At 39.5% G+C, this 141,854-nt stretch overlaps 14 protein-coding genes and 1 non-coding gene across 15 annotated transcripts in view; 8 read left to right on the top strand and 7 right to left on the bottom strand.

Annotated features, from left to right (window-relative positions):
- Positions 1–4,484, top strand: part of plek (pleckstrin) — a 6,660-nt gene extending 2,176 nt beyond the window's left edge. Inside the window, exons 2-9 of the mRNA XM_018696804.2 lie at positions 145–300; positions 519–700; positions 1,237–1,328; positions 1,444–1,628; positions 1,779–1,883; positions 2,033–2,116; positions 2,228–2,297; positions 2,450–4,484. Of these exons, the coding sequence (XP_018552320.1) occupies positions 145–300; positions 519–700; positions 1,237–1,328; positions 1,444–1,628; positions 1,779–1,883; positions 2,033–2,116; positions 2,228–2,297; positions 2,450–2,589 (1,014 nt within the window). The 3' untranslated portion in view covers positions 2,590–4,484. The remainder of the gene's footprint in view (positions 1–144; positions 301–518; positions 701–1,236; positions 1,329–1,443; positions 1,629–1,778; positions 1,884–2,032; positions 2,117–2,227; positions 2,298–2,449) is intronic.
- A 13,980-nt stretch (positions 4,485–18,464) lies between these two features.
- Positions 18,465–22,588, bottom strand: prokr1b (prokineticin receptor 1b). Its single transcript, XM_018696803.2, is given in 4 exon segments — positions 18,465–18,735; positions 18,737–18,976; positions 18,978–19,308; positions 21,943–22,588. Coding segments are annotated over 4 exon segments (1,173 nt in total). The 5' UTR covers positions 22,410–22,588; the 3' UTR covers positions 18,465–18,600.
- A 4,927-nt stretch (positions 22,589–27,515) lies between these two features.
- On the top strand, positions 27,516–38,986 carry LOC108897257 (filensin). The gene is given in 9 exon segments (XM_018696797.2): positions 27,516–28,128; positions 29,144–29,204; positions 29,529–29,624; positions 31,277–31,369; positions 33,211–33,324; positions 34,488–34,708; positions 35,361–35,452; positions 35,707–35,837; positions 35,839–38,986. Coding segments are annotated over 9 exon segments (2,043 nt in total). The 5' UTR covers positions 27,516–27,754; the 3' UTR covers positions 36,700–38,986.
- On the bottom strand, positions 38,469–64,643 carry pcsk2 (proprotein convertase subtilisin/kexin type 2). The gene is made up of 12 exons (XM_018696798.2): positions 64,174–64,643; positions 62,146–62,250; positions 57,765–57,878; positions 57,198–57,306; positions 56,455–56,492; positions 50,802–50,878; positions 49,714–49,802; positions 48,916–49,091; positions 46,508–46,723; positions 45,127–45,227; positions 43,445–43,672; positions 38,469–39,550 (listed from the first exon to the last, which is right to left on the bottom strand). The coding sequence occupies exons 1-12, from the start codon at positions 64,357–64,359 to the stop codon at positions 39,061–39,063; spliced, it is 1,929 nt and encodes a 642-aa protein (XP_018552314.1). The 5' UTR covers positions 64,360–64,643; the 3' UTR covers positions 38,469–39,060.
- Positions 64,644–80,627: 15,984 nt separating this feature from the next.
- Positions 80,628–82,010, bottom strand: LOC108897228 (otoraplin). The gene is made up of 4 exons (XM_018696727.2): positions 81,781–82,010; positions 81,482–81,621; positions 81,075–81,185; positions 80,628–80,949 (listed from the first exon to the last, which is right to left on the bottom strand). The coding sequence occupies exons 1-4, from the start codon at positions 81,893–81,895 to the stop codon at positions 80,926–80,928; spliced, it is 390 nt and encodes a 129-aa protein (XP_018552243.1). The 5' UTR covers positions 81,896–82,010; the 3' UTR covers positions 80,628–80,925.
- Positions 82,011–83,639: 1,629 nt separating this feature from the next.
- Positions 83,640–93,470, top strand: gtpbp2a (GTP binding protein 2a). Its single transcript, XM_018696775.2, has 12 exons — positions 83,640–84,040; positions 85,209–85,235; positions 85,685–85,869; positions 86,056–86,164; positions 86,270–86,467; positions 86,718–86,892; positions 89,847–90,066; positions 90,192–90,327; positions 90,452–90,510; positions 90,611–90,782; positions 91,087–91,251; positions 91,366–93,470. Exons 1-12 carry the CDS (start codon positions 83,867–83,869, stop codon positions 91,546–91,548), a joined length of 1,803 nt encoding a protein of 600 aa, XP_018552291.1. The 5' UTR covers positions 83,640–83,866; the 3' UTR covers positions 91,549–93,470.
- trnal-cag (transfer RNA leucine (anticodon CAG)) lies at positions 88,194–88,276 on the bottom strand. Its single transcript has one exon. It is a non-coding gene; the product is annotated as a tRNA-Leu (tRNA).
- Positions 93,439–98,610, bottom strand: polh (polymerase (DNA directed), eta). The gene is made up of 10 exons (XM_018696774.2): positions 98,336–98,610; positions 97,093–97,227; positions 96,662–96,873; positions 96,402–96,580; positions 96,189–96,292; positions 95,965–96,084; positions 95,563–95,686; positions 95,341–95,406; positions 95,022–95,194; positions 93,439–94,944 (listed from the first exon to the last, which is right to left on the bottom strand). The coding sequence occupies exons 1-10, from the start codon at positions 98,470–98,472 to the stop codon at positions 93,978–93,980; spliced, it is 2,217 nt and encodes a 738-aa protein (XP_018552290.1). The 5' UTR covers positions 98,473–98,610; the 3' UTR covers positions 93,439–93,977.
- A 408-nt stretch (positions 98,611–99,018) lies between these two features.
- Positions 99,019–102,687, top strand: LOC108897245 (uncharacterized). Its single transcript, XM_018696777.2, has 9 exons — positions 99,019–99,753; positions 99,995–100,327; positions 100,444–100,773; positions 100,965–101,088; positions 101,198–101,289; positions 101,382–101,416; positions 101,836–101,913; positions 102,012–102,077; positions 102,207–102,687. Exons 1-8 carry the CDS (start codon positions 99,705–99,707, stop codon positions 102,072–102,074), a joined length of 1,104 nt encoding a protein of 367 aa, XP_018552293.1. The 5' UTR covers positions 99,019–99,704; the 3' UTR covers positions 102,075–102,077; positions 102,207–102,687.
- A 776-nt stretch (positions 102,688–103,463) lies between these two features.
- Positions 103,464–106,359, top strand: LOC108897246 (CMRF35-like molecule 1). The gene is made up of 7 exons (XM_018696780.2): positions 103,464–103,551; positions 103,707–104,006; positions 104,128–104,233; positions 104,482–104,579; positions 104,696–104,730; positions 105,286–105,360; positions 105,525–106,359. The coding sequence occupies exons 1-7, from the start codon at positions 103,464–103,466 to the stop codon at positions 105,567–105,569; spliced, it is 747 nt and encodes a 248-aa protein (XP_018552296.2). The 3' UTR covers positions 105,570–106,359.
- Positions 106,360–107,447: 1,088 nt separating this feature from the next.
- On the top strand, positions 107,448–111,148 carry LOC108897247 (uncharacterized). Its single transcript, XM_051076763.1, is given in 10 exon segments — positions 107,448–107,580; positions 107,765–108,085; positions 108,247–108,464; positions 108,466–108,538; positions 108,655–108,721; positions 108,975–109,072; positions 109,208–109,242; positions 110,340–110,396; positions 110,504–110,578; positions 110,750–111,148. Coding segments are annotated over 10 exon segments (1,053 nt in total). The 5' UTR covers positions 107,448–107,534; the 3' UTR covers positions 110,813–111,148.
- A 4-nt stretch (positions 111,149–111,152) lies between these two features.
- LOC108897226 (uncharacterized) lies at positions 111,153–118,329 on the top strand. The gene is made up of 17 exons (XM_051076643.1): positions 111,153–111,598; positions 111,826–112,146; positions 112,299–112,598; positions 112,684–112,777; positions 113,029–113,129; positions 113,278–113,312; positions 113,632–113,685; positions 114,098–114,154; positions 114,293–114,367; positions 114,876–114,949; positions 115,922–116,139; positions 116,453–116,773; positions 116,926–117,225; positions 117,336–117,429; positions 117,573–117,670; positions 117,772–117,803; positions 118,112–118,329. The coding sequence occupies exons 1-17, from the start codon at positions 111,499–111,501 to the stop codon at positions 118,124–118,126; spliced, it is 2,289 nt and encodes a 762-aa protein (XP_050932600.1). The 5' UTR covers positions 111,153–111,498; the 3' UTR covers positions 118,127–118,329.
- Positions 118,330–120,723: 2,394 nt separating this feature from the next.
- On the top strand, positions 120,724–126,742 carry vdac2 (voltage-dependent anion channel 2). Its single transcript, XM_018696791.2, has 9 exons — positions 120,724–120,887; positions 122,179–122,250; positions 122,365–122,414; positions 122,848–123,000; positions 123,134–123,186; positions 124,130–124,357; positions 125,108–125,258; positions 125,359–125,416; positions 125,741–126,742. Exons 2-9 carry the CDS (start codon positions 122,184–122,186, stop codon positions 125,830–125,832), a joined length of 852 nt encoding a protein of 283 aa, XP_018552307.1. The 5' UTR covers positions 120,724–120,887; positions 122,179–122,183; the 3' UTR covers positions 125,833–126,742.
- Positions 126,565–131,968, bottom strand: LOC108897250 (neurofilament light polypeptide). Its single transcript, XM_018696790.2, has 3 exons — positions 129,495–131,968; positions 129,273–129,397; positions 126,565–129,129 (listed from the first exon to the last, which is right to left on the bottom strand). The coding sequence occupies exons 1-3, from the start codon at positions 130,422–130,424 to the stop codon at positions 127,830–127,832; spliced, it is 2,355 nt and encodes a 784-aa protein (XP_018552306.1). The 5' UTR covers positions 130,425–131,968; the 3' UTR covers positions 126,565–127,829.
- Positions 131,969–132,102: 134 nt separating this feature from the next.
- Positions 132,103–134,863, bottom strand: comtd1 (catechol-O-methyltransferase domain containing 1). Its single transcript, XM_018696793.2, has 7 exons — positions 134,700–134,863; positions 134,486–134,604; positions 133,778–133,883; positions 133,209–133,327; positions 132,682–132,736; positions 132,461–132,594; positions 132,103–132,333 (listed from the first exon to the last, which is right to left on the bottom strand). Exons 1-7 carry the CDS (start codon positions 134,752–134,754, stop codon positions 132,181–132,183), a joined length of 741 nt encoding a protein of 246 aa, XP_018552309.1. The 5' UTR covers positions 134,755–134,863; the 3' UTR covers positions 132,103–132,180.
- Between the last annotated feature and the right edge of the window lie 6,991 nt (positions 134,864–141,854).

The following is a 141,854-nucleotide window of genomic DNA, read 5'->3' as shown; positions in this document are numbered from 1 at the left end:
TAGTACCTTTAATGATTACAAAGATATGTTAGAATAAGCAGAAATCAAAGTATTCAGACAATGTACAGTGGAGCATAACAACTTCCTCTTCGACTAATACTCTTGCTTGGGGCTGCCTGTATCACTTGTCTTATTGATCCTCAGGGTACATTGCTAAACTCCTGGAAGGCAGTGTGGGTGGTGCTGTCAGAAGATGGGGTGGAATTCTATAAAAAGAAGACAGACCGTTCTCCAAAAGGAATGATCCCACTAAAGGGAGCAACACTTGTCAGTCCTTGCCAGGATTTTGGCAAGAGGATGGTAAGAAAATATTAAGTGTACCTGTTGGAAAATCAGCACTAGTATTGAATAATAAAGCAATGAAAACAGCAAAGTATATAAGATTTAGTCATAGAGGATTTAAGCATTTGGTTGATTTCAGACTGCTAATTTAGCTAAAGTTAAGTACTAAGTTAGGAACTTTTTCTCAAGAGAAAAGAGAAACCATAGTTTGACTGACTAATACTGCTCCATTTTAGCTGGTTTTCAAACTTACCACTGACAAGAAGCAGGATCACTTCTTCCAAGCCTCACATATGGAAGAGAGAGAGTTTTGGGTGAAGGACATCAAGAGGGCCATTACCTGCCTGCAGGGGGGGAAAAGGTTTGCCAGGAAGTCCACGAGACGCTCCATTCGCCTGCCTGACAAGATAAACCTGAAGTATGTTCTATGACATCTTCTTGGTAGTGGAAATAATTTTGAGTTGACCAAAAAATGTAATCTTAGCTAAGCTCCATACCCTTAGGCCCATACTGCAGTGTGAAATGATAATGGAGGCATTAGTTGAAATTTTTTGAAATTTCAGAAACAATGTGTCTTTCAGACAGAAGAAGACAACTTCTGGCAGCTAACTGTTGCTTTTGATGGAGAAATAATAACTGTTGCTGTCAGATTTTAACAGCTGTAGTGAACTAGCCAGTTAAGCTAATGTTAACTCAATGAATAGGTTGAAAATTCTGTGAATGGCTTGAAATCTGTAAAAGTGATCTTAAATATCCACACATATGATATTATACTAAAAAAAATATAAAAAAATAAATAAAATAAAAATCTGAAGCTTGCTACAGTTGCTAAACTGTTATTTTGACACTGTCTGTTTGGGGCACAGGTTTAGTATACGGTCAATTTCCTGTGCTTAGTGATAGAACAGTAGTGTGGGAAGACATGTTAACAATTTTTGCATTGTGTGTTCCCAGCGAGCTGTACACACTGATGAAAGACCAGGATGATGGAGTGAAAGAGTTAAGACTGGAGCAGGAAAATCGTGTTTTCAACCACTGCTTCACCGGTAGTGTCACTGTGGTTTCACTGATATAACACGTGGAAGTTTTGAGTTTTTTTTTTTTTTTTTTAAACCTTCTAACAGTCTCACAATTTTTCGCTCCTTCCCCATTTTTGATCAGGTGCAACTGTGGTAGAGTGGCTGATTTCGAAGGAAAAAGCCAGAAATAGGCCCGAGGCCCTTATGTTAGCAACAGGGCTCCTGAATGAGGGTTTTCTCCAGCCTGCAGGTGACATGGCAAAAGACGGAGCTGAAGGTGGAGAGCAAACAACCTTCTTAGATCAGACACATGCTCTTTACTACTTTGTAAGTTCAGATGAGTGTTAAAAAATACTATTTGGCAAAATATTTTATCTTAAAAAAAGTATTAATAAGGTTTGGGAAGGTTATGAAAAAATATTTATATGTGTGTATGTTTAATGTACAGTATGTGTGGATGGCTGTGTTTTGTGGCAGGCTGACAGTGGGTTCTTCTGTGAGGGCTACTCCAGTGATGAGGATGTGCTTGTGAAGGAAGAATTCCGAGGAAACATCATAAAACAAGGGTGTTTACTTAAACAGGTGAATCAGAAAGCAAGCACAAATGTCACTGTGTTTTTGTTGTACTTTCTGCTTTTATGCTATTCATTTACAAGTCATCAAAGCTGTATCAAAAATAAAAACAACTTCTAATTAGCTGTCACAATAATACACTAGCTCTTTTATCACAGGGACATAGAAGAAAAAACTGGAAGGTGCGAAAGTTCATACTGAGAGATGACCCTGCTTATATGCATTATTATGATCCCTCTAAGGTAAATATAATGACTTGTATAAGGGAAACAAATCAGGTAACTTACTGACACAAAAGAATAATTTCAGCAAAGTCCCCTCTAATCACAGAAGCCCATCTTTCTTTGTGTTAGGGTGATGACCCTCTGGGCTCGATCCATCTCCGTGGGTCTGTGGTTACGGCTGTGGAGTTTGTGCCTGATGGTGAGTGAGACCGTCACCACAGGATACACATGGCCTGTTGCTTCCCTGCTGTGAAAGACTGTGACAAGGAAATATAATTGGTATTTACTGCCAATAGTTTCTCCTCAAGTCATCCCTTTTAACTCCTTTTCCTCATCTTTTCCTGGTTTTAGCCAAAAAATACGACATTGACGGCAACCTCTTTGAGATAATCACCTCAGATGAGGTCCACTACTTCCTCCAAGCTGCTACAGCTGAAGAAAGAAAGGAGTGGATCAAAGCAATACAGACGGTGTCAAAAAGTGGGAAATAACAGGAGCAGTGGAGCAGTAGTGGAATATCTGCCAGCCACAGTTGAAACTATATTTTAATTTTTTAAGTTTTATGATTACATTTAACAGTGTGTCAGCTAACTACAACATAGGGAATTGGTTCAGACAATGCGCATATTACAGACAATGCACAGTATAAAGATTATATGAAAGACAAATGATATACTTAAAGTGTGTTTGTGGTAGTGCAAATGATCATGTGTGTCACAATGAAATTCTGATGTATGAGTATTTGTATAATGCAGGGTGTAATAACTATCTGAAGAAATGAGTAGCTATGGCGTAGCAGATGATACATATTATCGTAATGTTGCATTGAGAATAACTGGAAAGTTTACACTATACTTATCAAACTATGATGTTTTTGTGCTGTGCGAACTAACCAAAGAAAAGGAAAAGTTGCCTAAGTTTAACAGTGTAAAGTTGTATCACTAATGCCTAATTACATTTTTGTGTACAAATGCTGTCACTGCACTGTGATGAGTGAATATATTGTTAAACCAGTAGCAATTTGTATCCCAGCTCAGAAATAACAAGATAATAAGGCATTACATTGTGAAAATAACAGGTAATAATGGGGTAATGACCCTCCTAATAACCTATTCATATTTTGGTAATAACAATGACAACATGTTTACTAATATTAGGGTTTATTTTCTCTAATAAGGAACATTAGAGCAAAAAAATGAAAGTAATCTGTCAAGAACAGCTTGATAAAAATAGGAACAGAAATGGAAAATGTCACTATGCCAATAAGAGGGTAATAAAGACACATAAATTCCTATTATTGAGTAATAATTGCATAATGTGGTTATTAATACTAGTAAGATAAGTACTAATATTGCTGATAATACAGAAATAGTTAATAACAGTAATACCCACTATCACTCCATACATGATTTAGAGCTCATTACTTTTACCAAGATATTATCAGGCTATTACTTGTGTCATTAATGCCTCAGTAGCGCCCGGTGTGAAGATATAAGGCCATATTACCTTGTTGTTACTGAGCTAGAATATAAAGAGCCAGTGTCTTAATGGAGATATCTCAGATTCTGCTACCTAAAAAAAGTTATATTGTCTTGTATATTGTCTTTTATAAACTGTACGCTGTGGTTTTATCACTAGCTAACCAGACAGACAAGCAGACTAATTTTACTCTATTTTGCATAACAGACATGAAGGGAAGTGGTTTCCTAAGAGAGCTGCTCTGTGACCTTCAGATATGGACGATCTACAATTATGTGGCAGCTGCTGAATCCTTAAATGTCCAAAGTCACAAACTCAAAGCACTGTCTGTTTGACTGTAAAAGGAAGTAAGACAGAGAGAGGAAAGCCATGCAGAATTTTGGTTGGAGGCTTATTATTCAGCCCAATGTTTTTTTCTGACTTCCTCCCTGTATACTTATCTTTCAAAAGTTTGAGACAGTTTGAGGTATCATACAAACACACGCAGTTCCTGAGCGTGAACTAAGTCTGAATCATATTCCGCCTTCACACTTGTGTCACTTTGTGGCTTGTATGTCTCTTGTATATGTGAGAAAATTCAGTGACAAAAAATGACTAGCCTGAGCCACAGTATGACTACATTAAAAAAACACATCTGTCTGTTAGAGTTTTAAAGTGATGATAACTGAGGGGAACATAATATAACTGAAGTGAATATAACATCTAGTCTATTACAACTTGGACATCAATTCTATCAGTAGTAATTTTATACTTAACAAGGGATTTGTTGAGATCTGAAATAGTGACAAATAAATCAGTTCTTTAATCCATTAATCTCACTTTGATATGATCAAACTCTTCCTTTTTGTACATGTTAACTTTTGCCATTTTGTCACCCTTTACCAATAAAGTGTTTTCTCCAACAAGGCATGCTGAATCACTTTGACAGTATTGACATTTTTCTGTGGTAACAACCATAGGCACCAATCACCCACTTGCTTGCTCACACTGTTATTTTCTCACTGCCTACTCTGTCGGACAGCTCATAGGGCAGAGACAGGTAATCCCTGATTCAAAGAAAAAAACAATGTAACTCTGAATTTGTTATATGAAGTAAGCAAAAATGCCAATGTTTGGTGGATTGGAACCATATTGATTGCACTGACTGGTTTGTGTAGCTTCTTTCTATACCTCTCTGTTCTGAGTTTTTTAATTAAGATCAATCAACGAATGTGGAATTTCTATTTTAACAGTCAAATAATTGATATTGATCATAAATTCAAAAACATACATTAATGTGGTTGGATGCATATGTGTGTGTGTTTCACCTTTTTAACACAGGAGGGCACTACATATCAACCTAAGACTGTTGCTGTGATTAATCAGAAAGCAGGGTCTTGCTTCTTGTGGTTAATGGTCAATTTACTATATTTGAAAAACATGGCGAAAGCAGGTTAGCTAATTAGACGACTTACGCATTTTACGCATACATGCTGTAAAATGTCAAACCCCCTGGGCTTCATAACCCACATATAGTGTTGGACGTTGAGTGTGCATGTCCTCCTTGGTGAAAAACAAGTTAGAGGGATTCTGTTTGATCCCCTGATGGTCAAACAGATACAAACAGGGATGTGGAGTCCACCACAGTGGGAAGAAAACACAAATAATTCAATAGAGACACCATCCTAGGATGGTCACCAGCTCCCACGGCCAGTCTTGTCTAATCGGTGAGGGATTGGGGTGGTAGATGAAAGTACGGCACTAAGACACAGCAGCTCTTTCAACAATTGTGTAAAAAAAACTGATCTGGTGGGGGAAAAAGGATTCCACACACCCCACACTGTTCAACCAACACACCCTGTCAGCGCTGATGAAGGACAGTGAGCTGCTATTTCAGTATACAGTCACCAAAGTTCAACAGCTGATACACTAATGAATAAAGTGAGTGTGACTATTGCTTTCAGTAACAATTTGATAGCATTTATTTGTCAGGAAGAATGCAGTGTTCTTCATCGTAATGACCACCTGATGAAAACTGCGCCAAAATACAACACAGCTAAATGTGCTGTATAAAAACTGAAGGCAAAAAATGTTCTGTGTACTGTGGGGCTGTTGTTTTCTCAAACTGATTTAAGAGGTTTTTAAAATGCCTCTCTCTGCTAAGAGACAAAGTGTGAAAAGAGAGAGGGAGAAAGAGCCCCCCTCCCACCACTGAAAAATGGGAGAAACAACTGGACAAACAGGCAGACACACAGGAAAACACTCTTTTATCAAAATCCTGCTCACACTAATGTAGATGCTTTTAAAAATGCCTCTTTTCCTATCTCTGTTTTCGGCACTCTAAAGATCAGACCAGCACTACACCAACAAAAATCATTCAACGTTCACCCAAACATGGTCAAGTTGCCTACTTCCAGAGGTCAACTTTGTGTTTCCTCCAGAAATCAAGATTTTTAAATTAATGTAGCTAACTGTACAATAAATGGTTCTCTTCGGTATATCTTTGGAGTCAGTCAACTGCATAAATCTAAAATAGCAATGTGTCTGAGTACAGCATTGACTTATCCTCAACCTGGTATAACAGATAACACTTACTGTGTAGCTGTCAATAAAATCATCATATTAACCAAAGGCAGATAAATATGTCAGTGACAACAGCTCTACCAGGTGACTGGCACTATAGAAACACCAAATGAGAGATCACACAGTTGAAGGCAACAGAATGGATTTGTACCCTGCTGAGACCATGCACAAACAGCACAACAGTCCGTCCTCCCAGAACATAGTTCACAATTTTGATCTTTTCCATTTGCCATTAAACTAAACTGGACGAAGTAGACTACTTTTCTATTGTTCAGCGTAAAATGGAAAATTAATGTTGGAGCCCTGGTTAGCAAATGAACTGCATTTTCAGGTTCATCTGCATTCTCTTGTAGATGGCGTCAGAAACATCAGGAAGCTTCTGACTCACCCCTGCATTTGGCCAAACTAATATTCAGAGAGTCTTTTCATGACCAGCATGGAACAAAGTTTTCCTCACCTTCGACTGGTGACTCCCCAAGAGGAGTGTTTTATATGAGTGTCTTCTCAAATAACATGGGTTTTTAGATTGGATCTGTACCCTGCTGTTAAATCACAGTTCAGCTTCTGCCCAGGTGAAGTACTTGAAAGCTACTCAGACTAAAAGCCCATCTTCCATCAACATCAACAGACACAGACAAGGTCTGCAAGATTGGACCTGTCAGCAATTAACAGCATTTAAAATGAGTGTGTGCTTCTTTTGTTCTAACGTCAAAGGTTCTCACTCCCCAGGTAAGACATTATGTGTTATGTACCGGAGATGATGTGTTTTTGTTCTTCATGAAAAGATATATTCATGATTTATTAAATGACAAAAAATGTCATATACATTCAAAAAGAAATCTAATATTCATCTAACAAATTCCCATTGTTACACAGGGTAAATCTTCCTCTCTTGGTTGACATGACTTCTCACTTTAATATGCTATATGAAAAATGCATGACACACTGGAATACACATAATGAGACGATGCTGATGGAATCTCTGGAGTCTCTGATGGAATAATAACTGATCTGAAGGTGAGCTGCTGTTCAAATGCCCATTTATGACAAAACCAACAATCCACAAAGGCTTCAATGGGAACTTGTGCTGGATATAGGGATCTAATGGCTACAGAGGTCACGTGCTATAGGGGTCTACCCTGCTGAAGGTGGGCCACTAAATTGTGTACTATGTGACTATGAAAATAATCACACCATCATCAGAACGGGGGGGTGGTGTTCATTCCTTCAATAGATTTTGAGGGACTTGAGGAATATTGGGTGTAATGTTAGGCATTCAGGTACATACAGGAAAGAGAACTGAAGTCACATTAGAGAAGTAAGAGTGTCAGGGCCAAACCATACAGTTACTTTATATCAACATCTATACCCACTGATTTGGGGTAAACGTGGTTTTTATCATCTACAGAGACATAGTAGAAAGCAACTACACTACAACCAGGATCTGGTCTAAATAATGACTGGTTAATAGCAAACTACTTCTCCTTCTGCCTGTCACAGTCATACGTGAACTAGAGCTCTCTAATTGTATACGCCTCTGAACAGGGCGTTGACATCGATGATGGCTGACCACAAACACAGGAACTGCGTGTGGAACTTTTTCAGTTCTCAGAACAGCAACAAAGTTTTATGTGATGTGTGTGGGAGGACTGTGAGGTGCTGTGGCAACACCACAAAACCTGTTGAGCACCTGGGAGTAGTCTGATGTGTTATTGTCATTATGTAGGTGTAATTTGAAATGGGTATTGCTGACTTTTTATTCCCCTTTTCTGCAAACAAAAGCTTTTGCCCAAAGAATCTGTATCATATTGGTATTGGTGATACCAGCCTGGAGTTTACTCTGTAGCGGACTGAGGACGGAAATCAGTGGTATCACATGTCACTTGTGAAGGCTTCATGGTTTCTGCTGGAAAACCCAAGCAATTAGTTTGAAGTGGTCTAAATTGTATGCCTAAATCTCTGCAAGATGCAGAGAATAGCATTAATTCTGCAGGTTCTGTGTTATGAGCAACCTTTTCTATTTTATATGAAGACAGATAGAGAAAAGGTAGGGTGGTTGCAGACACCTGCTGCAAGAGCAGATGAGTGGAAAGAAGGAAAAGAGGCTCCCTCCTAAGCATATGGAGCAGTTCTTAAAAAGAAACAAGTTCAGATTAATGACAGGCCTCCTAAAGATCTGGGTGAGGCGCAGTCAATATTACAAACTCAATAAGCCATAAGAAGGCAATGATGCTGTGCTTGTCTTTTCTACATTTATCGAACAAATAGGATTAATTTCTAATGACTAGATGACTTAAATTTACACCAATAACCCATCAAAATGAATATATACTAGACAGTTATTAGGCATACCAGGCCAGCATGGATGAAACAACATTTTTCTAAAAGTACTAGCTACTTTCATGTTGCAATAGCTGCCTGTAACACAGGTGACAGAGTAATTACGTTGGTAACAATGGATTATTTCAAGGACTGACCCTCCTCCTGTACATAACATAACAGGTTTGTGTAAGCTTTTCTACTATAATACTCTCCAAACAGTTCACTCAGCTCCCGGTAGATATATTCTCATCCTCCCAACAAAGAAAATTAAACATAGGAGCTCTTGTGGTGAGACATTTCAACTATTACAACAATGTCTCGCAAGGGATTAATAAATGATTCTGCTTCTGCTTCTGATTATTATATGAAGTTTTTGGATTAAGCATTATAACCACATCCTCCAGACTGTCTTGTGGATGGTACTGTGGGAGTATGGGGCCATTCAGTCTTTTATTAACCACAGTCACAGCTGTGTCTACTGAAGTTACCAAGGTACCTTGCCACCAATTCTGTTCTGATTTCCATGGCAGTTCTTTCTGAAGTTCTTTTAGACTTTACAAGATAGAAAGTCAGAAAATGGACCTGCTTGTGAAATGCTTGTAGTCTTTAGTTAAATCTATTTTCACAAAAATACATCTTTCCTCGAAACATATTTATATATGACATTGTCCTAGTCCACCTGCTCCAAAACTGATTGATTCTCAAATACATCAAGAGTCTTCCCACAGACCTCTCTTACAGGCCTGTGGGGAATATAGCATTTTTAAAACTAAGTGCACCTGTTTTACTATACACTACTGCGTTGAAAAGCTTTTCCATCCTGGCAAATTTCAACCTGATATTCACTGCTTCAAGTTCTCAGTCTAAAATACAAAACAACTTGTTTATCAGTGCCTTCCAAAATGACTGACATGATGAAATAAATGACTCACAAGCATTCAAGTAAAAAACAAAACTACTGGGTAAGGGAAAGATTGCATTTATGGCAAAATTATTTTCACTTTCCTCAAGTGAGAGAGACAGAGGTCCTTGTCAGGAAAATGGAAAGATACTGTATGTTGTTGGTACCAAAGCGTAGTGATTTTTTTTGAGTGATACAGTCTCCCAAATGCACTTCGAACTGCCATGTTTCATTGCACAAAAAGCAAGAAGGTTGACACAAGGTCAAAAGATGCTTTAAATCATTCACATAATTTGTCATTTTAAAGGTCACGCTGGGAGGTGTTGCAGTCTGGAATATTTACTTTCCACACACTAAAAATATCCAGGAGATTCTGACAGGATGAAATCACCTCAGTTTACCTCTGTGTTCTGGGCTGTTTTCCACAAAACAGAATACCCTGTAGTGGAAACAACTGTGTATCTCATCAGTACACAATATTTGATCCTGGAAATGAATTAATAGTTCCAAATTAATGCAGAGATTATGACTAAGCCTCCTAAAGAAGTACATTTTATTTTAAGTTTATCGTATTAAAATGTACTTCTAATACAGTATGTGTGTATGTTTCTGACAATGTTTCTCAGTGGTATTGGTTTAAATTTTGTTAGATAATACTTGAAATGCATTATCTTGTATTCAGATGTTTACTACTCATGACAGCAATCCAGTGTACCTTCTTACCAAAAACAGGACTGTAACACACACAGAAAAAAAAAAAAACTGGTTTCTTGTTTTCTCCTTATTGTTCTTTTTTCCTTCTTATCCCTGGGGAGGAGAGGCTATTTCCAAAGCCAGCAAACCAGAACACTTAATTTTCTATTACTCTTCGGGCCTCTCCATAACACAGGAGAGGCTCATTGGATTTGTGCTGTAACTGTCCAGGTCACAATAAATGACCAGTGCAATAGAGTGTAAAGAAACAACGGTTTGCCAAGAGACAAGAAAGTAATACAATGGGGACACAATAACATAATTCATAATAGTGCTACTATTAGTTAACCTTTAGTCTTAGTTGAATTTCTGATGAATATTTTACATTTCTATCTATATACCTGCCTATATTAGATCACAGTGTAGGTCAAAGGGAAGATCTATACTAAAATGACAAGAAGAATATCACTGACAAACAGCAATAGCAAAGTAAATATTCTTTTTTTTCTGGCCTTCCCAAGGATACAAGCAAAAATATGCCTTAAATTTGGTCTTTTGCAGTTTTGTTAACTCTTCTCCTTTGCTTAAGGTGATCCATTTCATTTATCAGCACAGTGTCATCATGTTTGAGAATAACCCTTAATCAGACAGTAATTGAAAGATGTGATTGACACAGGTTTTACTGTTATTGATGGAAAGTCTTAGCAGGGAGTTGATAGATGATGAGAACTTGTTCACGTTTACCTTTGCTTGCTTGTCCTCCTCTTCTCTTTATCCTCTAAGTGGCTAAAATCTGGACCTTGACAGGCTGTCATCGCTACGCCATTCACATCTCAGGAGAGTAGAGCCATGCTAACAGCTCATGACATGGTGGGATGGATGGCTTTCTGTTCGATTTCATGCCTGTTGGGGCTGAAGTCAGAAAGGCTCATTAGGATGTGATGCTGCCTTGAAGACTAGAATGACATACTCAACATACACCACACTTAATTATGTCCTGTAGCATTATCATGCTCACCTTTTTCCAAGTGAAAAATTCTAATTATGAAGTAACTGGATGCATTTTTTCTTTGAATACTAAACTAAATTGCACAAAGTTACGAGGCCTTGCTTGGTCAGTAGGGCCTTGCCATTACGTACCCTGTGGTCTATTGCTACACGTGTCCAGTACTGTAAAAGGCAAGGCAGCAAATGGTTATTAACTTCAAAGTATCTGCAACCATGCTGAGCAGGTCTGACTGCTGCTGTGCCCTTCGTGAATCATGTCAACTTTGTGACTGATGATTCACAGCAAAAATGAAGCCAATTAGAAAACAGCCATGGCCATATGTAAATGTTGATCTCTATTCATCTGGTTTGAAAGCATGTACATGTCATATTTAAACAGAAGGTAAGAGTTTTTTTTATGTATAACAGCAAAAGAAATTACAACCAACTTTAAGAACAGTTAAGAGGAGGATGGGTTGTTCTTAAGAATAACACACAAGTTCCTTTCAGTTCTCACACTGCTGTTTAAAGACACCTGCAACACTGTGTAACAAAGGACAGAGGACAAAGGACAAATGAACAGTTATTCATTTAAGCTGTTAAAGGAACATTATTGATCAAATTGTTCTCTAGTGAGCACAAACTGAGCAAATCAGGATCATTATTCATGACCAGCCAATGATTTGCTGTCACAGGATGTTGCTTGCCTAAAAATGCTGTGGGCCATGTGAGGATAGGGAAGTGCACAAACATTACATTAAACCACCATCTAAGAGAGGTTGGCCTTAAGAGCCCCAATTGATGTGTGACAGTCATTTGTCTGTTGAACATGCTGGCTCCTGGAAAGACTTGCCCACCTGTTGATCAACACAGAAGTTTTTTCATTAAATTGAAGAGTGTAGGGGGTTAAGCAAAGTGTATCTGCAGTGAGCATCTTCTGTCCACATTTTTTGAGGCAATGCTGCAGAAATGATGCCCATGGAGCATTTGTAAATGTTTAATGAGTCACATTACCCACAGTTCAATTCCAAACCTAGACAAAGGTTGAATATTATACTTTTTACAAACACAGCAGGCAAAGAGTCAAGTTAGCTGCTAGCAGGGGTATACCTGGCAGAAATTTGAACAGCATGCACTCCTGCCAATATAGCGTTGTTTAAATTTTGAGTGTTGCATGCCGGGATTGTCTGACGTCAGCTACCGGAGCTCTATACAGAGACAAACACGGGAAGATGGCAGGGAAAACAAACAAACACTAGTAGGAAGGTCCCACATTTCTACTTTTTGTAAACTTTGACTACCAAAAAATTGTTTGACCTTTTTTTGTTCTTTTCAAGAAAGATCAATACACTCTCACACCTGCGTTTTAGGTCGAGCCAGAGATAGTTAGTTTAGCAATCCTCATTTTGTCATTCAACAGCTACACATGCTACTTGAGAGCTATGAGAAGGCACTGGTGCAATAATGGAGTACTGTGTTGTGGAAAAGCTGTGAGCATTTGGAACATACTGAACCAACATATCAACAGCAGAGAAATATATTATGCAGGAGTGGTTTGAGAAGACACTATGTACATTTTGATACGTTTTGACAGGGTTTTTTTTTACCAAAAGTCTGGGTCGCCATGGGTGCGAATCCAAGCTGACCCCAGCTGTCATTCTTCATAGAGCTACCTTTCAAGCGTACAGGAATTGTGTTTTTGATCCAAAAGATTTTCAGAGAGTTTGCTTTAAAACAGTTAATGCAGAAATGGTTGCCATATTATGGTAACTGATGTCATTGGGCTCTGTATGAACTGAATCATGTTGACAGGTGAGTTTTCCTGTAACACTTTGGGTACCAATTTCGGTTCCCATTTAAGGAAAAGAGGGATCTCTGTGTTAGGAATGGATCAACATGAGCTCCTATGCAGGGACAAGCCAGCTGTACTGTACTGTATTAAGCAAGGAGGAGAAGAAAAGAAAGAAGCAACTTCTTGTTAATATCAATTGTAGCTGGACAGAGTCATCCCTCTGGATCTGCTTCTGATGGCAGTCAAGCTGGTCAACCATTTAAGGAAAGCTTTTTCTACACCAAACAGCCTGATCTTGATCTCTGTCTTAGGAGTGGGTTAACGTGACGTCTTGTGAAGTTCAAGCCAAGCGCCTTTGGGAGGAGGGAGAGAGAACATTACCATCAGATTCAGCTCTCTGGATAGACTCACTGTGCTGGATCTGCTCCTGGAGGCAGGTCAGACTGCGAGGAGCTGAGCAGACAGGTCACGAGACAGACCCATTACTGTCCCACAGATGAACATTACACACACACAAGAGTCAGACTGTAGCCACATGGGAAGATAAAAATGATACCTCTTTTAAATAAAGTGAAATATCAACATCAACTAATTTGCATAATGTCTCTGCTACTTTAGACTTATCCAGACATTTTCAAATACATAAAGCACTCTTCAGCATGTCAGCTGTAATAATTACTGTATTAAGTATTTGGAGACAGTAGTGTGAGTCTGTAAAGAATGAAGTTTATTCCATTGTCTGGCCAATAGAAAAGAGTAACTGGCTGGGTGTTAAAGGGGGATGACTCAGACTGTTAAAGATGGTGGATGGTTGAAGCTTGTGGCATGAGGCAACATTTGTTCTGAAAGACTCATAAAAGAACTGTAAAGCTGTGAGTTGACATTCATACATTGTTTATCACTGGGATGACAGCACTTCTTTAAGGGAATACATGACAGTTATAGGGGGCTAAAGAATAAATATGCTGGACACTGTCAGACAAGAAAGCCATTTTACGGTTTGTGGAATTCAGACCAGGTTCCTTGCTGTTCGTACTGATGAGAGGAGAGGAGCTCATGCATACATCATGCGGTGGATCAGCATGCTACATCTGCGATGATGGTTTATTATATTTTAAACACATTCAGGCTTGGCAAGGAAAATGTCATGCTTAGTCTTACGGTAAAGGGTTGAATAGTTTTTATATTGCTCCCACAATATCCAGTATTCATTCTTAACTTTTCATCAGTGGTTTCAACCCCCAAGATGCCATGAGGCCAATCATACATGGCCCCCAGCTAGCACTAAACTAATCAGAAAGAAGGTGCTGAGGTTGTTGAATGCATTACTTACAATAGTGCTGTTCTTAACTTGTCCTTTTGGGAGAGTTTTGTGGTTGGTGGTCAGTGCATGATTTCACTCATAAATAGTTTTTGCATGATATGTTAGACTTATATAAACACAAATGAACTCCTGTATTCTCTGCTTGGAAACATATTTGTATTAGTTTTATGTCACAGAATTGCTAGTGCTGTACCTCTTGCATATTGTCCAAATTCCTGTAAGAAATATTGAAAGTGTAATGATAGCCATTTTTTATACTTAAAAAAGTAAGAACAGCATATGTGAAAACATTCATTGTCACTGTAAATGTCTGTGGAGTACAGGATAATATGTAGCTTCGAGCCAAGGGGGAAATATGATCTTGAGGAGTAATGATGATGCGCACACACTTGAGCCTCACAAAGAAAGTGCCCATTGGAGCCAAATAATGAGAAACCTAGCTGCCTGTTGCCAGCAAAATATATGTCTTGGAAAATGTTGTTTATTTGCACAACCTAATAGCAGGTTCTCCAGGAAAGTGAGGTACATGGGGAGGAGGGGCACCCCTTCGCTAACTGACACTTCACCCACAGGGGCCAGAGTATAAAAGACTAATAGGGACAATAAGCATGGACCCTGATAATGGCTAGATAAACATTTCCTAGCATCCAAACAACAGGCTGTAAGAAAATTAGCATAAGAGGCGACAATCTTCACAACCTGTCAATGTACTAAACAAGAACCTTGGGACATGCATGACTAAGCGCATTGTAAAACAATAAGGGTGATGCACACCATGTAATGATGATAAGAAAAAAGGTCAGTGTATGCAATTTAAAGTAAATGTGTTCCAGACATCATCTCACAACTATTTTTCCTACTTTACAGGCTAATGGTTTAGAGCTTGTTAAGCTGTGTGTCTGAATCAGAATGTGAATGGCCTTTTTAACTCACTGCTGTGGTGTTATGTAAAATTGTTTTAAGCAGTCAGTTTTTCATGATGCCTTTCATAATGGAAATCCAATGATGCCCTCTGATTTGACCACAGTAGCAGCACGGGGTGGGATGTAACTAAGTAAACTTTACACCTCCTGCTTCAATGCACTGCTCACCTTTACATTCCTACCACTACATTTGTGGTTTAATACAGGTCATAAATGTATACCTATAAAAAGGTTAAATAAAACACTGGAACAAGCCAAACTGAAATACATAGGATCAACTCATAGTTGTCTGTAGCCTTTTCATGGTATTTGATGACAATAAAAAAAAAATAGTATATCCACACATATCATTTAAACTAACAAACCACAGACAAACAGAGCTCTACCTGGATTAGCCCCTTTAAAACACTGAACAATATGTTCCTTGCATTTTGCCACAACAGCAGTGTGAGACTTACATGGAAATATACAAGTTTGCAGTGATAGTTCATAAGGTGACGGTAAACTGAACATTAATGTTTGTTCCACTGTGTTTGTTTTAGTAGTTTGATTAACCTCATCATCTGCGAGAGATGCGTGCAGTACAGACGATCTATACGTAGGCTAGGGAGCACCAATCCTATCATGTAGCATACCAAAATGACGGGGAGAAACTCAGCTAAAAGCCTCTGTCGAGCATCGCCACCCAAACGAAACACAGTACAAACCCCAAGCAATTATATGGGCATGTGACAAAAACACGAAAGCAGCGCATATCCACTTTAGTCCTTCTGCTAATTTCACCACTTCAAGCAAACATGGTGCCATGTGAACGCAGAAACTCTGCTGATTACAAATACGTTTATCTCATCACTGTGCCACGAAAACTCGGCAAGCTAGCAGCCAAAGAGTAGCAAAAAAGAACTTCACAAAATCATACAGTATGTCTTACCTTTCCTGTTTTGCGGTCAAACGTTATATTCCAGCTCGAAAAAACGCTGCTACTGTCTACTCCCATGTCTCTGTGTTAATTTGAAATGACTCACGAAGGTCCTGTTTGTAAAGACGAAGGGGCTTTTAATTGTGAAGTGATGCACTCTTCCTACGATATACTATCTTTGGGTTTACGTCCTTCTGGATCGTCATGGGTGTTTCTAAGGTGAATTTGGGCGCTATCCTCGAGTCTCCTGGTTGAAATATAAGTAGTTTTCTAGTCTGGTACCTGAGAAAGGTCAAATGGCACATTTGGTGGTTCCGCCTGGACATACCTGTGTTAAAACATCTGTAAATCTGCTCAGGTCACTTTTTTAGCATCTACATTTCCACAGTTACTCATCAGATATTACTTTACTAATTCGTAGCTGAATTGGGCTACTATCCTATGAGTCAAAGGTGGTTTTCACTCTGTGTGCTAACTGTGAGCTTTTTTAGGCGGAGATAAAAATTCAAATTTTCTACTGTGTTCCAGGTGAATTTACTCTGACACAGTAACACATATGTTGATTCTGACACCTCTGTAGTAATCTCACATTTCTTTCTTTTGAGACTAATGTTATACATAGAGCCCTTGTAGTTGTGAAGATATACTCCATTTATTTTGGGTAAGTCAATTCGGACCTTCCTGTTTGGGTTGTTCGATTCTTACCCAGATCTCCTACTTCGCTTGATGATAGATTGTTCCATTATGTATCATGCCTTGTATGCCTGTGTGCTGAGGTAGGCTCAAGCCATAAACAACCCTGAGCAGGATAAGTGGCTTAGTCATGTGCAGATGGCCATTTTTACTCCTTTCAAACCATCTTTGGTCTGTGTTCTACATGTGTGGGTTCTGGTCATCAAAGAACTGCCCCTGTCCTTTAGATGCAAGGTAAAATATTCAGTTGTGACATGAATGGATGCTGAAAGTTTCATCTGGCATTTTCAGCATGAAAGCACATCCTTCCAACCTTACCACATAAGAGAGAGGAGCTCAGACATCATCTGGCAAAATGTCAGTTTCTTGGAGGGAAACTCATCACAGCATACTTTAACTCCAATGGGATATTGCTTCTCCACAATGACAATGCATATAAAGCACTGATGTCAGGTCCCACCAGCAGTCAACAAAAGCTGAGGACAAAACAAGAAAACAAAAGTTTCATGCAATATCATGCAAGAACTGCTCAGATCCTTCAAAGAGCAGCTGCCTATGAACATATTTTGCTGTTAGGTGCTATAACTTGAGTTGGCCTACCTTTTCCTGTTAGTCCTGTGATGATCCAGCTCTCTTGCCTTAGCTCAGAATCCTAGGAAGTCCATTCATATTGTCAAATGTGTACCTCATTATTTCCGTACAGTGCATTTCCCCAACCTTAACGTGAGTTAGGAGCCAGAGAACGTTTCAGCTGTGACTCATAAGGTATTCCCAGAATATCTTGTGATGAAAAGAAGTAGCAATGACTTTGCCTCAGTTTCATTCAAAGGCAGCTACATAGGGCAATGAAAAATTCATGAGCTGGCTGGGTTGTTAACACATGTTCAACAATGGGATTTAATAAGAGCAGTTGAATGTCAGTGTATAAAGTAAATTCAAGAAAGAATGACACCAAAACCTGAAATTTTTTTCATCCCATAATGTAGCTATCCTGGAAACATTTTAACACTTCTTCGTTGTCATTCACAGTGCATTTCTAATTTATCCATGGGAAGGATATAAATATTTATCTATATTATTTATAAGGACCCAGAAATTCAGATTTACAACTGATAATGAATGAGTCCACTGGTGTTACAGGCAAACTGCATATAGTACAAAAAGCTAATTGAAGTACATCTTAATAAATAAAGGTGGCTCCTCTTTCCAGTGCCTCACTGTTTATTACGATAAACACACATAAAATTCATTCATCTACAAAGACAGCATGCAACCAAATGTACCATTTCTTTACAATGACAAATAAGCAGAAAAAATATGTTTTAAGACATTCAAAAACATGGAATATGTATCTCTGTTCTTCAAAGGAACTACTCAGTACTCTATATTCCTAAAAATGACACCCCTACTGATAAATCCTGACTAATTTCTTAGTGGTAAACATCTAAAAAAGAAAACACAAAAATCAAAAATACAAAAGCAATTCTCGATGAGAGGATTTCTTTAGTATCAAGAGTTATTTGACCTTGCTGAAAATCAATTTCAACAATACTGATACAGGTAATACAAACATTAACCTTATGTTGAGTAGGTAGTCAACACAATAATGGCAGCAGCTGCTATTATTTTTAAGTCTTCCATGATATATGCAATAGCATTTCACAAAACACAGTTTATAGCCACAGTATGCACCACAATTACATTCTCTTAATACCTCAAATAGAAGCACTGTATGTATGACTGACAAAGTTGAGCTATGTCGCCCCATTAATCAGCAAACTGTTAAGGTTTGACCTTTCCTTGTGCTTCATGATGCTTGAAATCTTTCCAAAATGTGATTTAAACATGAGAGTTTCTGTATATCAACAGTCCAAATCTCAATGACTGATTACAGATTTTTCTTCTCTTCACCTCAGGTGGATACATTCAATTTCTTCTGTTACAGGCATGGAGGATGTCCTCATATCTGTCTCATCCACAGTCTTACTGGGGGCATACGTTGACCTCCAGCGCAGCAGTACAATCTTCTTCAGGTGCTTAACCTGTGTTGTTCTTGACGCTGACAAAACAGAAGGTGTTGATCATGCTGTTGCTCATGGCAATGCACTCGATGATGTAGAAAGCCACCAGGGAGTTCCTCTGTCGGGAAATAAGCGTTGGATGGAAGTCTCGCAGGATGGTGAAGCCGTAATATGGTGCCCAGCACAAGATGTACGCTGTCAAGATCCCGATCAGGACCATCACCGTCTTGCGGCGACAACGCAGCCTCTTCCTAATCTGCTCCTGTCTGGAAACCCGGGACATTCTTGAACCAGAGCTCGCGTGAAATTCGGGCGTAACACATTGCCATGACGATCACAGGCCCGACAAACTCCACCGCGAAAACAAACAAGAAGTAGGATCGGTAGTAGGCCTGCTGGTCCACAGGCCAGATCTGGGCACAGAAGACTTTGTGAGTGGTCGGGGTGGTGCCACCATGAGGGTACATGGTCTCAGAGGCAAAGTAGGCAGAGGGAATTGATATCAGAATGGGAACAATCCAGACCCCCGTTATCAGGCAGTAGGCGGTTTGGTACTTCATACGAGGCCTGAGAGGATGGACAATAGCCATGTACCTGGAGGAACACAGACATATTGTTGCACTGAAGACTCAGTGAATACATAATACAATGCAATTAAACAGTCTATTTAGCAGTCTGAGTGGTGTGCAAACTCAACAGATTCTGCAAATGGCTCTCTGTCTCTCATGGAAGATTAAAGTTCAATACATCGTGCTCCATTATTCAGTGAACTGAATTTTTCATATTGGTAGAAAGTCATTTTAATGGATTCAAAAAGTATGGAGGCTTTCTGCTACTTAAGGCACAATCTACAATCCACATATAAAGAAAGAAGGTGGCACTACTACACCACTCTGAGCTGATTGACAGGTAACACAAATGCATTAACCCACATAAAAAATTAGGTTATTCATATTTTTTAAATTGTAAAATTGTGTTTCTATGTTTTGGTTTTCTATTGTGTATCTATGTTTTGGTAAACAGTCCTATCATCTCAAACACAATACATTTAGAAAGAAAAAAAAACAAAATGTTTGTACAAAACACTGCGAAGGACATCTAGAATATTCACATATTTACATAATTGTCATATTATCATCCAGTCTAAAAACAGAGCTGGAGTACAGATGTGTTAAGACTGGAAATGGACAACAAAACAAAACAAAACAGACACACACACACACACACACACACACACACACACACATATATATATACAGACTGATCATTCATATATATATATATATATATATATATATATATTTTTTTTTTTTTTTTTTTTTTTTTTTACTAGCCAATAAAGGACTATAAATAGCACACTTTTAAAATTGTTTTGTGGTTACTTTGTTGAGTAAATGCTCTTTAAATACACCAGGCAATAGTTCAAAAATAATTATTCCATTCTGATCATATTAGCATTATATTAGTTTTTTTCTTGGTGATTTCAATTTCACAGTTCATTTTACCTGCTGCAGAATTATCATGCACACTTCCCTAGAATACTTAAGATTTAAATATAATGAGCACCACCCACAAAGTCATAAATGATGACCCATTGGTTTGGCAGCAGGCCTGTGGATTCTCTGTAACAAGCTGCAGTCAGTAGGCTGTTGTTTTTTGTTAGCATCAGAAAGCTCCCACAATGGCAGGATGATTATTGACTGAGCAGTAATTTATAATAATTACTTCAGCACACAACACACATTATCAAGCCTCAATGTTGTCTTTTGGGCACAAATCAAACAACACTCCTCGCAAGGCATCTAAAATCTCAACCATACTTCTTTGTGAGTCTGTGGGTGTAGCGTGCGCTCATGCACATAGAGAGACAAAGTGTTATTATAGACTCTGTTACTCTCTCAAAAGCACTGTAAGAGACTCATGGTCCTGAGCATGGTTTATCAAGCTTTGTTTGTGTGTTGCTCCTTGTGGCCTTTTGCCCTATCTCAGCAAAATTTTGCCATCAATTAATTTTTTCCTACCTGTCATGTCAAAATGAGCTCTGTGAAAAAGGTAGGCTCTCTCCCGTAGGTGTTAAATTGCTGTAGGTGTGAGTGGCTGTTTTTCTCTATATGTCAGTTCAACAATGGGCTGATGACCTGACCTGTGTGTATCCTACCTCTTGCCCAGTGTCAGCTGGGACTCGCTCCTGCCTCAGCAACCATCAAAAGAGTAAGCAGAACAGCTAATGAATGGTTGGATGGATGTCTCTGTGCTGTTACTTCCACCTTGTAATTAACTGAACATGCTCATTGATTGCTATAAGTCTGAGGTACTGTGATGTTTGCTGTTGGGTGTTACCTCATTTTTTGTTCCCTTCTGCATGTCTGCATTAACATTTTTTCCTCTTGATTTTGTGCATCATCCCTTCAGTTTTCTGTTCTTTTCCTGCATACACACTGAACACAGTACTCTGTGAGCTTTGTATCAAAAATTTGTTAAATTTTGCCTTGTAAGTGTGATGCTAACATTTGGCAGATACATTCAGTAAAAACATCCTGCTGATATGTTCACTTAAGCACAGTGGATGACACTGAGGATAGGTTCCCATGGGTTTCCTTTAACCTTGAAGGTGAGCTTTCCTTAATCTGTACCAAGTAGTTCACTTAAACTTAAAGAAAAGTACTGCTATCAGTGGAGGAGCAATCCATTTTTTTCATTTAGTCATGTTTACTTCTACGTTGAGTGTTGGCACAACCCCAGCCTAACTGAATATTGGATGCTTCTGCACGTAAACTGCTGTTTACAACCTGTTTTTGACACACGTTTGCAGTATGTTTCTGCCTTGGTGCCAGGGAACCGAGGACTAAATAGTCGTAGCTGGCACTGATAGAGCAGGGTCTGCAGATGGACTCATCATGAGAGGATGTCTACCTGTTGCATGCTGAACAGAGTAGAAGGGGAACTGTTTTCAATTGAGCTTTTTGATGGTAATAACAATCTAAAATGAATCAAGGCGTTTTAACATTTTTACTTTGAAGTAGTGTGCACGAACATAAATCTTAACATAAAATAATCCACTTCAGTGTGAATGTGAGATGGTCAATGACTGGAGTGTTATATTAACAAAGTTAGCCAGAGAATGGGTTGCAATGAGAGAAAGAGTGGAGGGGAGGAGGAGGGGAGAGAATACTAATATAAGGAGCAGAGGCTTATTAAACTATGTACGTGCAGACATAAGAGACTCACCTGTCAACTGCAATGGCCAGCAGGGCGTTCGTGGACACATAGAGTGACACAGTCCGGAGATAGTTGACAGAAGCACACAGAACCCATCCATGATTCCAGGAAAGCTGTCTCACCACATAGTAGTCCACCAGGAACGGGCAGCACACCACTGCCACAATGAAGTCTGAGATGGCCAGGTTAGCGATGAGCAGGTTGGTGAGGTTGCGGAGCTTTTTGTAGCGCATCAATGTGGCGATGAATATGAAGTTTCCCAACCCACAGACAAGCATGATGCAGACCAGGACCATGCCAATGACGATGGTGGCCACGAAGAAGGCCTGGCCCTGGGTGGTGTCTGGGATCTCATCAGGAGGGATGCCGTAGTCCATTTCATAGTTGTCCATATAGTGATCCAGCTTGCCTGCTGGGAGACTCTCCTGCGTCTCTGTATAAGCTGCAACCACGTGGCTAATGTTGGAGTCCCCCATGTCTTTAGCACACAGTCTTATTTTGGTTTAGAGAACCTTGTATTTGAGAACAATTTTGACCCAAGAAATTAGACGAAGAATGGTCACTGCTTTTCTGTACATCCTCAGTGAGGTTGCTTGTGCAAAGATGAACATTTGAACAAGCTGAATCTTCTTTGTAAACAGAAGCATATCGTCACCTGGAACAGAAAGTCCCCATTTCAGCATTACTCATGCAGGGTCAGGATTCATGGCATGATCTCAGTTCCACAGCGGTAATCATGCTGGCATGTGTGACATTTCAGTGATATTTTCTTAAGTAAAATGTTCATGGGTGACGTCATTACATCTAATCAAAGGCCTTCATGTAATTTACTAAGACTGTGTCACTTTACAGCAAGCCAGTGTCACAGATTAGGCTCAGCGTGATGGCAGGGCATTTACTTTGCTGCAAAATTAGTCACTTAAATCCCTCCTGCGTGCACACAAGGTAACCAACGCAATAGTATAAAAGTGTTTAAATTAAAAAAGAGCACTTATAACCAGATAAAAGACAGATTTGTATTGACACAGCTGCACAATTAATCTGGCTGGCTATATATATCATTCTCTTAACAATGCAATGCCACAGAAATAAGAATTTCAATATCTGCAGAACTAGAATAAAAATGTACTTTTTATTTTTCAATTAATGTTTTGGGGGTAGTTTCTAAATCAAACTGTTAAAGTGCAGGAGGTCTCAGCTGGTGTAAAAGCTTTCATAGATCATGAGAGGCTGGATGTAAATTACCCCACATAACCAAATGTAGACTCTTAGGTGATAGAGAGACGCTTTCTCTGTCTTAATTGTAAGACACTGATAAAACCCAGCAAATTAAAACAAATCTTAAACATTTCAGACACTTACCAGCAAATGTTGCAGACGGTTCCGCGACTTTTCTGAGCTAAATAATAACAATAATAATAATAATACACCATTTAATTTCCCACTCTGTGTCAGGTGTGAAGCCGAGCCGAAGTCCTATATCATTGGACAACAACACCAGTGGAGGCAGAGGGTCGCTCCATCAGCCTCCCCGCACATTATTCTCTGCTTCTCTCCTCCCTCCTCCGGACCGCTTCTTTGAAAGGTGTGTGTGGGAGGGGGGCTAAAGTTGCCTCTGTATCTTCTCTGTCTCCAAGTGATAAACCCCAACGCTGGCGCGAATGTGGAGAAACCGCATGGCACGTCTTTCAGGAGGTGTTAGAGAGGGAGAGGGTGGTGGTGGTGGTGCGCGCGCATGTGTGTGCGTGCGCGTGTGGGTGGTCGCAAGGGTTCAAGCGGTTGAGTTACTTTGACATTAAACCTGCAATAACCTTTCTTGGCCACCTGGGAGCATCGGAAACAAGCTGTAAATACTGACATACTATTTCCTTGAAAGTGTACACGGTAGACTTGACAGCAAACTGTTTAACACACAATCAGCAGACAGAGAGCAACATTAGTATCTGGCCACCTGGTGAATGTAAGTACAATACACTATCTCCTATTAGCTCTGTTTTTGGTCTCCACCATCTCTTGAGGGAAAAATGTCTGCCTCTTAAGCTGCTAAATCCTCTCTCTGTCACATATTACATTGTTCACATATTCTACATTAATTACAGCTGCTGCGGCGTGGCTAGCTGCTTTATAGTGTAGCAGCACTTAACTGGACGCAATATTCTATTTAGACAAATTACAAGCGATTAATACATTTCTGGCTTCCTCCTTCATGACGTTATCTTCAAAATGTACTGTACATACAGCACAAGCATGCATAAACTATGAGCTGAAGTACGCTGTAAAACTGTACTTCAGAACTGACTCATCTACTATTGTAATGCAAACATTAAAATGTAAATATGTTAAAGCTGATCCTCATCCATTCCCTTCATCATTTTCCAGGCCTGCCAGTGAATCCCAATCACTTGTGAACAGGATGTCAATTGAAATGTCTCCTCTCCACCAGTGTCAGATATAAAACAGGACTAAACATGTTTGATATTCACATCGGTTTCCATCACTGACACTGATTGCACAGCAGCTTTGTGGAAAAGAAATCAATGTCTAACAGAGACGTTTAGGAAGGCTTTTGCTCATAATCAACAAGACGTCATGTCTCACTTTCTGCTGAGAATGATCTTCTTTAGAAATTCTTTCCATTTTAATGGGCCTGTAATTAGGTTGAGGTGGCTCATGGTAAATTGCAATGTTCCTGATGCAACACTGAAACATCTATAAGGTTGAATTTGATCTGATCTCTTTCTCCTTGTTTTGATGGGTTGAGTCAGTGTATAGACAGGGCTGTGGGAGGCTGTCAGTACCATATCTCTGTGGTCAACCATGCTGAACTGCTGATAAACAGACAGAGACAGCAGGACTGATGACTTCTTAGGATCAATTTCTTATTGTGATGGAAAGATAGCACTACTGTCTTGTATATCGCCTCTGACAATCATCAGTCAATAGCAGCAAGATGGCTTTTTGTGTCCTTGACAGCAGCAGTCTGGCAGATATCGTCAGCACAGTTTAAATATAATAAGGGAGACACAAGTGAACCAGCTGGCAACTTTCTCTGTCATCTACAATGCACAGGTGGAGAGAGAGAGAAAAAATACTTTTTTAGAACTTTAACATATCCATCCCCTCAGCTTAAAAGAGATAAGATAACTGTCTGTGCGTGTTCCTATTAGTTTTTATTACCCTTAAATATTAGGGGCTACTTGCTCACCCTGGCTAGTGTTTGTCACTGTGGCCCAGGAGGCCTGAGCACTGGATAAACACTAGGCTTTTATTTCCAACTGTGGACAGCTCTCTAATCTCACCCAGGCCTTGGATTTATTGCCACTCGTAACTAATGAATATAGATGGAAAAGGGGGCAGTGTGATCCTGGCATTCTCTCTTCACCCATGAAGAATATACACAAGACAAGACCTGTAATTTGTGGCGTCTATGAAAGGGCAGGCAGATAGTGAGGTAGTTTATTGATGACGGTGTGTGCAGGGGAATAACCAGCAGTGAAACAGAATCCATACTAATATACTGTATGTATGGGTTTTAAATCTGAAGAGAGGGGGGCATTTTGGCAAAATGTTGGTTCTGCCCGGGGATGCTGACTTACTGAGTCAGTATTTGTCCAAACTCTCTCCAAACATTCGAACACATAATCGTTGCTATCCATTCCAATGGGTGTTCTCTGTGTTTCTTTCATTCTGTCTCTATATATGTGAATGCAGTTGTTTGGCAACAGTTTTCTTGATGTCCAGTTGGGTTTCTTTGCTTCTGCAGGACACAGAAATGTGTTAATATACTCGCCTTCTTCGCTTCTTACAATCTCAGTTACAGAAAAAAAATTCACTTTGTACATCTAAATCACATCTTTCTTTAACTGGCTACAAGTTGGAGGTGCCCTTAAATTTCACTGTACATTTCCTGGAGAGTGGAAAAGCATTTAAATCCATTGTCGTTATTGTATCCATGTCAAATGGATACTCTGGAAGCTTTATGGGTCATTCCACTGCTCCCACACAAGGACAGACTGATTTATAACCAATGCATCAAGTGCATTAGTGGCTGAAACTGATACTTGCGTACACCTGGAGATTCACACAGGCATGGAGCTTGACATTCTTGGAAAGATCACTCATTAGTTTGAAGGAACAGTCTTGGTTTTATTGCTGTGGGAAATGGCAAGTGCTGAATGCAAAACGATTGAAAAACACTGAATGTCATTTCAAATGGGTGAGCAAATAATTGTGTTTTTTAAACTCAATCTTGCTGGCTTAAATTGTAACAAAATTCCTACTTTTTCTGTTTGATAGTGTCTGCCGATTTTACTTTCAAGGATGGTTATATTTTTTGAAAGTGAAAAACAACTTTAATTGGCTATTTTTCACATGTACTAGGTAAAGTAGGTTGGAGAAGGAGTAAGTGATGGTTAATATATTTTCTATGATTATATTTATGTAGTCAAATAACTGCAAATTAGAAAGGGAATACATCTATGGCTTGAATGAAAAACTAGTTAAATAGCATTATTTTAACCCCATTATAGTTTTCGTTTAGCAGTTTAATTTTCATACCACAGCTTAACTATCACAGTCTGCCCTCGAGCCGCAGGCCGTGCTGGGACCAAAATATGCTGAAATGCTGATGTAAAGCCATTTGACATGTGTTTCATTCAGCTGTTTTACAGACAGCTTGCTGGATCTGTCCAGAGGGACATTTCGACTGACCTTGTGCCACAGACCACAGAGAGCGAGCCAAAACAGAAGTTCCCCTGTCTCTTCCTCATTCTTCTCTTTCTCACTTTCATTCTCATCTTTGCTAAATGTTACAATAAGTGCAAGAGAATGGAAGTGCAAAAGGGGGAAATGAAGAAATACAGAGATGTTGGCTAAAAGCACCTTGATGAAAACAAATAGGCTCTCTTTCTTATTAAAAAAATAAACCGCTGAAATATTTCAGCTTCAGAGCAAAAAACAAACATTGCCACATACTTTGCATGCGGATATGGGCTCTGCTGTTTGATTGTCTCTGTTAAAAACAAACAACATAATGTGTAGAAATAGAGATTGAAACTTTTATTAGATATTTATATCAGGACTACATCCTTATAGTTTCTCAGTTCAGTCTTATCTGGTTTAAAGTGTTATTTTCATTATGTTTTGTTTACAGACAGAAGCAAATTACTATGATAAAACAATCATTAAACATTAATTTTACTGTATAACCACTAATCACCAAATAAGAATATTTTTCTGTAATATTTTGTGTAATGCTTTTAAAATTCTGAACCAAAACCCAATTAGTACCCACTTTAAAACAACAACATCAACAACAAAAAGATACTTTATAACACAGTGCACAGTGTGTCAATACTTAGCCACTTTTGGCAGGAGTAGTTTTTCACAGTCCAAACAAACTGCACTGCACGAAATTTCCCCTCTGTCCTGTTGTGGGCCACCATCCAATCTGCCATATCAAACAGGGATCTAGAAAGCAGCTGACTAAGAACCGAAATAATGGTATGGGACAACCCAGTGCTTTCGCAGGCCAGTCAGTTGTTTGTGTTTGTGGTTTTGCTTTGTCATCAACAGCATGGCTTTTCTAATCTCTGCCACAAAGGCAACAATGCACTCTGGAAGGCCCCAGGCTCGCAGCATGCGTGGCCACAGCCAGGGGGAGGTTTTGGGGGCTATTTCGCTGCTGGCCAGTGCTGTGCAGCGTTTAGTCTAGCATGAGACAGCCAAGGGTGAGCACCCCAGTTTTCACACAATAAAGGTGCTGAAGGGGACCAAGCACTCCAGGGATACCACCTGCCCAGGGTGAGAGAAGCGTACAACCATGTTCAAGACCAGCTACCTGCGCGAGGTGCGCAAGGAAAAGTATGAGCGCTCAGACGTCTTCGACGAGGAACCTGATGTCTCTGAAACCTCAGCGGGCATCTCAGCCATCCAGGGCTGGGAGAGCCTTCAGGAGCTCAACAGCCGCTTTGCCCGGTACATCAACAGGGCACGAGTCCTGGAGCAGCGCAACGCCGTGTTCCGCAAGCAGCTAGAGACGCTGCAGCGAATGGAAGAGGCCAGCGGCCTTGAAGAGGCCTTCACAGAGCAGATCGAGGTCAACAGGCAGCGAATCCGAGAGCTATCTTCCGACCATGCCAAGCTGGAGCGAGAGCTCAAGGATGCTTGCCGCATGATGGATGAATATACCAGCAAGTAAGAGAGTGGGTGGTGGTTGGTTATCTGTGTGTCAAAGGTCAAACTGTGCTTAAATTCTGTAGGCTGTGAAAAGCAGATCATTGATGCTTGTCAGGGAATTTAGGAAACCATGAAAAAATACATAATCAACATCAGAATACATACAGTTCTCAATGTTCTCCCTGAACTTCCTTATAGATATACTCAAGTAAGTAATCATGAAATCTGCTGAAATATTAATGTATTCTGAATACTGTTTTTATTTTATTTTATTACTTCATCACAAGACTTCACAAAACAAGATGCTGGACACTGATCTTAAATAATTCATTAGAAATCCTTCCCTGAGATTTCTGCCTTTTCCCTTTTAAAATGAAAGTGAATAGAAACTTGTTTGTGGTGCTCCTGTAATGTCAGTCAGCATCCATTCAGCACCAATTAGAAAACATTCAAATGTAACAACTCCGTATAGAAATATGTTGCTTTGGATAATCCACAGGACATATTGTGTTTTCATGGGGACTATTTGCTGAGCACCACAAACAAAATTCCATTGACTTCCATTGTTTTTAATGTAATGACACAAAACCACAGTCACAATCTGTATGGCTAAATAGCATTTAGCAAAAGAGAGAAAATGTTTTTTTGTAATTAAGGTGAACCAGCTCTTTAATTACAACTATCTTCAAACATGGTGTAATCAGCTCTCTGCAGGCAGCAAAGCCTGCAGAGACTTTGTTCCGCACACACACAGTCACCCACACACATATTAAACAGAATATTGACCAGCTGTGGTTGTATCAGTTGGTGAAGACAGAGTTTCACCATGTGTAGTTTCAATCAATGGCTCTGGCACATTAGACAGAGGTATTTGTGAGTGTACAATACAAACATGCAATCAGACTAAGAACACACTGACTTACCCATAAAAAGGTTGTTTGTGCAAGCAGCATATCACGACCTATAGTTTCATTTTACTGTTAGACCATCTCAAGTGGCCGTAGTAATTATAACATGTTGTTTTCTGTTTCAGATATAGAAATGAATGTGATTATCAAGAACAGCTACGGGGCACACTGGAACAATTAAACAAGGTATTGTGTGGATGAAATGAAGTAAATAATGAGTAAAATCAGGTGAGATTATGGCAAAAGTTTTGCTATATTTTAGCCCTATTGACTGAGAAAATACAGTATTTTTTGCACAAAGAAAATGACAATAGGTTTGACTTTTAAGGGTTTTCTTCATCACTGTGAGACAGCAGTATGTCGCTACAGTGCTTGTTGGCTTTTGATAAATCCAATACTCTTTGCTCTTCACCTTTCACTGCTGCTTTTGTCCTCGGGCCCCCCATTGTTTTTCTCTTCTCTTCTCTTCTCTTCTCTTCTCTTCTCTTCTCTTCTCTTCTCTTCTCACAGGAGGCTGACAGTGCTCTGCTGAGAAACCTGGAGTACCAGATCCAGTCACAGTTCCTGCAAGACGACATCAACTCCACCAGAGATAGACACAAGAAGGTCAGTGCCACGTCTAAAAATGTTAACTCAAGATATGTCGCCACTACTTCAGATGACGTATAATCACGCACTAAAGATTTTGGGGAAGAAGCCATTTTCACCATTGCCATGTGAAAAAAAATATTTTGATGGCACTGACAAAACTTCTCAGTGACCGAACCCATGAAAAATACTGGAGCACACGAGTAATTTATTGATAAGGTGCAGGCAACTATAGGGATTGGAGGTGATTCATCAGTGAAGCCAATCTACTGACAGCGCTCACTCGAGAATGGAGGTGCTACGGTGTGAAACAGTGTGAAGAAGCAGTCAGCACAATGTCCCTCATAACAAGAAATTATAGGCAACAATTTTATATATTTTAACCTTATAGAAACAACATAAGCTCCTCTTAATGGAACATAGATTACAAATAACACATGAGGCTTAATTCTTCATTAAGTCATTGTGGTTGCACTGTGTTTAGTGTGTGACACAAGGAAAAGGTTGGTCATTTGCACCTTACCAATAAATTAATAAAATTAATCATGTGCTCCAGTATTTTCTATGGGGTCAGTTATGAAAGTTGACCCATTGTATTATGTTCAGTACATTGTCCTATTCTGAGAGCACTCGTGTATTGTGTGTCACTGCATAATATATATGTATACATATAGAATCCCACAGAGAAATACTGTCTCATGATTCTCATGGCTTCAGTTTATATCTCTCATATTGCTCTTTAAAACATCTTGAACTTGTGGCCTCTGTCGAGAAACCTAATCTACATCAAAGAATATAATTTCAAAGTGTTCTACACAACCGAGTGCATATTTCTTTCTGCTGCTTTTGAACACTGTTCTTACAAATGACAAGGAACAAAACCTTGACACAGGTGTCAAAGGAAGTGTTGTGATGTACCTGGGGCTTTAGCAACAATTTACCCTGTGTGATGTGAGTGAGGAAAGGATTGCAGAGAAATTGTAACGCCGCTCTTCACAGATGCTGACATGTGTCAGGGAAGCACAGAGGAGAGACAAAAAACCTGAAACATTACCCGCTGTGCAGTAGAAATGGCTTAAAGGGGCAACACAGGGGCTGCAAAAATGCTGAGACAAAAGAAAACAGTTTACAGACTGTTACATAATGCATCAGGTACACTTTTCAGAGACCATGCCTGAGCAATTTCTCTTTTTTTTAGTTTTTACCCAGTTCTGCTTTTTTATGACAAATTAATCCGTGACTCTGCAATACTGAGATAACATATCAAAGGGCACTGCTGTTACTATGTGGGTAAGAATAGGGAGTCATCTCACATGAATATTGGACTTGTGCTCCTGAGCTTGGAAGTATTCTGCCTGACAGAGAGAATATATCTGGCTCTTTATTACTAAGCCTGAGATCATGTTTGTAGAAATGGACTGAAAAAGAAACCCAAACAACATATATATCTTTGTTGTAAAGAAATGCACCATTTATAAAGATATTTCAGCTAAATGAGCCTTTTGTCCACAGTAAGAAGTGCATTGTGTATATATATATAAGTAAGAGGTAAAACAAAGTACTTAGTTTAGTTTAAAGTTTAAAGTTGAAAGATTAGTTCAGGGATGTTCGTTCTTTTGTGCTGAGTTGCGTATCTTATGTTTTTGTTTGTATTATTTTCCCCGACACAGAACCTTGCAGAGATCCAGACCTATGTAAACATTTTGCAGCAAATCAACCAGACGCTTCCCCTTGTTCCCAATGTGTCAGTGGGCATCTCCGAGGTGAGGACACTAATGCTGTCACTGTGTATATGTGTGTGTGTGCGCGCGGGTGTGCTGCCGTCCCTCAGGGGAAGAAGAGGGGGTTTGCGTGTGTGTCAGCCCTGGCAATGTGTCTGGGGTTGATGAGGTTACTGGCTTCTGAGTCCAATTGGGTTGCCTGTGCCTGCATGTCTGTGTTTTTTTATATACGTGTGTTTATGCACGTATGTGAAAAGGGCAGACGGACAGTCAAACAGTCCTCAGGACGTGTGAACAGGCCAGCAGTTTGAGAATGTCAGCACACATAATGAAGCAACTTCCGGGAAGAAGAACGGCTGTGCATACTAATTTTTGATGAGCTGTGACCACTGTGATTGGAGTTTGTGTAGCAGGCTGGGGTTTTATTTATGCAAACAATTCTCAGATGCAGAGCAGCTCTAGATGCAAAAATGATTTAATTGGATAAATCTCAGTGGACAGAGACAAAGAGCCGCAGCTCATGGCTGCAGTGCTGAGCTGGAAAAAACAGAAGTCAAGCAAGGAGTTAATGTATGGTGTGGTGATAGATGATGATTAATGGTAGAGAACATAACGAATGCAGATCTCCTACAGTGCATAAAGGTCACAGAGTGGTTTGATGGGTGTGGAAATCGTGTGACTCATACAATAGCCATGGCCTTTATAATCCAACACACATGGTTACAGGTCTGTGAGAATTAAACCAGCACAGTGGCCAATTAAAACCAACCCAGTACCAGAGCTGGGATGGAGAGGTGGGCCACAGGTTACAGAGAGCATCACAACACATTGTGTGTGTGTGTGTGTGTGTGTGTGTGTGGTGTGTGTGTGTGTGAGTGAGTGGCATGTTGGTGTGTGTGTCCCTGCTGATCTGGAGTTAATTGGGCAGGATTTGGGTATAAATGAATGATTTCCTTCAAAAATATGGATTTTTATTTACAGATATGATTTGTGTAATATGTATGGAAGATAGGTCTAATGAACCAGGGGACAAAAAAGTCTTGAGTTGACATAATTCAATTTAAATGATGCATAATACAATATTAAATTGACATTTCATAACCCAGTATAGTTTATCTGCTTCAAATTCAAGTCATTAATCAAAATGTCATCTTAATTTCACTTAATTTCTATTTTGTCCAAAATCGTGCCTCAGCTGTTTAGGATAAACCTAGCACAGGTGTAACTAATCACATTAATTACCTCCAAGTTTAGGAAGTGTTTTTCATGCAAATTTGACATTCAGTCTAACAAACTTCATATTCACAGACTTATGCTTTCAGAATAGTCACAATTTAGACTTTTATCAGCAGTAATAATGAGACTGTCCTCCTGTAGAAAAAAAAAGTGAAAGTGAAACTGTTAATTCTTTCATCTGTGACTGTTTCACAACCTTTACCATGTGTTTATGGTTAAAGTCTAAGTCTAACCAGATCATTCCACATAATTAACTACATGTTTATTACTGTTAGCATGACAGAGAAGGTCCAGTATTACAATCACTGTTTACAAAAGTTAACATCTTCCAAGTATACTAAGTGAAGTTCTGATGACAGCCACAGCCATGCCACTTATGGCACTATCATTAATTTAGTTTCTGGGTAGTGCACTCCAAACACTCAATAAGAGGATGAATAGAAAACATTACTGCTGTGAGGAACACAATTGTTTTTTAATGCCCTTAAATTAAGAAATCAATCAGTGAAGCTTTTAATACAGTGAGACTTCAGAAAGAGACTTGACTGCCGGCTGTGTGAGTGTGTGTGTGTGGTGTAACTCTCATGCTTTAGAGACACACTGCACCTCTGTGCACGCCCTCATTGATTTGTGCTCTATGTGTTAAGGAGCAGGAGAAGCTGCTGGCCCAGAGGAAAGTGCCTGGGCTGCAGAGTCAGCTGGAGGAATATAAGAGCGCCCTCTGCCAGCTGCAGGCCCAGAAACAACGCCTACAAACTGAGGTGGGTCACACGGTCACCATGACAACAAGAGCTTTCACGTCAATTACATGCTGTGTCTGTCCCTTTTTTTCCCCTCCACCCAGCCAGTAATAACACTAAGACACATGAAAGGAGATGATTTCTCAAGGGAAATGTATTTTCATCAGAAGAACTACACTCATAAATAAAAAAAGTGGAACAGCTGTAAATTTTGATGGGCTAAAACCAACAATTATTTTTATTACTGATTAATCTGTTGTTCATTATTATTTGGTCTGTAAAATGTCAGAAAATAGAAAACATCCTCAGATTTATTTTTTTTTTGTCAGACCAACAGTGCAAAACCCAAAGATATTCAATTTCCTGTCAGAGGACTAAAATAAATAAATAAATAGCTCTCAGCTCTAAAATTGGAGGTATACCTATTTGCTGTGGTGTGTGTTATTATCCAAACCCTGACTTGAAGATAACTACTAGGCATTTTTTAAAGAAATGAAAAACACACAAAATAAATAAATAAAACAAAGGAATAGAGCTACAAATGAGGATACAGCTTTTAGAATCATTTCACTTTGTTTTTATGTATGAATTAATGAATGTAACTACTCACTGAACAAGGCATTAAATAGGCCTTCACCCCTGAGTCTCAGTAATGTCGCGTCAATGGCTAAATACTGAGGAAATGCCACTAGGTGTCAGCCATGACCGTCTTATGATGGTTTCCCCACAGGAAATGAGAAATACAGCACTGCTACAATTTAGTGAAACAGAATGCAGCACAATCACATTTAGTACCTGACTGCAGTGATTCCCACAGTGAGTGTTTGTTCATGTGGCTGTTTGCTTTGTTCTTATAGATTTTGTCCACAGACATACCTCTGCTATCTGCACAAATTATGCTCTTCACTCTGCGTTGTTATGCACTGAATCTGGATCTTATAGAAGCTGACGATTTGATATGTTAACTGTATTCAGTTGTTAATTACATTATTTTACATTAATTAATTATTTTTTGTTTGTAAAATTCTACTTTTATCTTCACCCTTATTTATTGTTTCTCGATTTCTCACTCCCATTAGCAACACATACCAAACCAGTGTTATTATTAATAATATCCATGACAAAGGGGCTTTGAACATTTTTTAAATGTCATAATGGGCCCCTGCTGCTGTCTCTTCTTTCAGACCTCAGTTTTGGAGCAAGCCATCAAAAGCACACAGGAGACTTATGACGATGAGATCCAGATGTACAACGAGCAAATCGAATCTCTGCGCAAGGAGATCGAGGAAGCTGAAAGGGCCCTGGAGAAGTTCACCAGTGAATGTCGCCACCTGGCCATGTACCAGACATCTCTTGAGAATGAGCTGGAGAGGTACAAGAGGATCATTGAGAATGAAGATAACAGGTTCGCACACACACACACACACACACACACACACACACACACACACACACACACACACACAGATGCACTTGTTTCACTGGCCACCAAAAAAGGTGTAGAAATTTCCTGATTATATGGCTTGACATTTTAATTAAGATTTCTTTATTAAGATTAACAGTTTTTATGGCTAATCATAGTTTCTGTAAACTTTTATCCTCCTTCATTAAGATACTGTTTCATGATCTTCCACACATCCAAGAGATATCAAAAGGATATTCTTGTACCTCTTGATAGACACCTCTTTATTTTGGTCTAAAAACAGTTATATATAAGGCTATTGAGTCTAACTGTAGAATATAACTCCTCAGGTCAGGTACAGAGGTTAGGTCTGCTTGTAATGGCTCAGAAGGCACATACTGTTGTAATTAGGTTACTGTAGAGAGCAGAATCAGCCAGCAGATGGCACTGTGTGAAAGCAAATGGTTTCCTCTACTGCACTTGTGGACAACAAGCACAGTGGGTTTGTTTTCATGTCAGATCACATTTGTCATATTTAAAGTTACCTTTTTTCTACCTCCTTAAAAAACAATGTGAATTATCGACTTCCTTACCAGAAAGCTGCTCGGAACATGGCTGCTGCATGACTGACATTTCTCCGCTCTCTTTCCTGCAGGTTGAATTCAGCGATAATTGGCACTCCTATTACCCTGTTCACCACTAATTACCGCTACACTCACACACCCACTGCATCAAGCAGGGGGAGAGGTAAGGGCACTGTGAGCACATCACAGCTGATGTATATTGATAATCACCACTGAGTGCACATACAATCAGCTGCCATTGTTTGAGGCAACTATACCATCTCTTAGAGATGCAGTTTTGCAAAGCTAGCAAAGCAGTCACAGTAATGTCTTTATTGTGTTAAGCATCCCAGTTCATTTGGGTGCACTGGTGCACACATGCTCTTTCCTTCACTCATCAGTTCTAGCTAGTTAACGTTTGACCTTGTTTGTGTCCAGATATCACCCAGGCTATACAAGATATCACCAGCATCAAGCCCCGTCAGAAGATCCTGGCCAAGAGGGTCCTGAAGAAGAAGGAGCTGACCCCGAGAGATGTGATAGACAATGGCCAGGAGGAAAAAAATGGGGGAGCCCATGGAGAGGCATCCAGATGAAGAAACAAAGGGGATCCCATCTGAGGAAGTGCAGAAGGAGAGGGTGAAAGAGCAAAGATCTGTTCCCACTGGACTGTCTCCACAGGATGTCCCAGATGGAGCTCAGATCAGCAAAGCCTTTGACACTCTTTGTAACATCGTCAGAGACAGAATGAGGAAGTACAAGAAGCCTGAGCCAATCGCAGACTTCTACACTAAGGGTCGTTATGTCCTTGTCACCGGCGACGGCAGCTACCTGGATCCCTGCTTTTATACCTCCACACCATCAGCTGGCCACATCTACGTCACTATAAGGGATGGAATGATGTATCCCTATGAGCCTTATGGGCGCAGCACACCCTCTCCTCCACCTCCTCAGCCCATGACAGGGCCCAGGCCTCTCAGTCCCACCCAGCCCCTTAATGGAAAGGAGGGTAATAAGGGCGAAAGAGGTAAGGACAACGGTGGTAAAGGTAAACAAAAGAGCGGAGAGCCTCAGCCTCACTCTAAAGATCCAAGCCCTGTGCCTCCACCCGGTGGCCCTAGCTCCGGCCCCAAAGACTCCACCCCAGCTGCACATCAGTCCAAGAAAAACAAGGATGACGGTGGTCCAAATGGGCCCACTCCAAAGCCAGTGCCTCGTGGTGCCAGCACCAGTTCCAGCTCCAGTTCTAGCACCAGCACCAGCACCAGCACCAGCTCTGGCAGCTTCACCCCAGACACCATGAGCTATGAGAAGGTGGAGGTGGTGGAGTCTGTGGAGAAGTTCTCCAATGACCGGAAGGTTAAAGGTTACGAAGAGACTTCCATGGTGGTGGAGACCACGATCGAGAAGTCCAGCAAGAAGAAACATTGAATCCCTGTCTCCTGACATGAAGATTCAGTAAACTCCACATGGTCCAGGTCCTCTAACAAGAAGACAATACAAATGTTGGTATCAGATTACATGAATACCACTGTTCCTCAAACTACTGTAATAAGACCAGTGTTTTTGTCTCTGAGGGAGATCAACCATGCTTAAAGACCATCTACACATTCCTGCTCTGATATTCAGTGCTCTTCCATTTGCTTGCGGTCTCTGGTCTTGCGTCCAGAATACGTTTGGCTGGTTCCATAAGTACTGCTGTTGTTGTTCGACTTAATACCCATGCTCATGCTATGAGTCCTTTACTGTCTGAAAACTTGGGACGATGAAAGACAATGCACCATGCCACAAATAAAAATTCATATGAAAAACAAATAAAAAACTGAGAAGTTGTGCCACCCTTCTTAACTCTGTCTTAGAATTCCAACTTTCCCCCTTTGAGCTGATTTGTTCAATTGGATGCCACTGCCTGCCCTCAGCACAATTTTGCTGTGTATTAATTTGCTTTGGTATATTGATTAATAAAAAAGATTCAAACATCAAAATACCTGGTTCAGTTTACTTTGAGACAGACACCGTGTACCAAACACACACTTAATTCATAGGTCATGAAACCACTAATGCATATGTATGCGTGGACAAAAATATTTTATATGTATTGTAGTTTAATAATTACCTCTTGGAGTTCTTATTTCTGCTGCTACATACATAGAAAAACATTTATTTTTGATGTGACCTTGAGAAGTTCATAATGTCCTTTGCATTTAGTATAATCTAACCTGTCTCCAGAAAGGACAGGAGAATAGTGACGGGAAACAGAGTAGAGGTAGGAAAACACAAAGATTATCTCAGATATTAAGATTAAGATGACATGAGCAACAGATATAAAAGGAGATTTCGGAGAAAAAATAAGAAATATTTGACCTGACTAAGATACAGTAAGGCGCTTAAAACAATATAGGTTTTAATACTGAGAGTCAAAATAGCGAGTGAATGGAATTCTACACCAACAAATGATTGTATTAGGATCAAGTTGTTTGTGATTGTTTGGTATATTTAGACAAATGAGAAAATGGTTGAGATAAATAGTTGTCCTCCATGCCAGTGATATTGGTAAAGTTCCTAAAATTTCTTATTACATGTCCAATAGCCATGTTGCCATCTGTTCCACAAATAGTGTTTTGGTAAGCTGTTCCATTTTTTCCATTAAGAAATGTTGTTTTCCTTTTCTGGTCTTACATTAACTAATTTTTTTAGGCCACTTGAGGAACAAGTTCATTGACATATTATCACTGTTAAGTTGATTTGGCAAACAGTTGCTTACTTACACATTCAGGCATACCATGAAACATTAGCATTCATTTGGAGTCGCGATTCTGGCTACCTGATGATGCCAAAAGATTTATTAATACTACATTCTGCACCTTTAGCAAAAACGTGTCTATAAAGTAGTGCCTTGTACTTTGGCATAAGTAGCTCAGGCTTCACTTTTTAGAGGGCATTTTCCTTTTATTGGAAAGCACAGTACACAATGAAAGAAACATGGGAAAAAAAATGAAATTAGGTACATTACGGTTAGGTAGACTGCTGGGCCAAAGTGCTGCTTGTGCCCTTGTTTTCAGAATATTTTTCGTAGCCAGAGAAAACTGAACTCCATGTTCTCTCTTTCCCTAACAAAGTTTTGGCCATTCAAATGACAGAGACTGGTATGGCACTTTTACTCAGTATGTTCAGAGATGTGTTGTAAATCACTCCAGTGCTTTAATAAACAGCTGAATAGATTTATTATAGTATACGTCAAAGATTATGAAATATGAACTGAGGACCACAGGCTGCAAAATGAATCACACATTCCTTTCCTTGTTTATATAAACAGTGCATGTCACAAAAATATAAACAGAAAGAAGTATCACTGCTCTGTTTGCAAGATATTAAACTTTAAGTAGAATGACACAGAAAATCATTTACAGTCACAAACTGTACAACAGTTGGCAGAAGAGAGGTGCAGGGCAGTTAAAGCAAGAGCATGAGAGAGTGGATTATATTTGGTTTATGTACAATTTCTGTGTAAAAATTCAGGTGATATAGTTTGCTTTCTCTATGTAGAACAGATTATTGAAGGTTACACTTTTATCATGATTGGATTACAAGAAACATTCATTGAAGGTTGGGGACTAATTGAAACACTTGATAACAAAAAGCAGAGTGAGGGGGAAGAGAGGTAGACAAAAAGGGAGGATAACGAGAGAGTGAGAAGAACTGAGGAGATGCAGTGAGATTGAGAGAAGGATAGAGCGAGATTGCAGATAGGGGGAAAGATAAAGTGAGAGTTGGCAACATGCAGGTGGGATTTTAGTTGTTTTTACTCATCAAGCTCTTCAGACTTCTGTCTATGGCCTCATCCAGCTCCTCCTCCAGCTCCTCCTTTTTGGACATGGCGAGTTTGGACTGGTAATCACGCACTATCTGGTCTATATAAGGGGCACTTTGTGTTCCGTGCAACATGAGAGTCCACTCCTTGAGGACTCCGCGCTGTGGTTCCTCGTCTTGAAAGCCCACCTCCAGGACCCAGGTCCCTCGAGGGTCCTCGCCCCAGGTGTGGGTGGTCATGAAGGGCCACTTGTCAAAGCCAACCTTGGAGTCGTCGTCGCGGGGCCTTCGGCTCAGCAGGATGGACTTTGTGCCCATGGGTGAGGTCATGTTGATGTTGAGGTCGCCACGGCGGCTGGCGTTGACGGTGACCACTGCCTGAACGTGCTCCAGGTAGCGGACAAAGTTGTCCTTGCCCTGGCAGGCTTCAGTGGTGATGGCCAGGACTAGCTTGTTACCAGACTGGATTTTACTGGAGAAGGAAAAACATTGAACAAACTAAGACTGTGTAGCAGAGAGACAAAGAAAAGACAAACAGTCTGACATTGTGAGAGCAGGTGAAGGAACTGTGTTTTTCTTTCATTCTTCTTACACCCTGCCCTGCTCTTCTTTCAACGTCCCAGTAAATACAACACTTGACCTATTTTTCTTATAGAACCATCCAACCATAACAAAGCATCAAGCCTCTTTGTGAACCTGCTCCCTCATGGCACAACAGCAATGATGACTGTCACGTCTACTGGCTTCAATGTGTAATTTCTCTCTAGTGGAGGGGACAAAATACTTTGCTTTTGGACTACAGTACATGGCTATCTTTTGTATCTGGTGCCACACACATTTGCCATTTCATTTTCTAGCTGTCACCAGTTTGTGTGCTGTCTGTTATGGTTTCATTCAGAATTTACCATTTCTCATGTACTCTAATATGTGTCACTACAAATCTAAAGAATACAGAGATGTTCTGCAGATGTAAAACAGAAAAACTGGAAAGCTGTAAAGAGATATTAGCAAAACCATAAGCTATAGTCTGAACAGTGTGAAATAATGCCTCATTGCCCACAAGATGGATTTATACAGCTTAACTGTAGAATAGTTATTATATAGCCAATAGTACCAATCTCTTAACATTACTGTAAATCTGAGACCATCATTTTTGTCACAATGAATTTGTTCAGAACAGAGTGTAAAAGCAGGCTGGTCCCTAGTATTGTTGCTGCTTTGTGGTTGGGAAGACACACTGCTGTTCTCATCTCTTTGGGTGATGGAAAGAATGAGTGAGAACACAGCAGGACAGGGGTGGTGACCAAAGGCTATGAGGAGGCTTAATAACATTATTAGACGCCGAGGCTGCATCGCAGGCTGGTGTAACGGGTGGGGGTGGGGTGGGGGTGTCGGATAGAAGGCAACAGAGACAAGGCACAGTGAGAGAGACGTGTGGAACGGCACTCAGTTTGAAAAATGATTAATTGAGGGCTATGCTGAGCACAGAGAGGTGAGCTGCTGAGGGCTGATGAGGCGAATTACTATTCCCAGAAAAACAGAACAGTTCACAGTGGGAGTTTCACTGTCCGTTACACCCTACATGCATGTTGAGAAATTTGACATAACCAAATATTAAACAGTTTTCTCCATCAACAACATGACAGGTGTGTGTTGTTATGTGCAAAAATAAAGTGTAAAGAGACAACTGTAAAGTAATTTGACGAACTTTCAATTTACTGCTCCATCTTGAGTCATTAAAAATGCCATTACTATTTCTATTTAATTATTATCATTAGTTTATTAGAATGTATGGCTGTCAGTATACCTAAACCTGGGCGTGAATATGTGTAGATTTCACCCAAAACAATTTTGTGTGCAGCAGGTGCACAGTTCCCATCGGATAACGTGCCAGAGTAATTACAGCAGTCGGTCATAGAGCAGGGAGAGGGATGCCTCTGAAGGGCAGGACCAGCAGAGATTAAAAACAACCCCAGCACACAGTGGGGCACTGCATGCCAGCTCCACTGAAAATGAGAAGTTCTCCTCCAGCTAAGTAAGCCACAGCCAGACAGAGCAACTATCAGATCAGTACTGAGCGGCGTGCTTGCGAGCATAGCTATGTTGGTGTTTATTGCTTTTCTCTGGTGATACACTATCATCAGAGGTGGGCTTGTTTTAATTATATCTTTACCACAATATAGGCAGCAGCAGTACTACAGTGGAAACAGTGAACCAATGAAAAATGTGACACAGCCAGCAACACAGCTTGTAACACACAGATCAAAAATAGCTAAAAAATATATTTATAGTATCTCTCCCTTCTACACTGCCTTAATGAATTGTCATTCTTTCAGATGATTAAGGTGTCTCCATGTCTGCTTTATGCAACTAAACTTAAATGATCAGTTAATGTCTAAGGAATCTGAATTTGAGGGCAAATCCTCTCCATGATTTGTATGTGATGTCCTCAAGGATACACTAAAAGCCATATCAGGGATGTTCCTTTTATCTAGCACTGGACTCAAAGGAGGTGCACACATAGACAGACTTTCACACCATGCAGTCCGTGACTGCGTCGTCTGTGGAGCACTGATTAGAGACTCAAATAAGGAATTGGAGGTGTTGACAGTGGCAAAAAATACACAGATATTCCGTATTCAGTCTACTTTTTTATCTTCACCCACACATTGACACTTTCACAGTGCATTTGAAAGCTCAGGGGTTAGGGTCACACACATCTACAGAGAGGCACACTTCCACTTGGAATCCCTTCCTGGCTGTCAGTCAGTTTAATTGACAGTGTTTCCAGGGCATGCCATGTCGGGCCATTTATGGTGCTCTAATTAGAGCAAATAAGAGGGCTAGCCACAGGAAACCACCAGGCATCACACACGGGAGCTCAAAGCCTCAGGATATGATAGACAGATGGATAGCAGAGCCCTTGCGAGGCATGCAGAGAGGAATAGGGGAAGGAGATAAAAAGTGAGGTGAGAGTGGAAAGGAAAGGATGACAGGGAGGGAGGCTGGGGGCACACAGGAGAAAGTGAAAGCATGGCTGTAGATGGAGGAGATACGTGGAGGAAGACAGGATGATGCAAGGGGAGATACAACTTAATGTGAGCGGACACAAGGAGGATAAGATGATAAGAAGGATGCCTTAACTACAGCTGCATCTGTGAAAGATGAGGACAAAGGATCTCTTCCAGAGCAGAGGCCACTCTGACAGATGGAGTTAACATTAATGTGAGAAATATCTAATATTTAGAATCTTACATAACACAGTAATTTTAAACCCTTATTTAATGTACAGGACGTAGTCTCTGATGTACTGACAACTTGAATACAGAATGAAATATTTATAATTTAAAAAATATAACTAACAGAATCAAGATGTCTCAAACTTCATTGCAATGCCCATATTCAGTATTTAAGTATGTGCAGTGGATGTTTCAAGTTTACACATCACACCTCTGTAAGCTGCATATAGGACCTTGATTAGTCTCCAAACTAGCTGTGATGGCAAAAACCGATGTACGTACACACATTGGACTCTTTAAAGCAAGACTATTACTTTAACTGAACAGCAGCCACTGTGCTAATCATCTGTTTACATGAAAAGTGCCTGAGAACTTTAACAGTGTAGAGGAGGAGTTGTAAACTAACTCAGTAATGCCCATTATACAGGCAATAGTTACCTAAAGTTTGGTAACATTAACTAAGATAAACCACCATGAGCTACTGATCACACCAGACCAAGTGAGACTGTAGCAGCAAAACCACTGATTGTATTAAACAGAGCAACAGTGTGTTTTTTGAATGTGCTATTTCTTCTTCCAAAAGCAAATCTCATTTTTGCGAGTGAATCCTTTTTTCTTTTTTTTTTTAAAATGAAACTGAAAGACATCTTTTCAATTTTTACTTTTGATCAAATCAAGATGACACTGGGTATCTTTTCAACAGCTTTTACAGCAATTTTGTTTTGGGCGTTTACCATTATTTGTCAAAGCAGAAACCCATTTCAGATGTGAAAGGACTAATGCATTAACCCACAAACTGCGGCTGCCAGGATATCAGACAATGTCATTACAAATCTACAGTACCATCAGACAGACTGAGTAGCTAATCTAAATATTACAGGGTTATGAAGTGGACACTCCCATCACAGATGTTTTATTGAATTAGGCCTCATTGGGATTACCCAGTAATTAGATGAGTATGTCTTCTGTGCTCAGTAGTGTTTTCCTTTCAACATCTTGGTAGGGACAGTTTAAGATGTGCAATACACGTTACATGTGTGCAATACACAGTGCACACATGTAACATGCGATAGCCTATGTACAACATAAAAAAACAAACAAACAAAAAGAATAGAAATGTAACTCACTGGGTCTCCTGAATGGACCCGGCTACACAGTGGAAACGCTCGGGCACGGTTTTCCAGTCCTTGGCCATTTTCACCATGCCCCCAGCATCCAGCACACCATAGCCAAACAGGTGGTTGAACTCGAGGCCTACGCCGTTCCTCCTCCACTGGTGGACCTCATCATGAAGCTGGTTCCTCTTGGAGGTCAGGACTGACAGGTGCTGCATGTCTCTCCATGTCAAGTTTGGGCTGGGGCGGACAAACAGTCACCAGCGTACATAGGATGGAGGCAAGGGGATAAAGGAGGGATAGAGTGATGGAGGAGAGACAATATTATAGGTTAGAAATATCAGACAGGAATGAACGAAACATTTGAAATTTAGCAACAGATAATAAAACTTTTCTGATTCGTGATTCTCCTTCAACTACATGCCTTCAATTATCTAAACATCACAGGGTTTGTACTTTGAGGCAGATGGATGCCTTTGTCTGTGTTTCCCTCTGTTATCTTGGCTATGTGTAGTGACAGCTTTGTTCTGGCTGACTCACTGACTCCTGCTGTTGCATGGTTCAAGTGTGTTTGGGCAGTAAAAAGGCCATGCACTTGTCCTAACAGCCTCGTGGGTTATTTGCCGCCGGACAGGGTGAGTATCCGCTTCTCCCAACAGCAACATCATTATTGTGTGTGCAAAGCAAACAGTGCTTCTTTATTCAACTCCACTAGCTGGTGTTGGGTAATGGCAGCAGAATATTGTCAGCCTTTAATGTGAGAAATGAAGCATCTGAGAGAATGGAACGGCTCTCCTCTGAGATTTGAGAAGCAGTAATTCTCCAGGTTTTAGATTTGTCATATTTGTCCAATTATGTGTGGGTGGGTTTACTTAAGTTAGTGTGTGTTTTCAATTATTTTCTGATCCACAAGGAACAATCTGTTCTGAATTCAAAAGGACTATAATATATACTCCAACTAGTACCACAATGTTAATATGATGCAGTTTGTTGTAAACATCAATGACTGAAGGTCTGGATGTCACCATTAGCCTATAGTTAGCAACATTTTCAGCACATTGAGGTAACTTCGTACAGCAGTGTGGTTCATCACTCAGCACAGTCTCTCTGCATCATGTGTATAGGAAGTGCAGTAATAAATAAAACATAAGTAGTGAGCGCATCTTAACAATACATAAACTGTTTTTTTTTTTTCAACCTTGCACTGAGATATAAAGAGCACTGATCCAAATATGATATGTGTCCTTGGCACAAGCACACAGAGTCTGTACTTTGTGGGCCACAGAGTAAGTGCTGTTTTACTTTTCATTCAGATTATGGTTTGATAAATAAGCAATTCAGTAAAAAGTGGAGAAATGATTTGTGCTTTTGAGGAGTGCAGACTCACAGATAGAAATTTAGAATAAAGGATTTGAGGATGGAGATTGACAGGAAGTCAAAGACATCAGTGCAATATGAAAGCTTGAGGTTGTAGCAGCTGATGAATGAGTAGCATAAACAGTGTTCTTTCAAATCAAAGTTAATAAATTTAATGGTTGAAAGCATGTTATTGTGAAATTCTGCCTTCTGACCAGCACTTCCTTCAGCAGAGGGGAGTTGAATGACGTAATGTAATAATGTTTTACACAAACAGACCATTTAATTAAATAATCACAATTATAACAGGTGTTTGGAAGGGGCGGTAGAGCACATACTTAGCCTCAAGAGCCAGAGCAAAGACACCAGCTGCCTCTGGAGCTGCTGCTGATGTGCCAGAGTGGCGTAGTGTACAATTCCCATACAGGTCTGTAGTGGCCTGAAGAAACCAAATCACAACACAGAGGAACAAGGATGCATTTTTTGTAAGTTGCCATACAAAAATGACTTGTGTGTGTAACAGGAAGTGTGTCAAGATAATACAATGGTGTGATCCAAATTAAGCCTTACTATATTAATGTAACATGTCTGCTATCAATATAATCCTTTTACTTTATATATACATTTTAAAACAAAGCTGGAAAAGTAAAAATAAGAGTGCAGAGTGTGTGTTGGCTGAATTGTTACATAAACCTGTCAGCTGACAAGTTGTTTACATTTACTGAATAAGCTTTTATTTATTTAGTTTGGTTCTTAATTAGAAATGATAACAGATTGACTGCAATTAGACAGGAAACCCTAGGGAAGATCCGTGGCTCTGTCAACAGCCAAAGGTGATTTGCATAATCACAAACACAAACACTGCTGCCTTTGTACACAGGGAAACCATACGAATGGCATAGAAGGTCGGCCTATTATCTATGCGGGCATACTAAAATATATGCCCATTTATTATCCTAACCTGAACCATCATTTTCAGGCATCAGTCCTCAAGAAAAGGAAGTCAGCATCATCTTTCAAGCCTGAGCTGTCTCTCATTTCATGGATGGTATATGCCTTCTGGGTTTGTTTGAGTCTGATGACTCATCTAATTCTTTCACAATTCTACAGATAAATGATCAAACAGCCATTAGCCAGTTAAATGTATTAATGTTAAGGTCAGCCACCAGATTCACTTTGGTTTCTAACACGTTTTCTTCGTTATTTTTCTTTGCCACTTACACAGAAAAAAATGCTTACAGTAAGCACAGTGGTGAAGATAAACTTTTTCCTAATCCTCTTCCTAATATTTTCCTATTTTTCTCTATGCCATAAGTGCCTTGATCATCACAGTATGGTGGCCTCTCTAAGCATCTACAGCAAATTGATGCATCTGGATATCCAGGAAGTTAATCAGAGAAAAGTTACTCCTCCACCTGAAGCTCCATTTCTCACAACCAGCCAGAAATTATGGTGTAACAGCTTCTCAGGTTTTATCCCTGGTCTCATCCAATCTCCTTAAAAGGCCTAAGATGCACTGTCTGTGGGGCAAACTGAAAAGTAGCTACTTACAGTTCAATCTATGAATAAGGAGATGCAGTATGTTCGAAGGGTATAAAACATTACAAACAAGTATAGAGTCATCTGTGAAAGCTGAAAGTGCATATGCCTGCTGACAGACAGCTTCATAAACTGTGGAGTATTAAAAACATTTGATAAACTTCAAACAAACACACTCACAACGCCAGCCTCTGGGTTCCTCTTGCGTCCGTTGCTGAATGTGGACGCCAGGGTGGAGGAGCAGCTCTCATCGTACAGGGCGGTGCGTCCGTCGTTGATGGCTGAGTTGATGGAGATCGTCCACATGCTTGAGGCGTAACCATCGCAGTTGCAGTCGTCATAGCTACCGCCATCTCCTGATGCCCACACATAGATGCTGCCTTTTCCTCCACGGCCCTGGAACAGAACCGCCATCATCATCATCACAATCCAAGTGGAGTGAAAATATGTCACACTTCTGCTTATTACTAGTGGGACTTAACACAGGTGAAATGAGTATTGGGACTTTGGGAATTTCACCAGGGTAGTGTAATTATCCAATTGGTGCAGTGTGTGCCAGTTTACTAATTATGTATGTAATATAACACAAAAGTGATCAAAGAACAAATCTGAATTGCATGGCTAATACAGACAAAGCAGCTGAAAACATGCCAAAATGTTAGGAGGGAAATTATTAACAAGTAGATCTCAAAGACAACTGCAGCTAGATTAAAAGCTAAGATGGTGACTGTGCTTTTGGTTTGGTCCTGCTTGTTGGAACACACTACCTGATGACCTGAGATCTACTACAACTCTGCTCACCTCACATTGAAAAGTAAATTAAAACAAATGTTTTTGTGTTTTTTTTTTTACTCAGGCTTACGATGAGTTACTGTGTTAAATTAAAAGAGGTGTGATGATACTGATGCAGGAGGTAAGCAGGCATTACAGTGGTAAGGGCATGAATAAATGAACTCATTCTTTTTCTTTTCTGTGCCTACTTTTTGCAATGGAGGATAATACCTTCTGTAAATTTAGTCACAGAGTAAAATGTCATCTTTGTTACTGACAGTGTGCCTTGAAACATGAAACAGCTGACTGTGGTTCCATGCAGAGTGCATCCTCTTCACCAAATGCTGCTCCTGTTTCTACAGAAAGGCCAACCCTTTCCTGACAGAACAAAGGATCAAGTGGAGGAGGAGTGGCACGTTCTTCCCTTTACGATGCTTATTTATGTCTCCCTATTTGAATTGTAGAGAGAGGTTTGACCATCGTTGAGCTCACCTGTGAGCCTCAGGCCTTCTGCCTTCTCTTTCCTGCATAATCCAAACAAAGTGCTTTAATTTTGCGCAGCATACAGTGTCATTTATTTCCATTATTGATGGAAATTTGCAAAACCACACATTTAAAATGACTTAAAGCCACTCTGTCTGACTCAGTTGTTAATATGACATAATCCATGTCTTTACCTTAATCCTAGTTGTCTTTTTTAGCCAGCAGGTTTAGCCAGCATAAGCATATAATGTATAAGTGATCATTATAATCTAAGAGGCAGAGTGGCTGCTTGATTAGTTGTGTTTACATGATCAGAGATTACAGTCAGCTTTGCTCGTACCCTGCCTGAGATGGGGTCATTTCAGAGCAGCCCGCACCTGCCGGCACACAGTGCATGATGATTAATCAAGCAAGTAATTGGCAGTGGCACTGTTAGCATGGCAACTGTGTGTGTGTGTGTGTGTATGTGTGTGTGTGTGTGTGTCAAAGAAGGCCACCCTTCAACCAGAGGGCCTGCATTTGAGCCTGCGTTAACATGCCTCACAGAGTTTTCACCTTGCTGAAGTGTCCTTGAGCAGGACACAGCGCTGAATGCATAATCAGCACCAGAAGCCCTGAGACTCCCCTCTGACTTTTTAGGGGGCTATGGTTAACAGATATGAATATATTCATGTTGAGTTCAAAGCAGTGTCATACATAGGGATGCTATAATAGACTGACTACCTCAAAACTGTCCGTCTTTAAGATCAGTGTCGAGAAAGAGTACACAGCAGCACTCACATCCTGCAATTCATTTTGCAAGCACTTCATCATGGAGGCGCTAGATAAGAATTCAGGGTATCACCAAAGTTATAACAGTTTATCCTGAGGTGGACATTGATATATGTATCAAATTTCATGCTAATCCATTCAACATTTGTTGACTCATTTCATTGAAAAACACATTGAAAAACGTCATTGAACTAGAGGAGGTCACCAAAGTCATTAGGACCATGAATACATGTAAAAATTGTGTGGCTATTCATCCAATGGTTGTTGAGAGATTTCAGTACTAATGGGATGGGCTGACCAACTGAGAGACTGACTTTGCCACTCTTTCTAGACCACCATCAAAAGACAACTGTTAGTCTGTGCCATTCATAGTTTTCAACAGGCCACATTAAATAATTTTAAAATGCCAATAATATAAACTCCACCCTGATTGAAGGCAAATTAAACTAATTGTGTAAATTCTAACTTGATGTAAGTGGCAAGGATGATTTAAATTTGCACCAGTCACTTTCTGACACATAATTATCTAACTGTCAACCCAGCCAAGTATGATGCACCCTTACTTTGTTGACGCCATCAGCCATAGCCTGCAGTGTGAGCTCCCTAGGTCCATCCACGGTCTTGCCGTCATCGGTTGGTCCCCAACTGGCACTGTAGATGTCAATAACCTGGGGCATATGGCTGATGGATGATGCCTCAATGATGTCAGTCATAAAGGGTTGGTCCAGCATCCTGATACCTGAGTGAACAACATCTCCATATGAATCTGACATTAAAATTCTAGCTACTATTGGTTTACTGTATTATCACTGCTGCTGGAATGCAGTGTGGTTTAGGTAGCTACAAGTGGGATGATTTATAAAATCCTTTTCAGATGGTTAGGTTTACAATACCTATAAGTGCTAATACAGCACAATGCCACATATTTATAGCATCCAAACCCTTAGCAATGGCAAGAAAGTGATGTGCGCTTTGTAGCAGCACACAAGTCAAGCAGTCAATACTAATTTTCTTATTTCTACTGTGATACTCCTAGGGCAAATTTCAAGAAAAGTCAATATGAAACGGAAACACGAAGTTGTCTGAATTAATGGTATTGTCCTGTTGCTATGTGAACTCTAGCTGACCTCTGCAGTAATTTGCAGTAATTCTATGAGAAGCATGCCAAACAATGTAACACTGTTCTTCCACAATTACCTATATTCTATAGATGATGCATATAGTATTCAGAGTGAATTACCTATTATCATACCTTTGATCCTTTCATCATACCATTACCAGAACTGTTATTTGCTATCATCACAGTCTGCTCATTGTTATTCCTCTCACTGTCCAATCTGCAGCTTTAAAATGACACACACCTGCCACCTTTGAGTTGTAGGCGACTCCCACACCGCAGATGTTGTTGTTGGCTGCTGCAGACACCTCTCCAGCACATCGTGTGCCATGACTGGTGATGACAAAAAGCAGAGAATATACTTAAGAGAATTTGCATGAATTTACATTAATCTACAAAGGATACACGGCTGTTAAGTCTGAGATAAGATTTCCCAGATTAGATGCAACTGTTATTCCTGACTTTGCATCTGACTAGAATGAGGGCATTGTTTATAGAAAAGGTTTAGCATTTTTGTGGCCGTAAATCAATAAAAATTAGCATAAACACTCTGTAATTCTGTGACCTGAAGAACATTAGCTCATGGAGAGCCAACAAAATTTATCACTCAATTTCCCATCATTTATCTGAGTATGACTGAATATGTTTGCACATATCAGTGTTTTTTGTGCACCATGTGACGTGTGTCTGTCTCTCCATCCCTCTGCTCCCCACAGGGACAATGCAGAGTCAACCCCTCTCTCCCAGCATGCTTTGCTACAGACAGGCAGCTATTTATAACAACCAGCTGATTAGCCAGCGAGTTGTGCCCGACAGTCAGCAACTGCTACACTGGCAAACCCAAATACTCCCTTCTCACTCCCACGCACACGCACACACACTAATTCATCTAAGCAGATGGTGGCACGGTGGAGGAGGAGAGGCAGAGAAAGAGTAGATTTCTCTTTGTTCCTCTCCTCAACATATGTTCCAGTGGCAGTGGATCACCCAGTGTGATTGGGAGATGGGAGGCAGATGAAGGTGTTATCAGACAGCAGGTCACCACTGTGAACACTGCAACTCTGACAGGAGACTAGACTTGTGTTAGTCCTCCTTTAGCTACCTTATCTCATCCAAGTGAGCAGGTAAAAATAGGCATTATGTTTTCTATTGTGTTGTGTTGGACAACAGCTCTGTTTATACTGCACCATTATGTCTTAATGGAACTATGTGGGGAGAAAATCAATAGTAGGAAAGCTGCCAGACTCCAGGGAGAGCACACACATGTGCACACAGAAATACACTGAGTATGTGTATATATAAACAGGGGTTGGCTGGCTGGGTGAGCTTTACCTGTTGAACCAGTCGTCTGTGTAGCGTGGAAATGGGTACGGGTCATTGCTGCTGAAGTCATAGCTGGCATCGGCATTCTGAAAGGACCAAATGGACGCATTTACAAACACAACAACATCGAGGCAGAAAAACAAAAGGAGAGATGGCAGAGAGGAGCATTTCATTGTGAAGTGCTGACCTTATCACAGCCTGTTCTGTCATGTGGATGCACCAGGTGGGAGTGATTTTGAGGTTTTCTAAAACCTAGTGTGTAATACTTGTAGTTTAATAGGTAGCCAACATCTAGCTATAACTAACCCAGTTTAATGGAACAGTCTGATGTTTTGGGAAATGTGCTCATTCACTTAATTGCCAAGAGCAGTCGTTAGGTTTAGCTTAGCGTGAAGACGGGAAAACAGCTAGCATCATTATGTAACTATTTTACCTTAAAACAATAGCACATCAAAATCAAATCATTCTTTCGTTACATTGTGTTGTTTTAAACAGAAAACCTAAAGGTGAAAATGGCAAGCTGCGGTTGCTGCTCCCAGAAAAACGTCCCTCCATAAAACTACGGTTTGTCGTGTGCACATTTAAGTTTTTATACGACTTTCGGGGGGGTGCTAGCAAGCAGCCAAGCTAACTGTTTCCTCTTCCCGTAAGCTGAGCTAATCGGCAGCTAACTATAGCTTCGTATTTAGCATACAGACGTGTGAGTGGTATCGATCTCCTCCTATAACTTCGAGCTAGAAAGTAAATAAGTGTATTTCCCAAAATGTTGAACTATTTGTTTAATAAAACAATTTCACCACAAGGTCCACTCAGTAGCTGTTCAACTGTGTTACACAATCTTCGTCTGCTGAGGTGTTGATACAAATTACCGGACATTTAAGAGGCTGTTAGTAGTGAGAGGCGTTTTTAATATTTAGTCTACCCTGAACAAACCATAAATTTGAAATATCTTCCAGAGTAAACAACATTTAATCAAACAGCATCAAACTACAGCCCCCCAAACGACCATTAAAACAACCTCTCTGCAATAGTTTGAACAAAAACTCAACCTCACAACTTTGATGAACTCAAGATTTATTATGGGGCTGTTATATTAGACTGCATTAATTTTAGCTAGATGTACCTCATAAACCAGCAACCATATACACATGATCAGTGATCTGAACACCGTGATGCAGTACTTAACCACAAATCTTTACTCTGCAGCAATACTGGAATAATGTGTGGTCACAGTGGGGATTTCAAGCTGAGAAAATAATGGCCCAAACACTGCCAGCATTTAATTCCACGTGGCCAAAAGTAATAGGATCAGAACGAACAGCAGCGGAAAAGCAGGAGAAAAAAGATGCAGGAGACACATCTGCCAGAGAGACATTAATGCAGTCAACATAATTATCAGAATAGCCATGTCTGGAGGACACACACACACACACACACACACACACACACAAACAGACACACAAGTAAGATTTAACAGACATCCCTGGGAAAGTCTCATACTTATTGCTCTTTCTGTAACACACTTCCAACGCTCATTCAGGCTATTGCTGTCTGCTGTAAGATCTCCTTTACACTGTCATTCATGTCACTTGGAGTGCCATCTATTTTGCTCTGTGTAGCCAGTAACAGGTGCTTTGTGTGGTCATGAGAATGGAGAAGCCACAGTCCGCATTCATTAACCAAAGACCTGAAACACATCAGATCAATCTTGGGGGCTGCTTCCACACTCGGGCCTGGCAGCCCTGCTGGCTGGCATTTAGAGGAGATGACTCAGTCAGCGACAAGGAGAAAGCAAAAGCTTACTGACCCAATAGAGAAACACCATAATTATTAGGAAGTGGAGCAGGTAACTAGAGGAAAGTAGACATGCTTACTGTGGCAGGGCTTGCATGATAAGTGGCCACAGAGAGATTCACAGATGGGGTGATAAATAGAAGGGTAAATGCCATTTAAACTATTTTTCCTCATTTGTAATGGCTCCCTTTCTTTGTTCTTCTCTCTTTGTCTTTTTTCTCCCTTTAAGACATGTAGGTGTCATTTTTAACAGGTGGCACAACTCTAAACATGTGAAAAGTCTATAAATTGGCTTGAAGATGTTATTATTATACAGAGCAGAACATTTGCAGAGAGGACACAGCGGTCCCTAGCAGATTTTTTGCTCACGTCAGAAGCAGGAGTGTGTTTTTCCCTTTTTCATTAAATGGAGTGAAAAGTGCTGAGCCCCAGTAATAAATGACACAGGGGCATGTCCATGAATCACTTGCTGTCCATCTCAAGCTCATATCTTTTACTATCAATCAGACTCTCTGCTGTTCCTCTGGTGTCCTGTGAGCAACCTGGGTCAGGATAATGGATTACACCCAGCATCAGCCACCTCACCTTTCCCCAGCAACCCTCGTCTGCTCACTGCCCTCTGAGCGAAAGGTACTTGAAAGAGCAATGACTCAAAGTTGCTATAGTAGAAGTCAGGATGCCCTATCTATAGCTATACGAACAATTATAGCAATAAGAAGGTTGAGGTTGATGTCATCAGCTTGATGGTAGATAGCAAAGTAAAATAAAACATTTTTCACATCAGGTGGAAAACGAACTATGTACATCTACTTAAGTACTTAAGTATAATTTTGCTTTGCACTTTCGTTATACGTCCACTCCTCTACATTTCATAAGGAAATATCGTACAATTTTGCTTCACTGCATTTATGTGACAGCTGGGGTTAAGAGTTACTTTTCAGAATTTGATTTGACATTAAGAATGAAAAACATTATAAGCTCAGGCAAAACAATGCAATGTTAAAAATTACACCAGTGCCTCCCAACGTTTTTGGTGTGTGGCCCTTCTCATAACAGCAGTGTCTAGCTGGGGCTTCATGCACATTTCAGATGTATATGAGTTGTTATCAGTTCCACCAAAGAGAGATTTCCCCTTTAAGCCTCTCTGATGGTTTCATTTAAATAACATTTGAAGGCCCAAAGACTTAAAATCATTCCTACCCCTTTAAACATCTCACCCTGTAAACTGCTGGAAGGGAACCACTGGACTACTTTACTATAGTTAAAAGAAGCGCCACCTCAACCATCTAAAACAGTAAAATACTTCTTACTCTGTAGTACTTATGCATCAGTATTAGCAATCAAATAGTTACATATATATAATAATAAGTTGTGAGGGCCATTGCCCTAAGAAGAATTAATACTTTTAGTTTAGATATTTTAAGTAAGATATGCTTATAATAAATAAATAGTTTTACTTAACACGTTTTGAATGAACGACTGGTGAAGTTTTTTCACATTGTTATACTGATACTGTTACTTAAGGATAAGGATCTGAGTACTTCTTGCACCACTAATGGGCAAATATTTTAAATCCAGCATGAAGTCTGTCATTGCCCTTGATGCTCTGAATGTGTTTTCTTCCTGAGTTATTACTATATGTTGATGAGGACTAAGCACAGACAAAACATCATCCTGTATCTCTCTCAGTGCCATTCATCATGTTAGCATGGCTGATTTCAATAGTCCATTTGGTGCTGATAACCTAATCTATAATCTAGGAGAGCTGATGCAGTAGTTCTGTATAATGCTATGCGACCTTGTTTGAAAGTCCTTTGCAAGATGCTATAAAGTAAAAGTACCATAAAAGAAACTATAACACAAGGTCCAAGTCAACTTTAAAGAAATTACAGAGAAGACAGATACTGTCCTTCCAAAGTTCCAAAGTTGTTGATAAAAGTAATTTTTGACACAGGATGTGACAGGCATCTAGCGATACCTCCCAGAATCTCTTCATATAGAAATAAATTCCTCTCTTTCACTCCCTCCCTCGATCTCTCACACAAATGCAAACAAGGGCAACATATGAGATGAACTTAATGGTAATGTGACATCATACATGTTGCCATGGTAACTTTCCAAGGTGTGAGGGGGGAGAGTAACACTTGCTACAACATATTCCTGAGAAACACAATTATACCCCTCTGCTACTTTCACATAATTTCCTTTGAGACAGAAAAGAAAAAGGTCATCTACTGATCAATGATGCTGTTACTTTAAAGTCCTTTAAATACTGTAGTAGCCAAACACAATGCCAGTATTGATTAAGTGCTGGCAAGCATGAAGACAAGAAGAGTAGCTGCACACTCTTAGCTCCTGTGCAGGAATTAGGTCAAACCCAATATCATATCTGTTAAACCCAACACCTGTTAAATGTAGGAAATAAGCAATGCAGTATATCTGCGATTATATCACTAAAAGTATAATTCTACTACTCCATATAGATGTATTTATTGATGCAAGAATCATTCAAAGTACTATTACTATTGGCATTTGCAGATAGATTTACCATGAAATTGAGCTACCAGGTTAGACATTTCTCATCTTAGGACACAAACAATCTCACAATTAATTCACCATATCAAAATGTATCTTATGAGCTGTTACAGTATGATCATCACACCAAATGAGTAATCTTGAAAAACAAGAGGCACATAATCAAACGCCCTTGCATAAACTAACATTTGGTTGTCCAAAGCAGATACATGTACACTCACAAAGATCCACAGCCACACAGTCTAAAAAATCTAACTGAAAGATGTGATGATCCCCAAATGACTTTTTTTTCTCGATTTTTTAAATGTTTTTATTCAGCTGATAGTAGGAGGTCTTTGTAAGTCTGTGAAACACCATGACGATGGTAACAAAACAGGATTACATGCACAGTGTCTCTCTCTCACACGCGCTCTCACTCACACAAACGCTCACTTTAGATCCATGCACAGCATGATCAATCTATCCAGTGGAGCATGCTCCTGCATCACCCCAGCTGAGGCTGAGTGTTATTTTTGGGCCAAGGCTCATCTCTGTTCACAGGCAAGAAGCATGCAAGTGCAGGCAAACACGGTGGTAAGCGTACAAAAACACACTTATGCAAGCCACATTTAAATTAATCACACAATGTGCACATGAGCTGAGGTGGAAAAACAAAACAGAGAGCACAGTGCTCTGTGATCATCTTTATTATCTCTACAACAAATATACCAACAAATGTTTGGGATAAGTATGCAAATTAAGCACTTATTCATAATATTTTTGTTAAAAAAAACATGGACATAATTATCAAAAGGTTTTTTTTGCAGCCAACAAAGCACCCTGACTCACTCATTCACAACACCTCCATTTCTGTGTAAGAAGGTTTGCGTTTGTTGCATTCTTGGATTCAGCGACAGCACAATGTAGCCTCGCTGACGACACTGCAAACTTTACAGTCAAATCAAACTAAGCCTTCCACGTTTCCCCTGTTCCATTTAGCAATCCCTCTTGTCCTTTAAGGTTTTATCAGTATTCTGGAGATAGAGCATCACATTATGCAGCGCCAAACTACCCTGGCATTATCTCTGCTTGTGACAGATCGGCCTGCCATTGTGCCTGCCACAGTGCAGTGTGCATTAACATTAAACAGCTTGGCTGGCCGTCTGCCTGTTACTGTGTCCTCCAGGAATACAAGGAGACTCGGCAGCCATGAAGGCAACTTGGAAAGCACCTGTCATCGCCTAGTGGCACACAACGTGAAGCTCATGAAATCCCCCACCTGGGCCTGTGCTTCACTTATTAGCAGCACTTCAAAGAAATGAAGCATGAAATTCAATAACAGTGAGATACTTACATAATTTGATGCCAGGTCTGGATGTAGATAGTCAATGCCTGAAATACGATTTTGACATTAATCAGTGATTAAAAATGAGAGGGAGCACTTTGCAGAGGATTGCATGACCTCAACAGTCCTACTGCTATTACACCACCATTTCATATTTCATATTTTTATGTAGTATCTTAATTCTGACAAATACACACAAATTCAGTAACAACGGATATGAAACAGTGTTAAAATAATTAGTCATATGAACTGATAGAAAGAAAACTCATCACCAGGAATTGTTAAAGCTGATAATCGTTATTTTTTAATTTACCAGTGATACAGAAACACAAACTCTTCAGATTAAAAGTTGGCAATGCAGTAGGTTTTTATTAACTCCAATCTGTATTTTGAGGATTAAATGCTTCTTTATGAGTTGAGAAAATTCTGCTACATCTTAGGCTTGAAAATGGAAATGTAGGGAAGAATGGACAGTTTTAACATTTTGGAAATACATGGTTTTCATTACATCACAGTTTGATTTGGTGAGTCACTCTAAAGAGAGAATAATAATAATCAGTCTGAACAATAATTCTTTATAATAAATTCACCATACGTATTCTGGAACGTAACCCTTTGTTATTAATTGTACTGTTAATTAAACAGATGTGAGGGAAGTAGTTAATCTAATTAGTATAATGGATATATGCAGGTATAATTGAATGCTTTCAGACAGTGCTCAAGGGTACAAAACAACAGCACTTCATACCCACCATCGTCCATGATTGCGATGGTAACTCCTTTGCCCGTGTAGCCCAGTTGCCAAGCTTCAGCCACATTAAGATCCAGCCCAGGGGTCCCGTCTGCCTGGCCTGTGTTTATCTAATCACTCAGACAATATGGAGAACATCCATGACTCATGCACCCAGGTGAGCTACCATTAGGAAATTAGTCAGAATGGAAGATGTGTGTGGGAAGGAGAGGCTATGGATAAGGTCTAGCTTGGGGGTGGGTGAGTGAAGGTGAGAGGAAGGGGAAGTAAATGTCAGCGATACGACACATTCATCTGACACACCAGATGAATGACAGCAAGCTTGCTATGGCGTAAAAGTCACGGTTGCCAGTTAGGATAAACAAGAGGGGAGGAAACCAGGCGGCATGAATGCAGCGATGAGAGATTGCACGGACAGTATTGGCCAGGCTAATTAAAGTATGAATAACAACATTGATTCAGAAAGTAGTGGGGAATATGCCTGGCTTCTGAGTAATTAAGGTGGAAGAATGTGGGTTGGTGCTAAAGGTCAGGAGGCATGCAGACAGCTGCTTGGCTGATTACTCACCAGATACCACTGTTTGGTGAATAGAGGGTCGCTCATGTTGACTTCAATGTCATTGATATTTCTGTAGCCTCGCTTCTGACGACTAAAACCCTCTTGCTCAATGACATTCTCCACCTGGGGAAGAAGGCAAAAGAAATACTAGCTCATGGTCAGTTTAGAGTCAAAAATTACATCACATTACATTTATACAAGGATCATACAAAGAGCAAAGCGAAACCCAGGTGCACAATAGTACCTGGAACTACTAGAAACAGGATTTATTATGATGGGTGAGATGTAGGCATGTGCTGCCCTGTGCACAGGAAATCAGCCCAACCCAGCTGTGCTCTACTGTACCACAGGGGCAGAACATCATGTAAATCAAAGGGGCTATTCTTTTTCTCCTAATCAGAGGGGCTGCAGCTGGAGCCAAGGCTTCCAGATTCACCTGCGGCACAAATGATGGAGATTTTTTTCCCCCCGCTCAGTACATTTTCAACAAAAAGCCACAGCAATTACACTCACAAATACGCTTGTCTTTCTTTGAATCATCAAAGACACATAGGCGGACAAACAGCTGTGTTTTGGATTACAAATGCTTTCTGAGAGCTGCCACTGACAAGCACTAGAAGATAATATAGGACAGAGCACATAAATGATGAGGATAAATGTCTTAGATAAAATTTCAGTGTTTGATTAGCCAATGCTGTCAGCAAAATGATTGAGTGTTTTTCAGAGTGATGCTGTATTTCGATATTTCACTGCCTTCACATCTGTCAGTAGATGCAAAGCCAATCAATGGAAGTCTATCAGCACAGTAATTCTAATTTGAAATTGCATCCTATTCCCTGTGAGGTTTTGGTGAATTTCATCAAATAGCCACCTCTAAGAGGTTAAGGAGAGGTAAAGGAAGGACAAATCATTTCATCTATTAGAGTCTGGCGATAACTAAACCAAGCCTGAAGTGAAGCTCTCAATTTGAAATTTATTACCAACAATCTGCTTGTCACCAAGGTTTCAAGGACAATGATTTCATTTGAAGATTTAGGTCTTTTTCTCTTTATGTCTCTATGTGTGTAGGTGTTCTAGAACTGGACTTTCCTTACATAAAACTGTCAACATTACAAATAAATCTATACCTCATATGCCTTGATGGCAAAAAAAATCCCTTTAAGTCCATGTTTATACCCGAATTAGCGATGCTAATAAAAACGAATGAAATGTCTTTTTCACAGTCTCAAAGCTACATTTTGAAAATGGGCTCCTGTGGCTAAATGTTCCTCTTGTGCTTACCCTTAGCAAATTCGCTCTAGTGTGACTGAGAGAAACAGGCATTGTCTGGTGTGTTTACCACCACAGATAAGAGAGCAGAGCAGCACTTAAGATGGCCTTTTAAAATGGCCAAAGCCTATTCATCCACATCTTTCTTTTATGGCATACTCTAAGCAATCAGGAGGCACACGCATTGTAAATTAACACATCACTAAGTCCTTTAAATGACAAGTCGGTTCTGGAAAATGAAAGTACATTTGCATATTTATGTTTTGTCGTGGACGATTTTAAAATGGAAAAAAATAATTTAAACAATGTTTTCCTTCTTTTTTGCCTTTTAGCCTCATGTTACATTTGTCATCACATCATTTAATTCACATTCAGAGGAAAACTGCCAGCACTTTCTACATTATCCCTGTATTTCCCCCGCCCTTCTCTCCATCCACCATCAATTTATTCCATCACTTGGCAGGAGAGCTGGTATTTCCCTTGAGACGGTATGTCATACTGCCCACTCACAACATCAAACAGTGCCCATGCACTACCATCACTCTCCGCCTTTGCCCACTGCCTGCTCACAACTCACAACGCTTCAGTTCACCTCAAATCAAAAGAGCTGTGCTGCCTCGCTCCTTTTCTCCTCGCCCTCATTTCCCTCCTGGCTTTCCCAAGCATGTGTCTTTCGGGGTCAAGGGAAGCTGCTCATTCAAAAAGATGTATTCAGTTTTCTATTTTTCACCTTTCATTTATTCACCTGCACTTCCTGGTAAGCCTCAAATAGATTTTGAATGTATTTATCTCACGTTAAAAAAACAATGGAAGGAAGGAACCATGGATGGATGGATGGATAGGGTAAGGGCACGGATGTGTGGATAAATAGATGTCTCATTTGAAAAAAGTGTAGGACTGGAGATGTGAAAGGACAAGAGAGAAGAAGTAGGGAAAGATGCATAGGAGAGACACAAGGAAAAGAGGAGGGATGCAAGGAAAAGACTCAAGAAAAAGAGTGGCTGAGTAAGAAGTGGGTCAGCGTGCTCCACTAATAGAGTCCAACATAGAACAGGGCTCCTGGGACATTAAGAAATCCATTCAATGCACTCTACAGTACATTCAGTGCTGCTACTCAATTAGACATGTTTTTAAGTATGTTAAATGAGTGTGTAACGATTCCTTTGAATTTAAAAAATCATTTAATAGACAACTATAAGAAGCAACATTCTTTTTTTTACCATTTAAAATAGTATTTAGGGTATTATACATATTTTTTTCCTCATAAATGTCCAAATGCAACAAACTAACTCCTTTGTTATTGCAGGTGTAGAACTGAGTTACATCCACCATACTGTCTTGAAATATGGGAGAAGACACTTCAGCATGATAAACAGGCAACATTAAATCAGACTAGCTGACCTCATCCATACAGGAGATGCACGGAAATCAATAACTGCAGTGTCGCATATGAGCATGTCAAGCATCTGATTAAAAACCCAGCATCTGGAATGTAGACCTGCCTGTGTTCACGCTGTCTCACTTCCATTAGATGTATTAGCTCGGTGGAGCGGCTCGCATTTATTTTCATTAGCACCTCTCACAACTGCAATTAGAGAGGTTAGTTGATTGTCTGCAGCAGGACCTCCACTTTCACCGCCCCCAATGGTGGACAGAGCTAAACACACAGAGCTTTTATTTAGATAAGACACAGCAGATCTTTCTCTTTTAATTTTATGAAGTAGAACTGAAACAGCTTGTCAGTTTAATTCAGGTGGATCGACATCAAATGAATCAACTATTTTGAAAATCAGTGAATTGTTTAAGTTGTTTTTCAGGCAAAACCGTCAAACATTTACTGGTTCCAGCTTCTCAAATGTGAGAATATGCAGCTTTTCACATTTACATTACAGTAAACTGAATCTTTAGGTTCTGGACTTTTGGTTAGAAACATGAAAGCAAATTGTTGCCATGAACACTGGAAAATTGTGACTGACATTTTATTCCTATTATCTGTCCTTGTATAGACCAAATGATTTATGATTGAGAAAATAATCAGCAGATTATTTGATTACAGGATTACATTAAAGGATAATATAATGTTACAGCTTATAAGTTAAATGTCATTGGACATATAATTATATATTAGCATATTAGAGCTTCTGATTCTAGGATTTACTGTAATTGTAATGCAAATATGGTATACCCACTGTTACAACTACTACTTTATAAAGGTGTTCAAAATACTTCAAAGAAATGGCTTCATATTAATATAAAAACACAGAAATTCACAAAATACAAAACTGGAAAAATTAGAAAAGAAATCCAACAAGCAAAGTCTATAAAAAGTGATTTAGAGCTGGATATTGAATTAGTGGCATTCCACTGGGTTATGAGTTGCCCTAATAGCAAAAAATACAGCCATTTTTTTTTTCTGTAACAATAAAATCAGAGTCTATGAGAGTATTACTGTAGGTCAACAGTGTAGTTACATAGGGACCAGACCGTGCAGTGATCTATTTATCTCCCACAGCAGCAATGACCAACAAACTCTGTTTCAGAAGTTCTAAAGATTTGATTTTAATTGCTCAGTTAGTGGAAGGAAACAGTATTTGGAAGATTGGTGGAATGATTTCCTGTTGATAACCACTGGCACTACTGATACTAGTTATTGTTCTACACAACAGTTGCTGTAATGAATGTTAAAATCAACAAGACACTGGGTGCAGACCAGTGCTCCTGACATCATCATGTACATGCTCACACAGAATGACATTAATGTGCATCAACATGATATAGTAATAATCATTTTTGCTTTGATGTGTATTTGTAGATGCTAGCCCAGTAGTGTCTGACCCTTGTAGCCTCCACTGGAGCATAGACACCCAGTCACAATATTACACAGACTATCAAAAGCCCAACTGGGAGTGGAGACCACAACACAAGTCACAAGTCAGTTTGATTGAATGAAGAACACAGTGTACCAGTTTCTTTTTGATGCGTACATCCAACTTTCCTTCCATGGATACTAGCCTCAAAATAAACATTGTCATGGAGAGTGAAGCCATAATGCTATAGGCACATGCATGCAGGAAACACACAGTGTGCTTTTCTCAGTGTGTAGCTCTGTCTGTATGCTTACCCTGCGGTCTTTTTGGAGCCGCTGTCTGCTGCGGGTGCTGCGTTTGCTCCGCCTCTTTGAAGTGTCCTGAGGATAGAAGTGAAAGAGCCCCTCTCCAAAGGGAAGCTGGGTTAAAAAAAAAAAAAAGAAAGCAGGAAGGTGGATCAAGAGCAGAAGCAGAGATGAGAACAAACACAGAGGCAACTATTAGAAAACGTATGAATGGCAAATCAAAATACAATAGATCACATAAACTGAGGACAGCAGGCCATCCTCCAGGTGGGAACAAGGGCACTGATTCCCTGGCTTTTGCACAGGGGTCTATTTTAAGGCACTAGAGAACAGTGCTGGAATCAACCATAATAAATCACAAGGGCAGGGAAATGAGATGCATCATCCAGAGCTTTCCCTCCAGCGCTGTGCACAGATTAAATACCCCCTTATGCTTTGGTAACAGCCAGGGTACAGGTCAATCCTCAAAGTAAATGCTTTCAGATGCGCCTGTCAGATCTAATGTGAAAATGAAATTCTTATGGAAGGACAAGGATAATTCTTATCTTCCCCTGTTCTGTGATTCTACCCTTGTTGCCAAAAAAATACTCATGTGATACAAAGAGCAAAAATAATGTTGTTCTTGTAGCAAATAAGGCTTTTTTATATTGGCTCATTGCAGATCTCTCTCTCTCTCTCTCTCTCTCTCTCTCTGTCTCTTTCTCGCTCTCATCCTTTCTCTCTTTTATCTCTCTTTGTGCTCACATCTGTATGTATGTCCCGGTTCTGCACCCCGGTCTAGTTAATTAAGCAACAACAGAATATAATTCAAACAACACAGACATTGTTTAATGATGCATATCCCATCAAGACAAATATAGCTGCCGATTACATAACCTGGGAGGCAGTAGATGGGGGTGGGGGTGATCTAGTGCCCACAAGAAAAGGAATCTAGCAATCACAACCACCACACAGATATCAGATGAGTTACAGATTGGAAACAGTTTTTTTATTTTTTATTTTTTTATTGTAGAGGTGAAAAAAAAAGAGAGAAAGAAAATCCTCATTCAGAGTAGCTCAGACACCCCTCAGTTCACTGCTACGCCTCACTGGCTATGGCTCCAGCCAATTTCACCCACACATTTATTTTGACATGTGACAAGGCACACACTGTGTCAGGGAATTATTTCCATTGGTCTGCCATAAATGACTTGTTGCGTCTTTTGACATGTTGTGTTGCGTGCTGTGTTTGTCAGGCTATTTAATAAGACGTATTGTCTCAGGTGAGTTAAATGCCATGTCTGAAGAGAGGGCCATGTATGTCACGATAAGCAATGCGAACACACTATTTGCTCTGTGTGTGAGAGATAGAGGAGGGTTTTTTAAAATATACATTTTGTAAAAAAAAAAAAATTACGGTAAAATGGGTTAGTATTTTTAACAAAACCACATAAAGTGAATCAAGATCAAATCAATTAAATTACTAAATGTACAAAGCTGAACTATATCAAATTCCCATGGATGAGATCACACCACAACTTCATGTTGTGAGAGAAACCCCTGCTGATGTAATAGATTGTTCTTTTGTTGTTGTTGTCGCTTTTAAGAGCAGTTTTATGACTCTGACTGTATTTTCTTTGTAGGAGACAGGAGATCATTTCAGTGTTTCAAAATATAAATGAATTTGGCCTGGGCAGAATTGAATCCCAAGCCAATGGGCCAGAAGCCAATGGGCAACCTACTCACTATAGGGCCTGCATTTTAGTGGGAATGACGTCATCAAATTAAGAAAAAAGTGTAATGAAGTCACATCAGGAGAAAACCCTGTGAAACTCAGGTATCTTCTCCATTGGACTGTATTTGTTGCTAAATACAGTTTGCCTGACTATTTCTGACAAACGTTGCCCAATAGGATTATATATGTTTTAGTGCTTAATGTGAGTATTTTCATTAGAAATAATAAATGATTTGTTGATGTTTGGTTTCCAGAAGAGACGGGTAAAGAAAAAAATCTTATAGTGCCAGCAGTGCATGACAATTTCATCTGAGCATCCCTACCTTTCGGGCACTCTGGAACCCATGTTGTATAGCAAGTTGGTGCGCCTCATCCTGTGCGTCCTCGTGCAACTGAACCAGAAGATGGTCCGTTAAGACTCCTTCTGCAGCCTGCGTCGCAAGCAGCAGAGCGTTCAGCAGCACTGCTATAAATCCCACGGCTGTCCCATGTCGGGCAGATCCACGCATCGTGTCTGGCTTGTGTCAATCCGCCTGTCTGCCTGCCTGCCCGTCGGAGTGAGATCAGTGTGCGGGATGCTCCTCGCTGGTGGAGGGAGGAGGAGGAGGAGGTAGGAAGAGGAGGAGGATGTAAAGGGGTCGAATTAAAGCTTTTGCGGACGCATCTCCTCGTTGTCAGCTGATAAGACCACTGGGAAGTTGAATTTCGCCGAAGTGCGAGCCGCTTCTGATGTGAGGTTGTGTGTTGTGGACCGAACCTGCATCCTCAGCTTTCTATCTCTCCTCCTCCTCCTCTCATCTGTAATTCATTTACCTTCCTCGCTCGGGTAGTTTCTGCGCGTGACGTTGTACCAATGGGCTCCGGCGGGTGTGTCCCGTTGTTTCCTCCCCCGGATGAGCTCGGGGACACTTTTCAGCACCTTGGAGAATTCCCCCCATCATCCTCAGAGTTGATTGGATTTTTATTGATTAGTATCTGCTGCTGGCCTCAGCCGAATGAAAAACACGTTCATATAATTTCCCAATAAGAACCATAAATAGTTAATGTTGACCATATTTAGCACATTTCTACAACAGGCTTACGGTTCCTTTTTTAACATTTGTACACTGTATACCTTTATCATGACCACCCTGACCTTCTTTGTGTAGTGGAATGTAAGAACAGTCCCACTGGACTGTAATTGGTCATTTGGATGTGAACAGCAGGTTGTTAGACAGAACCCTGTGAAAGGACTGCTCTTACAAAGGCTGCTCATTAAACCTCTCCAGCTCCCCTGCCTTCCTCTAACTTCCCTGCTGCTATACGGTGCATGAATGGGAACAGAGCAGCTGTGGACACATTTAACAATAATGTGCGTTTGTGAGAAAGTAGACAGCGAGTGTGATACTTCTGATTCCCTTTATACGGATGAGGTTCAGTGGAAAGGACTGTGTGTGTGTTTACTGCTGCACAGCTGGCAGTCATTCCAAATGTGGTGTTTTCAGTTTAGCCATAAGGACTTTATAGTGGTCACCTAATGTGACAGGTCACTGTCCTGGCTTAAATAAAGATGCCAATGAACAGAACGCTGTATGTGTTTTTGCAGTGCAGTGGGATATATTTTTTGTTGTTTTTTCCGGTTTTGTAAGAGCTGTTATTATCTGTCGTAATTTATTCTTCATGCTTTAAGTATCCAGCTATCGCAACAAAATGGTCTTGAACAAGAGGTAAAACAAGATTTACAGGAATCGTCCTGCTCATTCAATGTTGCATAAATTTCAAGAGGCCACGTCATAAAACTGTTGAAATTGTGAATTCAGTGATGAGAAATGATTAGTTTTCATGCTCTGCAGTCTTACTGCGAAATTATCTCACTTGTTCTGTAAAAAGTGAGATAAAATGTACATGGAGAGAATAAGAAAAGCCTTATAAAATATGCATATGCCATGTTTATTTAAAAGATCACCATATTTCCACACTGTCATGTGCAATGCTCAGATGTACATAATATTATCTCAAAGCTGTGGGAACAGGAGTGCAGTAGCATGTGAATCAGTTCTCACAGAAGTCTGGAAAAATAATGAAAGTAGATTTTCTATAAGTGGATCCACTTTACTAATCACTGTTTCCATGCTCCCTGCAGACCTCCTCCTACACTCCTGCCATCCTGCAGCCCAGAGATTATTTATTTAGCTTGGGCAAGTGAGCATCCTTCCCTTCTCCATAAGTACACCATTCTTCACTGCGGGGTCCTCGTGACCGATCCACGCTCCTGTTTAGACCACTGATTCACATGCACTGTATTGTCTTCATTATCTATATGAGAAAAACCTGTACAGAAAAACTACAGCATCTGCTGCTTTTAGACAATGAGGGGGTTTTCTGACGTATCACTTACAATTTATGTTGTGAGGAGAGTGGGTGTTTGTCTGCCTTTAAAGCTGCTCCATCTCCCACTGTGTGAAGTCATACTCAAAGACTATGACACCTCTGCCTCAGGCAGGTATGCCTGTCATTTTTACAGAAGGAAATTGACTTAGTTTGACAGGGAGGAAATAATGTCACTGAGTTGTGCAGTACATAATCTAGTTGTTTATAATGTTTGGTAATTACACAACTTGGCTCTTGTGACAAAAATGGCGAGGACCGTAAGCTGGGATCCATTTTAACCCATAGTCTTTGAGACTATGGGTCTCTTTAAAACAAAAAGAACAACGTTGTTTTAATGCTTTGATACTTCTTAAGATTGCATAAATCCTGGTTGATTTTGCAATTATTATTTTAATCAAACAGAGATGGGTTCTGAGGGACCTCAAGAGAAAGTAAAGTTAGTGTCAAAAAAACAAAAAGATTACATTACAAATTGTTTCTAAAACATTATTAAATATTTACACTGAGCTTCTTGAGTCCGATCACAGTTCATATAAAAAAAAAAGTCCTAGAAGGGACTGAAAGTTTGTAGAGCAAGAAATAATGCTGGCTAAACAAATGAACACAGCTTATGGTAGCTCTACTGATGAGTTTGTTAGTTAAACCCATGACTTTGTCCTGATACACACCAGCCAGACACAGCCATTACTGTCTATAGAGAGTAAGGTGTGTAGTGAAACAGACACTATTACTTAATCCCAATGTTTTTTGAGAATAAAGACCATGATTTATTTAATTTATTTTTCTAACATGAATAAAGACTTGCATTTGAAGGTTTGTTCTTGACCTTGGAAACAGCAGTTTCAAAGAAAAACTCAACACAAGGTCCGATTTATGTGTTGCTTCTGAAACTTTCATCTTTGTGGCCTGTAGCAGATAGATGAACAAAGACCAATTTTTTTCATATTTCAATTAAGAACAAGCCATCTTGGGAAATACTTAATACATTTATAAGGGTTCTGAAGAATTAAAATCTAATTTAACATATGCTTGGAAAAATGTTCATTCAGCTCATAATTATTGCAGATTTCTCAAGTATAAGCTTCTCCATTCACTTTCATTTAATGTTCAAATGTCACTTGATCTGACTAAACTGGATTATGAGTTTTTACAGTGTCTGCAATTGCATTAGAGACAGTACGTCTTCACACAGAGCACAGATTGTGAAGTTAGGATTTTCTTCTTGAAATTGTTTCAACAAAACATTTAAAGCATTAGCTCACAATATAGGTTGAGATACCTTCTCATAGCCTTTCAACCCTGTCCTCACAAGAAAAAAAACACATACAGACAGTAATGCTTGTCTGGTTGGAGAAGACTCTCACTGCAGTGTAAATGTTTCAGTCCTCCTTCATTTTTCCTAATGGCTTAGGGATGTTTTTCTATACTGTAAAAATGTTTGGCTTCACAGCACAACTCCATTAAAGACTGAGCTCTCTATAGACTTTTGTTATGACTCACTGATTTCATTGGAAACTGAACAGTCCATAATAACAGTAATAATACGTTCACATGGCTGCACTTACTGTTGTGGGATGAGTTTGTTCCAAATAAGCATATAATATAAAAACACCATGGGTGAGTATTGATTGTTTATTTCATGCTATGGTGACTTTTGGAAATTGGATATCTTACAGTGTTGTTTCACACTGTATGACTAGGCAACCCCTGTAGATAAGTTGTGCAGAGATGACACAACATAAATGAAAATGTTAAAAAGCATGGATGTGTATCTGCGGCAGTGTCGGAGGAGGAGCACAAAAAACACAGATCCTGAATTTTTCATACTCGCCTGAGGCTGGAGTGGATGCAGGCTGCCTGTCAGTGCTTCTGCTATGAGTTTCAGTGAGAGCGGGAGAGATTAGACCAGCAGCTACAAGCTGATACTCAGCAGATAATCAAGCTTGCACGCACACAGACCAAAACACACAGATCACGAAACCATGACAAAGCCCCCGCAACCTCTGCCACCAGCCTTTCAACCAGACTGGAATTGTTCACTAGCTCTCAGAAACGAGAGTATTGATCTTTCGCTCCTGCACTTTTTAGTGTTTTAACTGCTGAATCAAATCCAGAAACTACCAGCAAGTCTTCACCACTTTTTAAATGTATTTTACATACAGACTTTATGAATAGTTTATGATCAGAGATCCCATTTATTTAGATGACAATGGATTTAGATGTATTCACATTCACTGAGAGAATATGTGAGTTTAAACTTATTTTGGAAACCTTGAGCAAAGACCTGCAAATGGAGGCGTGAGCCTGTTAACATATCACAGTTTCCAGTCTCCTCTAATAGTGTCGCGGAAATTAAGTGCAGCACAGAGAGAGGCAGATAAAAAGACAAAAGCAAAAGGCCTTTCTTATCCCCTCCCTGTAGTTAAGCTGTCATTTCAGAGGCAGCTCCATACTCTACTGCTCTGTCAGTGCCAGTGCTGATGTTGTGGGACGGGATGTCTCTGACTGAGTGTGGGGGAGTAAGGGTGGTGGTGGTGGTGGGGTGTTGTGTATACTATATCCGCATTGATTGCAGTGCAGATAGTGTCAGGAGCTGCACTTCTGATGGTTTCATTCTCGCTCCCGCTCTGTCTCTTTTCTCTCTGTCTCTCTCCGTTCCACTCCCTCTATATCATAGGAAGCGGCTTGCCTGTCTCTGGCTCTGTGAGATAAGACGCCGGCCTTCACAGGTAGACGGCTATCAAAACCCACAGACAACGCCGGCCTTCATAATGTGAGAGGGCTGCCAGGTGATGACATATCATTACCCTAGTGTTACTTGCTTTAGATCATTCGGTTTGGCTTCAATTGTGGTCTTCTGGACATGAGAGTGGCCAGTTAGATGAGTTCTTGGTTCAGTCAGGTGTGGAAATCAATACAAACTCCTGTGCATAAATTGACAGACACCAAATGCAAGTTTTGGATCATGTGCACAGGAGAGGTAAAGTCTCCTAACTCTGATATTCAAGCGTAATCTATCTACAAAGCAGCCAGACTAAGTCACTCTGGAAGTAGGATTTAATTGCAGCTACTCTACAAGCAGATTGGGCTGTAAAGCTGTGTTGTACAGATCTATTACCTCCATCAGGCCAGCTGGAGGAGCAGATAGCAGGGAGCAGAGGGACAACATGAGGTTATGTTGGGCTTGATGCGCTGTGAGGTGTGGCAGACAGCAAGGCCAACTCAGGTGGAAAACACCGGCTCGATTTGTCATGGACCACACAGCTCAGCACAGAAGAAGATTAAATTGAACTCATCACTCATCTTCCACCTCACTCATCCACACCTTTTATCAGTATATCGTTTAACATTTCCTCTCACCCTTCATCTCCTAAAATTGTCATGTTGCCAGGTAAGTGCTGTTTACATCCCTCCTGCAGGTCTGACAGAGTCTCAGGAAAGACTGCTCTGTCCGGTGGGAAACACTTAGCACAACCCACAGCTTTCATTTGTGAGGTCCAGTACTAGACTGCTGTGATGTTTTGATTTTTCTCTCTGTGGGGTGTTAGCTAATATGGACACTATTGACATTCCTGCCTGTGCTTCTGCTTAGCCTTGGGCTAACCTTGAAAATAATATAAACTTTAAAGCACTGTTACACTTCAGAGAGTCTATTGTGTGGTATATTCATAAAGTGAATTGGTAGGTGTGATCGACACAGTGAGCCACAACATATATATGCCATTGCAACTTGATTAAGGCAAAAACCCATGATTCATATTCAGTGTAAAGAGGTAACTTATAACTGTTTTCCAGGGCTCATATATTTGCATATGTTATATTCAAAATTTCCATTTACTCATTTATTTATTCATTATTAGCAGTATTATTTTTTGGCCACTTGGCACAGCAGAAACAAGCTGTGAGTTGATAGAGTAAACATGCTAGCAGAGCAGAGAGCCTGTTTACACATCTAGCATAGAGAGCAAAATTTGCATTTATTTGAATGGTGCTCACTAGCAGGTCACTATCTTTGCCTGGCTGCTCTTTGGCATTAAGCAGGTAGTGTAGAGTGGGTTATTTTTTAAGAGCTTTTTTGTTCGCAGTGAGAAAGGTTAAATGTGAAAGTCAGTGACAAATAATCCACATTTACTATCAAAAAGGTTTTATTAGTGTTACTATGTTTACCAGTCTATTACCAAATAAACCACAACCCTAATAATATTAGTCAGCATTAAGATTAAAAGCATCATTATTGAGTTAGGGTAACAATAAGTCATCAGTGTTTTGCTTGGGTAAAATTTAAATAGTATGTATAAATCACTACCACATAAATCACACTAATGTGTTTAGTATGATCTATGGGCATCATTATTTTATCTATACATCTTTTATTTTTTTGAAAACCCGAGAGCAAATGTACAACCCATCATACTGTTGTTTCACCAGCTGTGTTGTGTTTTATTCACCAACTGGAAAGATAAACTATGCAATTGTTCTCCTCTCCAGAAATGAAAAACAGCCATTTTTCCTCTCCAGCCTGCTCTGTCTATAAATCCCTGTACAAATGAAACATAAACTCTCTGGGTTCATGCCAAAGCTTAGCCACAATATGGGGTGGGGGGGTGGGGGGTGCTATATTATTAATGGTCTCTGGAAAACACAATCCGCCATCACAGCCTGTAGCAGTTCTCACACTGGTTTTCCACGCAAACAGCAGTGGAGGTGCAACGAGAGAATTGTACCACCTGCTTTGTTATTCAGAGCATATTCAGAATATAAATTTAGTTTAATTGGAAAAGAAAAACAACTGTGCGGGCAAAGATTATGCATAATCACAATAATTATTTCCCCCTGTGTGTTACTTAGTTTGAGGTGAGTATTCTGTGCTGTCTAATGAATGCAGCACCTAGGAGGGAATAAAAGAACATGCAAATTAACTTCAGAGATGATTCACATTCATCAACCGAGAGAGAGGGAGAGAGAGAGAGAGAGAGGATGAAAAAACATTGAGTCTGATTTGATTAATTAGCAAACTCACTCTGACTTTAAAGGAAATAGCATCTTTCTGCCAGAAAATACTTATATCTGCATTATAACATGGCAATCTATGGAGACATTTAAATATTTTCTTACCTTATTTCAAGAATTTGTGCACAAATTGGTTAAAATGGTTTGTGTTCTGTGACAGTCCGGTTACTGGGATATCTGAACACGTTCCTCATCATTTTATGCCTTTCTCTATCTGCCCACACTCCTGAGGATCATCTTTCAAAGGATCCTGGGTTCCTGCTTTGCTGCTAATGAAACACGTCCAAACAGTGTTAGCATCGAACTGCAATAATTTCATTGTTGTCGCTGTTGAACTGTCAGACTGGCAGTTTGGAAAATGTGCTCTGACCTTGAGTCTTAGGTGGAAAAGCACAGCATTGTTTGGGCTGTATTTTTTGAGCAGAGCTCATTTGCCAGCAGCTACAGCTCTGTGTCACATAATGGGATGATTTGTCAAAAGCACAACAGTAATCAGCTAAATGATATCAGCGGGTGTTTTAGAGTTTACAGTAAGTTTGTGGATGAGCAATTCTCCTCTCTGAAACAAGCATTCATGCCCAGCATGTATGCTGAAATGATGTTGATGTCATGACTGCAGCGGTTAAATTGCCATTACTGGTGTATCATGCTGAGTGCCCCCCAACATGCCAGGATCAAACACCTCAAACACATTTGTTGATGATGATTTTGATTGGACACTGCGGAAAACATTACCCAAATTAATTTTTCTAATCAAGCCTCCAGAGCTGGACCTAGTCCTCAGCTACTCACAGCACTGCCAACTTTCCCATTTCCTTTCATACGCTCATTAAGTCGTCAGCAAAGTCAGCCACCTCCAATCTGATGTCTGAGCAATTATCAGCTTCAGTCGGGCTGTGACGTTTGACGATGCAGTGTTTAACATTGCATGCCTTTTTAGAGAGTCTGATGAGACAGCCTGACCTTTGAAGCACAACAGGAAATAATCACCATGTAACTAAGGTGACTGTCAAAAACTGTGTTGAGCTCCATGTCTTAGCAAGAGAGGTCATCCTTTCCATCTGTTTCTGTTAGGTTACAGTCATTAGAAACGGTGAGTGTGAAACTGTGTGTACATCCATAAAGCAAACACTTGATCCCTACTTTGTCGAAAGTCTAAATAGCCTATTACCCTAGGAGACTGTGTCATGGCTGCACAGCTAAAATTAGCCAAACATTAAGCATGTTGGGAATGGAGTGTAAAATGTTCAGCGTCAGCTAATCACTTTCAGAAATGTTGCTATGATGCAAATTTCTAATGTGTCTGTGACTACAGGAAGGGGACAGGCCAAGTGACCTTGGCAGGAGATGATGACGATGGGGCTGTATCACGCAAACAGCATACGCAGCAGTCTCTGTGTGTGGGCTCTGATGCTCTTTCCATTTTAAAAGGACATTAGGGCTAATGGTAATGGTATCTCAGAGGTTTCAAAGCCTCTTTCCAGTACTGCCCTATATACTAGCAGCCAAAGAACATAGTCCATTAAGAAAGCAAACAGTGCATATTTTTCATGGGCCACACAGGACAAACATGACTATGCCACAAGCAATTAGCAACATACAATGTATTTTAGCTATTTAGGAATGCTCAAAGTACTGACATTGTCCTTTAACAACACAAAGTGATAGCCAGGAAGAAATTAATTATGGGGATTTTTGGAGGAAAAGGGTGATAAAGAGTAATCTGGACACAAAATCATTAACAGGACCACTTGACATTTACACTTTAGCTGCTAGGAACAAAGGCTACAATGGAAGCAGAGAAATGCGGTTTGTAGGTTTCTTTTGTATGTGTGCATGTGCATTATGCGAGTGGATGAGCATGTTTTTCCATGTTGCTTAGCTAAAAAGCAGCGGAAAAACACGATGGTTAGCACCTTTCATTAGACTCTTAACACAGATGTGAGAACCTGCATCATTTGATCCAGCCTGGGATTAGTAATGGCCACAGTCTCTTTATGGCTCAGCAAGTGCACCGAGTTGACAGCAGCTAAGCGATAAGCCTGCCATTCTGCCTGCTGACTGTGAAGTCAGTACAGCTTCTTAGCAGTTCTGTACTGCAATGATTAATTTATTCAGTGTAGCCTCATTTATTTAATCAAGTAAAGGTAATTCATTTGCATATAGTTTAATTGTTTTCACTTCACAACTTTACCAACCATAGCCACTTTATATTAGATATTATTAAAAGCTGTTCACTTCATTATAACCAGTCAACTGTGCAGTTGATGATCTGCAATACTTCTTTCCACACCTTCTTCACAGATCCATCCTGCCATTGTAAAAACAGGCTGCGAGCAAAGCGTGTAAATAAACTCTGCGCTGGCCGCTCCAGGAGGGTCAATAAAACTACAAGCTGAAATGCATTTAGAGATCCTCAATGAGAATCTCATTGCTCATTCTGCCCCTGCGATTTGTGAGGATACCCCAGCCAATCAATACAAGGACCATTAGGCTTAACAAACCTGGTTCGTCTATAAACTGCCCACAGGCTCTGCAAAGCAACAACATGTACTCTGGGACAGCCTGTCTACCTGCAGTGGCTCAGAGGCAGGTGGTTTGTACAAAACAGGATGTCATTTGACATACGGTACTCTGACACTCATTTCTCATTTAATACCAAGAACATTTTACGTCTCACGTTAGCATACATGTGGTGACACAGATAACTCCCCAGCTACATGCACTAATACCTCTAATGCATATGTGTGCATGTGCTCTGTTTATACTGCTATGATTTGACATTTAGCAAATGGAGTAATACACGACCATTTTTCCCATAATGAGATGTTCTGTTACTGTTTTGTTTTGTGTGTTTCTTTTTTTTCTTTTTTTTTTATCGCTGTCAGTCATGTCACTCTCTGGCAACCAGCTTTGGGTGGCTGCAAGACTGAGATATGGAACTTGAAAGCAACAGGACGAAACCTAATAGATGAAACTCAGCCTTATGCAGCAGGACCTCAGTATTTATATTTATTTATATTTATTCATAAAAAAATAAGAGCTGCTATGCTTAAAAAGCCCTACTATAAATAATAATTCAGTGATCAAAAGCCCCTACTCTTACTACACAGCTAGGAAAAATAAATCTAGTGTTTATTGTTGTTCTGTCACTATTCATTGAAAAATATTTATTGAACTTCGAGTTATACTGTTACGATGGTATGTTAAGCATTATCTAAAAGTAATGAGTCAGATCTTACAACTCGAAATGCCTTCCAGTGCCTATTCACTGTAGTATATTGTTTATAACTAAATTAGGCAAAATTATCTGTGTTATTGTGTAATACCACTAAAGTACAAAACAAGTTACAGAGAAGTGTTAAAAATATATCTGCAATAGACAGTTTAGTGTCAAAATACCAGGAGAGCATAGCACACCACAGCAAATGTTCCTATATAAAACTCCATGCTCCATGTTCACATACATGTGTGAGCAGAAATACACTGAGAAACCCTGCAACACACAATTTTGTTTCACCACTTAATTGCCTTACTTAGCCTCACTGCTTTTGTAATGGGTAATTGGTTGTCATGACAAACACTCAGTCTATTCATAGCTCAGAGGCTTGTGCAAAAAAAAAAGAGAAAAAAAAAGCCCTCTGCAAAAACATTGGAAGACAGGATGTGTAGAAGATTTCTGATGGAAGCTTTCCTTGACTCCAAAAGCTAGGAACAGATGAAATGATAGCTTTTTATTTCTCTTATCCCCAAGTCATCTGTCAGCATGATGCAGGGATACTCCTCTATAAAATGGATCCCACCTTTTGGATACAGACTCTGACTAAGAGCCTTAATAGTATACTCTTATATTAAGAAAAGACTGGAGCGTTCTGCCATTGCTGAGAGAGGAAATAAGAAGAAATGTAGTGAATCATTCTCATCAGTGTCATGCTGATATAATGCCAACACTCTGAAAAGCGTGTTTGAATAGCAAGTGTTTTTCTTTGTGAGGTGTAGACAATGTCATAAGATGTAAGCATCTAACACAGCAGACAGCATTCTCCAAGACCTCCAGCCATGTGTTACCTAAACACATGCATTATTTATTTTACGTGTGAATAGAGATAGAATGAGCTATCTGTGACCTCTAAGTCGCAATCATATAACTGAAGGAATGAATAGAGGAGATCTTTTATCCACAGACCTCAGTTGGCTCCACTGCTTTCAGTTTGTTCAACAAGGTTAGTAGATGCGGTAATAAAAGGAGACCCAGACATGCTTCTGGGATAGATCAAGAGAGACTTCTTTACAAAACTCAGAAAAATACCTCCTTTCTGTTACAGCAAAGTTTCATTGATTTAAGGATAAAGATAGATAGGATGAGCTACAGTTTTTCAGTCTTCTGGAAATCTGGTAGGTGCTAGATGACATCAACAATTTTCAGGCAAAAGGGCAAAAATCTTCTTTTTTTTCAGCTTTTGGCACTCCCATTGTACACCTAGCAAACACCAATAGTGTAACCTGGTAGGTATGTATAGATAAGTGACTAGATGTCAGGATAACTGTGTGCTGATATGCCCTAAGTGCATTATTTGCAGCATGATTAAAAGTTGTTAAATCAGTGTTAATTAATGGATTTTTGCCTCTTTGGGGGCAGCAGATCAAGCTTTAAACACAACACTCACATATTATCACTATCACCTATTTTATACAGCTGCCTATTTACACATTCAACAGGCACAGAACAATTTACCCATTCATTCATTAGCTATACCCATTTATCCTTGAGGATTGCAGTTGGGTTGCACAATTGAGACATACAAACATCTACTCATTTACACCTACGGGCTTACACCTGTGTTGTTATGTGAGAGGAAACTCTTGCACACACTTGAGGAACATACAGGTCCCATACAGAAATGCCTCAGCCGGTCAGGCAAGTTCTCACCAGCCCCCAAACACTGCATTATCATTTATTTTAAGGCACGTGTCATCAATGTGGTGATGAGTAAAATATTTGTTTTATGCAACACATTGCAATAAAAGGAAATGAATGGTGGAAGGAGTCTGATGAATTCTTTGCCACCTAGCTTCGATATGCATTTTATCATTAGAGCTAGCCACTTGCTGGACCTTTAATTACATATTTATCATTAATACATCTGTAAGTAATGCGTCAAACCTGTCTCAGAGTGAGGTCTCTTGATTTTCAGTTGTTAGAAATTACAGGCTAATGGCTGCACCTAATTTCCTCATAGAATCATTAATTTCCTGTTGTTGTCTTTCAGCTTTATAACCTTTGACCTGCCAGAACGTCATTAGCCAAATAGAGATTTTTAGCTGCTTTACATAAAGCATCTCTTGAATCATTGTTGAAGGTCCTCTTACACACTGCCAGCTCCACAAACACACTCACACACACACACATGCAATGACCTTTCCCTTTTTGGTAACCATGGTGATGGGCAAAACAGAGGGAGGAAAATAAGAAGTTGGTTTTCTTGGATGGGGAAGGTGAGCAGAGGGTTGTCCTGCAAGTCAGGGTTTATTCAGGTGTGACAGAAATGTAGGTGACTAATAAGACAAGGAAGAAAAGTGGAACAATTTGAAAATCATCAATACTGAACTCACTTCCCACTCTGCAAAGATGTACTTTAACTCTTTCAGGTAGTTTTCCTCTTCTTCACCCCCACTGATGCAATCCTCTTACACACACACACATACACTCAGTAAGCACTTTATCAGGAACAATTATACTGTATACCTGTTTATTTGTGCAATTACTCCAATCATCAGTCAGTCGTGCAATTCATAAAATCATGTAGATACAGGTCTTTTAATGGTTACTGCCAGCACAATAATGCACCATATCACAAAGCAAAAAACTGGTGACATGAATATGACACTGACGTCGGTGTACTTTTGTGGCCTCCCCAGTCACCAAATTGGAATCCACCAGAGCACTCTTGAGATGTGTTCAATCACAGGAATTCACAGAATGAATGCTCAGCTGACAAACACGTAGAAATTATATAATCATATCAACATGGAGGAAAGTCTCAAAAAGAATGTTTCCAAAATCTTGTGGAATCCATACCACAAATAATTTAAGCTACTTTAAGAGTAAAGGTTAGGTCCTAACCAGTATTAGCAATGTCTTCCTAATATAGAGCTTGATGAGCGTACTCTATGGGCTTTGAAGTGAAAATATGAATGTACAGTAAAATGGACTCAAAGATTGACTCAAAATTAGTTTATTTCACTATATTTAATTAATCAAATGTTATTTTTCTTCCAAAATGCAGGCTTAAATTCTATTTCAAATGTCTTTTTTTCCTTCTACCAGAATAGAGCAGGAACCCTCAAGTTGGAGATACAATGGCGCACTGAGCTGCTTGGCGAGTTGAACACACAAGAAATTAAATCAATGGTTTCTTTGTGTGGTTGTGTCACAGAGAAAATGGGTGGAATCACACTAGCTTGTGCAATTATATGAGTCAGAGATATAAAACAGATACACATAGGCAGAGAACAAGAAAGTAAGATGGATAAACACTGAGAGAGAAAGAATATCGTTGATGTTTCACTTTCTTCTCGATTAGTCACCTCTCTTGTCAGTTTATCCTTGAAGTATGTCAGCAATACGCATGGTGTGGCAAGCCAGTGGCTGCGTGCTCTCGACACAAAACTAGACTGACAAATACATTTTGGAAAGTATAGGATATTAATCTAGTGAGAAGGACACCGCTGATCCTCAGGCTTCAGCAGTGATTGATTGGTGCTGACTGATTGATTGATTTAGTTCAAACAAGCAGTGAGCTGGCATTTACTGAGCCCCCTTGAAGAAAATCTGTGCCGACAAACCCTATCATTCAAGCACCTTTAAGACACTACCGATTAAGTCAGTCACTACATACATACATGCTAGGCCTCTAGTCGTACTCATACACAAAGCATAAAGAGTCCTCCATCATTCTAAAGGATAACAGATTAAGTTTTCTGTCTGTCATTGTGCAGAGTAAATACCCACTCTCAGAGGAACAAAGCCCCCTGGAAAGAAATGAGCTGCTTCATCAAAAACATTCCGACTGAATTAGTCTATGTCCAGTATAACCAATATGATTGCTCTTCAAATGTTCTTAGTCTTTTTATTTTCATTCCCACCACAATTCTGCTCAATTTAAGGTCATATACTGTATATGTTTTTAGAGAGATAGTTATTCTTCCAGTGTAGAGCTGTGTAGTGTTTTGTTTATCTAGGATCTACACAACTGAAAATGACCTTTTGCTGATTATATTTCTTCTACCCTCTTTATAATTGCTTCATCTTTTTTTAAAAGAATCAAATCCGCTCCAGTTGTTGGCTGTTCTGATTAAGAGGCGTTAGACTGCATTTGTTTCACAGTTTCACACCTCGTTGAGTCACACAAGACACGGCAGACGTGAGGATTTTGGGATGTGAAAATAAATAAATAAATAAATAAAAATGTCACGCTCAGATGCTAAGCAGACTTGAAGCTGTTGATTTCTCAGCTGCGCGGGGTGCTCTGCTGCTGGGCATAGAGGTGTGGGTGTGACACCAGATTGGGGGGGTGGGTGCATCTACTGTAGCCTGCATTTGGCAGCTGCTCCTTTAAGCTCACACAGAAAACACACACACACACACACACACACACACACACACACATCAATCTCTTCTGTCACAGTATCCCTGCCTGTCACCATGGTAACACCCTAAAGCTACAGCTGTCTGATGGAGGATTGACATAAGACAGGAGTAACTTGCTGTGATTTGTGGATTTTGGCCTACACACACAAATACACACATACATACAACAGCAATTGGCAATCAGATGAAAAGGTGCTGGGTTTTTCACCTCTTTGGGACAATTGTTAGTAATAACCATTTGAGTGAGCATCTAGTTCCTCTGTACATACTATATAATGATGCCATTTTCATTCCAGTGTGATCTCACACTGATACAGCTATTTTTCTGAACTAAAACTCTTCTCTTCTCTTCTGTTCTGTTAACAGACCCTCTCAGACATGCCCCAGGTATGTTCTTCCTGAGTGGCAGTCTGTGGTAGATGTCCACATTTGAAACAGGTTTGTATCGATCTGGGCTGAGAGTGGGACAGGAGATTGATCGTAATAGCCCCTGTTTCCTAAACTTGTAAGCCTGCCTTTCTAAGAATGCCTCAGGTCAGACAGAAATAAACTAATGAAAATGACCTGTTTGTAGTGGCCTCACAGATCAATGCACGCAGCAGTCATGTAAGAGACTTCCTGAAATGGCAGAGAAATGTGGAGTGGAGGCTTGGAAGAACATTGACTAAATCACTGAGTTTGCGTTTAACAAAACTATATCTGATGGGCGCTGTGATGCATGAAGAGGAGATTCTAGTGATTCAAAACCAATCATAAAGGGATTCAAATCATTCCATGGAAAGAGATTTAACTATGACAATATGTCAGGCCGTGTTTAATCAGAACTGTTCCCTGGAAGCTGGGTGTGCATGTGGGTGGGTGTGAGACAGACAGATGGACAGACATGGGTAAAGCTCCATGGTGAAATAATAATTTCACATCTCATATCATTTTAGACTTTAAGAAAAAAGTACTAGACTTTTGGGTGGTTTGTACACAACAATATAATCCATCCATCCATCCATCCTTTATCTATACCACTTACCCTTTAAGGGTTGCGGGGATGCTGGAGCCTATTCCAGCTGACGTTGGACGACAGGCGGGGGAACACTGTACAGAACAATGTAATACACTTAAACAAAAACAGCCTAAGCATGAAGTAACTTAATTGCAATTAAAGTGGCAATAAGTGACCTTTCTGGGCTTTAGCAGTCTGACCTGGAAGACTTTGATTAATTAGATTTCTGTCATTTTAGTTTGATGAATATTTAAGAAATAGTCATGACATGACTGAGTCTGTGTGTCGTTTTTGAACAAGTGTTTAAGACAAGAAGGATTGTGGTACATTAATTTGCAGTGAAATATTATAATAAAAAGCTGATAGTGTTTACCTAAAGTTGAAAACATATCATTTTAGATTATAAGACATGTTAATGTCGTATTTCATAAGTAAGTATACTGTTGTACAATTATTTCTCTTTTAGATGACATGTATTTTGAAAAATCTAAAATAAGTAGCGGACCTCTCTCCCTGCTATTTTAGAGTGACTCATAGCTCACTTTGTGCAATGCCTCTAACAGCATCAAGAAACTTTAACATTGCAATAAAAAGGCTACCTTGGCATTACAAATTGAATTTGATAATATATTTACCAGAGAGAATCTTCACAGCAGTTATTTTCCAGTTTTAGCACTTCAAAGCAAGTTTCTAGATGTGTCAGCAGACATGTACAATAAAATTGCAATCTGGAAAACAAATTCTTATGTCTTTGCAAATAATGGACATTTTGGTTTGACGTGAAAAAAAGGTTTATTGAGCAGAATGTCCTGTTCAGACAAAGCAAGACAGATAGAACTAGCTGACTCAACAGCAGGGGTGTCAGACTATGGGCTATGAGGGGCTGAAAGCCCCAAGTTTTTGTTCCCGTTGGAGACAACACCCCAGGATGTAATGGCTCATAGTCTGGCACACCGACTCAAGAGAGGAACTGTCTACTCTCCTTTATAAAAGCCAGAGTTTCTAAAAGCAAAACTTGGGAGGGAAGAGGCTTCAGTCTGCTGTGTCTTAATCACAGTAGAAGTCCATGCCCTGAAAGAAAGGCAAAACAAAAAAAAAAAAAAAATTAATTTGTTGACTTCACAAAATGAAAAGAGAATGAAAAAAATTGAAAATAATCATCTCAGATATTGTCCTATAAAGGAAAGGATACACACAGTTGTGGGAATCTGAACCGTGTCTTCTCTAAACTTGTATGTCTCCTTCACCACAGTTGCAGGGAAGTATCCGATGATGCCCATCTGGTGCACATACCGCTCACTGTAAACCTGCCAGTGAAAATAACAGGGCTTCTCTAACAAATTAACGCGCATCACATTATATATGCTGTGTGCATTTAACCTTCCTTTCAGAACCTGACATAATTCAAATGCTTGCTCATTTCAGATACAATGTAATATTTAAACAAATGCCTTAACTGACATCTTTGTCAGTTAAGGCAGGCCAGAAAAGGCCAGAAAGTTCTCATTTGTTTGTCCCAGCTGCTGCACATCCTCTGCTGCCTTTTGGTTACTGATTGCAGTTGTACACTGCTAAATAACATGTGTAACAAAAATGCACATACACTTCCAGACCAGAAGACTCCAGCGCCCTCCTCTGGTATGAGTTTAGAGTACACATAAACCATCTGACCCTTCTTGATGTTGATGAATCTGCAGTCAGGAGCAATGAAATCATCCAAGGCTGTGGCCATGGAGAGGACATCTGATAAAGCACAGAAAACAGAAGAGGAAAGGGAAATACATGATCTGAAGAAAAACTCTAATATGTTTTAAAGTTAATGTGCACATGCATGTTATCACATGATTTTAATACACAATAGATTTCAGGTATGTCATGCTTCTCTTTCATATTCTGACTTACGTGAGCATTCTGCATCCCCACAAATCTTGTTGTCTGCTAATTTATCCATAATGGCGGCCCTCGCAGTCTGGTGCAGTAGTCCCACACAGAGCAGAATTACCAATGGATAACTCATGCTGAGCAAAAGAACAGAACCAAGGGAGCGTTGAGTGTGTGCGTATGGGTGTGAATGTGGACGTTTGAAGGAACTTAAGCCTGTAAAAATCCCAAAACACTTCTCTCAGCCAGGACTGAATGGGCTGAGCCCCTACATCAGAGGTCGCTTGGCCAATCAGTGTTGAGTTTCAGAAATGCCACACTCTCGAACTATTCATTTACTCACAGGGGAGTTGGCTGACTTTTTTTTAACTACTGAAATCTCAGTTTCTTTGTAGGAACAAACAGCCACAGTTCATGCAAGCTGTGTGTCTTGTGCTCTATAAAACTAAAAGTTCAAATGTAGAAACACAACTTGGTGTTCTTTCAACAGGTCCTTGAGTAAGTGCCATATTTTGGACAGACTAAGATGTCCCTTGTAAGAAGCAGTGTAATATCTTTTCATATATTTTATGTAACTAGGAGTAAAATCTGTTTGGGGTAAAAGTGCAACTTCTCAAATGAGTTTGGAAATGTTAAGCTGAGTAACCTACTCATTAGTATAACTTATATTGAGTTCTGATGATCCTCTCGAGTCACTCTAAAAGCCTGATGTGACATATATGTAAAACTAAATAATTCTATTATTAGAATTATAAATTATAAATGGCAAAATAAAGTTTAAAGAATAAATAATCCCAGGCTTGAAATTATGAAAAAAATCACTCTGTATAGGATGTGATAATGCTCAGATGTAGACTACTTAAACCTGAAGAGCATAAGAACGATGCTACCATTAATACCATATTTAAATAACAACAGGAGCAAATGTAATGAAGTTTGCTGGTGACAACTGAACCAAAGCCAGCCTTAGAAATATTTTCAAATAGTCAACACAATCAGGAAATGGTTAGACAGCCTTTTGGAGTAAGACCCACTTTTAAATTGTGGCAAAAACTCATTTTCATTTTAGTCATTTTAAACTTCCTTTTGAATTACTAAGGTTTTGCATTGCAAACCTCTTTTGTCCTTGCAAGCACACCCAAAGATTCACTGAAGTTTGGACCAATACAGAGGTCATATTTTCTGCCAAACACCTGATGGCGCTCTTGTTCCCAAGCTATGGTCAAGAGACTGCACTGCTCAAGAGTGTTTTTTGGTTGTTGTTTTTTCCAGGTGACAAAACAAGATAAATTGACAAAGCCCAATTTTGTAATCATTAGATATTAGTATTCATTGAATTTTGTGGGGATTTCATGAGGCACGACTCTAGTGTAATGCTGTTAAGATAGACCAGATAATAATTCTTGGGAGGCATGAGAATAATTACTCAGCCACTCAAACTTATCGCAGTGTGAACATGTCTTTAGTTGGAAATAAAGAAGTAAAGCCATTTTGTCGTTGCCTATATTATGATTTTAGCATAATTTTAAGTCTTGTGCTTTTTGTACAACGACATTGTTGAATATGATAAGTGGTATTCCCCTTTAAAGCCTCTTAATGCCGATCTACAGGTCAAATTCTATTCACACATTTTTCGGTCTTGTTGCATCAAGTAGTTTATGTATTTATTCCCCCTTTCGACTGATGCAAAGCTCTGCAAAACTGTGCGCGTCTATGTGTGTATGCTGTTACACCCGAAGTGGCTAGGCGGGCGGTGTTCAAACCCCCATATACGATCTCGCGCAAGCAAGAAAGCAAACAGAACCTCCCGCGTGCGCTCTCCTGTTGTTGAAATCAAGCATAACCCCGGACATGTAGGGCTGTGACGTAAGCACACTGTAAACTCAAAACGATAGTCTCGGCCGGTGCTGTTATTGTTCGGTTTGAAGAGTTAGGGGGTGGCCGCTGCTTTGTTTTTGTTTTTTGGGGGGGCTGTAAGCTTTCACTGGCAGGCTAATTACACTCAAATGCAAACACCTGCATGCCTCGGTTGATATATATTTTAATAATATAGCATCATATCTATCCAGGTAGTGGTAAGGTAATACGTTAGGTCCCAAAGTAGCTGATGGATGCGCGGGTATCGGACTTATTTGCCTCAGGAAATGGACACGGTTCCGGATCTCCAGGTGTCGCTTCCAACGTAGCCTCCAAAAAAGCTTCTGCAAAGAACAAAAAATCAAAAGCTCGTTTCTCTCGCACCTTCAAACCCAGCAATAACACCCCGTATCTACCTCCAGAGGTAAGGCAGAAATGACCTACAATCACAATTGCCGCTAGCGTACTCAAGCTAATATTATTTACGACCCATAGCCAAGTCCGCTAATAACAATGTTAACGTGGGTGTTTGAATGTGTGTTGTGATGGATAACTCTTATAAGCGTACATGTTCATGTACATGTACATTTCCTGTCGGCAGAGCTAAGCTATCCGAGCCTGACTCGTCTTTGAACTTGCAGTGACACGTAGCTGGTCGGTAACGCGACGGAAAATGAATGAGATGGTTATATTCGGCTAACATTAAGTGTGACACTTGCTGTCAACTTACAGTTTTCTCTGTAGTTTTACAATAACAAGTGGAATGTGTGTTCAGCTAGAAGCTGCTTGCTTTAGGTGGCTAGTGTTTTACTAGCTAGCAGAGGAGGAACTGCCGTGTTTGTAAATATCTCTCAGGGGGCGGGTGTCCAGCTAATGTTACCATTACAGTCTCTTACATTCACTCAGCCAAGGACTGTTACTACACAAGAACGAAAGATCACTTTGTTTATAACGTTAGTCGCCAAACTTAAGATCACTCATTAGTCATTGTGATCATTATTTTCTCAAATACGCTAAGGAAAGAATTATATTGACCTCAAGCTACCTAAGGCTCAACCTAACTTAACCCTCAGCAAAATATAAGCACTTTAGTAGAGGGATTGATTGTGTTTCTATTGTTAATATAGGTAATTGCAGGCAGTTTAAATTGAATTTTAAAGAGATTATCAATATCCTCAATATCCTCAGCACCATGCCCATTAACTATTAATGATAGTTGACAAGTCTCAACATATTCCATTTCCTCACTTGTTTTTTCAGCTGATCCCCAGTGTATAACCAGCTCCACTTCTCTGTAGTAATCTTAATTATTAGTATACAAGATGATAATTGTTTTTCTGTCATATTGTTAACTTTAAATGTACACACAACTGTACTTTGGCTTATAACACATCAAGTAGCTGTGTATTGAGGCTAGCTAAGCAGTTAGTTTGTATAGCTCTCAGTCACCACCTATTCACAGTACTGCTCATTCAGTCAGATTGCTTTTCTTTGTGTCTTTTAACAAATCAATAGCCTGTTGTTTCACTTCTCTACAGTCTGACAGCTGTTGTCTCTGTCTGTCTCTCTTTGTTTCTCTCCCTGTCTCTTAGGCTGAAGAGGGAAATATAGAGTACAAGGTAAGCAAATTAGCTGTCATGTTATGTGAGGACCTTGTTTTGTTCAAAAGATATTTTTATTCGTCATATAATACTATAACAATGCACTTGCTTGTGGTTAGGTCAGCTTCTTCATTACAATATTGTATATTTTATAGGTCAATCATCATTGCAATAAGTGTTAAGCAATGTATAGGTAATATGTCAATATATGTATGGGTAGTCTCACATGGTCTGTCATGGAAAGCCAATACCACAGTGGATTAGCAAAAACATTTTTAGTATGTGGACAGCTGCTTCCCATGCCACACTAATATAGACTTTATTTAAGATTTTAATTGCCTCAGTCTCACAGTAATCCTTGAAAATTCTAGTTATTTGCATCAGAATGATTTGATAACTGTCTAAACTGATTTACTTTCCACAGTCTAGGTGTAAGTTCAGCATTTATGTGTAAACTCTTTCCCTAGCTGAAGCTGGTGAACCCTACGCAATACCGCTTTGAGCACCTGGCAACACAAATGAAATGGAGACTGCAGGAGGGTCGAGGCGAAGCTGTCTATCAAATAGGTGTCGAGGATAATGGCATGTTGGTGGGACTATCAGAGGAAGACATGAGGGCATCATTGAAGACACTCCATAGGCTAGCAGAGAAGTGAGTCCAGAAATTATCTTTATTTACCTTTTATTTAAACATGACCTCTATGATCCCAGTTTGACAAGCACTTATTTTAATTTCCCCTTGACCACGCACAAATGGTAAATTAACACTTTAACATGGCAGTCCTTAGTATGCGTATGTCTAATACCAGACTTTATTTATTTATTTATTTTCTGACAGAGTTGGAGCTGACATCACTGTCCTCCGAGAGCGTGAAGTGGACTATGACTCAGACATACCTCGTAAGATTGCTGAAGTTCTCATTCGCAAGGTGCCAGATGACCAGCAGGTAAGTGAGGCTACTGTGAACACATGTTGTTCTTTTGCTGCTGATCTTTAAATTTTCAGACCTTTTTTTAAAATAAAGTTTTTCCACATGGTGTTTTTCCCACAGTTCTTGGACCTGCGAGTGGCCGTACTCGGTAATGTGGACTCTGGCAAGTCCACCCTGTTGGGTGTTTTGACGCAGGGTGAGCTGGACAATGGACGAGGAAGAGCAAGGCTCAACCTCTTCAGACATCTTCATGAGATCCAGACTGGACGCACTTCAAGCATCAGCTTTGAGATCCTTGGCTTCAACAGTAAAGGAGAGGTTAGAAAAGTTCTATACCCTTAATTATTTTGTCAAAAATATCAGTATGAGATATATACATTATGTTATAGTTATCAGTGTTTCCTTATTGAGATCAGGTAAGCATTGGTAATAGTGATGTATAGAAGAAAGAAAGTTTCATACAGTGTGATATTAATGCAGCAGTTTTGTGTGTACATATAATAATGTAAAACAGAAGATTATTAATAATATATCATGACACTCCAGATATGTTTACCTCCTCTCCTAGGTTGTGAATTACAGCGAGTCTCGAACCGCAGAGGAAATTTGTGAGAGTGCCTCTAAAATGATCACATTTATTGATCTGGCGGGTCACCACAAGTACCTGAAGACCACCATCTTTGGTCTCACCAGCTACTGTCCAGATTTCGCTATGCTGGTCGTGAGCGCAAATACTGGCATTGGTAAGTATTAAGTGATTGATTTAATTTTCCACTAATTTGATGACAATTTTGCATCATTGTATGTCAGTTTATACTCATGTCTCTGTGTGCACTGTACTCAGTCACTCATTTGACTATTCAGATGAGACAAGTTGAAAGTGGATCTGTCAAAAGAACACAGGCTGGTAATAGACACTTCCAAGGGTAGTCTGACAGTGAGCCTATGTTTGTGTACACCACAGTGCCATGCTGTTGTGGTGGACTTAACCAGCTGTGGCTTAGCACTTTGCAAGCATGTGATATCTGAGCTTACATAACAAACCACCCCTCTTACCACAGCTGCTTTTCCCCTCCTCCCAATCCCTGCCTGCCACTACTAGTCCCAAAATATCTCAAATACCATCCATTCATGTCAGTGTCTTCTGACCCTCTAGAGGTGGCTCTGTGCTCAATCTCATGCAGATTTGGTAAACCTGATACTTGTAAATGGGTCAGTAAGTTACTGTGTATGTCAGCTCTGCTAACTTTGCAGAAAGGACATAAAACTTACCAGTCACCAGATATTATGACCCAAATACACACAGGCCTTAACCTTTTTGCATAGGTATAAGCCATGTTGATTTCTGTGATAAAATACCAAGATTTTTTTTTAAACATAGCAGATTAATTTTGAATTAATTCCACCCAGATTTTAAGTCTTCCAACATCCAAAATGTTTTGTGTTTCCGGCTAGATAAGAAGACCCTGTTCTCTGTAGTTTACAAGGTAAACAAGGTTCTCTTGTGGCAGGCGACAGCGCAGACTTTACTTCTGTCACTAAAACTGAAGAGGAAGAGGAGAAGAAAATGCAAATAAGTTGATCATGTGCTACAGTACAGTAAAGGGAAAAAAACAGTTCATTTACACATTGTTTGTGCTGTAAATGGTATTTCCATAATCCTGTTTTCATCCAAATTTGTATTCTTTAAAATGAATCTTAAAATGAATCTTCACTTTTTAAAAATCTTTTCTGAAATTAAATAACAAAGAGTCTTAGGCATTATATATAGACAGCTTGTTTTATTAATAGTTATTATTAATAGTTATTAGTATATATACCTTCACCACCCCAGACCTTTTTTGATTACAGCAAGTGAGACTGAGTGCAGAAAGCTTGTTTGATACTCAGGTCCAGTAAGAACATACTTTGAAACCTGAGCAGCTCAAACTGGTCAGACATGCTAGGCAGTTCTTTGCTTTGCTTAGGAATGTCTGTTTACATTTGTTGCTGTGAAAGTGGAACAACCTTTGGTTTAGATTGTAGGGCATTAAAAAAAAATTGTTGTCAGAAGTGGGATTCGAACCCACGCCTCCAGGGGAGACTGCGACCTGAACGCAGCGCCTTAGACCGCTCGGCCATCCTGACATATCTCTCGTGGTGGTAACTCTGCCAGATGACTGGGAGGAGGAGGGGTTGTAGCAGACACAGCAAGTGGGCCCAGATAAGAGCACCCTCTTAAAACCTTTTGACCTTCTGTAAAGGATATCTGTTTTTGCTTTACTTTTGAAAGCTCTACTTTAGAAAATTTGTTTTCTGCTGTGGTAAGCAAGGAGATACATTTGCTCAAGCATTTTTGCCTTGTGGGGCATAAAAGGGCAAGGATATAAAGTCAAAACATAACTGAACCATTACTGCACTACAGAGGAAAACTGAAATAAGTTATAGAGACAGCTGCTGATTTTCTCTAGAAATCAAAGAATAAAGCACAACCTGCAATGCCACACAATTTTTAAAGCCTGCACCCTAATATTTGTTCTACTTGAATTTCTGTACTTGTACTGTAGTTGGTACTGTGTTTATGTGGTTGTCTATTCTAAAATAGGGCATGCTGGGGGAAATGGGGTCAAGAATGAGGACCACCTTAGCTATGCAGCAGACAGAAAGGGGACATAGTGTCTGCAACCCAAGAGCTACAGCTTTAATTATGAAACAGAGTAATGGATCTGTGTAATGCATAGGCCTCGTCTTAGGTTGTATCTGTGACAGTCCTAAAACGCAGAGGGCGGGTAATCGTCTTGTATCATTCTGAGATGCTTTACTCAATATTTTAACACTCCTCATTGCCTTTACATTGGATGAGGAACTTTGATTTTTCATACACTGTTACCATAGATGCACTGAAAATAACACACCTAACAAAACAGTCTGCAGCTCAGCTGACAAGAGGTCAGGATATTTTGAGTCACTGTAAACCTTTAACTGTGTGTTATTGGTGAGTACCCTTGAACTCCTTAGTGATGTTGGGTGAGCCGAGACCTACATCTGAACGGAGACATAACCCACTACACATATCATTTCTTCTCACGTGCCAGCTTTGTTTACAAAGAGACATGTTCCACCAGGCATGTAACATTCTGCTGCCTCTGTGGTTTAGAGTTCTGGACAGCCTGAGCATTAGATACATAATTACTATATATGGTCACATATTGCTGCCCTGCTAATGCTGTTTACTTCCTCTGATGCCGTAACAATCACACGTCATGGGAAATTCTACTGGTTTTATCAGTTTGCGTATGTGGTTTCTTGACCCTCAGACTCCAATTAAGCACCAGCATAAAGATAAGCAGTGTTATCTTAGTTCACAGTCCTTAACTGTCCTTAACTGCAGACTGAGGACAGCCATTGTGTTTGTACACAGAATAAGTTTCCTTTCTCTACCTCCAACTCGTATTTGGTATCCTAATCACGTTATTTCCATACTTGAAGGTTTCAGGTATGTTTGTTTAAGTAAGTGGCTCAATCCCTTCCCATTTATTTAAAGCAAATTGCTCTAGATGATGTGCGTTCTATCGAATACATCAAATAAACATTGCCTTTGTGTGCCTGCATGTGGAAGCTTTTGTGGTCATGTGAAGCAGTGCTAGGCTGATGTAGTGAAATGGACGCCCCAAGCATGACCTATTCCTAACATCCTTTCTTTCTCACCCTATTGCAGCTGGAACAACCCGGGAGCATCTTGGGCTCGCCATGGCCCTGAAGGTGCCCATCTTTATTGTCATCAGTAAGGTGGACCTGTGTACACGGGCAACTGTTGAGCGCACGGTACGGCAGTTGGAGCGTGTCTTGAAACAACCGGGCTGCAACAAGGTGCCCATGGTTGTAGCCAGTACGGACGATGCCGTCACCGCAGCACAACAGTTTGCCCAGTCACCCAAGTATGAAACAACTACATATACATAATTGAATGAGAACCAGATTTCTGTTTTACAGTTAGTTCTTTTATAACAAGAGAAGGTAGAAACTACATGTCCTGATTATGTATTTATGTTCTCTCTGGCAGCATCACACCCATCTTCACCTTGTCCAGTGTGTCTGGAGAGAGTCTAGACTTGCTCAAGGTCTTCTTCAACATCATCCCTCCTCTCAGCAACAGCAAGGAGCAGGAGGAGCTTATGCAACAGCTAACTGAGTTTCAGGTAGGTCTCAGGTAAAGCTTGTGTAAGCAATCAGCTGGCACAATATGCACACTCTTCCTCATGCAGCATAAACGTATAAAAGCTTTTGACCATGTGTTTGACAGTTATGCACATCCTATTGCAGGTGGATGAGATCTACACAGTGCCAGAGGTGGGGACTGTGGTGGGAGGTACTCTCTATAGGTCAGTATATTGAAATGCTCGCTTCATGTTCCTTTTCTTTTTTTTCCCCCATGGTTTAACGTGAACTCTCTCTGACCCACTGTTCTCTTTGATTGTGCAGTGGTATTTGCCGTGAGGGAGATCATCTTGTAGTAGGGCCCACAGATTCAGGCCAGTTCCACAAGTTGACCATTGGGAGCATCCAAAGGAACCGCTCAGCATGCAGGGTACTCAGGGCCGGCCAGGCTGCAACACTCGCCCTGGGCAACTTCGACCGGTCACTACTACGCAAGGTCAGACACTTAATGTTTGTGCTAAATTTGTCTATTTCCTCTAAACTATTTGCATTTCTCAGTATTAAGAGGAAGTGTGTATTCCTCTTATTTTCATGAGAATAAATTGTACTTGTCAGTTATCTCTTATCAGATATTAGTAGTTAGCATGAGCTTTTTATGTGGCAGACAGAACTCTTTTTTTTACATACACATTTTTAACATCATATATATTGTTAGAACTAACTAAAGAACTAAAAGAATGTGTTATACACTGAATTCAAATCTATTTTTGTACAATGTCTGTGTGTTTTTGCACTTACAGGGCATGGTGATGGTGAGTCCAGAGATGGATCCTACTATCTGCTGGATGTTTGAGGCTGAGATAGTGCTGCTCTTCCATGCTAAGACCTTCCACAAAGGCTTTCAGGTTACTGTGCACATCGGCAATGTGAGACAGACCGCCACTGTGGAAGCTGTGTATGGCAAGGTTAGTTCATCCACTGAGCTACAGCTGTTCCTGTCTGAAAGCTGACCTTAAGCAGTGTTACCTTAAGCAGATTATGACTGGTTTTATCCCTATGATACATCCTATGTACCACAGGAGGAGCTGAGGACAGGGGAGAAAGCAGTGGTTCTCTTCAAGTTCATCAAGCACCCAGAATATCTGAAGGTGGGAGCTAAGGTGCTCTTCAGAGAGGGCGTGACCAAAGGTATCGGCCACGTCACCAAGTTGCTGCCCATCGCCCAGTACCGGCAATCCCAAAGCGAGGATGAGGAAGTCTGAAGTTTTGCAGACAAAAACAGCAGAAAACACCGTCCCACCCCAAAACAAGGTGCTTTATAACCCCCTACCTGCTTTCTCCAAAGGCCACTCTGCCCTGTCCTCTGCACAGTACTTCCCTTTCACAGGACTTAGTTATTTTATCACCCCTTTCCAAAGCCTTGCTGTCACCATCTTCCTCATTTGTCCTCTTCAGCCTTTTAAATAACTGCTGATATTTTAGTGTGCTTTCTGGTGTTGAGTTTTAAAGAGTGTTACTTTTGATGGCACTGATAAGAGGAAACCCCTCAGCCACTTCTATAACACGTTCACAGCGACATCTACCAAAGTGATATTGAGTGTCACATATATGCAATGCACAGATCAGTAAGTGGCAACTAGGAATCTGCTTTCTCACATGTACATTGAAGTGGTGCCTACACAGTTTACACCTAAATGCACTACCTAACACATGTCAAAAAAGATGCACACACACTTGCACTGAAAGATAAATGCCAGTGATGATATACCTTTGGCAGATAATCGTTTACAAAGTTGCAAGTATGAGATGCATGGACATTAGGTGTAACGTGTATCACCTACCATGTCATTATTGTCACAGCTTGTCTGTGTTACCAGCATAGTGCCTGACTGATAGGGACAAGCCTCTGGTCTCACTGTATTTGAATACTCCTTAATCGTTTCTTTTTCTTAGTAACTTCTAAAGAATTATGTGAGATAATTGTAACAGCGATGAGATGCGTTTGCAGTTCTCAGTCATATATAAGCTTTTCCATCCTGCTTTAAGCTATATTGCTGACAAAGGCACTTTATGAAGGTGAAAGGAGAGCATTGCGAGGTATGCAAAGTTAGAACTTGACCCAGTTTGTACATCAGCCTGCCAAGCAAAGTCACATTTGCAATCACCTTATAACTGTCACATTTGTCTGTGAGAATTAGGTTTTTTATTCACAAATAATGCCTCACGATAGTGCAGTGAGATGGTAATGATCCTGCTGCCTATCTTTCAAGTGCTTTAGTTACTCAGGTCAGTGTCGATATTGTATTAGACAGCATTCCACTTTCACAGAAGTACTCAAGTGAACCTTTCTGTTGCTGACTTGGGGAAGGGGGGGGAGGGTGGTCGTCTCCCAAAGAGATATGTTTGATTATGCATTATATATTATCTGAAGCTGTCTATTGATGCAGCTTTGTTTAAAAGCAATTATGTTTGAGATATTTGATGTCGTCTCTTCACTTAAGTTACTGATGTCACTAACTTTGAAGGGGTTTACACAGTGCCTAATGGGACTACCATTTGAGTAGCCTTTCATTACACCCCAAAGTTTTACAACTTAGTAAAAAAAAACATCTACTGAAGTTGGTGCTACTACTAGAAACAGTTTTTGATATCTAGAGGTCGACTTTGAAAATGAATGTTAATTGCTACTCTCTTGGAGGCTGTTATCCCATACCATCTGTCTTATCATTGCATGTTGATGTGATTTATACATAGGTTGTTGTCCCACTGACATAAGAGATAGAGGACGAGTGAAATGTGTGCCCTGTTTTGTTGCACCCACGTTGTTGTTATGCACAGTTTGTGTGCACTCAGAGAGAAAAAACTTAACAAGCATTTCAACCAAAATATTTTATAGCCTTTTAAGAAGACTTATATCAGGTGTTAAAGTTTGTTTTCATGCATCTGGGAAGTATTTTATAGATTTCTAGTAGTTCTCAGTTTTACAATTCATTCAAACACTTTTTTCACATGTTTCTGTCTTCTTACTCACACCAACACAGCTTCACTTTTTTGAGATCACTTTTAGACCTGTTTTCCTATTAACCGAATCTTTTGATCATTATTTGGGTGAAATGCAATATTTATGAACAGATCCAATTTCTGTATTATGATGTACATGAATAAAACTTTTATTGTCTCTTTAGCAGGTGTTAAAGCGTCTTTTAAGCAAATCAGAAAATGACTCAGTGTCTTCAACCATGTCATACATCCAGTGTTTTGTCTGCTTGCTCACACACCACAGAGCCATGACTCACCACACAAAATTGACTTTTAAAAGGCTTTGTTGTTTCATTTTCCTGGTACGGCTGCTCCTTATCTGCTCCCCAGCTGATGCAAGTCAACGCAAGACTAATTCACTCATTCAGCTGACTTTCAGCACTCATGCACTACAGAACAATAGACTCACCACTGGAGACAAGTGTAAACAAATCAGGAAGGATAATTTTACAGCCTTTTCATTACCACAAAAAGTACATAAATAAATACTTTTCTTTAATTCGTGCACATTATAATATAAAGATCACTAACATCAATCATTTAAAGGAAGTCCCAGTGACCCTGTTACAATATGGCTTTGTCTTCACGTTTGTGATATCATCAGGAGTTTGTACTTTATTTTATTTTAAAAATGCTGCTCTACAGTACATCTTCAGTTCCTCTTGAAGAAAGAATCCAGTGTGCCCATACTTCCACCTTGAGAGCGGGGTCTTTTCGGTTGGGGTCCCGACTGGCCTCTGGTTTTTGTCTTGCCCCGGGTGGACTGGGCTGTGCCTGCAGCTCCCGCTCTGAGAGGAGATGCAGAAAAAGAAGAGGGGAAAGCAGTGGAGGAAGAGGTAGATACAGCTGCTGAACTTGCAGATGAAGAGAGTGAATTCTGGAGGTCCAGGGCAAAGTGATAGTCGTTGTGCTCAGGCATTTCCCAGACTGACACCTCCTGGCCGCAGCGCTCACAGTTTAAGAGGTCTTCTTTGGCCACACTGGGTGGATGGTGATTTTCCCCTGGGTCAATGTCCAGTTCATCCTTTATCTCTTCACATGGTGTCTGGTGAGATGTAAACTCTGAACAAGGTTCTTCCTCCAGGCCTGACACAACAGCACCATTGTCTTCTGAATTTTCTTTTTTATTGACAGCTCCAGGTTTGTCTGGCTCGCTCACTGTTGATGCTGGGGCCTGTAGAGTTCTTTCAAGACTCTTCTTATGGAAGAAAGAGGAAATTCCACGATTGCCAGATGAACTATTTTTAGAGTCAGAGGAAAGTATGAAGGAAGAAACCAGGCAATTGGTATCTGTCTCTAACTGACCACCAGCAGATGTTTTGGGAAAGATGGAGGAACACGTATCTTCATCTTCATCCTCATCCTCCTCGTCGTCTTCTTTTGTTACCTTCTGTCTTTGTTTTTCAGCTGCCTTTTGAAAGAGGGATTGAATACTGCCAGGTTGTTTGCATGTTGAGTTATTTTTCAGCTCAGAGCGTGGCCTTCTGGAGGACTGAGTGGCAGAGGAAAGGCTCTGGGTTGAAGACACATCGCTGGAGAGGAAACCAGCAATGCCCCCTGCTGATGGGGCATCACTGAATTTGCTAGCTGAGAGGTGTAGCATGGTGAGGGGTGGAGTCCTGGGAACATGTTGCAAGAAAAATGTAAGAAATCACACAGGATTCATTCAAAAAATGACTTTAAATATGCTATTTACCATGTAACCTGGTGGTTTCCTGCTGTGTTGAGGCTCCTGATAATGGCAAAGCTGTCTATGGATATTTTGGTTGCTTCATAGCGCACTAAAGCACAACAGCGAGAGAAGCTGCTCTGCTTTTTATCCCCAAGCTGACGCACACCAACTGTCAACAACTTGGCTACTCGACCGTTCTATAATGTGGTGAGAAAAGACAGGCACTAACGTGAAGCCCAGTGCTGTATATAACATAAATGTGAAACCCAGTAGAGGAAATAGTCCATCCTGCTGTAATAAGGGCAAATAATAAATTACACAACCATACAAAGTTTGTTCTCACCACTTCTCTGTCCTTGGTCAGCCTCTCCTCCAGCTCAAGAGCCAGTTGATTAAGCCAGTACTGTACCTAAACAGAGGTTATTAATAATCAACATGAAAACAATAAAATACTCCCTAAGTTTCATTACAAAATGAGACTAAAAATTCAATCCAGAATAATATTTCCAAACCCTGATGTAACACAGGGGGGAGTTGGTGCAAGCTGGAGACTGGTGGTCCATACCTGTTCTTTAGTAGCAAGTGATGTCTTCCCAGGAAAGTTTTTACTGCAGCCGATGGACTTGGGAAGCTGTCTGGGTTTCACTGCTTCAAACTCGATCCCCCGACACAGGTCATACAGCCACTGGCTGCAAAGCAGAGAGATTCAGTGATAAATGCACTTGGTAATCAAGTATAAATAATATGCTAAGCGTTCATGTCCAGATTACTTCAGAAACACTTTTTTTTTAAGTTAAAGTTTAAAGTTCTAAAATATATTAGGAAGGTCATGTAATAACTATGTTGAGACTTTGGCAAACTGCCAGTTCCACTTAATATTACAATAGTGTCTGTTTAACCAAGCCTTCTTTTTGCCAGTTATCTTATGAGACTTTTGACTTTTAAAGCAATATGTGGTTTGTCTTACCCTGTTTTTTCTCCAAAGTGCTGTGTCAGCTGTGCCTGAGAGAAGCGAGTTAAATCTCCCATGTTCTCTATTCCCAGAGTTTCTGTGATGGAGGCTCCCAGCTTACCCCCCAGGTTACGGCTGCATGGATGACATAACAGTATAAGAGGAGAGTATTTTGTTACTCAGCTTCTGTTTTTACACTTTTAAAATTTCTTTATGGAAGAGTAATACTTTGAACTCACATTTTGCTGATGGGTAAAGAGCTGAAAAGTTCTGTTACAGAGTCCAAAGGCACAACAGTTTGTCGGTTAGGTTTGTTCAGACCACAGGCTAGTTTGGCCAGCACCTGAAAAAATAGGCAGTTAACTGTGACCACAGCAAAGATAATTACTTCTCTTTAAATTATTGAGCAAATATTATATTTATAAGAATAAAACGATGAGAGGTTTTCCTACCTTATTGTGTGATATCCCTGCTGAACAACGGAAACCTGTGTGTTTCTCCACAGCTGCTCTCATCTCCTCAACAATGAGAGCCCCCACGGCTAGCTGCAGATCTGCAGAGCTCTGCCCCCCTGACAGAGGGACAGGTAAGGATGCCAGCCACTGCTGGAGACCTCTGGACCTCTGCTCCTCTAGGGACAAACATGGGTTTTTGTGGTTTTGTAAAGCGTCACTTCTCAACGCCAGCTTCCTGTGTTTTGGTTATAGCCTACCTTTATCTAAGATAGCGTCCTCTGCACTTTGTGGGTACCCCTGGATGTAGGTCGTTCTCAGCAGGTGAGGCTCTACTTGTTTGTCAGTCATGTCTTTCAACCGCTGCTGGACTGCAGCAGTCAGATCCATGTAGGCCTCGTCAATGCTGGCTCTTTCAATCACAGCAAAGCGAGACATCACCTCGATCACCTCCACACTCGCCTCCCTGTAACTACACATGGAGTGAACAGGTTATTTCTCTTACACCCATAAAGCTTGAAACTTTCTATTCTACTTCCCGTTTCTCTTATCTTTTTATGGATATCTCTTGTTTCTAAAAACATTTGATAAACAAATTTACCTTACAGCTGTTCACAGGATTGGTGGTATTAAAATGACATTCATGCTGCCAAAAAGAGGAAGTCTGGGGGTGCACACCATCAGCACTTACTGTGTTAGGTCTGCCTTGCCATGAGATTCGCGCACTCGTGCCACCTGGAGATCTGAGCACAGTTGCTTTGCATCATCCACCCACATGTTCCTGGTGACACCATAGGCCCTGGCCTCGTAGCTCACAGCTATGATACTGACAGAGGATGATATTTAGTTGAGAACCATGTTTTTAGATCATGTTTACAAGCCTTAAGAACATGCTAACAGTAAGTCCAAGGTGGTTATCTGTGGGAGATTAAGGCGGGTGAGTTGCCAACACAGAGACAGCAATTCAAATGGTCCCTGCAACTGAACAGACACAAGCTGAGTATAGTGTCACCTGTGTGTGCTGAAGAGAGAGGAGTCTTAAGTGCTAAGATTGAAGGCAACTGGACTTCTTTTTGTTTTTGAAGGCGCTTCACCTCTCATCTGAAAGGCTTCTTCAGTTCTGAAAACTGGTTGGGGAGTCCCAGGTATTAACTTTCAGGGGTCCACCCCTGGAGGTTTAGGGGTCGACCATGACCTGGATGACTCAGAACCTTCACAGTCAAGAGAGAGGAGTGTTTACAGTCACTGTCTAGTCTCGTGCTGTGAAGTCAGAGCTTCAGCTCAGAGGGAGTCAAAGTCATTGACCAGGAGTTAGTGGGCAGTCAGAGAGCGATCAAGGATGCCATTCAAATTCAGCGCCAGAGACCATCCTTGAACTAAGTGAGAAGGCGGTTGTGAAGTTTCATAAGTAGGTCACATGATGACATTTGAATGCTGTAGGTGGGAAACGGCAGTCTGAGCTGGTGGACCATGAATTCAGATTTTTGTGTCAGACTACATTTTCTAAGTTTAACAATGAGCTTTCACAATTAAAACCAGTCTGGTCAGTTATTTTTTGTCCAGTCATGCATCTTATTCTGTAGCTCCTGTTTTGAGTTTTGTTTTCTACTATATTTAGATTACTTTGACTATTAATCTAATTTGATTGGATTAATTTGCCTGCTGATACTAAACTGTATTTTATTATTCATGTACCTAAGACCTTTCAATACAGTCAGGGTGCTTTGGTAATGTAGATAACTCCATAACACCACTGAGTAAAACTAGAACAGCTTATTGCAATACCTCCTTATATTAAGGGACAAGGGGGTTTTACTAAGCAGTGTTACCCAGATATCCAGAAGCGTTACGATCCTGTATTCTGAGACAACCTGTTCAACAGCGGTATCAGTTGCATGAATCATAAAAACGGTGTCTCTGTGTCAGAAACTCACCTGCCTCCTTTCCACGTCTTGTACTGTGCCACCACACAGGGGGTGTTCCTCAGAGCTGGATTCAACCTCTGCTCCACCTGCACGTAAAAACAGTCCATGTCGACTAACGCCACCACTCTTTCTTTTCCATACTCCATCACTGAGGAGGAGAGTCGGTCGAGAGTAAAATATACACCAGCTCTAGGTGTTCACTGAAGTTGAACTGGGCGCCGAAGTACAACTGTTTCCGTTCCTGAAACTTTGTATTTCACGCAGCCATTCGGCGTTACATAAAAACGTCATCAAAAGTCGACGAATACATAATACGTCATCGCATGTCGGCCATTTTGACGGCCATAATGGTGAGGTCGTCGCCGTTTACCACGTCATTTACTTGCCATAGCTACACACCTGCAATTGTTATTAAGCGTGTATCCCGTAAAAATACCCTTTAACTTTTAAACTAGTACACCTCAAAACTCAGTTTGGATACTTGAGCGTTTGTGTGCTTTTTCTGAACATTCTAAGTACAAAAATGATGGAGTGCGTTTTAATAAACCTGTTAATTTGCTCACTCATAAAGCTGCAAACGTTATCATATCTGGCTAACCACTTTACTACCCATGCTAATTACTTTTTCCAGTGCAGTGGAGCTGGTCCGAATACCGTGTGTTTTGTTCTTCACTGGATTTTGGTAAGTTTGCAATCCAGCGACCACAACGAAATGTTAATTGAGGTAGTGCTGCATTTGTCAAACACACTGTTTAGCCTTCATCCCGAAATTCGTTTTTTAAAAAGTTGTTGGGTTTATTATTGAAAGTGCAGCTTCACCTTTATTTTATTTCTCTATGTGAGAAACTCTGACTCTTACAAAAACATGTCTCAAATTCCTTACAAAAAAACATTTTAAACATCTTAAACACCCCTCACTGGAACTCATTGGAATTCTCGGTTGTATGTTTATGTGGATGGGGACAATTGTACAATATTGAACATCATTTATAAACAATATTAAACATAAATATTGATATATTTTAGCGAAGTGAACTTCAAGCAAATTTAAGTTGCCCCAAAAGAAATACTGTAAATAAAACTCTTGCACGCTTGTAGACTGTCCTGTTGATAGACCCATTATTTGTTTGGTAATAAATACACAGTCAGCTTCATCATTTGCATACTTTGTCTTTGTTTGGTAAATAAAAATTTTGTAGTATATCCAAAGTTTGCATTGAAGTTGGAAATAAACAAAGGAAGTACATAAAACTTGCAGTGATTGCTTGTGGAGCATACCGTTGATAGCCTTAATAGGTGTTGAAAATGAGGAAGAAACTTTGACAGTTACCCACAGTGATAATGAAACTGCTCATTCACTTGCAACGTTGATACCAGTATGACCTCTCTGTATATTCCTCACCTATTAATACTCACTGGGCTCATAGGTAAGTCAGCTAAGCTTAAATAATAATAAGTGAATAATAATAATAAGTATGGTGGTTTATTATTAAAACAATATTGTTGGTACTGATGTATTAATTGATTGTATTGACTAATCATTAATACTGTATTAAAGTTAAGCCATAATAATAACTTGTAACGTGTTATGTAGTGTTGCTGAGTAACCTCAAATTGATGGTGTTATACACAGAGCATTTGAATAAGTGTTTGCTGTTGTTTTGTCAGGGATCCACAGTGACATTATTACAGTGAGTAAAGTGTCAGTCCAGACCAGAGGCTCCATCTCAATCCCATGTCTATATGGGTTTCACCACAGAAACCATGTGAAATACCTGTGTCGAGGATTTTTTTTTAATTTCTGCAAAATAGTAGTTCAAACAAACCAACCAAAAAGTAGCTCAGGAAGGTTTTCAATCTACGATGACACAAACCAAACAATCTTCACTGTATCAATTAATGATCTGAGAGATGAGGACAATTATTACTCTTGGTGGTGTGCTGTGGAGATTGAAAATGCGGCAGATGTGAAACAACGTCTTTATCTGTCAGTCACCTCAGGTAAAATCCCTTAAATGTTTTAAACACATTCAGAATCATGTCTGTGAACTATTTGGTTTTCATTCACATATCTCAGATAATGAAATCAGACTGCTTCTTTTTGTGCTTTTTTCAAGGTATGTCAAATTTGTACGTGGACCAACAGGAACTCACAGCATTTGAAGGAGGAAGCGTGACTGTTCTCTGCCACTATAAATATCTTAAACAAACAAGGTGGTGCAGGCTGAGCAGGGACTGTGTGACAGATCAGACCGGATCAATAGATGGAACACCTGTGACCATCAATACTAGTGTCCCTGATGTTTTCAGCGTGGCTATGAGTAAACTGAGAAAAGAGAGCAGTGGCTGGTATTTGTGCTCCAATGGAGACTTAGAGATGCCAGTGCATATAACTGTTAATGAATTAATCTCAACTACTACAACTACAGTGAGCCCCACTACAGCAAGTAAGATTCTAACCATTTTATATTTTCATAAATAAACAACCTATTATAAAAATGAAGCATGTTAGTGGACACCACAGAGGTAACACACATCAAACCCTGTAACACTTGTAACACAATTTACAGTATTTAAAAAAAACCCTTCATATATGCAGTATGAATTAACGTGACTTTTCACATTATATACTCCACAGTGACACTCTCAACCACTCAGCAGCATTCCTCCATGCTCACGAGCACTGAGCCATGCACAGCTCATCCCACAAATACCACCATAGCTACAACAGGTGGAGAGAGTCTACAAGATGACCTCAAGAGGTCTGTATTCTTTACTTTATTTCACTTTAACAACTTAACTGGGTTCAGATCTGATGTCTGCGTATTTCAGGCAACATTATGAGATTATGTCAATTAAATGTACTTCTAGTTCCACCAAGGTGACGATTCTCATCACTACCCTGGTCCTACTCTTGTTGGTTGTTCCTGCTGCCTTTTTTGGATGGAGGATGATAAAACATAGTAAGTCTCCCATAAACTCTGCTAAAACAAATTCAGAGATAAAATATCTGTTATTTTAAGGTATCTTATCTCCAAACATTCATGTGTTTTAGGTAAGTCCAAACCTGAGGGACCTGACATTGCTGCGGTAAGACATGGCCCTGTATTTCCCATTATTTGTTTAGTAATAAATACATGGTCATCTCTATCACCTGCACATTTTCTCTTTCCTTGGTACGTAAAAAAAATTACAGTGTATTCAAGGTTGGACTAAATGACTAGATCTACATCAACATGGTATGGTAATATACTTAATATATAATGTGGTAAGATAATAATTAGTAAGATAAAACACTGTTTACCCAAGTACAAAAGCTCTATGGACATTTAAGCTAGGTTTGCAAGTACTCAGTATAACACATACACTCAAGAACAGCAAACCTCTATAAGCAAAGTGACTTGTCCAATAATGTTCAAATTAAGATGCCAAATAGGTAGAAAGCAAATAACTGTAACATAACGTGATAAAAGATGAGATTAATGTCATGTTTCAATTATCCATCATAGGGCTCACAAACTGGAAGAGATCCTGAAGTGCTTTATGCTACTGTTACTTTTAATAAACATGTAGCAGCCCAGAGAAAGGTAAAACAGATTAGATATTTAACACAGCAACAAAGAGAACAGTGTTGTATTTGTTCCCACCTCCCAGCTGTTTCACTTTGACTCTGTATCTCATTCAGGGCAACCATATGCCTGAGGAGAGTGTGACATACAGTACCATTGTTATAAAAGATAGAGAGTAAAAGGTATGTGACTAATTTTTAAATCATATATACACATTTCAATATTCCAGCCATCTGGTAATAACTTAGATGGATTAGTATTGTTATGATTAGTCCATGATTATTTCTTCTCTGCTTCTTCTCTTTCATTAGACTGAACCACCTGATGGAGGTGTGATCAACAGCACACTACACACTGAAATGTAACGCAAATATAATTAGCAGATAATGAGCAGCACTGGATAATAGAACATTAATCCTGCAACACTGATTAAGTGATTCTGGTGTCATTTTATTGGTTGAATCTTACATTACTTTGGATTAATCAGTCAGTCCTACATTGTGTATTGGAGATGTGCAGTTCAGTGACTTTCAGTTATGGGTATGTCATGGCAGATCTGCTCACATACAGTGCATCATAGGTTTCCCACAAGCACATGCATACAGGTCAAGAAAATAAAATGGCAAGAGTGGAAAAGTGGTTTGGTGGGTGGTGCTAAACCTGTGGTTGTGATGTCCTGAATCTGTTGCTGCAAGTTTGACACACTGAGTCAGGGCAAAAACAACAGTTGGACCATAAACAAGAAACCACTAAAACCGACCAAATAAAGGAAACGGCTTTGTGACTAAATTACTTTCATTCTATCTTATATGTGTGTGTGTGTGTGTGTGTGTGTATATGTGTATATATATATATATATACACCTTGATGTAACTGCCTCTGAAGGAGGAGATATAGCAGCTGCAACTATATAGTTAAGGAAAATCTGAAAGTAGAAAATCAGTCCAGCAGTGCGTTAGCAGTCTTATTTTGTCTGACTCTGGTCACTGACATGGCCGTTCATCTCCGCTTTGTTCTCATCCTTGCTGGATTCACAGGTCAGTCACACGGGTCATTTTATGTTAGCTAATGTTTAGTTTGAGTCATTCAGTTACTTAAAACACACTAAATATATCAATCAAATTAGTAAAGCATCACATTTTTTTTATTTAATGCAATTTAGAAACATATGATTAGTAAAGCATCACATGTTTTTTATTTAATGCAATTTCGAAACAATTATATGTATTCTAGATTAACAGTTAAATGCAATAATTTTCAATGGACAGGTAATATGACAGAAAGATACTGTTTGTGAATATATTCATAAAAATGCTGTATCTGTTCTTGTTGCAGGAATTCACAGCATAACCGCAGTCAGTAAAGTGTCAGTGAGAGCTGGTGATTCAATCACTATCCCATGTCTCTATGACTCAAAATACAGAAACCATGTGAAATACTTGTGTAAAGGATATTATTGGTCCTCCTGTTCTTATACAGTTAAAACAAATCAACCATATAGTTCAGGAAAGTTTTCAATCTCTGATGACAAAACCCAAAGAATTTTCCCTGTAACTGTTAAAGACCTGATGGATAAGGACACTGATTACTGGTGTGCTGTGGAGATCAATCGAGGGGATGATATCCGAAAATATTTTCACCTGTCAGTCACGAGAGGTAAGAGCCCTCAAAGCACTTTGAAGCACATTTAAAATTCTTTGTTACATTTGAACAGTTTGAAGGAAAAAATAATAATGAGGATCTTGTTCTTTGCTATGGAGAGTAAATGTTATTAGGATTCCCTCAATTTTCTGAATTTGTTTTCCCCTAAGGTAAGCCCAGTCTCTATGTGGATCATCAGGAAATGACAGGATTTAATGGAGATAGTATAACCATCAGTTGTAAGTATACAACCGCTGGTGAAATTAAGTGGTGCAGGCTGGGCAGGAACTGTGTGACAGGGTCATCAGGATCAATAGATGGAACAACAGTGTCCATCAATTCAAGTGTCCCCAATGTTTTCACTGTGACTATGAGTGGACTGACAACACAGAGCAGTGGCTGGTATTTGTGTGTTAAAGGAGACTTTCAGATGCCAGTGCATGTCACTGTTACTGAGAAACCCACTACTAGTAAGTACTATATGATATAAGTATTAGAAATATATTTATAAATATTTCTCAAGTATAAATAGAGAATATTAGGATTCAATATTTTTGATCTACTCTATGATTGTCTTCTTTTGTATTACAGCCACACTTGCAGCAGCAACACATTTAACCAGCTCATTTCCCACTTCTGAACCTGTGACTCTTACCCCTGTTATGGGAGATGAAGCATCTACCACAGAACAGCACAGGTCAGAGGTCTTAACACAAGCTTTTAAGAGAACAGTGGCCAGTTTTACACAATCTCTGTACATATTTTTATGTATTATATTACAAATAATATTGACTGGTAATGAGAAGGTACAAGATGGTGTAGAGTTGTCGAATATGTTCCAAGGATTACGGACAGAGTTTACATGATATTGCAGCATTGTTTGAACAACAAGTGTATTTTAATTCATTTGCATTGTGTGCTTTGATATATCCATTTATGTTCCAGTGTGTCAGTCGATGTGAGGAATCCTATCATTTCTCTGAGCCTGTTGATCTTCATTGCAATGGTGGCCCTCTTCATCTGGTTCATGTTGAGAAAGCACAGTAAGTCTGTGTTGTTTTTTAATAAATCCAAGTCATACCATGTCATTTTAAGTATTTATTCTTAGTGAAGACTATTGTGCTGAGAGCAACAGAAGTGTTTATTGTTTGACATTTAGAGCAGACTAAAGCAGTTTCGCCACCAATGACAGAGGTAAGATATGCTTTTTTTTCCCCCCAATTTGTAACAAAGAATATACATTCTGTTTATATATAAAGCTATAAAGAGCCACAGTATGAAGGTAGAAGTGTGAGTGTAGAAGTTATGTATTTAAACATGGCTCATTTAACTATTTTAGGCATGGTAATGATACAGTGGAATCTGATGTTGCTCTATTGTAAATCAGGTTTCATTGTATTAAGTTCAGCTGTATCAAGCAAATTAAAAGGGTGAGAAAAGTCTTCACACACAAACACACACTCTAGCAAGCACTCAAAAGTAAAACACTAAATATGTGTTGTTGAATGTCAGGCCAGGTAACCCTCTAATATGTAATTTTTTAAATTTATGTAATAATAATACATCATTTGTAATGTATAATACACCACAGTACACCAAACAATACATTGGTACAGAGAAATATGTATTTCATTTATATGTATATTTCACCATTCACAACTGTAACAAAAAAAGAAACTTTGAAGTTCATGAAAAAAAAGGAAAGTTTCCAGTTCCCTTTTTCATATCTGTTTCTTCTTCCTTACCCAGCAGTCATATCCTGAGAGTGATGTGGATGTAACATATAGTTCTGTGGTTATTGTGAGGAGACAAGGTGTACGAAGGGTAAATATTAAGAGAACAGTCTTACACTGATTGTCACATACAGTTTCTTATATGTTATTGGTGGTCTCGTTCAGTGTTGCCTTTAAATTGTCCCAATTTCCCAAACATACAATTTTTATTTTAGTTCTTCATTCCTTGTTGTAATCTTTACTTTTTTCCAACAGGTTGAAGCAAATGATGAGAATGTTATATACAGCACTCTGGCTTAGCACCTGCACAGCCTAGTATATGTTACCTCTATTTGTCTGTCTGTTTTGGTCCAAACAGTGGACCAGAACATGCTATGCATCAATTTGAAACAATGGAAATTACCGAGAGCAACTCATCTCTCTTATTGTCTCCAATTTTATATCAGAATCCTCAAATACTCAAATTCTTCAAAACAGCTGAATGTTTTTTTTTTCTAAGGATGTATCAAATGCCAACATCAATGCTTAAATCAGATATGTATCAAAAATATCTTATATTCACATCTGTAGTTTGTTCACGTTCACGTTTCATGTTAACAAGTGCATTTACTGAGAGGTGTATGTTCCATTAACTCTTATTAAGTCATTTCAATCATCATCTTTCGGTCTTCTTCTGATATTGTTTTGAAAAGCTGCTTTACAAATGTACGTGCTGCAGAGCCAAATAAAGCATGCATTAGCACCACTTGGTGCATGTGACAGACAGAGGTCAGACTACTGTCTACTTGTTTTTCTGTGCAGCCCTACCTGCCAACCAACATGTGTTGCAAAAAATTAAAAATAGACAACTGTGAAAATCAGCTGTGAATGTTCCATCTCGGTGTGGCTTACAGGTTAACGCTTAGATGATCACTTGTTACATGATATGTGCAAATGCATATACAAACACAAACCTTGATTCCTTAAAAACGCCTGCTCAGTGTGTGCGTTCCAAACAGGATTTATATCATATTTATTTAATACCTGGTTTTAAACTCATATCTTATATTTTATGCCCTCAGGCTGATCAGGCAAAGATCATTTAACTCACAAATTATACTTCATTAACACCTAAAGAACTCCATGGAATAGTGATAAACCTTATCCCCAAGCCAGTTCAAGACTTCACCTGAGATTATTTGATAGTGTTTCTTGTATGTAATACAATGCTGACTTATGAATGTGACCGCCTCCCTAATGAACTTATACTATTATATTGTTTTAACGGCTAAAACATCCCGTTACCTATTTTTGTCACCTGATTTGCCTACACAACATCCTATATCCTATATCTAATAAAATGGTCCACAGCGATACTCACGCTGTACCCCATCTTTGAACCATCTTTAAAAAAAACTTCTTGCCAGCTATTTTAAGAGTTCACCTACAGCTCTACCTGCATGGTTGTCAAACTGCTGCTGCCAAGATTTCTGTAATATTAAAGCTAGCTGATGTTAAAATTAGGTGTTTGAACAATTAAGACAGATTAGCTAACACCTTACATTTTCTTATAACTGTAATTAATTTATGTCCAGAGAAAACATTATTTTTATGTTTGTGTTGATTCAAATAAATACCAATAGTGCTGAAAGTACAACAATACATGGTACAGTCTGATGGTAAAAACCCACTGGTAAATCTTGATCAGATAGAGCTATACTGCCACCCTCAGTGATTTTGCAAATCACAACAGAACTTCCAGTTGAATTTGGCTCTTATTTATAAAGGTTACATTTAAAAATTTTCAAACCCTCCCTTTTTATGTTAGTGGTCAGTTCCATGTCGCAAATTTTCCTAGAGTGCCTTGACAACCGACTGACTCTCATCACCACAGAAAATTTCTTTAATTCTCAAAATGGCCTACCATTGTTCATAACCAACATGTAGCAGCCCAGTCGAAGATACATCAGATGAAAAAATAGACTTTAAAGTTACGGTCGGTTTGTCATTATATTGAGTCAGAGCAAGAGTTTAAAAATGGGCCAAGAGCAGTTCAGGTAAGAGGCTACTAAAACTGACCACATACTTACAATGTACAGTGCTCACTTGTAATTACAGATCCAAAACACTGCATGGCCACATAGAATATTTACATCATCAGCCAACTTCTCCAATGCAACTGTCTTACTAAGGAGGAAGACAGATTGAAAGGAAAATTAGGAAGTAGAAAATCAGTCTTGCGGTGCACAGCTTTGTCTGACTCACTCACTCTGCTCACTGACCGACATGGCTGTTTATCTCAGAATTCTTCTCACCCTCACTGGACTCACAGGTAAGTCACAGGTTAAAATTGTTTGAATACATATTTCCTAATCTTTGCTCCTCATATCAGAAGATCATAAAGAATTGTGGAGTTCATTATTATTTAATATGAATATCTACAACATGCAGGTCACAGGAATATGGTTACTGAGTACATTTTTATAAAAGCTGTATTTGTTTTTGTTTTGTTGCAGGAATTCACAGCATAACCACAGTCAGTAAAGTGTCAGTGAGACCTGGTGATTCAATCTCTATCCCATGTCTCTATGGATCACAATACAGAGACCATGTGAAATACTTGTGTAAAGGATATTATTGGTCCTCCTGCTCTGAAGTAGTTAAAACAAATCAACCATATAGTTCAGGAAAGTTTTCAATCTCTGATGACAAAACCCAAAGAATTTTCACTGTGACTATTAAAGACCTGACGGATAAGGACACTGATTACTGGTGTGCTGTGGAGATCAATCAAGGGGATGATATCCGAAAATATTTTCACCTGTCAGTCACGAGAGGTAAGAGCCCTTAAAGCACTTTGAAGCACATTTAAAATCCTCTGTTAAATGTGAACAATTTGGAGGAAAAAATAATAATGAGGATCTTGTTCTTTGCTATGGAGAGTGAATGTTATTAGGATTCTTTCAATTTTCTGAATTTGTTTTTGTTTTCCCCTAAGATAAGGTTTTCCCCAGTCTCTATGTGGATCATCAGGAAATGACAGGATTTAATGGAGATAGTATAACCATCATTTGCAACTATAGAAATTCTGGTGAAATGAAGTGGTGCAGGCTGGGCAGGAACTGTGTGAGGTCATCAGGATCAATAGATGGAACAACAGTGACCATCAATCAGGTCCACACTGTGACCATGAGTGGACTGACAACACAGAGCAGCTGGCTGGTATTTGTGTGTTAAAGGAGATTTGCAGATGCCAGTGCATGTCACTGTTACTGAAAAACCCACTACTAGTAAGTACTCCAAGTGTTTATAAATTATGAGTCTGTGTCAAGTACAAGCATTTTTAAATGTTTGACGGAATAATTATCATGTTACTCTACTCATCATTGTCCTGTTTGAATTGCAGCAACAAGTTGTTTAACCACCTTATCACACATTACTGATCACAACTTTGAAGAAAGAATACAGGACAGGTCAGAAATTTTCATGCAGTATTTTAACTATAGCCATTTAATCGTCAAATAAAACAGTCCTTGTAAGGGAGTTTCTCTGTACATCTTTTTAAAAACACTCCATTATAACTTAGACTTACATGGAAAATAAGATTGGTTAGAATGATTAACTTATAAAACTATAAGATTAGTAGATTTGACTTTGTATTGTAGCATAACTATACTAAACAAGAATAGGCTGTTTATTATAACTAACTTGATTTGTGTGCTGCAGGGCATCAGTTGACCCAAAGAGCCTAATCATCCCTCTGAGTTTGCTGGTCTTCATTGTAATGGTGACCTTGTTAATTTGGTTCATGTTGAAAAAGCACAGTGAGTCTAGTCTAATTTGATAAATCCAGTTCATGACAGTTACACTGAAATATTTTTACTTTAAGTTTGGATTATTGTGCGTTGTCACTGAACATGGAGAGTCAATAACTGAAGTTTTCATTGTTTAACTTTTAGAACAAAGTAAATCAGAATCATCAGCCATGGCGACGGTAAGATATGATGTGTGTCTTTTTTTACAAAAAAGGCTATGAGGGTTCACAGTATGTAGTTGAAGGTACTATTGTGTTCATTTGCTACCAACAGAAGTGTAAATGTGAATTGTAGAGCATCCTGTTCCTTTTTGATTTTTAATACTCAGTTATAGAGTCCTATATATTTCTAAGAAATCTGGTAAAGATATCTGCGGTGCCCATAAGGAGAATCTTAATGACTTTGGTTATCAGTGACAAGTGGGTCAAAATCTTCACTAAGTTCTTACAGACATTCATAGTTCCCAGATGAAGTATCTTGGTGTGTCCCCTAGCACCACTGTGTGGTTCACATTTTTGGTTCAGAGTGAAATGTCTCAACAACTATTGGATAGACTGCCATGAAATTTGGTTGAGACATTTTCTGTATGTCTGCTATATAAAAAAGTCCATGTAAGTTTTAGTCATATTGATTTAACTCCATCCTTATTATTTTTTGTCTGGCTTTATTATTTTTTGTCTGGCTTTATTTAGCGCAAATACTACATAGACTGAGAATGAGCACTTCGATCAAATGTCAGCAGATTGCCTCTGGATTACATTTTAGATACTAAAAATGGCTAAAAATGGCTAAAAATGGCTAAAAATGACGTGGTGGTAGTGTTGTGCTAGACTATGTTTAATTCCTAAGTGTTTATAATAGTTTGTACACTACTGTGCTGTAATGTTAAACATGAGAAATACCACAGTGATGTCAAGAAATCAAGTGTAAAGATTTTCAGTGAATATTCAGTGCCTCTACATCAGACTATAAACTTCAGGACTGTGCCCTATCATTTCTATTTGATGAAATAGATGTTAGTGTGCTATATTGTCCTTGTGGATTTTAAACGAGAGAATACAGTAACCGCTATCAGAAGTCAACTGAGCATGTTAGCCATATTATATTTATGGTAATTCCTGTAATCATGATATGCTTTTAAAGGGAGGTATTATTATTGTTGTTGTTGTTGTTGTTGTTGTTGTTATTATTATATGAAATGTTTACTGCATCATCAAAGGTGGAATTATTATTTTGCATTTCTGTCAATTACATTTGGTTTGTTCCTGCAACACAGGCTGGAGAGGAGGTAACATACTGTAATGTTGGATACATGAGAGAAACTTCAGGCCAGGTAAAACCTAACTCACCAAAACCAAAAAAAATGTGTTAAAACAATACAAGCACACTAAAAAATGCAGAAGTGGACTTAATCTGTCTCTGTCTCTCCACCCCACTCAGAGATCACATGCTGAAAGTGACATGGACGTAATGTACAGTTCTGTGGTTACCATAAAACAGCAAAAAATAAAAAGGGTAAATATTAAAACAACTGTACTCATTGGTGCATTGTTTCTTGCGTCCTGTATTTCAGTTGTTTCAAATAATTTTGTTTGAAATATAACTGAGCCACTTATTTTATGAATTCATTTATTTTCCTCTTTGCTCATTCTTCCTACGTGTCATATGTGCTTTTGTCTCCAACAGGTTGAAGCACAAGATAATGATGTGACATATAGCACACTGGCTCAGCCAAACCAAAAAATTTAAATGTTTGTCTCCTTATCTGTTAGTTACTAGACTGTTTGAATGAATGTTGCAATTCATTGTCTGCTGTTATCATTTGGCTTTCACACCCTTTTTTTGTTTGTTTGTTTCACCCTCCTATGCATATCTGCAAGGCATTGACATTCTTTGTTTGCCAAATGCTCAATAAGTTCATTGACATCATGTATCTTGGTCTTATTGTATTATTTATTAGGCATAAAGCTCATATTAATGAATAAGCCTGGTTGTTTTCAAGATGTTTCAGAACACATGTCGCCAAAACCAAAAACCTGCCAAAGCCTGCTTAACTACAGTTGTGTTAAATGCAAATACAATCGATATACCAGTACAGCAAGAGGTGCACAAATGAGAAGTAGAATGATATTTTTATCATTTGACTTTAAATGTATGCTTTAAGCTATGTACAACTAAGTTATGTAAAAAACAATTGAAATTCTCAAATAAATGAACACATTTCAGTTCATACACCTGGAGTGCCAGTCTTTACTTTTGAAATTTTGTATTCACTGTACCTTAGTCTAGTCCACACTCTAAAAGTACGTTCCAGCTGCATAGATATTTGCATAGATGATTTAACCGACCAATGTAATGCAACTTCCTTCAAATAAGAGGAAGACAGATTTGAACTGGTGTATTTGCAAATTTAGGAAAAATAGGAAGTAGGCTAGATGATTAGCCTTGCTGTTGACTGGCTCATGTTGTTTAGTTGCACACTTACTGACATGGCTGTTCATCTGGGCTTTCTTCTCATCCTCAATGGACTAATAGGTCAGTCACAGAAATAATTTTATAATTGCATATCTTATGTTTCTAAGGGTCACGTCAGAAGATGATACTAATGGTAACAGTTTAGTTTTTCATAGAATTTGAAGACAATATGGAAAAAAAACAGCTACAGTAAATATGAACATCTACAAAATAGCAGCATGTTATATGAAGGAAGAATGTTGTTTATGAACATATCCATAAAAATGCTGTATTTGATCTTGTTGCAGGAATTCACAGCATAACCGCAGTCAGTAAAGTGTCAGTGAGAGCTGGTGATTCGATCACTATCCCATGTCTCTACGGATCACAATACAGAAACCATGTGAAATACTTGTGTAAAGGATATTATTGGTCCTTCTGCTCTGAAGTAGTTAAAACAAATCAACCACATAGTTCAGGAAAGTTTTCAATCTCTGATGACAAAACCCAAAGAATTTTTAATGTCACTATTAAAGCTCTAACGAATGACGACACTGATTACTGGTGTGCTGTGGAGATCAATCAAGGGGGTGATATCAAAAAATATTTTCACCTGTCAGTCGCCAGAGGTAAGAGCCCTTAAAGCACCTTTAAGTATATTTCAGATCCTTTTGGAAATTTTAAGAGAGGAAAAACATTAAGGAGGGTCTTCTTGTTTGCTATGGAGAGTGAATGTTATTATGATTCCCTTAATTTTCTGTTGAATTTGTTTTCCCCTAAGGTACACCCAGTCTGTATGTGGATCATCAGGAAATGACAGGATTTAATGGAGATAGTGTAACCATCAGTTGTAAGTATACAACTGCTGGTGAAATGAAGTGGTGCAGGCTGGGCGGGAACTGTGTGACAGGGTCATCAGGATCAATAGATGGAACAACAGTGACCATCAATTCAAGTGTCCGCAATGTTTTCATTGTGACTATGAGTGGACTGACAACACAGAGCAGTGGCTGGTATTTGTGTGTTAAAGGAGACTTTCAGATGCCAGTGCATGTCACTGTTAATGATACACCTACCACTAGTAAGTATTGTGTTTTGATTAGACAGGATTATTATTAGGATTGATTATTGCCATTTTATTCTATTAATAATTTTCTAATCTATAGCCTCACTTGCAACAAGAAGACATTTTACCACCTTATCACCCCCTGCAGGACCTGTGAATCTCACTTCTGTTTCTCCAGATGAAACCCTTAACAGGTTAGAAGTCTTAATTAATATACAGTATTCAGAGAACTGTGGCCATTCCATGGTCAAATAAAAGTCTTTATAGATACATGATAACTTAGAAATGTTATGAATAATATTTATTGGAAACTAATATAAGACAAAGTATATCTACTGCATATGATCAGGATGATGAATAGACTTTAGACTACATTGTTGGACTGTTTAAACATCACAACTGTTTATTTTAATACATTTGCATTGTGTGCTTTAAATTCATGTAGCAGTGTTTCAGTCAAACTAATGAGCTACATCATCCCACTGAGCGTGCTGATCTTCATTGTAATGATGACATTGTTCATCTGGTTTCTGTGTAAAAGAAACAGTAAGTCCATGCTGACCTTTGATAAGTTCAGTAATGCCAAAATGATTTTTCATTCATAAATAGTTTTGCTTTAAATGTAGACCATTGTGCATTACTGTCATTGAACACTACAAGTGAGTGAAGTGAGTTTTCATTGTATCACTTTTAGAGCACACTGAGGAAGAATCATCAGCCACAGCAACAGTAAGATATGCTGAATCATTTCCCAATAAGATCTTCTTTACAAAGACACATGCCTTCATGTCCATTTTCTTAATATAACACTACAGTGAATCCAAGGAATATCAAGGTGTTCAAAGTTAAAAACATATATTTTGATAATTAATTCCATCCTAATATTCTTTTTTAAATAAGAGAATACAATAGGCATTACCAGTTAGAAACATAGCCGAGCATATCTGTGACTGCAAATACTGCATGAATGAGCCAGTTATGGTTATTTTTTCTGACACTTAAAGCCATTCATTTTCAGTGTTATATTTGATTTGCTCCTTTAACACAGGCTGAAGAGGTTCTGACATACACTACTGTTAAACACGAGAGAAAACTGGACCAGGTAAGGGGCAGAGCTGAACATTATGTTTCATTTTTTAATCAGACTAGACCCATTAATTAATATTTTCCTTAGATCTACTCCTTGATATACAGTCAGTGTAAGCTGCAGAACTGTACCGTACCATTGCAGATGAACATCAAGTATTTATGTTAGTTAAAATACATCTTGTGCAATTTTGCTATTGTGGATTTTTGTTGAAGAGAATACAGTCACCAGTATCACAATCACATTTAGTAATATTTTAAATTCTGATCATGGTTTCCCCTAAAAGGGAAGTATCTGTCTGAAGTAGTTCATGTTTACTATTTCAAGATTGGTGATTTTGAGTTAGTGTTATGTTGAAATAACCTAATCTGTTATGTTCCAGTAAAATGCTGCCGTAAATAACATCAGTTTTTTTCCCCTTCATCAGGCTGAAGCGGAAGTAACATACAGCAATGTTAAGTACACGAAAAAACCTTCACACAAGGTAGACCTCAATCTCTAAAATTATAACTTACATCACAAAATACTAGAGGACGCATAAGTAGACTCAACTAGAATTTCTTATTTTTGTCATTCAACAATTGTAATGATGCTTCACATCTGTTTCTTCTTTTGTACCCAGAGGTCAGTTGCTAAGAGTGACGAGGAAGTGACGTACAGCTCTGTGGTTACTACCAAACAACAACCTGTACAAAGGGTAAGTTGTAAGACATCCAAGTCCAACCTCACACTGTCTCTCACACAGTCAAATGTTTTTTGCATCTCTATAAATGGCAGTGTCAGTGTTGCTGTCAATCAGTCCACTACTTTTGGTCCACATTGAAATATCACAGCAACTACTGGAATGGATTACTGTAAAATTTGGTACAGGCATTCCAGGTGCCAAGATGATGATTTCTAGAGATTTTGACTCTTGCCTGACTTTTTACTTTGCACCATCATCATGTCAAATTGGCTGTTTATGACTAACTACCTGCAAAACTAGTGACTAGCAAATGTTAGCTGGCTTGAATTCTAAATTAAGATAGTTAACATGGTATACATACCTGGTAAACATCAGTATGTTAGCATGCTAGTTCGCATAGCGTCACTGTGCTGGAATAGCTACATATATAACTGCTGGTATGGCTGTAGACCCTTAGTCTGTTAATTTTTGTTTCCTCTTCCTAATTGTCTTTTTCCCACTTGTTCTCCCACAGTTTTAGGCCAAAGCTGAGGATGTTACACATAGCAGGTTGGCTAAACACCAGCAAAACCTGTACATTTTACCCTGTTACCTGTAAATCTTACCCATCTATCATTGGATATCACTTTTTAGATAGTAGTGTTGCAGTGTGTTGTCATCTATTATTATTTGGTTGTAAAATAACTTTCTCTTTTTTCATTTTGAGGTTTTAAACGTTATTCCTATTTTTTGATCCTCCTCTGTATAGCTGTAAAAAATGTTTGACAGGACCGCTGACAACACTGGTGTCATTGCTGTATATATATTATTGCTGTAAGCCTCACAATGGTAAATAATCACAACTAATTAACTAATTTATTTTTTTTTAATTTGTAAACTGTTTTCATAGCTTACCTTAATACAGATTCAGTCATATCACATGATAAGAGAGTTACTCATTGTTAAATATAATTGAATAAGACTGAAAGATCAAACTTGCAGTATATTTTATAGTATGATGAGCAGGGAGTCCTGCAGTGTTGTAAATAATTTCAAAGTGATGTCTGTCTCCTCTGTGGCCACTGAAACTCAGGTTTTCAAATTAAAAATCACTCAGTGGTTTTCAACGATCACATGCATTAATGAATGAGATGTGTAAGTTAAGGTTGTCATTGTTGGCTAATGCCATGTTTTGAATAAATTAACATATTTCAGTTCAAGGAATGCTAATCTTTTGTTCTATAATTTTGTATCCACTTGCATTGCATGCAAGTCCACTGTAAACTTTATTCTAAAAGCATATTTATATACTGTATATCAACTACACTAAATAGTGCCACTGCTTTACAATGGTAGGAGAAGAATTTTAAGCTGTTGCAACCACATAGGTCATGTTACAATTCACATATACAGAGGGCTGCCTTTCATTTTTGTACAAATAAACATACATTTCAAAATATACATCTTCATTTATCAGAAGCATTTCATTAATGTTTACTTCTTACTTGTAATTGTCTTTATATTACTGTAAAAAAAAATGTAACTGTAACTTATGTTTTAAAAGTTTTAATTTATTGCTGGCTACAGTGCTCACATGCTCAAAGCACAAAGTAACTCCATGTTTTTGTGCGTCATCAATTACTGCAACAGTTGCCTTAAAAGGAGGACATTTAACTTGTGCAGCTACAAAAATCAGGAAGTAGAAAATCAGCCCATCCCTGCATTTTCAGTGTTATTTTATTTGACTCTACTCACCGACATGGCCGTTCATCTCAGCTTTCTTCTCATCCTCAGTGGACTCACAGGTCAGTCACAGAGGTCACTTTATGTGTTGTTGTTGTGCATTTAGTCTTGATCCAGTCATGTAAGATGATAATGGCATGAGTAATCAAATACACACTTTTGTCATTAAATATTGATCTTAAATATTGATTACCAATACAGCAGTTTTTTTTTTTTTTTAGTTTAATAACATTTGAAGACAACTATGTGTAATCCATAACAACAGCAAATGCAATTCTCCTCTCATATTACCTGTCTTTGATGGACAGGTAATATGAATAGAGAATATTGTCAGTCAACATATTCATAAAAATGCTGTATTTGTTTTTGTTGCAGGAATTCACAGCATAACCACAGTCAGTAAACTGTCAGTGAGAGCTGGAGACTCGATCATTATCCCATGTCTCTATGACTCACAATACAGAGACCATGTGAAATACTTGTGTAAAGGATATTATTGGTCCTCCTGCTCTGAAGTAGTTAAAACAAATCAACCATATAGTTCAGGAAAGTTTTCAATCTCTGATGACAAAACCCAAAGAATTTTCACTGTGACTATTAAAGACCTGACGGATAAGGACACTGATTACTGGTGTGCTGTGGAGATCAATCGAGGGGATGATATCCGAAAATATTTTCACCTGTCAGTCACGAGAGGTAAGAGCCCTCAAAGCACTTTTAAGCACATTTAAAATTCTCTGTTAAGTTCGAACAGTTTGAAGGAAAAAATAATGAGGATCTTGTTTTTTGTTATGGAGAGTCAATGTTATTAGGATTCCCTCAATTTTCTGAATTTGTTTTCCCCTAAGGTATGCCCAGTCTCTATGTGGATCATCAGGAGATGACAGGATTTAATGGAGATAGTGTAACTGTCAGTTGTAACTATAGAAACTCTGAGGCGATGAAGTGGTGCAGGCTGGGTGGGGACTGTGTGACAGGGTCATCAGGATCAACAGATGGAACAAGAGTTACCATCAATTCAAGTGTCCACAATGTTTTCACTGTGACTATGAGTGGACTGACAACACAGAGCAGTGGCTGGTATTTGTGTGTTAAAGGAGACTTTCAGATGCCAGTGCATGTCACTGTTACTGAGACACCTACTACTAGTAAGTATTATGATTCACAGGCACAGCCATTTTTAATGTTTTGTTTAGACAAAGAATGATTATCGGGATGCACTATTGTTATATTATTCTATTAATCATTTTCTTTGCAGCCACACTTGCAACAACCAGATATTTTACCACCTTATCACCCTCTGCAGAACCTTTGAATCTCACTTCTGTTTCTCCAGATGAAACACTTAACAGGTCAGAAGGTTATATAATGAATAATATTAATTGCAAACTAATATAAGACAAAGTATATTTACTGTATATGATCAGGATGATGAATAGACTTGAGGCTACATTGTTGGACTGTTTAAATAACAAACTTTATTTTTATGCTGCAGTATTTCCATTCACCTAAGGAGTTTTATCATCCGTATGAGCGTGTTGACCTTCATTGTAATCATGGGCTTATTCACCTGGTGTATGTTCAAAAAATACAGTAAGTCCATGGTGAACTTTAATAAATCCAATTCATTTCAAATATTCTGGTAAATCATAATTTTATTTTATTTTATATTTTTTAAATTTTGTCATGTGTAGGCCTAACTGAAGCAGAATCAACCATATCAGTGGTAAGATATTCTAATTAATTTCCCAATGGGGTTTTTCACAGTGAAGGCTGTTCTCCATACAATAGAAGACATGCTGTAATAGTGGTTTGCTTACTTTATAAATGCAGTAACATATACAGTCATTAAGTTAAGTTGTCATTAAATATTGATCAAATTACCAATACAGCAGTTTTTTTAATTTGATAACCTTTAGAGATAATTATGTGTAATCTAGAACAACAATAATAATCTTCAATGGACAGATAATATGAGAGAGGAATACCACTGTGAATATATACATTAACATGCTGTATCTGTTCTTGTTGCAGGATTTCACAGCATAACCACAGTCAGTAAAGTGTTAGTGAAGGCTGGTGATTCAGTCGCTATCCCATGTCTCTATGACTCACAATACAGAAACCATGTGAAATATTTGTGTAAAGGATATTATTGGTCCTCCTGCTCTTATGCTGTTAAAACAAACCAACCACATAGTTCAGGAAAGTTTTCAATCTCTGATGACAAAACCCAAAGAATTTTCTCTGTAACTGTTAAAGACCTGATGGATGAGGACACTGATTATTACTCGTGTGCTGTGGAGATTAATGGACAGGAGGATGTAGAAATATATTTTCACCTGTCAGTCAGAGGTAAGAGCCCTCAAAGCACTTTGAAGCACATTTAAAATTCTTTGTTAAATTTGAACAATTTGGAGGAAAAAATAATAATGAGGATCTTGTTCTTTGCTATGGAGAGTAAATGTTATTAGGATTCCCTAAATTCTCTGAATTTGTTTTCCCCTAAGGTACGCCCAGTCTCTATGTGGATCATCAGGAGATGACAGGATTTAATGGAGATAGTGTAACCATCAGTTTTTATTATAGAAACTCTGGAAGAATGAAGTGGTGCAGGCTGGACAGGAACTGTGTGACAGGGTCATCAGGATCAACAGATGGAACAACAGTGACCATCAATTCAAGTGTCCCCAATGTTTTCACTGTGACTATGAGTGGACTGACAACAAAAATTGATGATGGCTAAATTCCATTTAGCTGCTTCAGTTTAAGGGTCCTGAACTGTCACACTGTCATGGTTTACTGGGACACCATCCTCATGTACACCTCTGCTTTGCTTCTGACAAATCAAAACATCTGCTGCAGTTTATTAGTTGAGCATCCACACAGGTAACCAAATGAATTTGAAATACCTGAAAAAAAGAACCCTAGATATTGGTCTCTCGTTTCTTACCCAGAGGTCACATTCGGAGAGTGATGTGCAAGGAATGTAAAGTTCTGTAGTTAAAGCAACAGACAAAGCATAAATATTAAGATGCTCAAGCCGGTCAGCAATTTTTCACATACAGCAGCTCAGTATTTTCTGTTGTTAGTGTCACAATTGTTGCTCTTTAACTGAGTCTCTTAACTTTATTTTCCAAACTTGCATCATTTTGTCTTGCACTGCATGACTACTGGGCTCTTCCTTCCTCATTGTTATTTTTTCTCTTTCCTCAACGGGTGGGGGGGGGGGGGGGCTCATTGACAATCATTATATATCTGCCTCTGCATAGTTGTGAAACGCTGACCTGACCAAGCACTGACTTGTTTGTTTCACAAGTGCAATTACAAGTCTTATACACTGAGTTTACTGTTTCCATCCTGATTTCTTCTTTCAGGGTGTTTATTAACTCATAGTGTATACTAGCCATGTGCTTTCATTCCTTTCAAAGTTAATGCACATTTATATTACATGTTTAAAGAATAGTCATGATGTTGAATGTAACTGAATGAACAATTTGTAGTGCACAGAGAAGTACAAAATGATTTCATTTCATCAACTTTGTAAAGATGAAAACATTTACAACTTTAAGAGCAACAAGTAAAACTTGTTTTATCAGTGCCTTGTAGAGTTGTGGATGTTGTGGGTAGGAGGGTGTTGTTAATAAAAGATTACTTTTATAACTAGAGGTGACATATCTTCCATCAGTTTGTACTGTTACATACTTGGGAAGCTGCCTTTTGTGTTGAAATGTTGGGTCCACTTTGCACCATACATCATTTGCAGTGTTGGGAAATCTACTCTGAAACTGGGGCTAGTGAAGAACTCTTAAATGCAGTGGAGTGTTTCCATTTCATGCTACTTTATACCTCCACTACATTTCAGGGGGAAGATTTTATGCATTTTCTTTGGTGGTTTTATTGTAAATGTTTATTCATTTAATGGTTTTATTTATATAAATGTTTTTAGTCTGTTTTTAGCCTCACCAAAAATCAGATTAGAAAAAGTCTGAGGAAAAAAACTAAAGACAGATTTGTGAATGAAAACTTTATTATTTATTATCCTACAACCCCAGAGATTTAACTGGTTTCCCTGTATATAAAGATGGGTATTAAGTAGTTAAAACTGATGCTTCGGTATAACTATTCTAATAATATCATGTATAATGATACAAATCAGTCAGAGGGACCAATAGTACTTTAATCCCTTAACTACATTTTGCTGCCAATACTAATTTACGTTTACTTAAGTATGATTTTTCGTCAAGGACATTTTTTTTATTTATTTATTTTTGCTTTTATTTGAGTAAATCTTCCAGCACTGCTTAAATGGTGTTAAAGCAGCATTTTTACTATCCCTGTTTATATACCAAGACAAATTACTTGTATGTGCAAACTTATTTGGCAATAAAGTCTGACTCTGATTCAGATTTTTGCCCAAAGCAAGCTGCTGCGTAAAAGCTTTATGAGAGAGCTACGGTTAGATAATATTAAATAAATTCAGTAGTTACTTTGTGCTCTAAAGTATCTTTACACAGTTGTTAAATTGTCCACAGTCAGTTGCCGCCCCCCCAATTACCTGGTGGGTAGCCCAACTACCAGCGCTATAAGCAAAGAGCACGCAATCCTGCTGTGACGTAAGAACATTTCTACTCAGGCAAGGATGTGGGCGTCCCGGGTCCTGAGCCGGGCTTGTGATAGGTCTGGGTTTCGTTGCAGTGCAGTCTCCTTCAGCTCGCCCTCCAACCGGTGACGCCTGCCTCGGCCGTGCGGTGTGAGGAACATCTCCCTTAAAGTCACTTTAGTTTACCGCTAGCCAAGTTTCCTGCTGGTAAGAGAGCCATTTATTCAGTTTGACACTGTTTATGCACTTAATGACTTGCAAGAATCGGTGGTCGAGCGTGCTTTACACACGCCGGTACTCTGCATGCTAGCAAAGTTAGCTAAGCTAGCTGCAGTCGGCATGCTGCGCCTGACACATGTCCAGTAAAAAACAGGGGAGCTTTGTGTTATATTACACCTTTCACATGCTGTTGAATAACTGGCCTGCGTTTTATGAAGCTACTTTATCAAAATATTTACAATCTCTGACTTAAATGCTAGTGAGCTTTTCGTTAACCCGCCTGTGGCCTAGTTAGCAGAAGTGAGCTTGTAAAGCGAGTCAACTGGTTAATTAACACATCTCGCTAATTGGCACCGGCATGTGCCTTGCCACGCCTAGCTGTGCTTGCCAATTCACGTGGAGTAGTAGTTTTAATAAGAGCCAGGCCTGAACTGGACACACACCAGTGCGGCAAAATGGCTCCTGTCTTACTCAGTAACCTTGCCCATCGACTGTCTGACACTTGTTCTGTACCTGCGGCACTGGAGTGGTGTGGATGTGCCAAAGGTGTTAAAAGAAAAGTGAAACCAACATTGTCATTGTCAGTTTGTCATGTGTGCAAATCAGCACTTAACCCACAAGTTGATAAAATGAAACTGATCTCTTATAAGTCAAAGGGGTTTGACAGTTTGCAGCAAATACTGTATTTACTGTATTATTTAGTTTTGTACAATATGAGCTGATCAGCACAGGAGATATAGATCAGTGTGTTTAGAAAGACTGTCTGGTCATCAGCAGGATAGTAGTAAGATATGTCAATGCCACTGGTGCAGGGCCTACTGTAGCTTTCCACTCAACAGTTGTGGCAGCTGCAGGAAGAACAGATACATTTCAACTGACATTCTCATGTTAACCAGGCTTCTTTTTCTTTTCATAGCTTCATGGCTTTTGTTTATTCCAACCTCACAATACATCATGTGGGCATGAGTGGTGCATCTAGAGATGCAAGAGACAGCAGTGCCTTCCCTTAAGCACAAATATTGGCACTCTTTACATCACACAAAGACATCTGCTCAGTAGCTTACTACTTAATAGTTTCACTGGCACACTTTGAATTTGATGTTGTCAAAGGAGTATTAATTATAGAGAAACATATGAGGTCAATTATAAAATTGATTTTGGAATTCTGGAACATAAATCATCAGGCCACATCATTACTTTATACCTGGATTTAGACCGATGAAAATGTACCTTTAATGAGGAGAATAATTTGAGCATTTTATTTTGCTTCTGTCTACAGATATAATGGCCGTGCCTCCCTCATATGCTGACTTGGGCAAGTCTGCCAAAGACATCTTCAACAAAGGCTATGGTATGGTTTCACACATGCTTACCAAGTAGTATTGTGATGTTTTTCTGCCACCAAGTCTAGCTGATATTGCAGACAAACTCTGAAATGTAAGAACATTATAATTCTTCTCTTCAGGATTTGGCCTGGTGAAGCTTGATGTCAAGACAAAGTCAGCCAGTGGAGTGGTAAGGTCATTTCTTTGTGGTTTCAGAATGGATAACTAGAACTTACTTCATAGTTCACAGCATGTCATGTTTATGACATGTTCTGGCTCCACTTTGAAAATATTTTATTGGCAATGTTAGCCATAAAAGTAGCAGTTCACCACCCAGAACAATGAAGTCCATTCACAATGAATATGCCAGTCTCAAATTTTGTTAGTGGTAGTGATAAATGCTCTTCACAATTTCCTGAAGCCCCAAGTGGCACTTTTTCCCACCCTGTTTTTTCAGCTCTCTGGGGATACACACAGTTATTTTTTCTTTTTAACTTAATACAAGACTGACTGCCAAAAATAATGAGAGCACTGACTGAGTTTCTTTTCATAGTTATTGCATCCATAATGTCCTAAGTTTTTTTTTTAAGTAATTGTCATTTTTCTAAAATTGTGCCTTGCAGGAATTCAAAACATCTGGTTCCTCCAACACGGATACCAGCAAAGTTGCAGGTAGCCTGGAAACTAAATACAAGAGGTCAGAATACGGTCTGACCTTCACCGAGAAGTGGAACACTGACAACACCTTGGGAACAGAAATCACTGTTGAAGATCAGGTTTGGGAAAGATTCACACATTTTATATACTTGTTATTCAACAACATATGTCAGTAAGTTTCTAAAAATTGTGCTTGACAGGACAATGATAATTTCATTAAATGTAAGATGGGTTCTGTTCTGCTTCTCACAGATTGCCAAGGGACTGAAGTTGACTTTTGACACAACCTTCTCACCAAACACTGGGTAAGATCATAGTTAAAATATTTAATGGAAAAGTTTCAAGTGAATTTTAATTGTTTGAGTTAAACACCTGTCACCTCTCCATGAGTAATTTTGGCAACCTGATCTGTGCTGCACATGTCTCTGACAAGTGTATTTGCTGGCCATGTGACCCCAGTCCTAGTATGCCATTAGGCTGTTAACACATTACTGTCATTTGTTGTTGGGTTTTGCACTGCATTTGTTTGCTTAAATTATGTATTGTAGTTTGTTGTTCTCAGTTAGGAATAAAAAAAGGTTTTGTTTGCATGTCCATGACGAATCACATGAGGAATATGGCTCGTTGCCCAGACGATGTGTGTCCCCTTTCATATTGAGTGTAGGAAGGTTGGTTAGAGTGGAGTTACATGGCTACATTGAGACAGCATGTTTAAGGCTACAGTGTCATGCTCAGACTGGGAAATAAACACCAGCAGCGAACCAAATACTGGTTTAAAAACCAAAAATAAAGTTTGGCTAAATTGAACTTTTGAGTCAGCTATAATTGAAACCTGGTGATGGGTTAATGTTGCTAATCATTTTTGTGATGTTCCAGCAATGTACCGAAAAATCATTGTCTTATCGTGCTTGCTACTTGAACTGACAGCTGGCCATGGCTTAGGTGTAGAATTATCTCTGGGGGATCATAAATCTATTGCACTGGTTCCCAAAGTGGATGTCGTAACACCCTTTGGTACCATGACATTTTTGATGTGCTTATCAAATCTGAAGACATAAATAATACATAACAAAATCAGTGAGATGACCTGTCAATTTGTAAATGTAAAGACTTTGCAGTTGTAAATTGGCTTATTGTATACTGCAGGGAATGTAACCTGACCTTCTTAAAGATGCACTTTTCATTACTAATCTGACTTGGTAGGGATTTCAGCTTGACCATAACAAAAGCCATGTTTCTCATCAACAGCAAGAAGAGTGGCAAAGTTAAGACCGCCTACAAGCGCGAGTACGTTAACTTGGGCTGCGATGTCGACTTTGACTTCGCCGGCCCCACCATCCATGGAGCTGCTGTTGTTGGCTACGAGGGGTGGCTCGCCGGATACCAGATGAGCTTTGACACAGCAAAATCCAAGATGACCCAGAACAACTTTGCCATCGGTTACAAGACGGGAGACTTCCAGCTGCATACCAATGTGTATGTAGAAAACTTTTTCAGTTTGGATTTTTACTGTATGTTTGAACTCAATAGCACAGTGAGACCTTTAGTTATTCACAGGCAACACGAAGCTAAACAGAAACTCGATGTAGGTATTTTTTCAACTTAGCCATACATGTGATGTAGTGTCCAAAGCATCAGCCACAATGAAACAATCAGTCAAATTATGTAACATAATACAAACCCACATAGCTATCTGCTGGTTGCGGTGGTTACACAGAAACCAACCAACCATAAAACCTGAGCAGCTTAAAGGAAAGGAAGGAAAAAATGTGGCAGAGCAGCTCTATGTTTAACCCAGCAAATAACTGACTGTGAACTCAGTTCACTTGTGCTAAACAATTTGAGTGTGGTAAGAGTAAGAAAAGGTGCTGGATTTATCAGGGCTGTATTCCAAATTGATGAAACACATTAACCCTCTGAATGGGCGTATGGATGAAAACAAACTCAAAAGACAATAAACATAATTTAGTAATGCTAACAAGATTACCAACTGCTGAAGCTGTAACAAAAAAATATGGAGTGTCCTAATTCAATATAGTCATGTGCTGTCACTGCCATTTACATTTCTATTTAGAAAAACTGGCCTGTTGCAGTAATGCACTAACAATATGTTTCTACAAGCTGATGACAAGACCAACACAATCAACCCCTTCAAGTCAAAAAAATCAATTTTTTTGTTTCCTGTAGTATGAGATCTCTCTCTTTTATGCTTATGATTCTTTAAAGTAATGATGGAGCTGAGTTTGGAGGCTCCATCTACCAGAAGGTGAGCGACAAGCTGGAGACAGCAGTCAACCTGGCCTGGACTGCTGGCAGCAACAGCACACGCTTTGGTATTGCAGCCAAATACCAGCTGGACAAGGATGCCTCCATCAGTGTAAGTAGTGTAACCGAGGTTCTCAGAGTGCGGTGGATGAGGCACAATGTGACTATTAGTTGTGATAAAATTACTTGTTTTTTTTCCCCCCCCCTTATAGGCTAAAGTGAACAACAATAGCCTTGTTGGTGTTGGGTACACCCAGACTCTTAGACCAGGTAAGTTGGCTTCCTACAGGTTCATGGACAGCAGAGGAAGGTTTACAAAATATTTAAAGTTAACATAAGATTTAGTTAATTCGTTAAATCTTTTCTACTTTTGGTGCACATACTGCATCACACTTCTACACTCCAGAGTCCGTGCACACAGTACTTCAGTATTAAGTGTTCTATAAATGAGTTGACCTAGAACAGTCTCATTTAACATTTAACAGCCTACCTTTCCAGTCAACCCTCATTCACAGAATTCCAACCACTCATTCACAAAACAAATTTCATGTTTGTACATCTAATGGCTAATGTTGGTTCCTCTTGCCTGTGCAGGCGTGAAACTCACCCTGTCTGGCCTGGTCGATGGAAAGAACATCAATGCAGGAGGCCACAAGCTGGGTCTGGGCTTGGAACTGGAAGCCTAAGCTTTTCTCATATTGCAAGGGACTAGGGAATATCAGAAGAATCTGGCCTTAAATGTATGTCCAACTCAAACCAGCAAGGGGATATCTTGGAGAGATTGGTTCAAAGGCTACGACAACAAACTCTAACTTGTTGAGTACCACTTCAAGTTGGTGCTTCTGTCATTTTACCTTTGTTGCTTTTTACTTTGTAGCTGCATCTATTGAAGAGACAGTTGGTGGTGTAATATTTATAAATCATGTCATTGTTCCTGTCCAGCACTGCCATAATAATGAAATCCAATACAATCCCTTTGCCTGTCATCAACTGTGTGTGGCTTTATTGTGATAATCCCAGACACTCCGTTTCTTTGTGAGAACATCAGTCGACGGTTTTGTGTGGTGAGTGATGTCATACCTTCGCTCTGATTTTACAATCATGACCATCTGATATTCCTTTGTCATCATTTGCAAACCTTGTTAAATACACTAGGCTTTTTCTGCTCTTATTTAAATACTGCCGCACCCTTCCTGTTCATGCACACAAGGACAAACTAAAGCTCTGTAACATTTTGTTTTGTGTCGGCCATCAGGGTTTGTGATGTTCTGTTGAAGCTGCACACGTGACCTTCCCTTAAACTGGGCAGTTTTTGGGTTGCTTAAAGTTTGGTCTGTACGTTTGAGAGAAACCTGTTCACTTGGCCGACCAAGCAGAATTAGTTTTTGTTTATTCTGTACTAACAGACAACTGGGGGGCACGTCATTAATGTTCACAATAATGCCAAACTATCATTTTCCAGAAGACGGTGTAACTTAGTTGCACGCGTGCACTCTTGGAAAGTGCTTCCCTGTACTGGGCAGAGACAGAGCCCACAGGAAGTCTTGGAGGTCCTTATGTGTATGTATAACTTTTCAATAAAGTCTTTGAACTCCACAGATGCATTTTTAATGTGATATTAAAGTGTCACTAGCAAAACTCATTAACCAGCTTGTTGGGTTAATGTTGACCTTTAGAGCCTTGTATCAGAGTGAGTAGTAGGTGTGCTAATGGAATTATTATAATAGTGATCATGAGTTATGTTTAGGAGCTTATCTGACATACCTTAAAACTTTCCAAGTAAAAGACCAAAAGGAAATGGAAGCTATAGGAGAAACAAAGTCAAATGAAGACACACTTTTTTTTTTTTTTTTTTTTAAACAAGCATCAACAGGCTAAAAGCAGTTGAGAGGCAACACTGGACAATGAACAGGCTTGCAGTCCTTGACTGGGAGAGAGACCAAAAGACCCTCACAAGAGACAATACACAGAGCTAGGAAGTAAACTGGAGGAAATAAGACTAATATGAATCCATCCATACCACCCTCTTTCTCTAGACATCTGAATAAAAATGAAACTTCACTGAGATGGGGTGACGTAAAAGGAAGTCACATGTGAAAACCAACAACACTGCAGCTGTTCTGTACTTGCTTTCACTTCTCTCGCTTATTACGAGAGAACTGAAAGTAAGCCTCTAACAGCTTTACAGTATAGTGAAACAAGAAATCAGTTGACTTATCCCTTGCAGAAACACAAGGAATAACTCACAATCATGGAACTTTTTTTGATATTGCATTTATTTGTCAGCATAAACCAAAGCGGATAGACACAAATTCAGAACTCACTTTCCATTGTTTACATTCATAATTACTTTTGTGTGGTGAGTCAAAAGGTTTTAATACATCCCAAGTTGATTTAAAGTTCAAAAGCAAATCTGTCGCAAACAGAAGAATCATGCTCTCTCTGTTTTAAATTTTCATCTTTAGAGAAGTTACAGTAACAGGAGCTCTCCTCCTATTTGCTTGGCTCAGCTTATGCCTCGAATTTGCATCTGCATTAGTTAAGCCATTGTCTATATTCAGCTTCACCACCCCTGATATTTGCATATTAACTGCTGTCTAAATTTAAGATGGAAACATCCTTTATCCTTGCATCCTCTGCAACCTCAGATATGCCCTTTGTTGGCTTTTAGTACACATTCCCCTTATTTCTCAGACTTACTGCTCTCTACCTTCTCAGTTTTACCTTGAGGATCTCTTGTTTTCTCTAAACCTTCAGTCAGCTCTGATTTCTGAGCCTGACTGCTCTCCGGTCCCTTCTGATGTGTCTCTTTGATTTCTGCACTAGTAGTTGTCTTTTCATTTGGCAACATAGTTTGGTCTGTTTTAGTTTTCTCTCCACTGATTGGCTTCTGATCCTTCACTTCAGGAAGACTTTTCACATCAGATTTTAGAGACGGCTCTTGATCTTGCCCTTTATTGCTATCATGTCTAGCATCTAGAGTGCTCTTTGCTACTTTATCCTCACCTTTTGCAGCTTCAGATTCATTGATTTCCTTTCCCTCTGTATGGCTTTTTTCCTCACCCTTGATTGTTGTACTTGAAGTTTCTTGAGCCTTTTCTGAAGGCTCCTGTGTCTCTATGGGAAGAATCCTCTTTGTCTCTTCTGTAATATCTGCAGTTTTCTTATCTGGCTCTTGAGCAGCACTGCTCAGCTCTTGAGTTTTTTCTGATTCTTTAGGAACTTGGGCCAAGGTCTCATCAACTGGCTTCTTCTCCTGAACCGAGATAAAACTATCTTTCTGAGCGTCTTCTTTTTTATCGTTTGCTGTTTCATTCTCCACAGTGACCTCTGGTTTCAAATCATCTGGTTTTGAGGAGAGATCTTTCTTAACTGTTACCTTTGTCACTGCATCCTCTTTCCCTTCCTTCATGTTTTCAGATACTTTTTCATGTTCCTTACTTTCTTCCTCATCGAGGCTCTCACTTAGTAAAACTTTGCTTTGTGCATTTTTATCAATGCCACCATCCCCTTCAGTCTCAACTGCTTCTCTCTCCTCTGACTCTTCTTCTTTTTCACCATCATCTGTCCCACCAGGACTCCCTTGATCCCCATCATCACCTCCACTCACTGAATCTCCTACCGATGCTACTTGATTCTGCTGACTCTCAGACACCTGCTCACTTTCATCCTCTCCACTGTCTTTATAATTCGTCTCCTCCTCACTGCCCCCTCTATCCCTTTTGGTACACTCCTGCTCGTCTTTTCCTACATCAGTCTCCTCTGATCCTGTCTCCTCGAATTCTGACATCTCAATTTCCCTGGTGGTCTCCGTTATGATCTCCTCTACAAACTTGTACTGGGGCTCCGCTCGCCTGTGTGGGCCGCCCGGCCGGCTGAGGCAGGGGAGGGTGTAGACAGGGGACTGGTGGTAGATGTAGGGCAAGGATATGTGAGTGTCCGACACTGTGGATAGCCGAGCTTCTTCGCCACAGAGAAGTTTCCTGGAAGACAGGCGACACAGAGGGGGCATTGGTCCTCACATCAATACAATTTGATCCTTGCCTTAAGTTTGTAGGAGATGAAGAGATTTATCATTGACCATTTTAATAATGTGAATCCCACAGTGCAACACTCATTACCTTACCTGTAAGATAGTATCTCCACATCCAAAGCCATCTTCACATTCAATAGGTCCTGATACTCCCGCAGGTAACCAGACATATCAAATTTGCAATTTATCAGCTCGTTTTCAAGTTCTTTGATTGTGTTCTGGGGGAAAGGGGAAGAAAACATTTGTTAAATATACATTTACACAAAACACAAAATCATGTTCTTACAAAAAAACAAAAACAAAAAAACGGCTTACCTGATAGTGGATAATTTCCTCCTTATGGCGATCTTCGACCTCATGCATCTGCTTCTCCAGCGCTTCCCTGGTGCCTTTAGCGCAGTCAAGTTCGATGTTTTTGGCCTGCAGTCGTCTCCTGTACTCCTGTATCTCCTGCTGGGTCGCTTTTAAAGCCTCTCTCTTGGACTCAGCTGCCTCTGTCAATCTCGCAAACTGAGCCCGGAAAGTTTCTCCTACCTGCTGGACGTCGGTCACAGCGTGACCTTCCAGCTGCGCCCTGATGTCCCGGAGTGCCGCAGTGACGCCGGGGTTGCCAAATTCGTGCGCCTTGACGGTCACCTGCAGACCCACGATTTGGTCCGACATCTCTGACACCTCGGCCTCGTGGTTTTTCTTCAGGAAGTGGATTTCATCCACGAGAGACTGCGCTTTCTTGTCCAGCTGTAGTTTAGCCTGATAGGCGTCACTGATGTCCTTCTTCAGGACCATGATGCTGCCCTCGGCATCTGATCTGCTACGCGCCTCCTGCTCGTACTGTCTTCTCAAGTTGGATAGCTCTTCCTCTAAATTCTGATGCTCAATTTCAATCTGATGCTTCTGATGAGTGATATCCTGAACCATTTGTCTCAGATTCATGAGCTCGGGTCCGTACTCCTCCTCCAAGCAAGATGCGGGTTTCGCTTTCCCCCTGATCTCCTCTATTTCTCTCTCCAGCAGATGATTCTGGCGCTCCAGCTGGTGCACCTTCTCTATGAATCCCGCGAGGCGACCGTTCAAGCCATGCATCAATTCTTTCTCATTAAACTTTCCAGATAACGGATTGCTCCGATTCATGTCCGCGGACGTCCCCATCAACACGACGCTGGTGTCTAATCCCGAACGCATCGGTTTGTATTGTAAATAGTCATATTGAGCGGTTCTGTGCGGGAAGCCTACTCTGTTATCCATGCTGCAGCTGTGAATCTCCGGTGCAGAGACGCGCTTTTATAACCGTCTCCATCTGCTCCGTATGCAGAACGGAGCTGTCCGCGGTGCTGAAAAGGTGTAGCATCAGCTGATGTTTAATGAGGGCTTACACTACGTTTTGTCGCAGCCAGCAGTGACGTGGATCAACGGACTGTGGATGTCAGTCCCAAGACAATTAACACTGTGATGCATAATAACAACAACAATAAGGATGATAATTATTCTTATATGTGTCAGAGATTTTAAGTTGCTGTTGAACTCCTTGTTACCAGGCCTCGGTGTTTAACGACCAACCTTCTCTATGGCTTTTAACAGATGACGTCATTTTAAACACTACACAGACACGTCTTACTAACTAGCAGATTCAAACATCTTTACTGAAGTCAGATTGTCCTCTAGATCTAGAACAGCCTAAAATTATTCAGTGCCTTTGGGTTGCTTCCAACAGCGCAGGATTCACTAAATGTATAGGCTGTTGAGTTTTCAGTGGGGGATATATCTAGATACATGTACTAGGTAGGCAGTCTAGAGGTACTTATATATTTGCATTTACATGCTACTTCAGACTTCCATTTAACTGAATTTTGCAGGGAAATATTCTTCTTTTTTACCAGTGATGGAAGAAGTACTCCAATAATTTACTTACTTTACGTAATAGCAAAGCCATGGTGTAGAAATACTCTGTAACAAGTGAAAGTCCTGCATTCAAATATATATACAGTCGTAATTTAGTAATATCACAGGTGTAATGATATAAAATTTGTCTTTACAGGAGAAGTTATGATATGATGACAGAAACTGTACATTAATAAACTTCAAAATGCCCTTATAGGGTCAACAAATACCTCAAAGGTTATTTGTTGATTATATTTGATGTTATCAATCTGAATCTGAAAAGTAACTAGGAACTAAAGTTGTCAGATAAATGTGCAGTGAAAAGTGCAATGTTCACTCAATTTTATCTACATGCAGTACATTCTGCTGATAATACTTTTACTCTCTATTCTGTAGTATTATTACTTAGTTACTTTGACTAAAGGATCTGAGTACTACATTCACACATGTTGTTCACCTCTGTATAACACAGCAGTATATTTTCTAACAGATCCTCAACCTGCCTGCAGCTTTAACTCATAAGAGTATAAGTATTTCTACACTGTAGTATTTCTGCTTTTACTTATTTAAAGTTCTGAGTGTTTCTTTCACCACTGCTTTATGTCTTAATATAATGCCAACATGTAACTGTCATTTTCCGGTCAAACCCATGTCAGTAAGTGCAAGTTTAAACTTGTATTAGTTGTTACATGTGAAATATAATTGTTATTTAAGCTTTTTCTAACTGTACTGTGTAAAGTTAATTCCTGGTGTTTCACATCAGAGCTGTAGTGTGATTTAAGTAAAGGCTGCTGTGTTTTGTTCAACTTATACCATTTTGTTAGTTATGTGTGTGAGCTGTGGTGGTCACAGTGTATAAATAGAACTGATCATACTAACCTGCTTGTTTCATGTTCTGTCACAAAGAAAACCAACCCAGCCTTTTGGTCTATGTAACCCTGTGATGTAGCATAGAATCTGGATTACTGTTGTTCTCATGCTTGAAACTGTATATTTGTCTTATTTAGCTCTTTTTATGACCAAAATAGAGGATTTACTCCACATATTTTATTTTAGACTTTTATTTAATATCAAAACCAACGCACTGTTAAGAAAAACATATTTAACTGTTTGACTAGTGATTTTAGCGTTTAATGGCAATAGTCAGCCCATCGCCCACAGTGAGCATGCTCAGATCAATCCTCTGGTCTTTATGCAGCTTCTTATTGAGAGTATCCAGAGCCTGGGAGGTGAGGTCAGTGGGAGCAGGATTCACCACCCTTCCGCTCCACAGCACCTTCAAAGTAGAGTAACAACAGACTGTGTCATTCTGTTCACAGTGAAAATGCTCTGTGCTCCCATCACTACCTCTCAGCATGTATCCTCTAACAGAAGCTCAAGCTGCTTATGGAAGGTGTACTTACATTGTCAATCGCAATGATGCCCCCTGTCCGTATGAGCTCAAGGGATTTCTCATAGTAATTGTCATAGTTGGATTTATCAGCATCAATGAACACAAAGTCATATGTTCCAACTTCCCCAGCTGCAATCAGGTCATCTGATGAAACAGAGATCAAAATTACAATGTAAAGGTGATTGAGTCAGTTTTTAAAAAATCATGACTGAGATTCATGAAAGCACTTACTCAGTGTCTTCATTGCTATCTGATGTTGCACATCTATCTTATTTTCAACTCCAGCCTATGGAAAAGGATAAATTATATGAATTAAGAGCAGTGCTGGGCTTTCAAGTGTTTTTCTTCTTTAATTGTTTTTTAAAGAGAATGTTAAGGAAGATTTAAACAGGAATTGATTTTGCTGCTTGACTTTGCATCTTTATGTGACAGTTTCCTGAATAGACACTTTTTCACTCTCCAGCCTGCAGCATTTTGTGGAGACACACTGACAGAAGGTAGATGTACACTATGCTGTCTGCTGCACAATTTTGCTCTGACAGAGGCAACTATCAGTCTCACTAAACTTGCAAAATACCAAATCCAACTGTAGCACTAGTGCCAGGAACTGGTTATGCACCTGTGCAATGTAACCTGTACAAGTACGAGTAAGATTGAAGGTTTCAGGAACAAATCCTAATTTTACCATTATTTGGTTTTATCTTGTGTTACTTTTTATGGATGACTCAGTCATGCTGTTTAGAAAAACATTTTCTCACCTCTTTAAAAAATGGTTTGGCAATGTTCACGTAGGTGTCTTCTATTTCACAAGCTACCACACGCCCATTCTCTGGCATGGCCAAAGCCATGCTCAGTGCATTGTACCCTGTGTACATCCCTGTAGAATAAATACAGTGTTCAAAAATCAAAATACAGCTAAATGTAGACATCAACTGTCAAATCTATGTGGTTTGAACTTCAGTATATTCAAGTTGCTTTTCGTTTACAGATCTAAAAATTCAATCCAAGTCATTTGCTCAAACTGGACAGCAAAATTCAAGATGAAAAATTCAAACTTAAACGTCAAGGTTCCTATCAATATTCAATTGAGCCTGAATGGAACCGAACAGATCTCTGTCCTGTCAGGTTACGCTTTGTGAAATATAATCAAGGAAATAGCTTCAGAGTAAAATATTTTAGTGCTAAAAAGTCAGTAGTTTTTGACTTTCAACATTAAGTATAACAATAGTAAGTACATGTTCAGAAATGAGAAATTCCAATTATCATGGCCTCTTTGTGCTTCCATAGTCTACTATTTAATGTGTTTGTAGGCCTCACATAATCTCACCAATTTCAATGGCTTTAGTTCCATTGATCAGTTTAATGAGGTTTGCCATCAACTGGGCTTGTTCACTGGCAACCATCATGACATTCCATGAGTCTTCAAGGGTTCTCTGAAATGAGAATATAATATAATTTAATATATATCATCGTATTGTATGACTGATTGGGTAGACAACATATTTCTTTGGACTGGAGGCTTCACTGTACTTGGCTGTGTCCTGTTCTTTAACACTTTGCAGCCCTCTAGTGGCCAAAATTTGTATTGCTCAGATCCTGAAGTGGCGTTGTAGTAACTCTGTATTCTTCAAACATTTAATGTAGTTGTATATAAAGTAAAGCTCAGATAAAGAGTTAAAATGTGACAGAAACAGAAACATCTTTAGTTTTTAGCCTGGAGCGCCAGATGACCAACCAGCCCTCATCTGACCTAAATAACCTGCCAGTGGCTTCGGTATGTAGATCAGTGTTGGAAGGTTGCCTGTCCATGCTAATCTAAAGGTGATCAAAAGAATCCTGTGCTGAATTTTGTAGGCTTTCAAATTTAAAGATATCAGCTTGGATGTAATATGGGATCTTTTGGTTGACCTGATCAGAGGCTGAGCCAGAAACAATACAGGGACATCTTACTAAGTCAAGTAACATTAAGTTATCATCACCATTTCCAGATGAGACACAAGTGAATGAGGGCTCCCTGGTTCTCTTGCTTACTTACCAGTCTGAGTTTGGTGAGGACTGGGTGCTCCCTCAGTGAGTTGTTAACTACATACTGGAGCACTGGATCGTCCTTTCCCCCGCTGTGGCTCTTCCCGATAAAGGCAGACTGTCCCACACCTGAACAACAAGAAACAGAACCACTGCCATGACCACCAATTTGAGAGATCTCAGCCATCAATTGGATTACATATTTTTCCCCAGTCTTCTCATACCTGATAGTACAACAGCAAGTCCAACACAAACAAGTATTTTAATATCTGCAACCATTACGTCCTGGGACCCAAGCTCTGGTAAAGAAAAGGTTGGACAGCTTGCATTTGAATGCAAGGAAACTCTCTGGGTCAGCCCCTTTTGTACAGTACTATCTGTGTTTGTTTTGCTTAACCTTTGAGAGGGAGGTTCAGCTTATTGATTTTTCAGGTATATTGCAAAAGTAAGGGCATTTTTGTGAGGCTGGTGGTTTTTGGGGAAAAAAAAAAAAAAACATGCCTGAAGACACTGTTGTAAAATAATTTTGGTTGGACAATCTTTTTTTTTTTTTTTTTAACAACAAACAGGAAAGTTGGTCTCAATATACTGATTTTTAAAATATTACAATCATACAATTAAATTCCTGAAAATCACAGCAGAGTTTCATGTCACTCTTTTTTTTTAAAGCCACCAACACTGACCCAGTTTTGGTTAGATGAAACTGCTCTCTTTATTTGCTGAAGCCCTAAATCTCAAAATACTGCAGCTAGTTAGTCAGTTATTTTGCAATCCAACCAAGCACACTTTGAACTGTATCTGTGTTTGTTCTCACTGTTCTCCTGAATATACACTATTACACAGTGCCGTGCACTGAATCTCTGCAACTCTCATGTATGAAATGTTACTTATTTTCAAAAGTTTATGTATTTCACAAAACAACAATGTCCTTGCTGTGTTGTAAATTCCATCACAATTAGCAAATGGCGAACATATGGAGCTACAGGTTGTTTTAAATGTAAAATCAAATGCAACCAGTGACCATTGACAAAAAAAGGAGGGAAAACAGCCAGAATTGGAATAAAGTGACTTTTTCTGTTTGTGCTAATTCAACTCAGCAGCTGCAATTTCAAAAAAGCTGCAGATGTGAAAGAGGCTTTTGTGTACTGCCAGAGGAATTGCAGTAGTGCGGATGTAAGTAGTTAAAAACCATGAAAGACTCTCCACAAATGTAGAACATGCTAAAAATTGCACAGTATTAGTTTATTATTATTTTTGTTTGTTTTCAAATGCAGGAAGCAAGGCTACCACATTCCATGAACCAGCTCCAAATCAATATTTATTTCTGGCAGGATACATATCATGATGAAACTATCCAAACAGAAATCAGTTTGAATTATTATTACTTTTTTTTTTTATGGGAAAATGTTACTTCATTAGTTTAGCTCATGGGTATGAGTGAATTGATTAAGTGTTTTTGTCTGGCATTTTTCTGACACCCACTTATTATCAAATATGTCTGAAAGTAGGATTGCTTACTCTAAAAGGCATGTGGGCATATGGAGTTCACTGTAAAAACTCCAGCTGTCCAGCACTGAGGAGTGCTGCATGTTCACGAGCACTGACTGTCTTGAACTGTCTTAGATCACAGGAAGCTATATTTAAATTCCTACAATGTCACTGCCAAAAACAGGTGGTCTTTGAGCAGGAGCTGAGTAAGTGATGATCTCCCTCTGTATCTCTGATGCCATTTGGATGAGCAACAAATGAAGAGGGGTCAAAAAACTCAAACCAGTATCTGTGGTCAAGACGAAAGGAGGTTCAAAGGCCGATGAAGAGAGACAGTGTACGTTTTACACAGTATGGCTGCACAAGCTCTCAGACATGCAGTGTCATGATCTGAGACTGGTGCTGATTTATTTGGGTGTGAAAACAGCCAGTAACTGAGGCACTGAATATTTTACTTTGACAACAACAGCAGTGAAGACAATAGTACATATTTATCCTCTGGCATGTGATCAAAGGTTAGGCATGATAATGGCCCCTTAAATTTTGGTTTGTAGAAGTATTTGAGTTTCATACCTCCAGTCGTCTGTTCCCTCAGATTTAAAGTGAAATTGTAAAAGACAATCTCCTGCCAAACTGTTCTGATTTCCTGTGTATTTTGGTTGACACCTGACATCGGTGATAGATTATATTACAGTGCACAAATCTGGTGATGGCTCACCAGAGGGTCAACAACCAGCAGAACAGGCCCAGCTTCGCCACCACAATATCAAGCCTGTCACACCGTATCCTAAGTGAAGTAGAAACCTCAGTGATCTGTGAGAGACTTTCAAAGTAGGTGGCAAATACTTTGGGATGTCTGGATGATCAGGGTAGGGCAGAATAATCCCCCTCACTAAGCTGAAGGGTTGGGCGATTTGCCCCACCCTCCTTGTTTAGCTGAACACAGTTCATTGAGAGTTCAGATTTTTGAAGAGCACTCAGTTTGATATCACACAATTTACATATGAGAAAGAAAATCCACTTAAAAGGAGTCACTTTTTTGAGCACAGAATTGGGAGAAATCTGTAAAAAAAAAAAAAAAAAATTAAAAAAGATACACTCAATTTTCAGACACCTGTCAGGGTCAGCATAGTGTTACTGTATATGGTGTTAAAAGTGTATTTAAACAAAAGTAAATACTTATATGCTTATATGCTTATATTTCAGGACAGATACTTACCAGTCACAACTTAACAATATTATAAGGATCAGAATTAGAGCCTGATGACAGCTGTTGGGTTGTTTTGTTAAGTTGCCAGGGAACAGTGACATGTCAATAAAATCTGATGGGTCGCACACAGTTCTGATGACGCACACCAGCTAGTTAGATATATTTAGTCTAATTTTAACTTGGACTATTGCTTATTTTGTCACACATTTTTAACATTGTCCTGGGCTGCTTAAAGAGTAGATTCAGTATTTTTAAATCTGTTGTCATACACTCCTCTTAGTGTGAAATTCTTCTTTGTGCTTTCCCAGTATTTCCATGCTGAGCTGTGGAGATGGAACAGCAACATAAAGGGTTTTTTTTTTTTTTGATAGATGCTCGCTTGATTTGACTAACTCAGGACTGTGGATTCTACCCCCACCCCCCACCCCCGCCCATTTCACAGCCAGAATGGAGAGGAGGAATGATTACAGTGTCCAGTAACACCGACATAGGGGCATGTCATGTATCAAGACAGACTTTTAATAAATCCAAACCTATCCTTTAAGATTTTAAACTACGTTTCTTCCTTCTACAGTGATTCTTTTTCAACATTTAACATGTTCTTTGAGCTTATCTCTAAAGCAAGTAAAGTTTAATGAGCAATGATTTGTAGAGCAAGACTGGGAGAGTGTTTTTCACAAGCCACACTTTTTTAGATTATCTCGTCTTGCAACTTCAAAAAACGGGAACGGAGAAGACGGTAGCCAGGAATGTTCAAAATTCTTTGGGGATGTGAGTGGGATGCAAGGTCTCTCCGAGGACAAGAGCTTCCTCTGTCTTTTCCCTAATTAAGAATGCACAGATACAAACAAAAACATGCCACCGACAAGACCCCATCAATTAAATGAGCCGTGACACGAACTGTCGCCAAAAAAAATGTTTGAGATGTGACGAGGAAAGGAAGGGGATGTCTCAGAGTGTGCACACAGCTCCACGAAGGTCCTCTAAGTGAGAATGAGATACCATGTTTTTCCAACATCCCCCAAACCCCCCCTCTCTCCCGCTGCTTCGGGCCCCTGCTTATGTGACGCTAATTGTTTCTGCTACTTGTGCCAAGTACCTACTCTTCCCCAGCACATTCTACAGACAGGCCCTGGTCCCTCAGCTGCTTTTTGTGTCTGTTTAAGGAATGAAAAAATGTGTGCTGCCATCTGCAGCGAGCACACCACTGTTCCTCCTCCCGGCCGTGACTGTCAGAGTGCCACAATGATACACATTCACACACTCTCTCAGAGGTAGGGAAAAACTATGTGGTAGAGAAACAAGAAAACAAAACTGACACGTACAACTGGTAATATGAAACAAAATAATTCAAGAGGTTCCTGTTTTGATGCATTTAGCGTGTGGGAGGGAAGACACTGCACATCTGAAAAGGCTTTTAAATTTTGCAAACCACACAGAGAAGAAATGTAGGGATGTAGTAGGTTTAAAACTGAGCCCGTCTCTAAGCTTAAGTGCTGGTCTACATTTGATTAATGAACATTAACTACAAAGACAAAGCCTCCACAAAAGTGTATATATGCAAGTTTTAGGCTTTTCAGCACGCAAGTTCTTTCTAGCTGATTTTCCCCCTTTTATTTAGTTTTTTAGTACCTTAATTTGACCAGCAAGTGGCAGTGTTGTTTAGCTAATCCACAGTCTTTTCAGTGCAATCACAAGCTCATGGCACAAAGGGAGCCAGGTCTTCACTCCCCTGTCTGGGAAGTAATATCACTTTCCTCTTGTTGAATTGACCTGTGACACCATCACAGGGTACACGAGGGGCGGCACATATTGACGTGCTTGTAATGCCACTTGGCTGTTACATCATGTGTTCATCACGGGGGGTGGGGTGGAGGGTGCTGCATGCGATGGCAGTCTCACTAACAGCAGTCAGTTTGGCACCGTCTCAGCAGTCAGATAAGCATGCATGAATATTAAGTGATGCTAATCACAATGGAGAGACCGACGTCAAGACGACGACTGACAGACATTTCTCAGCATTCAGTTGACATCTTCAGATTTGTCCTCCATTTGACAGCAGCTTCTCCCGACATGACAAGTCTGTTTAAAGCTTCCGTAAGAGGCTCGCACACGTGCACGTGCACCAGGACGCACGATTAGAGATGCACTGACACTGATTTTACTCTAAACTGGGCCAGTGTGCTGCTGTGCAAGACCAAAGTGTGAGTGAGTGTGTGTGTGTGTTTTTCTTTCTCAACATGCACATGTGCACACAAAGAGTATCAGTTTATGTAGGCCACTCGTAGGGCTGCAGAATGTCGATGAGGATATAACAAAATATCCCCCCAAACCTGCTTTTTCAATCACAGAGGTCTGGATTTATCGCTGCTATATTGAACCCTAAGTGTATTTTGGAGCGTGAATGTTGAGGATAAGCCGTTCAATTCATTATCATCCTCTCTTTGTGTATTCAAGCCGCACAGAACAAAACAGTGGATCTGCTTCTGTGAAGAGAGAGAGAGAGAGAAAAAAAACAAACAGAAATGAATGGCAGGTGTGGTTGTTTGACTTTCAAATCACTTAGGCATCTATTCTATTAACCTGGCTTGTAAATAAATACAGAATTCAATTTCCATGGAGTCACGCAATAAGTTGACAGTCCTCAAAAAGATCAAACAGGCTGTTCTGGGGCACGTGAGCCACCGTGGAAAAGAAAAGAAAAAAAAAAATCTTGGGTATATGAAAGGTGTTGACACCTTGAGCAAGCCACAAAAAGAGACAAATGTCATATCCTTGGGAACAATTACTGGGTGAACCACTGTTTTTTTTTTTTTTTTTTTTTTTTTTTTTGTCTGTTTGTTTGTTTGTTCAAAGGAAAGATGCTCTTTTTATAGCTGTACTGAATACTAATATTTTAACTGCCCCTTTCCACCTTTACATTGTCCCTCCTATTGTGTTTTGTTTACAGAAAGTCACATTCTTATTAGCTCATCTCCACAAAAACAAACTCAATCTTTGCCTCAGTTCCTGTCCAGAGTCACTACATCCTCCTTTCCTATTAGTGTCACTCTCATCTGACTGCTGTGTCCCATTGTGACCGCACTTGAGGCATTAATGATAATGCTATAACCCAGACCAATTTGCCATGGCAATCAGACTCACTTAATTGAGTTGATTATGAGCTCCCCGTCTGAGATGACCCCTCCGGACTCGGGGGGAAAAAAAATCGGAGCAGGGAGAGAAGGAGGGTGTGGATGGAGGGACGAAGGGTTTCTTCAGGCGTTCCATCACTGTACAGGAGACACATGGGATATGACTGTTCGGAGGCACAAGCAGAGGCATATGTGCGTGTGTGTCTGTGACAAATCCTCATATGTGGGGTGTTGGGAGATGGCGTGTAGGGCAAAGCAGGCCTTCAGGGAGGTGTAAAGGAGGAGAGGGGTGGAACAGTGGCTAGGGGAAGAAGGCGGGGAGAGAGGAGGAGGTGGGGGGGCTTGGGCTCGGGGTTCGAAATCACAACACAGACTCTGTAATAGACCCGGACACACACCACATCTGAAGTTAATCCTATCAGGGAGAAGTACGGCTCCCCCATCCGCTCAAGACACACAAACATAAGGTCAAGAGCAGCTTGTATTAGCACGATGATGTCAGGGAGAAGTGGTGTAGATAATTGACTTTCAGCATGTTTTAAAAAGGCTGAGAGAGATAGAGAGATGAAGGGAAGCAGAGGGTTTGCGGCAGGTCCAGCCAAGCAAATGTAAAAGGAAAGCAAAATGAGTCAGTATTTTATAGCAGGTTGAAACCAACATTGTAGACTAACTTTGACTGTTTGGCCGTTGCAGGTTTTCCCCCTCATTAGGGCTGGGGATCAAACCTCACTTCTCTGGTGCAGACCGTAATATACCAAAAGCTTCAAATGTCAGGCCTGACTTGTAATCTTGTTTACATATCTTTGATCATGTAGTTCCTAAATTTAAATCCAAATTTAGCCAGTTTTAGACCGTATTTTATTTAGGCAAAGTTCTTGAACAACAACTTTTGCTGGAGCAGCATTTAATATTTATGGACTTTCCCTCATATTGTTATGGCAAAGGGTTTTTGATGAAAAACACGTATAATTTTGTTATCCTTCCCAAAACAAAATATCTATGAATTGTGAGAAGCTCAAATGAATACTTATTTCACCTGCTCAGAATAATATTCAGAGGCTTGAAGAGATAAAACTACACTGTTAAAAGCAAATACAATTTTTTAAAAAAAATAGCTAATCATAATTTTGAGTAGCAAAATGTTGATTTTTCTCATTTTCTACTCTGCTAATCATCTTTCAGCCCTTGTGGAGACAGGAAAGACAGGAAACAGTTGTGTATGCTCTGTCTAGCCTTACTTCAGAAATTAATAATTATCATAATTCAGCATATGAGTGTGAGCTTCAGTTATTTATGCAATGTCATTTTGCTGAAGATGCTTTGGTTCATTTAGTTCTATGGTATAAATACATGCTACCATCTAACTCTGCCACATTACATTAAGTACTGTTTAAGTAAGTAAGTAAGTACTGAGCTAACACCAAAAGTACATAAATCGGCTACATATCTGAATGTGCAAATGCTTGTTTGGAGTATAACAATGGGGGACAACCATTGCAGAGCTGCTCTGTGAATTGTTTTATTTACAGTAAAACAGGACACACTAA

Source organism: Lates calcarifer, linkage group LG16_LG22 (assembly GCF_001640805.2).
Source record: "Lates calcarifer isolate ASB-BC8 linkage group LG16_LG22, TLL_Latcal_v3, whole genome shotgun sequence".
Taxonomy (NCBI): domain Eukaryota; kingdom Metazoa; phylum Chordata; class Actinopteri; family Centropomidae; genus Lates; species Lates calcarifer.
Note: the sequence above shows the minus strand (reverse complement) of the source record. Positions and strands in the feature narration are given on the sequence as shown.

Excerpts from the sequence above, each read along its gene's own strand:
- pcsk2 (XM_018696798.2), bottom strand. The coding sequence starts at position 64,359 with ATGCGTGGATCTGCCCGACATGGGACAGCCGTGGGATTTATAGCAGTG. Across the intron at positions 57,307-57,764 it reads TCACCAAACAGTGGTATCTG|ATAAACACAGGCCAGGCAGA; the intron begins GTGAGTAATCAG and ends CTGAGTGATTAG. Across the intron at positions 50,879-56,454 it reads CAGACCTGGCATCAAATTAT|AATGCCGATGCCAGCTATGA; the intron begins GTAAGTATCTCA and ends TGGTCCTTTCAG.
- LOC108897228 (XM_018696727.2), bottom strand. The coding sequence starts at position 81,895 with ATGAGTTATCCATTGGTAATTCTGCTCTGTGTGGGACTACTGCACCAG. Across the intron at positions 81,622-81,780 it reads TGGGGATGCAGAATGCTCAC|ATGTCCTCTCCATGGCCACA; the intron begins GTAAGTCAGAAT and ends GTGCTTTATCAG. Across the intron at positions 80,950-81,074 it reads CGGTTCAGATTCCCACAACT|GGCATGGACTTCTACTGTGA; the intron begins GTGTGTATCCTT and ends CCTTTCTTTCAG.
- gtpbp2a (XM_018696775.2), top strand. The coding sequence starts at position 83,867 with ATGGATGCGCGGGTATCGGACTTATTTGCCTCAGGAAATGGACACGGT. Across the intron at positions 86,893-89,846 it reads GAGCGCAAATACTGGCATTG|CTGGAACAACCCGGGAGCAT; the intron begins GTAAGTATTAAG and ends ACCCTATTGCAG. Across the intron at positions 90,328-90,451 it reads AACAGCTAACTGAGTTTCAG|GTGGATGAGATCTACACAGT; the intron begins GTAGGTCTCAGG and ends ATCCTATTGCAG.
- polh (XM_018696774.2), bottom strand. The coding sequence starts at position 98,472 with ATGGAGTATGGAAAAGAAAGAGTGGTGGCGTTAGTCGACATGGACTGT. Across the intron at positions 95,407-95,562 it reads CACTTGCTACTAAAGAACAG|GTACAGTACTGGCTTAATCA; the intron begins GTATGGACCACC and ends ACCTCTGTTTAG. Across the intron at positions 95,195-95,340 it reads TGACCAAGGACAGAGAAGTG|AACGGTCGAGTAGCCAAGTT; the intron begins GTGAGAACAAAC and ends ACCACATTATAG.
- LOC108897245 (XM_018696777.2), top strand. The coding sequence starts at position 99,705 with ATGACCTCTCTGTATATTCCTCACCTATTAATACTCACTGGGCTCATA. Across the intron at positions 99,754-99,994 it reads AATACTCACTGGGCTCATAG|GGATCCACAGTGACATTATT; the intron begins GTAAGTCAGCTA and ends TTGTTTTGTCAG. Across the intron at positions 101,914-102,011 it reads ATGTAGCAGCCCAGAGAAAG|GGCAACCATATGCCTGAGGA; the intron begins GTAAAACAGATT and ends TATCTCATTCAG.
- LOC108897246 (XM_018696780.2), top strand. The coding sequence starts at position 103,464 with ATGGATAAGGACACTGATTACTGGTGTGCTGTGGAGATCAATCGAGGG. Across the intron at positions 103,552-103,706 it reads TCACCTGTCAGTCACGAGAG|GTAAGCCCAGTCTCTATGTG; the intron begins GTAAGAGCCCTC and ends TTTTCCCCTAAG. Across the intron at positions 104,007-104,127 it reads TACTGAGAAACCCACTACTA|CCACACTTGCAGCAGCAACA; the intron begins GTAAGTACTATA and ends TTTGTATTACAG.
- LOC108897226 (XM_051076643.1), top strand. The coding sequence starts at position 111,499 with ATGATTAGCCTTGCTGTTGACTGGCTCATGTTGTTTAGTTGCACACTT. Across the intron at positions 112,599-112,683 it reads TAATGATACACCTACCACTA|CCTCACTTGCAACAAGAAGA; the intron begins GTAAGTATTGTG and ends TCTAATCTATAG. Across the intron at positions 113,313-113,631 it reads AATCATCAGCCACAGCAACA|GCTGAAGAGGTTCTGACATA; the intron begins GTAAGATATGCT and ends CCTTTAACACAG.
- vdac2 (XM_018696791.2), top strand. The coding sequence starts at position 122,184 with ATGGCCGTGCCTCCCTCATATGCTGACTTGGGCAAGTCTGCCAAAGAC. Across the intron at positions 122,251-122,364 it reads CATCTTCAACAAAGGCTATG|GATTTGGCCTGGTGAAGCTT; the intron begins GTATGGTTTCAC and ends TCTTCTCTTCAG. Across the intron at positions 125,417-125,740 it reads CACCCAGACTCTTAGACCAG|GCGTGAAACTCACCCTGTCT; the intron begins GTAAGTTGGCTT and ends TTGCCTGTGCAG.
- LOC108897250 (XM_018696790.2), bottom strand. The coding sequence starts at position 130,424 with ATGGATAACAGAGTAGGCTTCCCGCACAGAACCGCTCAATATGACTAT. Across the intron at positions 129,398-129,494 it reads AGGAAATTATCCACTATCAG|AACACAATCAAAGAACTTGA; the intron begins GTAAGCCGTTTT and ends CCTTTCCCCCAG. Across the intron at positions 129,130-129,272 it reads GTGGAGATACTATCTTACAG|GAAACTTCTCTGTGGCGAAG; the intron begins GTAAGGTAATGA and ends CCTGTCTTCCAG.
- comtd1 (XM_018696793.2), bottom strand. The coding sequence starts at position 134,754 with ATGGTTGCAGATATTAAAATACTTGTTTGTGTTGGACTTGCTGTTGTA. Across the intron at positions 133,328-133,777 it reads AACTAAAGCCATTGAAATTG|GGATGTACACAGGGTACAAT; the intron begins GTGAGATTATGT and ends TTTATTCTACAG. Across the intron at positions 132,334-132,460 it reads GCATCATTGCGATTGACAAT|GTGCTGTGGAGCGGAAGGGT; the intron begins GTAAGTACACCT and ends TCTACTTTGAAG.